We start from the raw sequence: 144,179 nt of genomic DNA on the forward strand, positions 1-144,179 counted from the left end.
CAAAAAAAGACAGAGTACTTTCCAGAACCTGCTTACCCAACGGAGTTAGAGAATCAGAAGCGGAATGACTTCCCGAAGAAGAGGGGTCCCGTTCAAATGCTCGACGTGCGCCCGAGTGGCTTCTGCCCAAGTCCCCTGATGTCAAGCTGATGTGTTGGCGCAAACGCCTGGACGTGTTTGCACAAAACCTCCCCCCGTCCCCTAAAACATACTCGCTGAGAGTGAGAATCCCCCGCCAAGTTGCTTTTCGGCATCTACCTCTAACTTCCCTGCGTACCTTTCGCCCTCTCTTGACATAAGAATGATGCACTTATTGGACAAATCTTTTAAAAATGAAGCCATGTTTACAACGCCAGCAGATCATAAAACACACATGTTTAGGTGTTGTTATGAACCAGAAGTTGCCAAATTGATAAGGAGTAAAGAAAGGTCAGGCTCTTTTTTTTTTTTTTTTTTTTAAACGAAGGTAGAAACTTGGACTGTCAGAGCTTTTGGTGTGGAGTCAAGTATTTACAGTTACCACGGGCAACCCTAAAAGTGCTCTCCTGACCCCAGGAAAGCAGAGCAGCCCACAGGGTCAGGCTTAAGAAATGACCCGAATTTCCCCATGAGCCTTCTCCGCCCCATGTTTTGAAGTCTGAAGCATCAGACTGTGACAATCCACACTTTTTACAAAAGATTTTGAGAAGTTATAGTTGGTTTACAGTGTTGTGCCAGTTTCCGCTGTGCAGCACAGTGACCCAGTCATGCACACGTATCTATGCCTTCTTGTTCTCGTTATCTTCCACCATGGTCTAGCCCAAGAGACGGGATAGAGTTCCCCGTGCTATACACAGCAGGAGCTCACTGCACCCACTCCAAATGGAGCAGTTTGCATCTACCAAGCCCTGGCTGGGGCAGAGGGGTGGCTGGCTTGACATCCTCGGGGGAGGCTCCCACCTGGGGAGCTTCCTAGGTACAGGACAGAGTCGCCTCCGGGGAGGTGCCACTGTGAGAAGGGATGGGTGGTCTTGATCACAGAGAGAAAGCATTCCTGGTTAGTCCTTTAAGATACCTCTTTTGGCATTTGATGGTTGTCTAGAAAGTGCAGCAGAAAAAGTTGTAGCCCTTTGGGAGTGACTTAAATTACACGAGAAGTAGCCAAGCCTCGCGTGCACCTGCTGTCACTTGTTCTTTTGCTGTCTTTGTGCTGCCACCTAGAGAGAAAGGAAAACAGATTTTGTCTCCTGGGGAGGACAATCCCAGGGACTGCACGCACCTTCCAGAACCGAAAAGCAAGGCTGCCTTAGTCCTGAGGTCTAAGGCAGCTGTGCATTTTTGCTTTGAAGAGAAGCCCTCAGGCACAGGAAGAGGATTCTGTGGGTGACCTCATTCTAGGGCTGACGTTAGGTTCCCAGAGAGCGGGTGGGAGAGAGGTGGGTTCTCCTTCCAGGGTTCAAAGGGTGGGAAATTCAGAATAAAGTTAAGTTGCCCAAACTCATGGAATGGACACCCTCATTTTAGAAAAAAAAAAATGAAAATACAAGACACACATGAAAAAAATGGTTCTAGGATGAGTCATTCTTTTTTTTCCTCTATGACCGCACCTGTGGCATATGGAAGTTCCCAGCTAGAATCAGAGCTGCAGCCACGTGGGATCCACGCTGCATCTGCAACCTACACCACAGCACACGGCAACGCTGGATCCTTAACCCACGGAGAGAGGCCAGGGATCGAACCCGAGTCCTCATGGATGCTAGTCAGGGTCGCTCACCACTGAGCCATCATTCATCTTGGAGGTCTTGGACGGGAACTCCAAGATGAATAATCCTTAAACTATTTTGTTTCTCTTTCCCTTGTGGAGATCCAGTGTGTAAGAAACCAGAGACTTGCCGGTGGAAGTGGTAGTTCTTAACACCCCCACGGAGCTAGAGTTCTCCTGACTGCTGGGTTCTTGCTGAGGACAATTTCAAATGTAATTTTTTCCGGAGCTGTAAGTTATCGAAAATGATATTGATGGATATGAAATTTTGATGCCATGATGCGGATGAGCTGTGACAGAGGTCTGCAGGTCCCTGCTGGTACAGCGGGTTAGGTACCTGGTGTTGTCACTGCTGTGGTTCAGTCCCTGGCCTGGGAGCTTCCTCATGCTGCAGGTATGGCCGAAAAAAGACAAACAAACAAACAAAAAACCAAAACAACAGAGGTTAGACCTTCCCCGACCAGCCACTTGCCAGGACTCTGTCTTCCTTCCTGTGGCTTCTTCCACAGCCCCCAACAATACTTGACAACCCATCTATCTGCCCCCTAGAGCAGAAACTTCTCGAAGGTAGGTTCTTTTGTCCACCATGTGGACAGCTGCATTTCTAATGCCTAGGCCAACATCTGGCACACAGCAGGTACTCCGTATATGTTCGTAAAAGAATCAGGGAATCTGAGCTTATTCTTTGGCTTTTTTCTTTTGAAAGAACTAATAACTTGGAGTTCCTGTCGTGGTTCAGTGGAAACAAATCTGACAAGTATCTATGAGGATGCAGGTTCGATCAGACGTTGACACGAGAGCTGTGGTGGGTTAGGGATCTGGCATTGACATGAGCTGTGGTGTAGGTCGCAGAGGCAGCTCAGATCTGGCAAGGCTGAGGCCGTGGCGCAGGCCAGCAGCTACAGCTCTGATGTGACCCCTAGCCTGGGAACTTCCATATGCCATATGCGGGTGCGGCCCTAAAAAGACAAAAACAAAAAACAAAAAAAAAACAAAAAAAAACAACAAAAAACTAATACCTTGACTAATCTAATTCTACACATTGTGATTAAAACACACGCGTAAGGTAACAATTCTTTTAACGTCCTCAAGGATTCTTCTGTAAATCACATTTGGGGCTTCCCTCGTGCCCCATCTCAAATCGGCTTGATTAGTGTGGGACCGTCAAAATACCATTTACTAATGAAAGTACTGTTAAAAAAAAAAAAAAAAAAGAGCTGACAGCTGAATTAAAGACTTGACATGCAAATGCACCAGCTAAGTAGAAGCAGAAGCTTTCCTGGAATTCTGGCCCACACGGCTGAGGATAAATTGACCTGCAGAATTCATTAGGAAAAGAGCAAGAAGATGAAGCAGAATCACTCTGACTTTCCCAGTCTTTCCATTAAAAGACTCGTTGAAGGATAAATGGCCATAGAGCTATGCACACAATGATAAGGATAAAAACCCCAGGGAGGCGAAGAGCAGAGAGGGCTGAGCTTCAGCGTGGAGCGGCAGCGGGCGCTCGGCCACTGAGTCTGGGTGACCTCCCTCTGACCATCTGCAAAACAGGGCCACAGCCCTTTCGCGTCTGCCTGAGAGGATTGTTGTAAAGATGGATGTAACGACTGATACGGGATTGCTGTACGAACTGGAAAGCGTTACTAAACATCAGGCACTTTTCGTCCATCTGGTGACCCTGAGGAGTCTATAAACTGGAGAAGTGTATAAATCTTTGGGTTAAAAGGTGTATGAATCTAGGAGTTTCCGCTGTGGCTCAGCGGTTAGCGAACCCGACCAGCATCCATGAGAACACGGGTTTGATCCCTGGCCTTGCTCAGCAGGTTAGGGATCCGGCGCTGCAGTGAGCTGTGGTGTAGGTCACAGACGCTGCTTGGATCTGGCGTGGCTGTGGTTGTGGCGCAGGCTGGTGGCTACAGCTCCGATTGGATCCCTTGCCTGGGAACCTTCACATGCTGCGGGTGTGGCCCCAAAAAGATTTAAAAAAAAAAAGGAGTATGAGTCTAATCATTTCTTCCTTATTCATCGAGGCCAAAGCCTGTGGACATCTTCCAAGGACACTAAGAAAAGAGCCTTTCATTTGCTTTTCTGACCAGAGCTCCTTGTCCTCCACCAAGAGGTTGAACTGTTATAACTCAGCTAACTCTGGAGATCTCCAAATTCTGGATTAGTCTTGGAGAAAGGGCTGTTTGGGGAAAAATATGTGATACAGGCAGCTAGTCAAGTTAGATCAACTTTAAGAATAGAGAAAGTCAGAGTTCCCTGGTGGCCTAGCGGTTAAGGACCTGGTATTCTCACTGCTGTGGCATGGGTTTGACCCTTCGCCTGGGAACTTCTGCCTGCCATGGGTGCAGGAAGAACCCATGGCACAAAGAAAGAACAGAGAAAGTCAGTCCTAACCTATGTGAAGAGGCTAAGGGGTGACTTAAATCTGCCGAGAGGTGACTTTCCAGGATGTAACAAAAGTCACAGTTCGGGGCTCTGGGAAAAGGGAATTGGTTTGGTGCGGAGAGTCTGGAAGTCAGCAGTCCTGAGTTTAGGTTCTGGCTTAGTTATTTATTAGCTGTGTGACCTTGGGCAAATAAGATGACCTTACATTTTTTCAACTGTAAAATGGGAGAGAGAGTACCAATTATGCCACATGGATTCTGCAAGGATTTTTTTTTTTTTTTGTCTTTTTGCTATTTCTTTGGGCTGCTCCCGCGGCATATGGAGGTTCCCAGGCTAGGGGTCCAATCGGAGCTGTAGCCGCCAGCCTACGCCAGAGCCACAGCAGTGCGGGATCCAAGCCGCGTCTGCAACCTCCACCACAGCTCACGGCAACGCCTGATCATTAACCCACTGAGCAAGGGCAGGGACCGAACCCGCAACCTCATGGTTCCTAGTCGGATTCGTTAACCACTGTGCCGCGACGGGAACTCCTGCAAGGATTTTCAACACAGGAATGCATGTGAAAATTGCTTAAAATTGCAAAGCACTTTGTCAGTCTTTGTAATTGTTTTCCAGGAATTGTGTGCTTTGCATTTCTTTCCATGCCAAGGTCAATGTAATCTATGGAAAAAGAAGAAAAGACACAAATATGTACCAGGAACACAATAGCCAGTGCTGGTGTATTTCCTTCCTAGTGAAGCAGATGAGAGAATCCACTTAAGGACTGAGGAAGGCCTGAGACACGGTCGCCCTGGACAGGCGCTAATCTGAGAGCAAACCTCTCGACTGTGACACCGAGGCTCCGGGGAGCAGCGACCCCAGGGCAGGACATAAATGACCCGACCCAGTGACCTCATCTCCCATGGAAGCCAGGACGCCAGGCCAGCCATGCCAGTGCTTTGTCCATGGGTCAGAGGTAGGGCGGGATTGGGATCCCGACCAGGTCTAAATCCAGCTCCTTGAAATGAACTGGACTTTTTCGACCAAATTCATTTACCCTTTTTTTTCCCCTTCATTTTTGCCCACCACATGGCATGCGGCGTTCCCAGGCCAGGGATCAGATCCAAGCTGCTGTTAAGCCACAGCTGCAGCAACACCAAATCCCTAACCCACGGTGCCAGGCCGGCATCACACTTGTTCCCAAGATGCTGCTGATCTCAACACAGCGGGAACCCCTATTTCACTCTTTAAAAGTAAACTTTCTAGTTCAGTTTGAAATCTGGCTGGTCATTTTTCACTTCATTCGCAATTTTAAGGATTACATCATCTGCTTACTGTCACTGATGTAGGTTTGCATGCATATTTAGGTAGTAAATGAGTGCATCTGAGCATCTCCCTGCCCAAGTGCCTTTGTGTCTGGCTAAGGCTCCGCGTGAGAAACGACGACTGCGCTAAACCAGACCCCGACCAGTGGAACACAGCTCCTCTCCCATCCACGTTAAACCCGATGGAAGGGAATCTCCTTGGGCGGTGGAACCAGAGAAGCTCCTGGAAGATGAGAGAGCCTGAGAGTCTGAGAACAAGGAAAATGTAGGTCGGAGATAAACCAGACACCAAAAAGGAAAGAATGATGGTGGTCGGAGATGAGTTTCAGAAATACGTGCGGTCTGATGAAAATGATGGAGGCTCTTGTGTGTGTTCGCAAGTGATTCTGGAGCCTGCAGAAACTTCTGGAAGCTTTCTCTAAACTCAGGACATTAATCAAAAAGATAAATGATGTGAGCAAGAGTGGGCCACAGGATGTGAGTAAGGTCCAGTGCGCCAATGTTTGGTGTATAAAGTCTAAAAAGGCTCTCGTCTGAAATTCAAGGAATTTGAAAGAAGGATAGGATGTATAATGTGTATGCGTGTGTGAATATGTATATACATTTGTGGGTACTTATGTGTAAATGCGCACGTGTCTGTATGTCAGTGTGTGTGTGTATACACACACACACATATATACAGTGTGTGTGTCTCTGTAAGCCCATATTGATTTGTTCCTCATATTATTCCCCCAAAGAACACTTGGAATGTGTGACATGTTTATATATTTGTTTGTTTCTTTTTGGGGCTGCACCCGCCGCATATGGACATTCCCAGGCTAGGGGTCAAGTCAGAGCTGCAGCTGCATCTTCGACCTACACCACAGCTCATTGCAACGCTGGATCCTCAACCCACTGAGCAAGGCCAGGGATCCAATCCGAGGCCTCATGGATCCTAGTTAGGTTCCTTCCCACTGAGCCACCATGGGAACTCCGAGTGACACCTTTAGTTTCATTCTTCCATCACTGTTCAACTCCTAGTTCACAGCACACATTGAAAGTAACGTTAGGAACGTCATCTTGACGTCAAAGGTAAAGTCAAGCATGGAAGACAGGAGCTCCTGGCGGCTCAGTGGGTTGGGGATCCGGCATTGTCTTCGGTGGTGGCTCTGGTTTACTGCGGTGGCAAGGGTGCGATCCCTAGCCCGGGAAACCATGGGAGATTACAAAAGTGACGACTTCCCAGATGCCCATTTAATCTCTAGCTAAGTCATGTGAGCGCCTATTTAAAGTTCCTGGAATCTAATGTACAGCACAGTGACTGGAGTTAATAAAACTGTACTGTATACTTGAGATTTGCTGAGATCAGACCTTTCGTGCTCCCGTCTCTCTCTCTCTCTCACACACACACACACACACACACACACACACACACACACACACGGCAAATATGGGAGGTGATAACTGTGTTCGTTAGCTTGGTTGTAATAATCATTTCACAATGCAGATGCATTATCAAAACATCGCACTGTATAACCTAAATATACATACATTTTTATTTGTCAGGTATACCTAATAAAGCTGGAAAAAATATAAACTTCTGGGACGGCGAGGCGTTTACATAGACCACATATTATCCTCAAACTTCAATAATTTAGGTCGTGGGCTTGATATAAATAATTTCTAAATGCGACGTAAAAGCAAATTTACTAACCTCACCACAGATGCAGACAACGTCCTCTAACTTCAGATGTTCTGACCCAGCTAAAGTGACTACGGTGAACGCAGCTGAATCACCCAACAGAAGGAAATTCACAGTGCTTTATCCACAGAGGTTGAAGGTTACATCTGTTTCTTTCTATTAAGCCCACACAAGGAGGTCATGAATGAGTGTATGAAAATGTCTTTGGACAGCAAATTCAAGAGCACCCAGGCAACCCACTGGGAGTGAACCTTGAATTTCAAAGTTCAGCTGCAAGCTGCCAAGGACCCCAGTGTGGTACTGCGTGTGGAACACTGAGGTGTCCCGTGCAGATGGACTGACTGATCATTGTCGCATCCCTTTATAGAAGGCCCACTTTGCGCAGCCCCATGTTAGGTGCTGTGGGCCTCATGGTGACCCAGTCAGGCCAGGGTCTGTGAAGAGGGTGCAGCAGGAAGATGGGATGGACAGTGACCGATTGCGAGAGGTTGGAGGTAGGTGAGGAAGGTCAGGACGTGCCTCTCTAAAAAAATGACATTCAAGCGTTGCTGTGGCTCTGGCGTAGGCTGGCAGCTATAGCTCCGATTCGACCCCTAGCCTGGGAACCTCCATATGCCGTGGGAGCGGCCCAAGAAATGGCAAAAAGACAAATAAATAAATAAATAAATAAATAAATAAATAAATGACATTCAAGATAAGACTTAAACTACGACATGATGGGACTAATCATGTGAAGCTCTGGAGGAAGTGGATAAAAGACACACCAGTCACACAAAGGCACCGATGTGGAGACAGCACGGCATACTCAGGGACCCAAAAGGTCAGAGAATAGCTTAGACATTTGGAAAGACCAAGGGGGATTAAGATCCTGACCTTGACCCGTGGGGGAAAAAAAGTCAAGTCTCAGCTAATGAGGACACTAGTTAGATGATTTATTCATCTAGCAGGTACCAGCATTTACCAACTGCATACTCTGCCCAGCAGAGAACAAGACACGAACTTGAACAGTGCATTGTTCCTGCTGTTAAGGGGCTAAGCTTCAGGAGGGGTGATAATTCAAGTTTCAATAGCCTTTCTCTCTTCCCTTGCCTGTGGGGTTGGGTGTCCCTATTCTGGCTCCTGTGGCCTCCTGCCCTACATCCACAGCTGTTGCGGGGATTAATGAGTTATATGTAAAATGCTCAGAATAGTGTCAAGCGCATAAATCCTATACTGTGTGGGTTGCTATTAGTATTAGTGTTATTAGTATTAAGAAATGATCACAGGAGTTCCCGTCGTGGCGCAGTGGTTAACTAGACCATGAGGTTGCGGGTTCGGTCCCTGCCCTTGCTCAGTGGGTTGACGATCCGGCGTTGCCGTGAGCTGTGGTGTAGGTTGCAGACACGGCTCGGATCCCGCGTTGCTGTGGCTCTGGCGTAGGCCGGTGGCTACAGCTCCGATTCGACCCCTAGCCTGGGAACCTCCATATGCCGCGGGAGCGGCCCAAGAAATAGCAACAACAACAACAACAACAAAAAAGACAAAAGACAAAAAAAAAAAAAAAGAAATGATCACATGAGGAACAGGACAGCACGATTTCAAGGTATCTCAAAAAACGTGAGGCATTTGACAAAATAACTGGCCATTACTCTCAAAGTGTCAAGGTCATCAGAATACTAAGAAAGACTGAGAGACAAATTAGAAAAAAGAAAAGCGATATGCAAAATAAATGCAACGTGGAAGATGAATTGGATCCTGGAATAGAAAAACATTAGTGTAAAAATAGATGAAGTTCAAAATGTGGTCAATTGGTTAATAATACTGTATTAATTGTAAATTTCCTGGTTTTGATAATTGTACTGCTTATGTACAGGTAGCGGGGTGAAGGGTAAACAACTATTTATTGTTTCACAACTTTTCTGTGACTTTAAAATTATTTCAAAATATAAAAGTAAAGACAAAATAAAAGACAGAAATAGGCACAGAAATGTCAGAGATGTTGGAACCAGAAGATAAGAACGTTTTAACTATAGTGAATTACCAAAGGAAGGCACAATGAGGAGAGAATGGGAAGAGATAAAAAGAACCAAATGGAACATCTAGAACTGAAAATTCCAGTATATAAAATAAAAGCTCACTAACTGCAGTTAATAGAATGAAACTACAAGAAAAAGCAAATTGAAAATAAAGAGAAATTCAGTGACAGGACCTGTGGGACATCAAGTGTTTGGCATACAAGTAACTGGCATACAAAAGATGCCAAGATGAGGAGAAAAGGGGGTGGGTGAAGAACAGTAAAGTTTTTTTTTTTTGTTGTTGTTGTTGTTGTTTTGGGGGCCACACTAGCAGCACATGGAGGTTCCCAGGCTACGGGTCTAATTGGAGCTACAGCTGCCAGCCCGCACCACAGCCACAGCAACGTGGGATCCGAGCTGTGTTTGTGACCTACACCACAGCTCACAGCAATGCTGGATCCTCAACCCACTGAGTGAGGCCAGGGATTGAACCCATAACTTCATGGTTCCTAGTCTGATTCATTTCCACTGCACTACGACGGGAACTCCACAGAAAAGTATTTAAAGAAATACTGGCCACAAGTTTTTCCAAATTTCATAAAAATAATCAAGCAAACAAAAGACACGAATGACCAATATCAGGTATGAAAGAAGGAATACCACTACAGATTTACAGACAATAAAAATAAACGACTTATGTCAATAAATTTGACAACTAGATGAAATAGACATATTTCTTGAAAGACATAAATTACTAAAACTGGCAAAAGAAAAAGGAGAAAATAATAGTTTCTATTATAGACATTGAATTAGTAATTAAAAACTTCCCCAGAAATAAAAATTCCAGGCCCAAATGGCTTTACTGGTGAATTCTGTGCAGCATAAAAGGGAAAGACAATACTAATCTTACAAAGACTCAGAAAACAGGTGATGAAGCACTACTCCTCAACTCCTCTTTATAAGGCCAGTTTTACTCTGATACCAAAACGAGACAAAGTCATTACAAATAAGGAAAACTATGGACCAATATCCTTCATGAACAGACAAAAATCCTTAACAAAATACTAGGAAGAAAGATATAATGCTTTATATATGAAAAGACCAAGTAGGGTTTATCCCAGGAATGTAAAGTTCAGCATTTGACCATCAATCCTATTTCACATGTTAAGAGATATTCCTTTACTAAAGGAAAACTGCATGATCACCTCACTAGATGAAGAAAAACTATTTGATAAAATTCAATATTCAATCATGATTAAAACTCTCAGTGAACAGATGATAACTTCCCCGATCTGATAAAGGAAATCTACAAAAACTACACATATAGATCAATAGCAGCAATGAGCACACTTCTTGTCTGGATCTTGGTTTCTAACTACCATTCTCCTTCAAAATGAACCTTGGCTCCTTGGGGAAAAGGCAGATTCCATGGCTTGGTAGGGAAAGTACATGAAGAGCCTGGAACACCCTCTTGCAGAAGAAGTAATAAGTATTAAAAAATGATGGAAAGCTGGAATTCCTGTGGTGGTTCAGTGGGTTAAGAACATGACATAGTGTCTATGAGGGTGTGAGTTCAGTCTCTGGCCTGGCTCAGTGGGTTAAGGATCTGGCATTGCTGCAAGCTGCAGCACTGGTCACAGAGGGAGCTCGGATCCAGAATTGCTGTGATTGGGACATAAACCTGCAGCTTCGGCTCCAATTTGACCCCTAGCCTGGGAACTTCCACATGCTGCAGGAATGGCCATAAAAAGAAAAAAAAGAAGAAAATGATGGAAACATACCAAAAAGATACAGTTGCCAGCTTGACGGGACTCCTACTGGCCCTTCTGGGACAATATGAACAACAGAAAAATATAATTTAATTCATTGGATAAAATAATCTACAAGTCTTCTGAAAAATGCCAACTGAATGTAAAAAGAAATAAATATAGAGAAATGATAGGGTTGGAAAAATCATTGGTAGTTTTATTTTAAAACTTGTGCATGAATGTTGACTGAGAAGTAGATACTTAAAAGTCCCAGAGTATTTGTCCACCCATTACTTATTAATTACAAGGAGAAAAATTCTAACTCCACAGTGAATAAACCTGATGGGCACCACCTTTGTCAAGTGATTAAAGTTAACACCCCTGGTATTAGGTCATGGGACTCCTGACATGGCACACTGAGAACAACGCATCATTACTGCTGTGGGTGCCCGAAAGGTAAAACCTGAGACTAATCAAGAGGAAACATTAGGTAAACTCAAACCGAGGAACATTCTACTAAATAACCAGCCTGTACTCTTCAAAAACGTCAAGATCGAGTGAGACCAAAAATAGAGAAATTTTCCAGATTAAATAAGACAGCAAAAGAAGGCTCAGTGCTAGACAGTTTTAACACTGATGTTCTTTAAACATTTCCAGGAATAGAATATTCTTACTCTTATCTTATTCCTTCTAGAACATTGGGAAATATCAAAAGCTAGCATAATTCTAACACTAAAACCTAACAGCAATATTGCTTTTGAATATAGAGGCAAAAATTATAAATGAAATCCTAGAAGACCTAATTGAGAAGTAGATTTGACAACAGTCAAACCAGATAGGGAGCATCCATTATGCTATCATTTATCTGCTGCCAAGTAGGGCTTAGTGTAGGAAGTCAAGCAGAGTTTAACTGTGATAAAAACTCCACGGTCATCCCAAGAGGTGCCAAAAAGATATCTAAGCAACCATACCTATTACTAACTAAAACTTTAGGGAATCTAAGTATAAAATGAAATACCTAAGATAAATATTCTTTATCCCATTAACAGCAGCTTGGGTAGAATGAATGATCACACATATTAATAAAACCACAAACTAGGCAATGATAACTCCTATTACATATTATTCTTCAATACCACTCTAGTCTTACCCTTGTAATATGATATAAAAGATACAAGAATTGCACACAGTTTTTAAGATTACATACCTTATTATGCATTGAAAACCCAATATGAAGAAAATAAAAATTTTTGGTGTTCCCATTGTGGCTCAATGGAAATGAATCTGACTAGCATCCATGAAGACACAGGTTCAATCCCTTGCCTCACTCAGTGGGTTAAGGATCTGCCGTTGCTGTGAGCTGTGGCGTAGGTCGCAGATGTGGCTCAGACCTGGTGTTGCTGTCACTGTGGCATAGGCCCATGGCTACAGCTCTGATTCAACCCCTAGACTGGAAACCTCCATATGCTTTGGGTGCAGTCCTAAAAAGATTAAAAAAAAAAAGAAAGAAAAAAAATTAAGATTAATAGTTTAGTGAATTATTTAAAAGATAAATATAAAATTTAAAACTTCTCGGAGTTCTTGCTGTGGCGCAGTGGTTAACGAATCCGACTAGGAACCATGAGGTTGTGGGTTCGATCCCTGGCCTTGCTCAGCGGGTTAAGGATCTGGCGTTGCCGTGAGCTGTGGTGCAGGTCGCAGACGTGGCTTGGATCCCGCGTTGCTGTGGCTCTGGCGTAGGCCGGTGGCTACAGCTCCGATTGGACCCCTAGCCTGGGAACCTCCATATGCCGAGGGAGTGGCCCTAGAAAGGCCAAAAAAAAAAAAAAAAAGATGTAACAGGGAAAAAAAAAGATTTCATTAATCGCAACAAAAAATACCTAGTGATTTCCCTAAAAAGAAGCACCTAGAATCAACATGAAGAGGAAGAACTAAATGTTAGCCAAAGGTATGATTGGGATTTTAGTGAATATAGAAAAATACCATATTCCTGAATAAGAACACTGAATTTTGTAAAGACGTGTTTTTCTCAAAATAATTTATGGGTCTAAAAAAAATCTCATCCCATTAGAATTTACTTTTAGAACCTGACAAAATAATCCTACAAATCTAATGGAAAAAATAAACAGGTGAGAAAATAATCGCAGTGGAGCTTTACCTTACAACATAATTGAATGTAAATTCTAGAGATGATTTAAGTAACTAAACATAAAACAAAAATTAACTATTAAAATTAGAAAAAAGGTAACTAGTTAACTTTCCTATAAAGAGAAATCTTTCTAAGTATAACATCTAGGTAAAGAAGTTTATACATGGCTACACAAAAACCAAAATATCTGCACGAACAAAAATCATACATGAAATTAAAGACAAACCACAAACCAAGAAAAAACATGGTGGACAAAAATTAATTCCTTAAGTTAGAGAATACTTTTATTTATTTATTTATTTTTGGTCTTTTTTGCCTTTTCTAGGGTCACTCCTGTGGCATATGGAGGTTCCCAGGCTGGGGGTCGAATCAGAGCTGTAGCTGCCGGCCTACGCCAGAGCCACAGCAACGCGGGATCCGAGCCGCGTCGTCTTCGACCTACACCACAGCTCACGGCAACGCCGGATCCTTAACCCACTGAGCGAGGGCAGGGATCGAACCCACAACCTCACGGTTCCTAGTCGGATTCGTTAACCACTGAGCCACGCGACGGGAACTCCAAGTTAGAGAATACTTTTAGAGTCAAGAAGAAAAATACTGACACTCTAACAATTTAACAGAGGATGGTAAATGACAGGTAATTGTGAAAAAAAGAACAATGCCGTGTGGACAAAAAAATGTTGCCTGCCATCTCAGTCAACACACGTTGCTGCCACCAAGCTGTCAGCCACAGCAGCTCCCTCCCCCTCCTCAAAACACCCAGAACACTGGCCCTAGTTAGGACAGATATCCAAGGAAAAGTTTCAGTGGGCCCAGACTTCTGCACCTTCCCACACACAGCGAAGGACGAAAATCACTGACTTGAGATGTCTGTGTGTGTGTGGGTATGTGTGTGTGAGATTACAACTCTTCTGATATTTGACTACATTTGTTTTTGTTTTTTTTTTCAGTGGAAATTCCTTTATATCTTAGCTCCTCCCTTGTCTCTTTGGAACAGTTCCTCAGAGCTGAGGAGCTGTGTTCCAGGCTGTAGTCCTCAGCAAGTTTCCTGAATGAAATGTAACACTCGACTTTGAGGGTGTGTGTGCACGTGTGTGCGTGGGTGTTTTAGGAATACTTCTGATCAGCAGTACGTGAATTAAAACCACAATAACATGCCTTTTTTCCATTTATTCTCAAAGACAACATTCAAAGTCAACAAGATGGCACCGAAAAAGGTAAGGATTCATACCATCTTTTGTTAGAGCGTAAGATTCTACAACCTTTCTGGGAAATGTATTCCCACAAGTACATATTTGAAAAACTTAGTTATGAATCAGTAAGCCCACATCTAAAAAGCCATTCTAAGGAAACAATAAAAGATGTGGACAAATATTCACATAAAATCTGATTCTCTCAACAATAAATATTTGAAAATAATACGAATGTCCAAAACAGGGCCATGGCCATTAAGTAATCAAATATTCAAATAATGAAAAGTAAAAAAAAAAAAAATCAAAAATTCAAATAAATGAATACTTAAACAAGGCTATTTATGAAAATCCTTTGGTAGCCTGGGAAGATGTTCACAAAATGAGGTCAAGAGAAAAATTTCTAAAATTACTATTATAACTCCTTTAAAAAGTATTAGAAGGAAATGTACCCTATTATCTCCGAGTAATTAAAAGTTGGAAGATTATAATTTTTCTTTTACACTTTTCTCTATTTTCTACAAAGAACATATATTCATAACACAGAAAATACATTAAACAAAAGAGTTACCCAAAACTGAAACTTTTAAAAAAGAGTTTCTGCTGTGGTGCAGCAGGTTAAGGATTTGTGTTGCCGCAGTTGTGGCGGAAGTTGCAGCTGAGGCTCAGGTTCGATCCCTGGCCTGGGAAGTCCCATATACCATGGGTGTGGCAAACCAAAACCCAAAAACTAAAAAAAATAAAGCCAAAGCAGTATTTTATCTGATCGTTGTGTTATGTGATTTCTCTGAGTACACGGAAAACACACTGCTGAGGGTCCCACGTGCAGAGCTGCAGAACATAACAGGCACACACTCAAATACTGTCACACGTCAGTTTATTGAGGAACCTGCGATGCCAGAGGTTGACTCTATTCACTTGATTATTTTTCATGATGGCAAATAAAACTCCAAAGGCCACAAGCCATGAGGTTATACCATTACTTTCCCACATTTTGTTAGGAACACAGAAATCGAACACAAAGAAATGGTCAAGTGACTCTGAAAAATGCCCCTTATTCGTGCTTTTTCCCCCAAAGGTGGCAATTAAGGGTCAGGAAGTACAACGGCATGGGGGAAGGATGAAAACGGAACATGTAGAAGGCGAATGGTTTTGCTAGATTTCATGTTCAAAGTTTCAGATCTTTCCAACTTTTTTAACAAGTTTTGCCCCAAAAAAGGAATCGATACTTTTCATTCCACTTTTGTCAACTTTAGCCAAAGCCTTCTGAGATGCAGTCATTTTGCTATTTTTCTGTTAATGAAAATGAGAGAGGACAATTGTTACGAATGTCACGCAAATCAAACAAGAGCATGCATGTCTCAAGGCTCATTAAGGGAAGGAAGGATTAGCTGCTAACATGCTTCATCAGGAAATGATTATTTTTAAAAGTTCTGATTTCTAGTCGGAATTCAAACTTAAGAGACAAAATGTGTTTAGAGGCAGGAGACAAAACTGCTGCCTTCTAAGGATTCTAAGGAGTGGAATGCTACAACCCCCGGTTTGCTTTCAGGGAAGGAACTCCCGAGGGTGCGTTAAGTGCTCGGACACAAACAATGGGACTGACACAGGCTGCAGTTGTCAGAGGGAGGAATTACAGCCTTGTATTACCACACGATGAATAATTCACAACAATCCACCATCTGATTTTATTCACAGGCTCCATGGGAAACCAAGGACAAAGCTATTATATTTGAGAGATAACCTGTATTGCAAGGCATCCAGGACAAGCAGGAGAGCCCTGCCATTTTTTCCTCCAAAAACAAACAAAGAAACAGAACACACACACACACAACTTTCCAAAAAGCTGACTCCAAAGAACTCTGCCTCTTAAAATTCTCTCTCTTCCTGGTCACTGTTTTTGTTTTGTTTTGTTTTGTTTTGCCGTGTCCTAAAACAAGCACTGGCACAAGGGAAACAGCAGCTGAGCCTACTTCAGTGCATCACGACGTGTTCAGCAAATGCATTAATGATGGGAATCAGCAAAGAAACAAAAATTCATCTGTCTCCCTGGGAACCGTAAGGCACAGGCACTGCCAAAGTATCAGTATACGATTCCTAAAAATTTGCTTTTTACATTCTGTCACTTATAATTTTGCAGGCTTATTTTTTTTGGCTGGATGGGGAAAAGTGAGTCTCTTTGAGACAACTCATCCTCTCTCCCCTGCATTTAACTGACATCTTGGTGCAACCTCTTACCTCACTGGTGCTGTGCCCAAGCGCGAACAATAGGAAGCAGCACTTGGAAGGGTGGGGTACAAACACTCCTTGGAGAGAAACTCAAAAAACACGTCTACTTACAGAAAGCATTAGGATAACCAGCTATTTAGCCATATCTCAAGTTGGATCATCCCCTGATAGCCCATGTCCAGATAAATTACACGTAGATTAAAGAACACAATTTTTGAAAAAACATCAAATCTAAGAGGAGTAAGTGCTGTTAAAATCTAGGTGGAAGTTAACGTATCTTGGGACAAGGCAAGGTCCTTCTGAACATTAAAAAAAAAAGGCGAAAATTATTTGAGAAAATCATTTAAAAATACTTTCTATTTCATCCTCAGAAAACCCTAAAGCAGTTAAAAAGTCAAATGAAAAGGCTAAACAAATTGGAAAATTCTCGGTACCACATACGTCATGAAAAGTGCTAATAACCTTAACGAGCTCTTACAAATCAATAAGAAAAACATCACTATCACAGTATAACAACAGCTAAGGGAATTGACGAGTTGCAAAAATGCAGATGGGCAATAAGCATCTGGAAAAACAGCCAAAGAAATACAGCATACTAAGCAATGCGATCTGCTGTCTAGCACAGGAAACTACATCTAGTCACTTGTGACGGAACACGATGGAGGAAAAAGAATATATATGTGTATGACTGGGTCACTCTGGTATATGGTAGAAATGGACAGAACACCCTAAATCAGCTAAAATGGAAAAAATAAAAATCTTTAAAAAAAGAAAAAAATGTAGCATAATTTGAACAGGAAAAATTTTCAAAAATAAAAATGATACTCTGTCGTCAGGAATGTGAGATGAATACTCATCAGCAACAGTGGCTGGGAGTATAAATTTCTTCTACATTTTGGGAAAGCATTTTAGCTACATATATGTACCTCAGTAATCATGGGGAAAGCTCTAAGCTTTTACTCTTAGTTTTAAGTTGTGTTAATAAAGTAATTAGGATGCTGACTCTAGATAAGAATGTTTATCACTTCATTAAGACAAAACAAACAAACAAACAAACAAAAAAAAACAGACGTAACCTGTGTCCAAAAACAGGGGAATGGTTAAATAGATTATATTCCATACGATGAAATAACACACATGACTGAACACCATGAAACCACTAATAATTTTTCAAAGAAAGCTTAATGACATAAAAATTTTCAGGACATAGTGCTAAATGAAAAGGGCAGAACCTCGAACTATATACATACAAACATATATGCACACACACACACATATTCATATATATATATATATGCCAATTTGCAAAGCTATGTATGTACTAAGAATGATGTATAAGATAAAGCTTAATAAGAAATGTTACGAAAACATTTGCTGGGTGATTGCTGAATTTTGGGGTTATTGATCATTTTTATCAGTATCGTAATTTCTGGGAAGCTGCTGGACAGCAGAATCAACAAAAAAATTCCCTTTGGAGCCCCTCCCTCTGCCCAACACTATCGCTCTGAACACACTGCAAAGGTGAGGCTCACTCTTGCCAGTAAGCATGCTGCCTGTCTTTATGAGTAAAAAGCCTTCCTTCCCTGCTTGATATTTGCACAAGTTTGAGTGCTTAAGTCACAGACATGCCAGTTAATAATTCTTCACGGTTAAAATGATAAACTCACAATCACGCATGCAACTGTGCCCGGGTGCCCCCGGGGGGCATCACCCGTGGAACTGGAGCGCCCGGCAGACGTACCTTTACAGTCTTCAGGTCTTTCCTGTTAAACTTAGTGTAATCTTCTTTTGCTTCTACGGGCTCATCTGATAACTTTACTTTCTGCAATGTTAGAGCAGTGAAGTGGTGTCAAACGCCACCCTGACGCTTACATCAGCCCCTTAGAAACACGTGCAGTTTGGACCCACATCGAGGACAAATGGTGCAGCGGACCCTGCAAAGGGCTTCCTTTTCACAAAGTACATAACTCGCTTTTTGCCGGTTATCTAGGAACTAGGCCAGATGTCCCTCCCAAGCAGCAGCCTTGTGACAGGGGGATGTGATGAGGCAAGCCCACGATCCAGCCCTTAGGTTGTCTAGCAGTACAATCACCTACTGTCTATACCAGGGCTGGATGGGGCGGGGGGTAGGGGGGGCATCCAGGTGACTGCTGACTTCCAGGACAGTCTAAAGGGGTAAATGCAGGCAAAGAGGCCAAGTTTTCTTTAAGGGGGCCAGGTGCCAGCCAGAACCCCCACTTCTTTCACCTCCACGGCTGCTGCGACATCCATGTGGGACACAGGACGAACACTGGGATTCTTACCGTCTTTGCACAGCTTCATGTTCTTACCCCCTTCCAACTGAATTATCTCCTTTCACTCACATAAAAACAAAAGCAAGCAGCCAGCAGAAGAAGTACGGAGGGTAAATGAATAGATTAAAGCCTCCAAGCAGAGGGCTTGGGTCTCAGCTTCTGTACAAGTGCTCTTTCTAGTGGACCCAACATAACTAAGTCGGCCTGTACCTCTGAGCATTTTGCACCCATCTATTGATGTGAGAATCTTCTCAAGGGCTAAACCATGGCCTTTCTCTTCACATTAAAGCAGGAATTGCGGCACATTTATCACGTAAAAGGCACACAGCAGGGCCGATAAGTCTTGATGTTTAACGAGGAGAATTAACTGGATTTTCACAGATTTTCAAGCTCTTTGTGGAGATGCTGGGTTGACAAGACTCAACACAGACCCACCCGAGGAAATACAGATTTATTCCAGCATCGCTCTTCACACCCCACTTTCACTAAACAAAGGACTGAGTTGGTGCTAAAAGATGCCACAGCATGTGTATAACACAAGCAGATACAACATGTCTTGAAATCCTTCACCATGAAAAACAGAAGGGCATCCTAGGAATTTTTCACGTAATGTGGCAAAACCTTCTCTTGGCCACAGGCAACCTCTAGCAATTGAATCTTTGAAAGAATAAGACAAGGTTATCACACGTGACTAGTTACCAGACAAGCGACTGTATGCATGCAAGCAACTTGCTTCAGAACACACGTTTCTACTTAAATTAAGACAGTCCAGGGTGTTAGGTGTGCATATTTTTTAGGAGAAAGGAGAGCAGGACTTACAGGTAATAATGAGGAAAGCTGCTACAAAACTTTCAAACTGCAAAAAGCTTAAAGCTATGAGCATGTTTGCTTCCCCTTTCTGTGGCAATTTGTTCTCATACAGATGTTGTCATAAAACTAGGAGATATTCGCTTTTCACCCATAAGGCAAGTAAAAAATGCTCACGGCAGGAGCTTATGGCAAAATGCACTTCCTTATAAAGCATTCACTATGAGAACTGACTTGGTTGGTTGCTTGGATGGTTCACTATCAAACAAGACACTAGTTATAGGGACTCATGAAAAGGAGAAAAGACTGGGAGCCAGTGGGATGTTACCCCCAGCGCACTGTTGAATATATGTTGTGTAAAAAATATAATTGTTACAAGAGTTCCCAGTGTGGCTCAGTGGTAATGAACTGGACTAGTATCCATGAGGATGCAGGTTCCATCCTTGGCCTTGGACCTGGCATTGCTGTGGCTGTGGCATAGGCTGGCAGCTGTAGCTCTGATCTGACCCCTAGCCTGGGAACTTTCACATGCTGCACGTGCGGCCCTAAAATATATACATTTTAAAAAATTGTTACTTTTACTTAAGTTTTTGTTATTTAAAAGACTGAATCACTACAGATTTGGGAATGTTTCAGAAGAAATAGAAAAGCAGCCCAGAAAGACAGTAACAAAGAGTCTGACTAAATGTGTACAGTTCTGGAAAGAGAAGGGCAGACAGAAGAGAACACAGGAGTTAATGGTAAGATTGGTCCTATCAATCTTACAAATGATTTGCAAAGAAGGAACTCGGGCGCATCTCCAAATTCACTGATCGCATTTAGCTCTGCTAACTGACGGCCATAAATCCAATAAATCTAAAAGAACAATGCTGTGAGTCTGGAAGCTGAGCCTCAACAGAGGCAAATGAAATAGTAAGAAAATAACGCAAAATATATTAAGGATGACAGGCTCCCCCATGCTATGGATTACAACATAGATACAAAGAAATCTAATAGCCACGGAACATCATTTCCCACAAACAAGCAACTACACGGTGCAAAAATCAACTAAACCCTGGACACAGACAGGAAAGCTAGCAGAAGACGTTATGCTCATGTAACACATGGTCTGTTCAGTTTGCAATGTGCCTGCTGGAACCCCAGGAAGACACAATGGAGCAGGAAACCTCAGAAAGCAACTAAAATAATCCAGGGCATGAAGCTGAGATGTAGGAGAACCGAGATGCTGAGATCTAAAACCGGGCTTGGTAAATAAAGTCCTGCCCACAGACCCAGTCCAGCTGTTGTTATAAAGTTTTACTGGAACAGAGTGGTGCTGATTCATTTATGAATTGTCTGTGGCCCTCTATGTGTGGCTGGAGGGTAGGGTCTTGTTTTGCCACAGAAAGAATTGAGAGACTAGACAAGGAAACCAGGTAAGCGAAGCAAGGACTTATTGAGCGACGGAACACTCAGGAGGAGAGCAGGCAGGCTCAGGGGAGCAGCAGCAGTTCCTGCTGGCAGGCTGGTTATAAGCGGGTGTGGAAGTGACAGGACCGAAGGCTCATCGACGAGGGAGGGGTTTTGAGGGTCATTTCCTGCGTTTCCTCCCAGCCCCACCTTCCCGAGAGGAGGGGGTTTTTGTCCTTGCTTGGTCTTGCTCAGATCTGCCCTGGCATCAGCGCCTGGCGGGTCCTGCTCTGGTTGCAGGGCTAATCCCACTGCAGCGAGGGCTTCACGAGGACACGCTGACCCTCTGACCCAGAGGTTCCCTCCTTTCTCTGTGTGCCCCTAGGAGCCCTGTCATCCCAAGATGTCTTAGGGTCTCTGGCACGTGACCGTGCCTCTCTTCCTGCTCCTGCCTGGCTACCTGCCGGCTCTAGCACTGCCTCCCTCGACAAGTCTGGTCCATTTACAGCTTCTCAGGGTCAAAGGGCCGACAGTCCTCTTCTGCAGCTGCTTCAAGCTGAGCAGGGGCGTTGCCCCCTACCCATGGGTCCAGAGCATCTTGCTCTCTGGCGGGGACAGGGTGTCGGGGTCGTCTGCACGGGCGCTGATGGAGGGTGGGTAGAAGGAGGCTGCGAGCCTGCCCGGTGGACGCCGTTAGTCCCCGTCCTCCTGCGGGAGGGGCTGAAACACCTGCCATGCCTTTTCTGTAGGGGAAGCTTGTAAACCCTGAAGAAGCAAGCTTCACAAGCAGGTGAATGAGACCGGGGCCAGGAAACAGCCAAAGCATTACTGCGATCAGAGGTCCAAGCAAAGAACCAGGCTGAGTTTGGTTATAGCCCTCTGACCGTGGTCCCCGTGGAGTCAGCGCTGGGGTTACACTCTGCAAAGGAGTGTGGCCACTGGGCCTGTTCATGCATCTTCTGGCTGTCTCCTTCCACCTGGCCAGTGGTGCCCATGTAAGTGTGACATTTTTTTCCTTCTTTTTATGGCGGAACCCAGGGCATACGGAATCTCCCAGGCTAGGGGTCGAATCAGAGCTATAGCTGAGGCCTACGCCACAGCCACGGCAACACAGGATCTGAGTCACATCCGCGACCCATGCCACAGCTTGTGGCCACAATGGATCCCCAACCCGTTGAGCCAGGCCGGGGATCGAACGTGCATCCTCACAGAGACGTAGGGTCCTTAACCCAACATGTTTTATCGATTACTGCACATACCCCTCCCTGCTCAGACTGCCCACCTGGGCTATTATGGGATCATATACTACAGGCGCTGTGACCTCTAGGATAGTCTAGAAAAGTCCATGCCAGAGAGGGCTCTCTCGGCCCGGCTAGTCAGAGCACCCCTGCCCACACGAGAGGAGTCATGGCCTGCTTTTTAAATTTTCCCTTGTAAAGCTCTGGGCAGCATGACTGCGTGTTCCTTCGGGGCCTTTTTGGGATCCCCTAGTTCTGGGCCACTCGATTCCCTTGATTGTGGACTGGGATGGCAAAGGCGAGCTAGGGGTTGGTACACGGGGGGCGAAGTGATGTAAGGAGAAGGGTTTTAAGCGCTGCCCTCTCTGCCAGCTTGGTTCTTTTTATAATGTCTGTGTTTCCTTTTTGAGGTCCCTTGCCATGGATAACTGCCACCTCCTGAGGGTCCTGCGTTGCCTCTAAAGTTTCTGAGATCGCCTGGCAGAGCTGGATTGAAGACCTCCATGCAGTTAGGGACCCCCTATGCTTACAAATGGCACCATGTGCTTGCGACACCAAAAATGCATACTTAAAGACTCTGTGGGGACATTGATCCTTTTGTCTCTCTGGCCTTACTTGCTCGACTTTCTGTGCCAGGAGTTGCAGTGGCAGGGCACCAGCGTCCATGAACTCAAGCAGATCTACTGCGCACGCTGACCTGCGGACGCCGTCTTGTGCGGAGCTACTTCCATCAGTAAAACACTGGGGTCCTGAGGGGCTGGTCCCTGAGGTTAGGTCGCTAGAGTCCACCTGTTCGATGGTCTCAGTGCAAGAATGAGTTCGTTTCTCTGGGCCTCCCACTGGCATCAGGGTGGCTGGATTTAGGGTCTGGCATACCGTAAAGGTCACTTTTGGAGACTCCAGCAGGGGGGCCCGGCATTTTGTGAAGTGGCCTCCAGTCAGCCACTGGTGTCCCTTCATTTCTAGTATTCCCTGTACCTCACTAGGGGTCAGTACCTTTAAGGGTGGACCCATGCTGGGTTTTGTGGTTTCTTTAACTAGCACGGCTGTGGCTGCTACAGCCCTCAGAGAGCCTGGCCATCTGAGGGTCCAGCTGCTTGGAGAGATATGCCACTGGCCGTGGGATTGGTCCCACCTCTTGGGTGAGAACTCCCAGGGCTACTCCCTGCTTTCCAGGGTAAACAGGACAAAGGGCTTGTTCAGCTGTGGGATCCCTTAGGCTGGGGCGCTAGTCAGGACGACCTTCACCTGACCACATGCTCTTTGTAAATGGCCCATCCAACCTACAGGTTCTAAGTCCCATCCCTTTAGGGCCTCATATAATGGATTTGCCAGGAGACCAAACCCAGGAATCCAAATCCTTCAAAATCCAGCCATTCCTAGAAAGGTCCTGTCTTCTTCGGATGGCGGTGTAGGCGGAGGACTGCCTTCTTCCACAGGGTCATAAGGCGTCCTTTCCTGGCAGAACACATTCCCTCTGGGAGGAAATCTGGGTTTTCCATGGGGCTACTTTAGAGCCCCGAGAGCCCAGGAAAGGGTGGGTTTTTGGTTCCTTCGAGCGGCTGAACAAAAGGAGTTCATCTACATATTGCAATAATGCCCTCGTCTTGAACTTGAGCTCCGCTGGTTGCTTTGCTAGGGCATTGCCCAACAGGTGCGGGCTGTCCGGGAACCCTGGGGACATGCTGTTGGGTCCTATTCGTATCTAGATGAGTCCATTCCAAGGCAAAAAGGTCCTGGGGATCAGAGTGAACATAAAGAGAAGAGGCATCTTTAAGATCAAGGACTGTAAACCAGGCTGTGAGCTCCTGGGGTCTAAGGATGGTATATGGATTGGGAGTGATCAGGTGAAGAGGAATCGCAGCTTTATTCAAGCTTTGAAGATCGTGGACCATTTCATAGTCCCCGTTTGGTCTGTGGACAGGCAGGACTGGGAGGATTTACAAGGAGACTTGCACAGAACCAAAGCCCACATTTGATGACTTTTGAGAAGAGGGGTTTGAGGTTTCATCGAGCCTCTGGTTTTATGGGTGCAAATGCCTGGAAGGGACGTCATTAGCCTCTTGTTAAGGTGATTCTTACAGAAGTGGCTACTTTTGCCCATCCTGGGACTCCCTGATCTCAGACCTGTGGATCTGTAAGTTTTTCATTTTCTGGGGATGTATTCCGGGCTGGACTCTCTGGGCCTTGTGTAAGGCACAGTCCAGCTGAAAATGGGTCTTGGTTTTGGTTTTTAGGGAGAGTAAGAATTGCCCCCAAGGCTGAGAGGACGCCTCTTCCCGATAAGGGGCTGGGGCGTGCAGGCATGACAAGGAACTCGCGAGTCGTTACGGGGGTCTCTCCTCAGGTGGGAGCTACAGGGGTGGCGAAGTGTTTCAGTTTGCGCCTTCCTTCTCCTCCGACAACAGAGCAGGTTTCAGCGGCAAGGGGCCTCGCGGGAGAAGTCGGGACAGCGTCAGTGGCTCCGGTGTCCACTAGAAACTGGACAGGCTCAGCTGCCACGTCAGTGGTCACCCACAGCAACTCCTGTGTGACGATGACTCTTCTTGGGAGCCTTGGGTGGTCCTGGGTCCCGTCAGTCAGCCACTGCCATGACTGGCGGAGGGCAAGGTCCCTGCTCCCGTCAGAGCTGAGGGCGTTCCCTGCCAGCGGCCCATCTTCTTACACAGTGGGCATGGCATCTTGGGGTGGAGGCTGGGCATTCCTGGCTCCTGTGCCTGGGGCTCTCACAGCTCAAACCAGCTCCTTTACCCGGCAGGGGTCTTCTGGGAGTGCCGCAGGGGTGACTGGGAGGTGGGCTTGGTCCTGCCGCGATGGCGCCAGCAGCTTGGCCAGCCGACAGGCCCTTCGTGGGTCACGCCGTTCCTTCCCCCTTCCTCCTCGGCCGGGTCTCTATTGTTAAGGACACCGAAGGCAGTCTCGCTAAGAAGACTGAGAGGGTCTGGGGCCCCAGGGCAAGCTTTTGAAGCTTCTGATGGATGTCAGGGGCTGACTAGGTAATGAAATAAGTTGCAAGCATAATGTCGCCCTTGACAGTGTCTGGGTCCAGGTTTGTTTACTTTCTGCGGGCATCTACCAACCGGGCCTGAAATAGGGCCGGATTTTCGTCCTGACCTCAGGCGATCTCTTCAACCTCATCGTAGGCAACAGGTTTAATTATGCACCGTCTCAGCCCTTCTGTGAGGCAAAGGATCATGTGGTCTCTGTACAGATAGCAGACTGGTCTGGCTGATAGTCCCAACTGGGATCAATCGGTGGCACCGCCGTCATGCCCGCTGGGTGATAACTGGGTCGGATGAGGTATAATCCGTCAGCATATGCTTGAGCATGTGCCCAAACACCGGTCTTTTCCTCAGTGGTGTGTCAGTGGAAATGACAGCATTCAGGGTCTTCCAAGTAAGGTCGAAGGAAAGGGTCAGTCTCTGGGGTTCACTCCCAAGAATCTGCCCAAGCGAGTGTGGCGCTGGTTGAGGCCGGACAAAGAAAAAGGGGTACCGACTCTGGCAATTCCCTGAGGTCTGCCTACTACTTCCTGGAGGGGGCAAAGGCGCTCTGGCTGCACCTCTGGTTTGGCAGCTGTATTCGGCGCGGAGGGGGTGGAGACGGTGAGAGGGTTTTAGGACTTGGGTCTTCTGTCTGAGACTTGTTTTCGTCCAGAGATGCTCCCAGACGGGGCTTCTGTACAGTCTGAGTGGCCGCCGCTGGCAAGGTTCCCTAACACGGGACGTGCACAGCCCAGGTCCTCTCTCAAGGCCATAAAGAATCTGTCCTTTTTTTCTGCCTTTTGGAAAAAATGTCCAACAGCAGGATGGTATTAAGCGTGAGGCTTCCATTCTCCAGCCAGGCCTCACTGTCCTCAAGGTGACTTTGGGGCCAGGCTGTATTACAAAAGACAACGAGCCTTTTCTGTTTTAAAGAATCTAGAGGAACCTTGTCCCAGTGGCTTAGAGTACACCCGGAGGGTGAGTCCTCAGGGACAGAGGAGGGGTTTCCATCCACCCCTCAGGGAGAAAAGGCTCCTGAAAAAGGAGGAGCACCACCAGCAGGGTGTCCCTCTAGGGGTTCCCCAGGTCAGGAGCAGCATCCCTGTCTACTGAGTCCTGCACGGCAGGTTGTTTTAGCCCCTCCCGCAGGAGGACGGGGACTAACGGCGTCCACCGGGCAGGCTCGCAGCCTCCTTCTACCCCCACCCTCCATCAGCGCCCGTGCAGACGACCCCGACACCCTGTCCCCGCCAGAGAGCAAGATGCTCCGGACCCATGGGTAGGGGGCAACGCCCCTGCTCAGCTTGAAGCAGCTGCAGAAGAGGACTGTCGACCCTTTGACCCTGAGAAGCTGTAAATGGACCAGACTTGTCGAGGGAGGCAGTGCTAGAGCCGGCAGGTAGCCAGGCAGGAGCAGGAAGAGAGGCACGGTCACGTGCCAGAGACCCTAAGACATCTTGGGATGACAGGGCTCCTAGGGGCACACAGAGAAAGGAGGGAACCTCTGGGTCAGAGGGTCAGCGTGTCCTCGTGAAGCCCTCGCTGCAGTGGGATTAGCCCTGCAACCAGAGCAGGACCCGCCAGGCGCTGATGCCAGGGCAGATCTGAGCAAGACCAAGCAAGGACAAAAACCCCCTCCTCTCGGGAAGGTGGGGCTGGGAGGAAACGCAGGAAATGACCCTCAAAACCCCTCCCTCGTCGATGAGCCTTCGGTCCTGTCACTTCCACACCCGCTTATAACCAGCCTGCCAGCAGGAACTGCTGCTGCTCCCCTGAGCCTGCCTGCTCTCCTCCTGAGTGTTCCGTCGCTCAATAAGTCCTTGCTTCGCTTACCTGGTTTCCTTGTCTAGTCTCTCAATTCTTTCTGTGGCAAAACAAGACCCTACCCTTTGGGAATAGTATCCAAGGCTAAAACCTGAAAGAATAGGTTTCAGTCTATTCATCAGTGATCTCTAAGTTACTAAGGGAGAGAGAGATTTGCGAGAAGGAAATGTGTTTAGCTTCTGGAGGGAGAGAAGTAAGAGAGAAACCAATGCGCCTGTTCTCTTAGAGAGAGCAAGGCAACTTTCTCTGTGTCCCTACTGCTTCTGTCAGAGGTCAGCTGTTGCACTGGAAGAAACCCGGGTCTGGCCTAGAAGGACCTGAGACCTAAAACCAACTGACTGCCTGCAGCGCTTTTCCTCCAGAGAGGAAAAGACGCATCTCCTTGGACAGTCTGCTGAAAAAGGCCTACAATGGACACGGATGCACTTTAAATTTTACGTCCGTTTCTAAAAGTCCAAGCACTGAGTAATTTTAGAGCCACAACCACCTCCAAACTATTTTAGGATACTAAAATAAAAAAATAAAATAAAATAAAATAAAACCATCCTGAGCACATAGGCTTTTGAAGGCAGTGAAAGAGGAGTTGTTTGGCACCCGCTCTGCCTTCCTTCTCAAGGTGCCCATTGCTCTGCAGGCGCGAGAACGGCCTCCTGGATGAGCTGGGGCAGCATTTACGTCCCTGGGTCTGAGCCGTGCTCACTGCTGTGCCTGAGGGATGCCTTGGGGATGCTACTATTTGCCATCAGGTGTGGGTTATGACTGGCTTCTCCACTCCCTGTTTCTGGGAGATAAACACAGGCTGCCACTCATGGTGCCGGGGAACTGTGAGGGCATGTCTGAGACATCTGGGAGAGGAGAGGTTTTCCACGGATAAAGCTTACGCATACACCCCATTCATCTTTTCAAGTATAGAGAAAAAAAATGTGGTCACCTTTGCTCAGAGGATTCTCTGTGCTGCAAAAATCATGCTCTATGCACCTCTGTGCCCGTGGCAATTATATCTGATGAAATAAGTTTTAGTTGTTCATAGAGTATCCCTGGTGATGTGTAAAGTTAATTACAGGATCAAGCTCACTGGAGAAGACAATTTTTTTGGCCACACTTGCAGCACGCGTAAGTTCCCAGGCCAGGGATCGAACCTGAGTCACAGCTTAACTGCTAGGCCATCAGGGAACTCCCAAGAAGACTTAATTTTAATTTTGCATCTCTAATATTTTGACACTGGTATCTGGCTAAAACCAACTCTTACTTGATTTTCATAGCACTTTATCATTCTGGTAAAATCCACAAAAAATAAAAATACCGATGGAGAGGCCAGTATATCTTCAGTCCGCCACCATCACTCCATGCAAGATGGATTAAGGATGCTTCTTTTTTTTGGCTGCATTCACGGATCATGGAAGTTCCTAGGCCAGGGATTGAACCCAAGCCATAGAGCAACCCAAGCCACTGCAGTGACAAGACTGGATCCTCAACCCACGGTGCCACAGGGGAACTCCAAGTATGCTTTAAAATATACTAGAATATACTAAATTTACGTGGAAAAATGTAATTTTGTTCCAAGTCTCCCAAAGATACCTTAGTCACAGCTTCTTACCTTTGATGGAGGGTTTGGCACTGACGCTGGAGGTGCTGGAAGCCTGAGGAGCAAAAAGTAAAAATCACGGTCCTGGTTTTCACAGACAAGAAAACAGGAAGACTTAGCAAGTCTTACTGGTATTTCACAGTTTCACCTCCATATATCTTACTATTCAATTACCTCAGGAGGGAGAGTGAAATTTCTCTAACTGAATAAATCTTCATTTAGTGACTGAATTCTCTGTACTGGCATTGTCTGGGCTAAAAAGCAAAATTAGAACTCATGTGTTGAAACAGAACCACATTTCTTTAGCCTCTACAAATTTGCATTTTGTTATTATATTTTTGTTATCATAAATGACAAATCTAGCATAGATTCAAAAGTGAAAATTATTTTAACTGTTGACAAAAAGTCACAAAAATTTTACTATTCTTCTATTTAAAGAGAAGTTTAATTGACATATCTTACTCCTCAAGTCTTTAAAAAAAAACTGAGCAGAAAGAAAAGGATCTAAAAAAACAATGGAACATAAGGTCTTTAACAACATAAGCAGGTACAAAGAAATCCAGGAAAATACTGAGTAGCAGCATATGAAAAAAAGGGCAAAAACCTAAATGGACATTTCTCCACAGAAGACAAACAGAAGGCCACTAGGCAAATGAAAAGGTCTCAGTATCACTAACTGTTAGAGAAATGCAAATCAAAACTACAATGAGGTATCACCTCACGCTGGTCAGAATGGTCATCATTTAAAAGTCTGCGAACAGTAACTGCTGGAGCGGGTGTGGAGAAATGGGCACCCCCACATTGTTGGTGGGAATGTAAAGTGGCACAACCGCTATGGAAAACATTGTGGAAGTTGCTCAAAGAATTAAACACAGAACTACCACATGATCCAGCATCCCACTCCTGGGCATGTATCTGGAGAAAACTGTAATTCAAAAAGGTACCTGCACCCTATGTTCCTAGCAGCCCTATCCGCAATAGTCGAGACATGAAAGCAACCCAAGCGCCCACAGACGCATGACTGGATAAAGACGATGTGGGAGACACGTACGTATATACACACACAGAGACCACTGCTCAGCCAAAAAAGGAATAATGCCATTTGCAGCAACATGGATGGTTCTAGAGATTTTCATATTAAGTGAAGTAAGGCCAAGAAAGACAAATACTATACGATGTCACTTATATGTGAAACCTAAAATATGACGTGAATGGGAGTTCCTGCTCTTGCGTAGCGGGTTAAGGATCCTGTGCTGCCCCTGTGGCGACTCAGGCCACTGCTGGTATGCGGGTTTGATCCCCAGGCTGGTGCAGTGGATGAACGGTCTGGTGTTGCTGCAGCTGGGGCACAGGTCAACAACTGCGGCTCAGACTGGATCCCTGGCTGAGGGACTTCCATATGCTATGGGTGCCCCCCCCCAAAAGACACCAATGAACTTGTCTGTAAAACAGAAACGGACCTACAAAGACAGAGAACAGACTTGTGGTTGCCAAGGGGGAGGAGAAGTGGGGGAAGGATGGATTGGGAGTTTGGGATTAGTAGATGCAAACTATTATATGTAGAACGGATAAACAACGAGGTCCTACTGTGTACAGCACAGGGAGCCATATTCAATATCCTGTCATATACCATCATGGGCAAGAATGTGAAGAAATATATATATGTCTGAATTACTTTGCTGTACACCAGAAACTAACACATTGTAAATCAACTATACCTTAATAAAATAAATTATAGATAAATAAACAGAAGGATATGTTTATCAATTCAAAGCAGGCGTTCAATATACTACATTACTGCACTCCTACAGAAACCAATTTCCACTAATTGTTTTTTAAAATAGGGCCTAAAATGCAATTTGCGAAAAACAGCAAATCTACTAAAAAGTCATTTTTATCTTCATGTATAAGAGGAGAAAATTTTAAGAATCAGCAAAAGCTATTAAATCATCACACACATAAAACCTTAATAAGTTACTAAAATACAGAAGATAAACACATTTTTTCAGCCTAAAGTACGTCTCCATATTTCATTAAAGAGCTTTGTGAAGGAAAGAACACAAATCGAGTCATTCTCAAACCCTTCTTGCCCCCTCAAAGACACAGACTGTGTTTCATCCTTCTCTGAGTTACAAGTGCTGGGCATAATAAAAATTCTTAGTGAGGAGTTCCCATCGTGGCGCAGTGGTTAACGAATCCGACTAGGAACCATGAGGTTGCGGGTTCGGTCTCTGCCCTTGCTCAGTGGGTTAACGATCCGGCGTTGCCGTGAGCTGTGGTGTAGGTTGCAGACGTGGCTTGGATCCCACGTTGCTGTGGCTCTGGCGTAGGCCGGTGGCTACAGCTCCGATTGGACCCCTAGCCTGGAAACCTCCACATGCCACGCAAGCGGCCCAAGAAATGGCAAAAAAGACAAAAAAAAAAAAATCTTAGTGAACATCTAATGATAAGGCAAATGGTACAAAACCTTTAAATCTAACTTTAGAAAATATTCTACATGCCATCTACTCTTTTGTCCACCTTTAGTTCTCTTAAAATGACCACTAAGAACCAAATTAGTTAAATCTGGCTGGGAATATAATTTTAATAAGGTTTACACTTTAAAAGCATAACCACCTGTAATTCCGATCCTAATGCTCAGGAGTTCTTGAGCTAGTACCCACTAAATCAATTTGTTCCAATAAAAAGTCCATTAAAAATCACCATCAAACTATAAAGTCTACGACATAACTCAAGTATAAGCTTATCATACATGCACCTTAATGTTCACAGCAGCACCATTCACAAGAGCCAAGACAGGAGGCTAAATGTCCACCAACAGAGGAATGGATAAAGATGTGCTATATAAAAATTACACCCCCCCCCACATATATATACACAGTGGAATGTTACTCAGCCATAAAAAAACATGAAATAACACCCTTTGTAGCAACAAGAATGGGCTTAAAGAATATCATACATACTAAGTGAAGTAAGTCAGACAGAGAAAGACAAATACATGATGTCACTTAAATGTGAAATCTTAAAAACGGATACGAAGGAACTTATTTGCAGAATAGAAACAGACTCGCAGATTTTGAAAACAAACTCATGGTTACTAAAGGGAACAGGTCAGGGGTGGATGGACTGGGGTTTGTGATTGGCATATGCAAATTGGCTATATGGAATGACTGGCCAATAGCAATGGGACCTGCAGTACAGACAGAGAACTCTACCCAATATTCTGTGATAATCTATGTGGGAAAAGAACCTGAGAGAGAATGGATGTGTATACATGTATAATTGAATCACTTTGTTGTACAGCAGAAATTACAACACTGTAAATCAACCATACTACAACTTTAAAAAATGAAAAAAAATTTTTAAAAAGTACGATTCAGGGCATTCCCGCTGTGGCGAAGAAGGTAAAGGATCCAGCATTGCTGTAGCTGTGGTGTACACTGCAGCTGAGGCTTGGATTGGATCACTGGTCTGGGAACTTCCATATGCCACAGGTGTGGCCAAAAAAGAAAAAAAAAATGATACAAATGGAATTATTTATAAAACAGAAATAGACTCAGACACAGAGGACAAACTTAGAGTTACCAAAGGGGAGAGGGAGTGGGGAAGGGATAAATTATGCGTTTGGGATTAGCAGATACAAACTACCACATATAAAATAGATAAACAACAAGGTCCCACTGTGTGGTACAGAGAATTACACTCATTATAGCCTCTAACAACCTGTGATGTAAAAGAATGTATGCATAGCTGAGTCACTCTGAAATACACCAGAAACTGACAAAATATTTTAAATCAATCCTACTTCAATAAAAGGAAGAATAATCTCTTATCAGAAAAAGTGATATTATAAACTATAAAGAAACCCTATTTCTAGGAAACCAAGAAGTACAACTATGCTTCATTATAACTAAAGATGAGCTATACTTACTTCAAATACTTGGATAAGTCGTCACTTAATTCTTTAGGTATGTAATCAGATATCAGACCATGGGCATAACGAATATAATCCTCTGAAAGAAACAGAATGGAGAGTAAAAGAAAAAAAATTAGTAATAACTATTGCAGTTTTACAGTTAAATTGACCCTAGTTTCCATTCAGGCACCATCTGGCCTTGGAGAGTCCCTTAAGCCCTTAGTCTCCGTTTCCTTATTTGTGAAATGGGGACCTCACATCCACCTGCCAGAGCAGGGGGGAGACACGATGGAGGAGCTGCCATGCAGGATGATGCCGAGGTTATGAGATAATCAAACGCAATACAGTAGATATGCCCACTCAATGACAGGTAAAAATTCAGGGTTCTTTTCTGAGTTGAGGCCCTTGAATACAAATACAGTTCAAAAATCAGCTGTAACAATATAAAATAGTCACATCTTTTTAGAGGACTAATTTCTTCTAGGTCTATGTCAATAATAAAATAAATGTAATTATTGAACAATAATGAGCATGCTCATTTACGAGAAATCATACATGATGTTTCCGTGATGTAGGCGCTTTATAAGAGTCCTGAATGTTATATATACTCTTAAACTAATAAAATGTCATAAAAATGTAAAAAGCAAAACTCGGCAGAAGGTATAATCGTTCCTTCTACAGCACCTGGATTCTCAGTACTGAAATGTATCAATTAAGTATGGTTACACAGAGAAAATCTGTTTTAAAGCCCTGTTCCTTAATTCAGTATTGTTTTTGTAGAATACTAGGGGGTAATCAAACTTAATAGATGGAATAATCACATGGGGATATAAACTACCAAAAGCAATATCCCAGATTGTTGCTGGGATATTAAGTTTCTTTTTTCCATTCTCTTGTACCTTCCACACTAGGAGAACAGTTCGCCTCGGTATTAGAAAGCGACTGCTGCTTGGACCGCCCGATCTCAAAAAGTCTTCAACAGAGACACTCACTGCCAACACAGAGCTGAAAGTTACCACCAGACCCTTCTACAACTCTGCTCATGGTTCTGGGTTAGACATTATTCAACACGTCATGAATAGACAAAAGAAAGTTATCTGAAGAAAATCAACATACTGGGAGTTCCCTTTGTGACTCGGCAGTTAACGAACCTGACTAGGATCCATGAGGACGCAGTTTTGACCCCTGGCCTCTCTCAGCGGGTTAAGGATCTGGGATTGCTGTGGTGCAGCTGCAGCTCCGACTCAATCCCTAGCCTGGGAACTTCCATATGGCATGGGTGTGGCCCTAAAAAAGCCAAAGGGAAAAAAAAAGAAGAAGAAAATCAACATATACATCCATTTGCTTCCAGTAGCCATACCAAGCTAAAATTTTTTTAAGAAGAATATAAAGAGTGCAAAGCTTATTTTACATTAATGAAACATTATAAATCAAAGCTACCTCAGTAAAAAGTTTTTTCAAAAAGCTAATTTTATGGCTGGGATCCTAAATGGCAACAGAGCCGAGCCCAGACTCTTGTATTTAGAGACCAGTACAAACACTGCACTCGGAACAGAAGACCTGGCCTGGGAGTTAGGATGGGTGACTTTGGCTAAGTCACCTACTTCTCTGAGACCATAGTTCTTCATTTTTAAAATGAGAAGACTCATCTAAATAACCTATAACACCCCTTCTCCTACTTTAACACAAATCTATGGTTTTATCCATCCATCCATCTGTCCATCCATGCACGCATCCATCTGCTGTCAACCCATTCATTCTTCTCCCTGTGCGACCATCCATCCATCCATCTGACTTAGTCCCTTCTCTTCTTGAAGCCAATCAGAGACACAGGTAGCTCTTAAACTCAGATATCAAGGGCAATCCACCCTCCCAGAATGGCGGGAGCCAGCTATCATCTGAATGTGCAAGGTCCTGAAAGGTGGATTCCCGTAAATCAAAGACTGCCTGAATTACTATCAATCACCAACAGGCCACCATCGCTCGTTTTTCTTTGTTTTTCATGACAAAACTCAGATGTTTTGAAGTTGCATGTGTAGAACAAGGGAACACTGCGTTGGAGCTTAAAGTCAGAATAATTTCTGTCCTACCATTTTAGAACCTTAATTGCAATACACAGCTGTTTTTATGCAACTACACATACAAAAATAAGAGGAAACTACAAACTGGAGAAAGCTAAAGAATGTACCTTAATAACCTAGAAGAAAAAATTGCCAAGTGAATAAATTTTCAACTAAAATCAAAATATTGAGACCTACAGTGGGATCTATGCTTCTTGAAAGTAAGACGCAAAAAAATGCAGCTCACTGGGAACCCTCGTGTCACGTGAACAGTACAACAAATAGGTTACGAGGATAGGGCTTGGGCTTAAGATCAGGCACATTCCCTTAGCAGCTCAGCTCTACCGTCTACTAGCTGTGTGACTCTGGACCCAGCCTCGAGGCTTTCAGTGTAGAATGAGACTTAGAGGCAGGGTCAGATAAGCTAATGTGTGCACACTGGCAGCTCAGTAAAAGGCCTGGCACATGAGACACGCTCAATAAATGAGTTGTTAGGGTTGTAATTACTATTAGTGCAAAATGCACATCTGTTGAATGAATGAATTCAGTAGAAATTATAGATAGAAGTGATCTATGGCAGCAATACCACTTGGCTCAGAAACAAAATACACACCTGCCACGAGATCTATGAGAATAGAGCAGCAAGATGTGCAGCTTCCGAGACACCGAGGTTTTAAAAGAGTAAGACAGGCATTTACACATCAGCAACTTACTCCAGACAAAAATGACTTCTGATGAAATGATGTGCTCACCTTCCTTGTCAGTGGAAGCCTGGTCACCAAAGAAAAACGCAGTGGACTGTACCCGGGCACCGACATTTACGTTATTGGTTTTCAAAGCTGCTACAGTCTGATGGACCTACGACATAATCAAGGAGGGAATGTCAGGGTATTTTCAACTAACTTTAGAGACTCATGATTTTCCTCATGATCCTCAATTCACCGAGATCCAGGAAGAAGTGAGTGAGGGCCTGGAAATACCCTCATCAGAGATCAGAAGATGAGACGGGCTACACATTTGGAGAGAGGCGAGCGGCAGTGACAACCTTGAGGGATGAGCGCGACACCTGGACGTGCTAAGGCCGAGCCAATGTGAGAGCAACTAACTCTCCAGGGCAGCCTGCTTGGGTCTGCTCTGCGACCATGGGCCGGTTACTTAACCTCTCTGTGCCTCTATGAAATGGGAATAAGGACAGTACCTACCTCACAGAACTCTTGTGAGGATTAAATGAGTTAACACACGCTAAGCCCTTAGAACAGAACATGGCACAAAGCTAGTATGTAATGATCTGCTCGGCACCTAGCCCCCTTCTTCGCCGACACAGACACCTACCAATGCGAAGACCGATGCAGATGAAAAGGGAACACGGGCACTTTTCCTATCTTTTCACCACCTTGTACGTAGGAGCCTGATTAATCCTGCGGAGTTCACGTCCATGCTCCCAGGCTCCCAACGTGCCCAGTAACATGATATGACAAACATGGTTTTCACACACGAGATAGAAGAGAATCTTAGGAATCAGGCCTTTGGCTGGGCTCCACTGAACTCACCTCCATATATCTTGTCAAGCGAGACTCTTAATCACTGAGGACGTACACAGTATCTGTGACCAGTGGCTTTTTTTGTTGTTGTTTACTATATCCACAGTAAGAAATGCACCGCAAGCTGATACCCCAAAATACACAGAAATGTTTCATAGTCACACTTGATACTTGCCCTTATACTGCGCTATCTTTTAATATCTTATTCTACCCTATCCCATTCTGTTCCATCCAATCCATTCCAAGAGAAATACGGGCTGTGATCTACTACATCGACTTGAAAAACACTGCCCAAGTCCTTCTAGGAGGTCTAATTCTTAGGATCACTAACACGCAGGGTTTGCCTGGAAGGTGACCCCTCTTCAGCATCCAGACACTGAGAGGGGTCACATTTCCTCTAAGCCCAATTCTGTTTGGTCCCCTGCGGGCCATGTGTGAGCAGTGTCACCCTCTGAGACGCCTGCAGGACTGAGAGCAGGGAGTGCATGCGGCCTGGTATCACCTGGCTTGCAGATTCAAATCTACGCCAACGAATGGGAGGATGTCTTCCCTCAGCGGTGAGGATCACGGGGAAACGGGGGTGCAGGTCAAAGGAACGCATTAAGCTAATCCAGAGCTGCGTGGGTTCGGGAGAGTGGAAAGCCAGAGTCTCCTCACACTTGGAGGTCTTTGTGCAGCTTCTCTCTGGCCACTGGATGTACAAGACGGTGTCCGTGTGCAGGCTCACTGCTTTCTCTAAAGATGTTTAAAGCGGGCATTAAACTCTTTCTACTGCAAGGTACTGGAGAAAGGCTCACCACTTCCTCTAAAGATTTTTTTTTTTTTTTTTTTGCCATTTCTTGGGCTGCTCCTGCGGCATATGGAGGTTCCCAGGCTAGGGGTCCAATCAGAGCTGCAGCCGCCAGCCTACGCCACAGCCACAGCAACGCCGGATCTGAGCCGCATCTGAGACCTACACCACAGCTCATGACAACGCCAGATTCTTAACCCACTGAACAAGGCCAGGGATCGAAGCTGCAACCTCATGGTTCCTAGTCGGGTTTGTTAACCACTGCGCCACGACGGGAACTCCCACTTTCTCTAAAGATGTTTTAAAATGGGCATTAAACTCTTTCTACCTCAAGCTACTGTACCTTTTTTTCCAGCCATTTTAATGTCTTCTCTTTGCTGTACTTGTAATATTTCTTCTTGTCTATTTCTGGGTTAAATTAAAAGAAAAAAAAAAGAGAGCAGTGGATTAAACAAAAACATAAACTCATCTTACATAATATCTTATATTCTTGAGAAACTCAATTTATAACCCTGAGAGCATCCCTGAGACATTAAAAATCCCTAAACAGAATGCCAGATTTAATCCAATTATTAAATGAGTGGGAATTTAAGAAAACTATCAACTTATACAAATGGTTCTCATCACAACGAGAAAATTTTTTTTCTCTTCTTTTTATTGTATCTATATGAGATGGCGGATGTTATTAAACCTGCTATGATAATCCTACCAAACTATATATAAATCAAACCATCATTCTGTACAACTTAAACCTATACAGTGATGTATATCAATTATTTCTCAATAAAACTGAAAATAATTTTCCAAATAAATCTGGAGGAAAGGTCTTTTTTTTTTTTTCTTTTTAGGGCTTAACCCGTGGCATACGGAGGTTCCCAGGATAGGGGTCCAATCAGAGCCACAGCTGCCGGCCTACACCACAGCCACAGTAACTTCAGATCTGAGCCGGTGTCTGCGACCAACACCACAGCTCACGGCAAAGCCGGATCCTTAATCCACTGAGCAAGGCCAGTGATTGAACCTGTAACCTCGTGGTTCCTAGTCGGATTCGTTTCCTCTGCGCCACAACGGGAACTCCAAAAGGTATTTATTTATTTGTTTATTTATTGCTTTTCAGGGCTGCACCTGCGGCAAATGGAGGTTCCCAGGTTAGGGGCTGAATCGGAGCTGTAGCCACGGGCCTCCGCCACAGCCACAGCAACGCGGGATCTGAGCCGCATCTGTGAGCTACACCACAGCTCATGGCAATGCCGGATCCTTAACCCACTTAGAGAGGCCAGGGATTGAACCTGCAATCTCATGGTTCCTAGTTGGGTTCATTTTCGCTGTGCCACGACGGGAATGCCAAGGTAATTTTTTAATTGAAGTATAATAGACAAACCATACCATATTAGTTTCAGGCGTACAATTCCAGTGATTTATTAATACTCATTTTGAAATGGTCACCACAATAAGTCTAGTTACCATCTGAAAAGGTAATTTTTAAGACTCAGCAAATCAACATACCAAGCAACCTTCATTTTTCTGAAACATTTTAAGCTCATTTCAATGTTTTCAATGAAAGACTTCTAAAATAAAAATGGAAATCCCAAGCAAGAAAACGGAAACTAAATGCAGTGTGGTGCCTATGAAGTTCATTGCAGAGAGTCAGGAAAAGAGTCCTGTCAACGACTTGCTTCTGTTCTGGGGGGATTCGTGGAGAAAGAAGAAAAGAAAGATCGAGCTTGTCTATTTTAATGTTATTACCAATAAATCCATGGCTATTTTAGGGGAATTTAGATTTACGATAGGCTCAATCTGGACCCTTTATGGGGATAGAAGTTTCGTCTCCTATAAATGATACCCCCTCTCCTCACAATGCAGCTGGCTTCATTACACACGTTGCATAGACACAGACAAGGGCTCACTGTCCTATGCGCTAACACCTGATTCACGGGGTTTCTTGCTTTCTGTGCCATCAGCAGAGGCAGCACATTCACACCCGGCCTCCAGCCTCCCTGCAGGAGTTACCTCTTCGACCACTGGAATTCCTAAGGCCAGATGCAAACGCCCGGCTTGTGACCCCGCTAGAGTCACACAGAATGACGCTTTCTCTTTCCTCCTTAGTTACTGTGGGAAACGGAAACTGCTTATTCAGGGATGGTTTTCTGCAGTCTGGTGAACTGCTTGAGTTTCACTCAACAGCTCAAACAGGGAGGGGCTGGCTGGCCAGAGCTCTTGTACATTTTCTCCCCATTTCAGCCTCTGGTTGTCAAGGCCCGGCAGTGGGTGGATGGAGTGGGGACTAGACCGTTGCCCTCATCTCCTCAGGACGTGTCACCTGAATAACGAAAAGGAGGGACCACTGCAAATGGTGCTGTCGGCAGTCGGAGAATTCCAAGGTGTGCTGTCTGCTCTCCTTGAGCCTGGGCTGCCTGGCAAACAGCCTGCTGCAGAACCAAGGCAGAGGTGAGTGAGCTCAACCTCCCTGCGTTGATGTGGTATTGCTCTGTTCAAAAATAGGGGGAATTCTAAGGGTATACAGCAATCACTCAATCCACGTACACTGTTGAAGGGGTCTCAGACATTCTGATTGTTACCTGAGACAATGTCCATGGAGGCGCGGCGGTCAGGTGGCCTAAGATTCCCACTTGATGCTGCCGCTTACTTCTCTCTTGCCTTTACCTCCCCGCTTCCTGGGAGGACGTTCTAGTCTGCCCAGCTTTCCTTCCTCTCGCTCCCCGCCAGCCCCCTGCAGGCCTCTCCTTTCCCTCCTGAGATGCTCATTCAGAAGAAGTGCAGACCAGGCTCTGAGCCCTGAGGCTGGGCTCCCGCACAGCCAGCACACCATGCCACCTCGGGAAGTCCCCTGCTGAAGGCGGTGTGGCACAACAGCTGGCACATGGCAAATACCTAATGTTAGTTTAGCAAAAATGCAATAATGTGTTAATAACTTCAGAAACTAATGTAGATTCAGGCCTGCGCTAAGTTCTTTACACACATTCTCTCACTGAGTGCTCAGAATGAACTGCAGGTGAGAATGCCTGTCTGTCTGCATCTTAAAAGACCAGGTTTGAGTGATGTTACCTAAACAGTCCAACGTCAAGGAGCTGGTAAACAGGACACTGGATTCCTTCCCAAGCTGACTTCAAGGCTACGGATCTGGTGTTCATTTTACTGAGATGGATTACTCAGTCCTCACCGTCCTCAGTACTCCTGACCCTGTTTTTTGTGGGAAAAAGCTCTCCGCTATGATTCTACAAAAACGTTCTCTCGGTCTCGGTACATCTCTGACAGCTTCTCCTCGCTTTCTCCAGTTCCACTGCCTCCTCCTTGGACACCAACATGTACCCTTCTCCAGGGCTGACTCCGTCCTGTCTCAGCAGAACTAAACAAAGCCCTCCAGGAAGCCCAGAGCCCTGAACTGGGCTCTGTGTCATTTCCTCCCAAACTTCCCTCCTGGTTGCCCTGGTTTGAGTCATTCTTGCCTTGCTTTCCACATTCCATCACTGGATTCCATGGGAGATGGGAAGAAGCCACGATTATCGTGTAGGGAATAATGAGGGAGGAAATAGGAAAAAAAAAAAAAAAAAGACCCCCCCCCCCAAAAAAAAACCCCCAGCAACTCTGAAAACAGGAGGCTCAGCTTCTTGGGCTGGATCAGCAATTACTTCATTTTAAAAAACAATAACTTTATTTAGGAATCATGTTTACATGATTACACACTCATTTTAAGCACACAATTTGAGGAGCATGGACAAATGTGTACCCCAGAAAGTTGCCCTGAGCTTGTAGTCAATTCTGTCATCCCTACCCAGACTTCAGGTAACCACTGATCTGCTATGATTGTAAATGAGTTCTCACTTTATTCTAGGATGTCACAGACATGGAATCATAGAGTAAGTACTTCTTTGTGGCCCTCTTCTTCGCTCAACATGATTTCTGTGCGAATCTTCCACTTTGCTGCAGCGACCCATAGCTCCTTCCTTTGTAGCATATCATGTAAGGACCTGTCACGTTTTGCTTACCCACTAATCTAGAGAAGGGCTTGCAGGATATTTTCAGTTTTTAGCTATTCTGAAAAACTGCGATGAAACCTTTGACTGCTGAGAACATTCTTGCACAAATCTTTGTATGGACACATGTCTTCATAATTCTCGGGTAAACATCTAGAGTAGAATTACTGAACTGTAAGACTGTCAAGTGGTTCTACCATTTTACCCTTCCACTAGCTAAGCAGGCAAGTTCCAGTTGTTCCATAACTTACTGGTATTGTCTAGTCTGTTTTATTTGAGAGATTCTGGTGGCTATTAATGATATTTCCTTGTGGTTTTAATCTACATTTCTCCGGTGACTAAAATATTATAGAACATCTTTTCATATGCCTTATTCATAAATTGTCTTTTGTGAAGTGTCTGTTCAATCCTTTGCTGATTTTTTACAGGACTGTACATTATCTTACTGTTGTACTAAAAGGGCTCTTTATATATTCGATATATATATATATATATATCTTTTATCAGATATATGTCATGTAAATATTTTCTTCCAATTATGGCTTATCTTCATTTTTTTTCCTTAATGGTATCTTTCAAAAAACAGAAGATATTAATTGTGATGCAATATAATTTATAATTTTTCTTACAGTTAGAGGTTTTGTGTCCTATGAAATCTTTGCCTATCCTCAAGGTCACAAAGATTTTCTTCTATGTTTCTTCCAAAAATTCAACAGTTTTCATTTTTGCATTTAAGTTGTTGATCCATTTCAAATTAATTTTGCTGTATGACTCCAAGGTGAGGGTCATGTTATTTTTCACATGGACATCCAATTTTTCCAGGTCATTTGTTGAAAATATTATTCTTACTCCCATTGAGCTGTCGTGACAGCACTGGAAAAAAAAATCTGCTATATAAATTTGAGTCCACTGCTGTTGTGTTTGTTTCCATGTACCTACCTATTTAGCCTTCTACAAATGCCACACTTCTGTGATCACTGTAGCTTTACAGCAAGTCTTGAAATCAGGTTGTGTAAGTTCTCCAACTTTGTTCTTTTTCAAAATTGTTTTGGCTCATATAGTTCCTTTGCACAGTCATATAAATTCTGGAATCAGCTTATCAATTTATACCACCCCCCCAAAAAAAAAACCCCTGCTAGGCATTGCATTAAATCTATGTATCACTTTGGAGAGAATGGATGTCTTATCAATGCTGAGTCTTCCAATTTAAGGATATGGTATACCTATTTATTTAATTCCTTAATTTCTCTCTACACTGTTTTGTGATGTTCTGTACACTGGTCTTGCATATATTATGTGACATTTATCCCTAGAACTTCATGATTTTTTAATATTATAAGTGGTATATTTTTATGACACCATCCAATTGTTTATTAATACACAGAAATACAATTAATTTCTGTATATTGACCTTACAGCCTGAAAACTCACTTATTAGTTCTAATGATTTTTTTGGTAAGTTTTTTGGGGGCTTTTTACATACACGATCATATTATTTATGAAAAAATACAGTTTACTATTTACTTTCTAATATGTATACCTTTCACTTATTTTTTGTCTTGCTGAAACTACCAGGACTTCCACCACATTGGTGAGCAGAAGTGATGAGAGCTGACATCCTTATCTTGTACCAATCTTCAGGGAAAAGTGTGTTCAGTGCTTAACAGTGAAGTTTGACATTAGCTTAGATTTGTCATGGATGCCCTTTATCAGAAGTTCCTTCTGTCTCTAATTTGCTGAGAGCTTATGAGTGAATTTTGTGAAATGTTTTTCCTGCATCTATTGAGATGATTACACGGTTTTCTTTTATATAATGTATAAATACGGTGAATCATACTGATTAATTTCCAATGTTCAACCAACTCTGCATTCCTATGATAAACCCCATTTGGTTATAATGTATTATCCTTTTTATACAGTTGACTAATATTTTAAAGGATTTTTCTGTCTATGATCATAAGGGATATTGGATTAGTTTCCTTTTTGTAATAACTTTGATTTTGGTATCGGGGTCATTCTGGTTTCACAAAATTAGTTGGGACATATCCCTTCCTCATCTAATTTTTGAAAGAGCTGGGAGTTCCTGTTGCGGCACAGCAGAAATGAATCTGACTGCAACCATGAGGTTGCAGGTTCGATCCCTGGCTTCGCTCAGTGGGTTAAGGATCCGGCGTTGCCATGAGCTGTGGTGTATAGGTCGCAGATGTGGCTCCGATCTGGCATTGCTGTGGCTGTGGTGTAGGCTGGCAGCTGTAGCTCCGATTCGACCCCTAGCCTGGGAACCTCCATATGGCACAGGTGGCTCTAAAAAGCAAAAAAAGCAAAAAAAAAAAAAAAAAGAATCGAACTAAGTATCTTTATTTCTTTGGGTATTATTTTTTCCTTAAAGTATGGTAGAATTTACCAGTGAAGCCAGCTGGGCCTGGAGCTTTTTTCCTAGTAAGTTTCTGAATTACAAATTTTTTTTTCCTAATTAAACATTCCCTGGACAAGATGATCATTAAGAAATACTCAGCTTGACTATCTGAAAATGCTATATAAGAACCAAGTGCATGATAATTTTAAAATTTATACATTTTGATAAGCAAGGTGGTTTAAAATAGTCACAAAGGCCACAGATTACCCACAGTTATGAACAATACCATAACGTGTTCAACTGTATCCTAAATTTAATATTTGTGAGAGTTTGTGAGTTAGATTATACATGCACATGCTGGGACGATTTCTTTCCCTAACATGCCTGGTGCCTATAAAACTGGTCTCAAACATCTGGAAAGATTGGCTTTACAAAATGAAGATGGAATAGAAAGGAGTCCACAATTAAATACCACGTTCAGCAATTGGGGAAACGGTTCACAAACTTGAATTTCCCTGATGTATTGTTGAACAAACTGCCTGGAGCACATTTTCACATCTACTTTCTGAATGTTTTCCACAACTGAGAAACTCATATGGTCTCTTTTGTTTCCCTGCCTCCTGGGGACAGAAACTTGGCAACTGTGCTTGGGGTATTTTAATCAGGTAAGTTTTCCTGGTTCTTCCTGTTAATCACATCGGACAGCGCAGCGCAGCATTTGCTTGCAATGTGAAACAGAGAGTTACTCTCCAGACGAGGTTCATAACCCTTTATGAGTCCTTTCCCCTGTCATCTCTCCCCCGAATGGGAGCTTTTTTGGCAAGAAACGTGCTGAGCCCCAGAGCCAGCAAGCAGAGACACACCGTCTCCTTCGCTAAGAAAGCAGCGGTGCTGATGAAGGGCCCCGCCATCGGCGGTCAGGATGCAGACCGCTGGCTGCGCGGACTCGGCAGGGAGAAGGTCGGGGGTCTCGTAAACCTACAGGCTTAACCAGACCTTTAATGCCACAGACGTTTGAGACAGCATCTGGAGTCTAATATCAAAATAGCTGGCTGGGGAATTTGATCATTTCGGGTTTCTTACTCTATCCGCACAGTGCCGCTGGGGAAGCTGGAAGTGAAAAAACAGCCGCTTTCGTCTCTATCTTTATAGCACCTGACCACTCGTCAGCGTCTTCTTTGTTTCTTAGGTGAAAACCCTAGCGATAAGATCTACGAGAGTGGAACTAAACACTAACTTAAAAATGGACAACAATCTAAGTTCGGGACCCAAAGCAATCGCTGAAAGCGGGTGCCTGGAAGACAGAAAGCTCACTGCCAAGACGAGAAGAACTGTCCTCTCCTGGAGCTGTAGAAGTTCCTGCTGTTTCCTTCTTGGTCTCTCTCTCTGTTTGACGAAGGGAAATTATCGAGGGGATATGAAAGATTCAAAAAAAAAAAGTTTCTATTTTTACACAAGACAACACTAACAGAGTTTAGTTCTAATAACGATGGAAGGGAATTACTGCAAGAATTCAATAATATGCACGGAACAACACGCATATGGATGGTCCACAGTAACTTACTCATGTATGTATGGCGGGTGTCTTCTGCTATTATCTCATTATCGCCATTCTCCTACTTAAACCACCTGACTGTATGTTAACCAATGAACCACCAAACAAACGTGTACCGGTCACTTCTTGTGTACCTAGTACTCAAACATCAGCAAAGAATTAAAAATGTCTAGTTCGGAAGGTTTAATGGTACCAACATTTACTGAGCACCTCCCCTACGCCCGGCACTCTCTGCGCATTGATTTACTTGTATTATTTCCTTTAACCCCTGAAGCATCTCTTTGTGGCAGATACTAGATACTAGTAAGTGCAATACTTAAATAATGTTCTTAGGCTTGTCATTTAGAGATCGCAACACCCTAAAGTTTTATTTTACGATTTAGAACAACTTTTTAGAATATAAGGGATACTCGTAACCCTTCGAACTCTTCAGCTTACAGATCAAAGATGCTGAAAAGTTTGAATGATTTATTGAAAACAATGCAGCAAATATTTAAAATTTTTCTTGTAGGTCATCAGATCCTACAATCAGATTACCAGACTGTTCTTAAAGAAAGCCCTTCCTTGAAAGAGATATGGAGCAGACATAACAATATATTAGCACTGACTGATTACTGGGGTTGGGGACAAATAATATTTGTAGTTTTTCCCTGAGTTTTTCTGTATCTCTAAATTTTTTGATTAAAAAAAAATTGCTTCACTTGCCCGTGTACTTTAATTTTCGAAAAGGATATATCATCTACCTTTATTTATACCATGTTTCTAAACACTCTAGGCCTCATTTTTTTTTTCTTTCTTTTTTTAAGGACAGTAAGGCAAAACAAAGTAGTTTAGGTTAAATTTCACATGGTAAAAGACGCATGCAATTCTCTGGAAATCTTGGCACTTCCTTCATAATTTAATTCTTCCTCCAATGAACTATGTTCTGTAAATCTTAAAATAATGGAAGGCTTAAAAACAAAACCGCAAATTTTAAAAGAAATAGATCTCTCATGCCTCATCCTTCAAAAGGTCTCTTCAGCAAGAGACAAAAGCGATTCCACATTATTTGCTTCAACCCTTGACCCAGAACACAAACACGTGAAATAGTTTTTTTTTATGTCAGTTCTATATATAAGGACAGCTTACTAAAATAGGCATCACTTCCCATGAAGATCCGAGGGAGATGTACAGTATCTGAAAGTTCACAACCGGTTTTTTAGAGCTGGGCAAATAAGACAAATACAGGGCGTGCACTTTCTATTACAGCAGGACATCTAAAGTTAGGCAGTGTTGAACGTTAAAGAGATTGGAGCGACAGGTGTTCAGAGAGTGAGTCCACAAACAATCCGGGGTCAGTGTGCGAGGAGGAAGGAATGCGGGTGAGGGATGCTCTAGCTCCCAAAAAGGCTGTGAGCTAACAAGTGCCAGTGCGTTGATACTACTTCCCAGTCTGGGTTTCTGGGGTTGGTTTAAGATGCCTGTTCTCATACAGCTATTGGAAGATTTTTGGATAATGAGTTAATTACATCTTCAACTTCCGTTCACTTGGCAAAATTAAAATGACTTCTAATTATTCCTCATGGCTTTAGCTTTCAGAAATGGTTATGAGCTACCTCATGGGTCGCTGACATAAGATTGCTGTCTCCTGCTGAGCTCAGCACCAGGAAAAGTCTTTAATGGGACTGTTTTGGTAGAAACCTGAGCATCACACACCTCTCAGATCCACACAGAGCTCTACGTCTGGCCGACTGTGAATTTGGTTGACCCTTCCACGTGTGAAATGCAATGCATGGGGCTGTCCCCTTTTCCACCGTAAGCTTACACTTCTTGGAATCACCCCTTTCTTGGGCCCAGAAGAACTGCCACGGTTGGCCAAACTGCCTATAACCCTAAATAACCACAACTTACCAGACGGTTGTTCTGGTTTTCACACTATTTCCATAGGAACCCTGAAACTACCTGGATGATTTCTGAGACACTGCTGCTAAGTCTGTAGGGTATTTTTAGCCCGTCAGAACACGTTCATACACCGCCTCACTTCCTTCCCTCAAAATTCAAATGGGTAATTTCTCAACTTCGTCTCTGCTTTACCCAGCCTGCTCTGCTCTCCTATGTCCCCTGTCTCCAGGCCACATCTACACATCCTGTGGGTCAAGGTACAAACCCAGAAGTCACCCTTGACACCTCCTTCTCCTTGACCATCATTCAGTCGACACGTGAGGCTGCTACTTCCACCCTCTAAGCTCAGGGCGCCCTCCTCTCCCGCCTAGACCACAGCGGCAGCCTCAGGGCACCTGGCCTTAGCTCCTCCACACGAGGGCACTGCCCTCCTTCAAACCCTCCACCGCCATTAAGTCAAGTTCAGACACATCGGGAGCCTTGCCCAGCACTCTCGCCTGTTCCTTCCTCACTAACTTAAACGCATCACTGTGCTTCTTGGAACTTGCTAAGCGTGACACACAGCCACGCTGCTACTGTGACGCCTCTATCACTTCAAGGTTCTCTTCCCCACAGGAAAGCAACGCGAGCCCCACCGACCCACACTCTCCACCCTCCCCAGGCCCGCTTATAAACCTGTCCTGTGCATCCCCACGAAACCCACAGACACTTCCCTTATCCCTGCTGTCACCGGCCTCTATCAGAGTTGAAGCAAAGTGAGGCAAAGGTAATATTTTACTTAGAACTATCCCTAGACAGCTGGCTGTAGTGCTCAACATACGCTTCTTAGCAGGTGCTCCATAAACGTTTCTTGAAACATTACAGGCACAGATTTTATGCAGTTTTACAAATGAGAAACCTGAGGCAGAAAGCAGTTCAGGACTTAGCTAAAGTCACAGGCTTATTTAAAGGAGAACTGAGACTACGGCCCGAGCCTCGTGAACCCTGGCCCTGGAGGTGACAGACCACCATATTTCACTGGTTGGAATTGTGCAGAATGAAGAAGCCAGTGCAACAGGGGACAAACATTGACAAGTGGAAGCGAATCTGGATCAGCTTCCCTTATGACTCCCACAGAACAAGCATCACATTCCGTGGGCCTTTAGGCCACTACATTGCCAGACAGAAGTCCAGCCTTTTTAGCGGCCATAGCCTGATTTCAAGGCTGTACACCATACCTTTTTCCTCTGTCACGTGTCGAAGTAACTTCTCAAGTTCAGGAAGTTTCAGCAACAAGATGCAATTTGGAAACACATCATCCATCACAACTTGATCTATGGGCTGAAACTTTCCCTGAAAAAAGACTTCAGTCAGCGAGGATGTAAGGACTCCCATCAGCACACTCACACATTAAAAAAGACAGAAGACTGGAGTCCCCATTGTGGCTCAGCAGGTTAAGGACCTGACGTTGTCTCTGTGAGGATGTGAGTTCAATTTCTGGCCTCACTCAGCGGGTTAAGGATCTGGTGTTGCTGTAAGCTGCAGCACAGATTACAGATGCAGCTTGGATCTGGTGTGGCTGTGGTTGTGGCGTAGGTCTCAGGTGCAGCTTCAAAGTTCCCTGGCCTGGGAACCTTTATATGCTGCATTTACAGCCATAAAAAGAAAAAAGAAAAAAAAAAGAGAGAGAGAGAGACAAGATATATAACCTCATAGCTGGACCTTTAAACTAAGTTTAAAGCCACCTGTTCCACCTAAGGACTCCCCACCTGGGACAGGCTCCAGAACAGACTCTCAGCTCCCTAAAGGAAGCTCTTGAAAACACTGGGGATTCATCAAGTGGCAAGAAATTCTTCGACTGATCGATCTATCTACCTATCTGTCTATCTATCTATCCATCCATCCATCCATCCATCCATCCATCCAGGGCCATCTGGCATATGGGAGTTCCCAGGCTAGGGGTTGAATTGGAGCTGCAGCTGTTGGCCTACGCCACAGCCACAGCCACAGCCATGTGTGATCCGACCCACATCTGCAACCTACATCACAGCTCGCAGCAACGCCGGATCCTTAACCCACTGAGCAAGGCCAGAGACTGAACCCACATCCTATGGATACTAGTCGGGTTCTTTACCCACTGAGCCCCAATGGGAACTCCAGTTTAAATGTTCTATTTTTCCTTCAGATAGTAAGATTAATGCCCAGGTCTCCCAAGTCTTATTGTCTTTAGATTTCTAATTGAATCTATATTCTTCCGTGCTCAACCAATATGTTAAACACTTAACTATCTTAAAACAATATTTCACTTATACATAATGGAGTACCACATAATCATGATAAACATATAATAATTCCATAAGAAACTAATGTTACATTCTTGCTTTCTTTACCATACAGACATAAAAAGGTCATGTAATAAGCAACTTACGTGAATATAAATACAATAACGGTTGGGATAACTAGACAGAATATTTTTTACTGATGTTAAACCATGTATTTAAAACAGAATAGGTCAATACTGCACAAGTGCACGCCAATTTTCTTTTAATTGCACGGGAAAAGATCACCTCTAAAATGTAGGGAAAGAAATGCCTGAGTGCCTCGCAGGAAACAGTAAGATGGTCGACAGTGACAGCCAGCCACCACCGTGAGCCTTCCTCTGCACCTGCCAACCCGAACCAGCCACGGCGCCCCCAGCGCCTCCCAGAGGGCCAGGGTGAGGATTAATTCGCCAGAGTCACAGTCCTAGTGGGAAGTTAGGCAGACGGTCCCAACACACGGTGGGGGGAGGGCCTTTGAAGGTGCATCGACACAGGTACTGAAGGGGGTTGGTGGCTCCTCCCTGTTGACGATTCCTAGAAAACACCACAAACGGGAGCCACCAGGACTTTCCATCTTCTTCCCTGAATACGACTAGGGCCTCCCTGGTGACTAGAGCCATTCTGTCCCTTAGAGGCACACGGCTTACCAGCCGCACTGCCTGTGTGCCCAGTCACAGTGACTACCACAGTGGCTTCCAGATACGGGGAAACACGATCAAACCAAGAAATGAACGGCCACGAATCCACCCTGGAGAGCAGAGGATGGAGGAGGGGAGGAAAATAAGAGAAGACAGGCCTCATCAGGAGAAAGCATGACTTAGAAGCTTTAAGCCAGTTTTTATTACTTTCAATGTTTATAGCAAATCAAACTGACATAAATACAAAATGATAGTTTTGGAAATTGGGTCTAAGCATTCAATGAGAAGCCACAGCATTTAAACTCTTTGCAGACACGAAAGTGCACAGATCAGATTTTTCTAAGTGTTTAAGTAACATTCCTTAAAGCTGTTATTTCAAAGGTTTTCACGCTGTGGTTGGTGGATCCCCGGGAGTCTCCGATACCCTTTCAGGGGGTCCACAAGCTCCAAACTATTTTCATAATAATGCGAAGATGTAGCTGCATTTTCACTGTGTGGACGTTTGCACTGATGATTCCACCGCAAAGGTGGCTAAAAGCGCTGGCTCTTTAGTACCAGGCAGGGTGGTGCCAGCAAACTGTCCAGCAGCCACAGCCTTAGTCACTGCACGGGCAAGGCCGTGAAACAATGTCACTTTCATTTAAGGATATCCTTGATCAAGGAGCAAGAGCAATTACTTTTATTTAAATCTTGACCCTTGAGAGCAAGTTCGTTAAATGGTCTGTGTGATTAAAGTGCAGATCAAGCACTTCTGCCGCCACCAAGGCTCAGTGATCACCTTGAGGAAAAGCACTGTGTGACCGCTGCGTCTCAATTTTTTACCTGAAATAAACCACTATGAACCAGGGTTATTCAGACTTGACTGCTTGGCAGAATATAAATGAAATGCACCTCTCACTTCAAGCAAAGACTGACAGTACTTGAAGCCAATGATAACATTTGAACTTTACAGAAAAAATTAGAATTGTAGAAATTTTGTATCTGCCACTATGACAAGCTTCTCAATATTCAAAGAATTTTCTAAAGAGATCAGTGATTTATTAGATTAACAAAGGTTTATATGTGCGTGTGTGTGTGTGTGACAAGTTGTGTCAACATTTAGAAGACCTGCATAATACATTGAAATGATATTTTCCAAATGCCCAATGCCTGACATTGTAAAGTAATATGGGTGAGAGAGCCAGTCTCAGGGCAAGAAAGATTCATAGATTTTAACGTAACAGGGTGTTAAAAACAAGACCAACAGGCCCCAAATGGAGTTGCCTATGCTAAGCTCAAGCAGAGATGAGATTTAATTAGTTTCAGCTCTCCCAGAAACGGAATCTTAAACTAGTCAATCAGTAACCTCCTAAAGAACACTAGTGAGGTCATTTGCCTGACAGACACCTGCTGTCCCCAAAGAAAAGTGACCTTGTCATAACCAACCCACTTTTAGTTCAACTTCCTTGTTTCTATTGCCTTCTGGCTATAAGAGTCTTTCAGACCAAAAAAAGAAAAGAAGGAGTTCCCGTCGTGGTTCAGTGGCTAACAAACCAGACTAGCATCCATGAAGACGTGGGTTCGATCACTGGCCTCACTCAGTGGGTTAAGTATCTGGCATTGCTGTGAGCTGTGATGCAGCTTGGATCCCGTGTTGCTGTCGCTGTGGCTGCGGCCGTGGCTGGCAGCTACAGCTTGGATTCAATCCCTACCCTGGGAACCTCCATATGCCATGGCTTCGGCTCTAAAAAGACAAAATACAAACCAAAAAAAGTCTTTCATTTTTGTATAGTTCCTTAGAGCTCCCTTCCTTCTGCTAGGACAGATGTTGCCCAGTTCATGAATCACTGAATAAAGCCAATAAGATCTTTAAATTTTACTCATTTGAATTTTGTTTTTTAACAAGACCATGGAAAGCTCAGTGACAGGGTTTCAGATTCCACACTGCGACTAACTTTTAAGAAACTGCATGTTTGTTTTTGCAGTGGTATCAAAGCAGAGTATCCACAACTGTCTTAACAATTCCTCCCCTTTCTGGTCTCATACTGTAAGGCTGTGTATTCTTCATACACTTCCAGTGACACAATGTATGGAAACACACTGAATGCAGAACCAGATGTGAAAGTCCAGTTGTCTTCTCTCAAGCCAGACATCAGAGATTTGCAAAAATGTAAAACTGCCATACTTCCCACTGACTGTTACTGTTTGTTTCATTAAAAACATGTTATATGTTAACATATAATGGGCTTGCTATTTTTGAGAATAAATTAATAAAATTGTTTTTAATTTTTCGGTTTTAATTTCATGTAGTAAATACTCAGATAAAACCCACAAGAACAAGAAGTTCTCTGAGATCCTTAATAATTTTCAAGAGTATAAAGGTATCCTGAGACCAAAATGTTTCAGAACCTCCAGCTGGAACTATTAACAAACTCTGTCTTCCCATTACAAAGGTAAATTTTACTCTATCTGGGATGCCTTACATCTCAACTACAGCTTCCCCATTAATGAGCTTTCGCTGGACACACTGCAGTTATGAACTAGTCCAAGATCGAGGTGCTGGATCTCAGGTCTGCCAGTCACACGTGATACACATGTTCTACCAAGTTAAACCTGAACTATGGGGAATCTATCTTTGGGCCACTGTAAGGACAGAAAGGAGATCAAGTGAAAACACAATTGATTCTGTTTCCCCACTGTTACTATCCCAAACCGGGAAACTCACCTCTTTCCCAGCCTTCATAAGGTAGTGGAGGAGCAGAAACAGAGGGTCCATGGGGGTGGCAAAGTGGAGGAGACCGCCTGTAGATTAAGAATAATTCAATGTCTTAGAAAGACAACTTAGTTATTCCACCTTAATCCCAATAGGGAAACCATTCATTGAAAAATATATGCGAAATTCCAAATGCAGAAGTTTCTCCTACAGAGGCCCAAGAGTCTCTGGGAGCCTCTCGAAAGGCAGGATGTGTACACGGGATTTACTCCAAGGAGCACTGCATCCCTGGTGTGGACAGGACAGCCCAGACACTGAGCTTGAGCCTTAACTTTCCATTGCTTCTTTATTTTAATTAATTAATTAACTAATTAATTTATTTATTTCAGGGCTGCACTCACAGCACACGGAGGTTCCCAGGCTAGGGGTCCAATAAGAGCTACAGCTGCCGGCCTACACCACAGCCGCAGCAATGCTGGATCCGAGCCGCGTCTGTGACCTACACCACAGCTCGTGGCAATGTCGGATCCTTAACCTGCTGAGCGAGGCCAGGGATTGAACCTGCATCCTCATGGTTACTAATCAGATTCATTTCCGCTGAGCCAAGATGGGAATTCTGTCTACTTCTTTAGAAATTATTTTTAACAGAGGCCCTCATCTCCCTACCCTCCTACCAGTGCCCCCACCGCCCCCCGCCAAAAAAAAAAAAAAAACCCAGCAGGCTTAGGGGAATATAGACAGAAGGTGAACCTGGCAGACATTAGGAAACCTGTACTTAGTCTACCTACAAAACTGCAGTAAAATGTAATTTCCTGTGCTTTTGAGGGCAAAGCTACGGGAAAGCACTATTATTCGCTCCATACACAGCTCCTTCTATGGGCTCTGGGCTCACAGCTCTGAACGACCAGTGACGGGGAGCTCGGAGGTCGTTACACACTCTAGACCCTGTCCCATCCCCCATCCCAAAGAAAAACGCAAGAGGGCAGGAGTCCAAGAAAACGGAGCCTAAGAAACGGGACGCTCTGCAGTGAGATTAGGGGTGCTGTCCAGGCTGAAAGGAAAAAAGACAACTCGATCTGCCTAGGCCGCCTACGCCCCACTTTTCTTTACTCATCCCACCCCCTCCAAGCCTGCCAGAGATCGTCTCCCATGGAACTGAACCGGAAGAGGTATTTCATCAAAAGGAGCAATAACTCATTCATCTCCATATTTATTAATTTGGTTTAAGGAAAACACGTACTTACTTTTTTTATTCTCTATCTATAGCAAACTACCTACACAGCCAAGAAATTCTAACCCTAAATTACATACATGAATCTATTTCAGAGTACATAAAAAGGCCATAATTTTATGATGACATTAGTTGATTCTTTTTTTTAAAACAAGAAGAGAATTTTATGAAAACAACCCATAAGAGGCTCTAAGCTCAGTTTATATGAGGCATCCATTATATTCAGAAATTAGAAACAGGTTTCTTGGTCTGAAAACAATATCCTGGTGGCCATTCTTAGAAACAGCTCTTTCTTCAAGGTTAAGTTTAAAAAAGAAGACAATGATGAAAAAAGCAGGTACCTTTACTACGAACAAAAAACTATAAAAAATAAGGTCTATTAAAAAAACAAAACCAGAAAAACCAGGTATCAACTCAGAGTCCGAGAGAGCTGATCATCACTGCCTTGCAATCATTTCCCAGTTCCACCTGGATATAGCTGTATCTACCCAGCTACACTCAAAGGTAAGAATATTATATTCGAAGCTGGAACTCTCATATATTTCCAAATGAAAAATAATAAAAGGGAACAATGAAAAGGAATGCATGCTTTGCACCCACCAGGCTATAGACAGACTACCACTGCACTTGGGCAACTGAAAAGCACTTCGCATCTTCTCATGCACACAGGGATGTGACATTCACCACCGGCAATAAACCCTTCTTCTGCACGCCTTAGATGAAAGGCAAAGCGGCTTCATACCTTAGCACTAAGTGGCGAAAGCGTCAACGGAAAGCAGGGGGCTTAGAAAGCACTGTCTGGACAAGAGAGCAGGCAGAGGGAACAACACAGCTGCCTTGACTCTGTGACTCCCTCACTCCCACAACCATCACACTACATGTGGTCTCCTTATTCCTGCTGAGTCCATCCTGCCCCAAATCCAAGGCACACTAAGAGCCAACAGAAATTGGGTGTTGTGTGTGGGTGTGTGTCCGTGTGTGCGTGTGCGCTGAGGGGGGCAGGGGGAGGCAGTAGTCATTTATGTGACAAAGCATTCAAAAGTATCTTTGTTCCATTCTCTTCCAGAAGCTCTGTCAGTATCCATGTGCAAGGCAAGATGTTAAAAACTTAAAGATCTTCAGAAGCAGCTGAGAGGACCACCACAGGTGAGCACGCACGTCCGAGGGTCATCTGACTCCCGAAGCGGGACGTGTCATGTTTTAGGGGACAAATCAGAGCTGTTTAGTTAAAATGTCTTACACACATGTATTGACCTAAACTTGCTCAAACGATCTGTCCTTTCTCCTTCTCCTTGGTTGAACCCTGCTCTGATGCCAATAAAGAAAAAGCCACGGACTGGACTCCAACCCAGGCGGAGAGACCCAGCCTCCCACGCGTGAAAGATGGAAAAGCGAGGCTATGTGTTGAGTTAATGGAAATATACACACTAGTCACTTACCTGATTGAACGGACTCATTTATAAACCAAGAATGGTGTTTTTCCTTGAAAACTTTTATTTCAAACAGCTGCGGTAGACACATATTGAACAAGTAAATGGCTCCTTCCCCTGTTAAGACAAATCTGTTTTTTTATTTTTAAGTTTTCTCTCTCTCTCTCTCTCTGACACACACACACACACACACACAAACACACATGTCAAAAGACCATCTACTAGTTCTGAGGACTGTTCCTAATATGAACATAAACATAAACCTACATAGATATGGTCTATACAAAGGGACTCCAAGGAAAGCTTGTGGCTATTACTTACAGAGGCTTGTTGGCCAACTCTGCAATCCTCGCCGAACTGAGACCAATAAATAGAAAAGTGGAAATCACTGACCTTGACCTCGAGTCCTCCTTGGGGTCAGGACGGAAACCCCTTCTTCAACTACTCAAACCTGATGGCTCGGTGAGCAGAACAGAGCTGGCCCGCAGGCCCCAGTCGAGGGCAGCGTGCAGCCTCCCACCATGAGGGACAGGGACGTGGCCTGCCCACCCCAAAGGCCACCCCGAGTGGGAAAGGCCAAGACCTAGACAGTAACGCCTTTAAGGCAGGAGTGAGGAAAGCCACATCCAACTGGTTGAAAATTTCCTCTTCTTTTTTCAAACAAACAAACAAAAAGAGGCTGGAAGAGGGTGAGGGAAGTCTGTGCGCATCTGCGTGCATCTCAAAGAACCCCTTTAAGGCATGAATTTTTTTCCTTAAACATGGTTCAACCCAGGACCCAGACTTTGAATTTTCCTCAACTACATGCTGGTTGTATGCCCTTGGAGAAGCTGGGTAATCCTTCCCCACTAGTATCCCTGAGGATGCAACACAGGTTCTAACGCTGGCCTCCGTCAGTGGGTTAAGGATCTGGCGCTGCCATGAGCCGTGGTGTAGGTCACAGACCCGGCTCGGACCCCGTGTTGCTGTGGCTATGGTGTAGGCTGGCAGCGACAGCTCCAATTTGACCCCTGGCACAGGCACTTCCACATGCCATGGGTGCAGCCCTAAAAAGCAAAAAAAAAAAAAAAACAAAACCTTACAAGATAAATCTCACAAAATAAACTAATGGAGATGCAATTCCACACAGTGATAAATAATATCACCAATATTACTATATACTTATATTTTAATATTTTTGCCTAAAAATAAGACAAAACAAAATACACTGAATACAAAGTTAAAATTACTCCTGATAAAACATGTATCTCCTTAAAAGGCCATGCTTTTAATGCAAAACAAATCACTCCTTGACAGAAAAAAAAAAAACATGTATACTACTTTTCAGTCAGAACAAAATAAGGAAAGCATAACTAAAGATGAAACTATACAAAATCTAGTAAAAACCTTCCTTAAAAAATATGGTCATTTATTTTACTTCATAACATACAATGAATATAAATGGAGGCTAATGTTGGATAACTTCTAAGAAAAGTCGCCTTAAGAAGGTCAAGGAAAATTAATCTGTTTTCAGAAAGAAATCAAACACACCACTTTTTTGTTTTGCCATCATTTCTGATGAATGAACGGTTCTATGGATTAAAATTAAGAAGAAATAAAAAAATGTTTCGGTCGAGTGATTATTTCAGAAGACCAGCAATGTTTCTGCCACCATGTAATACCATCTTACCTTTAAAAGCTATTCAGGAAGAATGAACGTATAAAGACAGATAAACATACACATTTTTCAGCCACGATGTTTAAAAAATGTTCAAGTTACTATTATCCGAGGAGAGGGAGGGAAGGAGCACTTACCTGAACACGGGTTAACCAATTTCACAAACATAAGCCCATTTTTCATCTTCTTTGAAGCATCTTTTAAATATTCTGAAAAGAAATGGTACATTCGTAAAATTAATAGACATCTGCTTTGTTGCTCACTCTATTTTTCTTTTGATTTCTTTCTTCTATTTATATGATTTCCTTTCTAAAAAAAAAATTTTTTTTTTGTCTTTTTTCTATTTCTTTGGGCCGCTCCCGCGGCATATGGAGGTTCCCAGGCTAGGGGTTGAATCGGAGCTGTAGCCCCAGGCCTACGCCAGAGCCACAGCAACGTGGGATCCGAGCCGCGTCTGCAACCTACACCACAGCTCAGGGCAACGCCGGATCGTTAACCCACTGAGCAAGGTCAGGGACTGAACCCGCAACCTCATGGTTCCTAGTCAGATTCGTTAACCACTGCGCCACGACGGGAACTCCTCCTTTCTAAAAATTTTAACTCTATTCTATGACTTACAAGTTGTGTGATCTTGTGCAAATTATTAATTTCTCTGTAAGGCACAGTGGAATTTTAGGTAACTTTACTTCTTTGAGAAGAGATGAGAAGAGGACTCAGATGGCCTGGGGGACAGGTAACCTTGGCTCAACCACTTGGTCGCTTAGTCACCTGCAGAGGTGACAAAGGCTCATGTCCTGTCTCAGCTGTCACATTCATAAAATGTGGACAATAACATACACAGTTGCCTTTCAGAGGACTGAGCTGGCTAATTTGTTGGAAGTTCTTAACATATTCAGACAAACACGTTAGTAAATGGCAGCTCTTACTGCTATTATTTTTTATTGTTACCATTATTAGGAAATAGAACAGTTAAAAAATAGTTACTGGGCACATATTTGTTGCCCCTAATGATGATGATCTACGCATGTCCTCTGCCCGTTTTTCTAGTGGGGGGCGTTCATCTTTCCTTTACTCCTTTAGGAGGAGTCTTTCCGCAGTAGGGGGATTATTTTGCTCCTCAGGAGATATCAAATCTTCGTGTAATCTCATCAATGTTTTCTATCATGGTTGTACTTTTTGCTTCACACTCAGAAAGGTCTTCTCTTCCTCAAGATTGTGTGAATTGCCCATTTTTTCTTCCAATATTTTTATTATTTTTATTTTTTTAATTTTTTTTTTGCTTTTTGAGGCTGCACCCGTGGCATATGGAGGTTCCCAGGCTAGGGGTCTAATAGGAGCTACAACTGCCGGCCTACCGCACAGCCACAGCAACATCAGATCTGAGCCGTGTCTGCAACCTACACCTCAGCTCACAGGAATGCCAGATCCTTAACCCACTGAGCGAGGCCAGGGATCGAACCCACAATCCATGGTTCCTAGTTGGATTTGTTTCCACTGCGCCATGACGGGAACTCCCCGATACTTTTAGATAACATTTAACCTATTTGGAAGATACCTATCCAACTTTAATTTTTTTCAATGTGTTGTCTAGTAGTCTCAATGCCATCTACTGCCATCATATGCTAAATGTTTAAAACAAATTTATGAATCTGTCCATGGGCATTGTATTTTGACCCACAAATCTGTGGCTATCTTAGCATTAGAAATTCAATAATTTAGATTTTTTAGCTTTAAAATACACTTTAACATACGGTTTGTCTTCTCCTTATGTGTTCTCTACAAGACTGTACTGTCAGAGATTTAATTATCTATATTAAAACATACAGACCATGACAATTTTATTTATAACATCCTCATGCATTTTGAGTGATATATTCATACAGCCCATTTAAAGAATCTCTCTGCAGAAGGAACAAAGGGACTCTGATTAATGAGCGAGCAGAGCAACAACCTAGTAAAGAGCAAATCAGAATCTCTGGGGAAGGAAGGGAACGTGTAGTCAGTTTTACTTTCTAAAGCCTCACTCCCTTTATCTCACTTCAGATCTTCACAAACTTCAAAACAGCCTACCCATGAATGGTCTAACTTCTTTCTTAATAGTGACATTAAATATATAAAAGGGGAAAAAACCCTAATTTTGAGATTTTTCACTTGCAACCACATGGAATAACAGAATCCTAATTTACACCCCGCCTCCACCTGAAGCACCCCCCCCCCCAAAAAAAAGACAAAATATATACAAAACGACTATTTCCATGACACTGGAGGTTGAGCCACACAGCAGAGTGATCTCTGAGAGATGGGAAACAAAGGAGGTGAGCCCTGTGATCGCCCCACTGACTGTCCTGCGAGTTTCCAGGCCATAGTGAAGAAGAGGAGAACACAGGTGAAAAGCCTGGTAAGACTCCCCAAGTTGAAGAGACGGCATGGAGCGTTCTCAGGACACTGTGGCTAGAGCTCACAGCATACGGGAAAGGAGACACCTACAAAGAAAGAAAACCCTAGAGATCTGAACAGGTCCTGCATGAGAGCTTAGCAAGGTACGAATCGGTGCATGCATCTGATGAAACCACCAAGGGCTAGGAGGAAAACCAGCTGAACAGATGAGAGAAGCGTACTTCACACTTACTCAGGGCCCTGGATTGGGTCCATTCCTAGCCAGACGGGAAAAACTCCTAATTCAGAGGGCATTGGGCAGATGCCAAAGGGTCTTGGTTCAGGAGTAGAGGACAAATAGCTCTAGACTAAATGTTGTTCTGGTCCTACTGAACTAGCTTTTTTCTTTTTATGGCCATACCCGTGGCATATGGAAGTTCCTGGGCCAGGGGTTGGATTGGAGCTGCAGCTGTGGCCTACACCACAGCCATGGCAACACCAGAACCGAGCCACATCTGCAACCTCCACCACAGCTTGAGGCAATGCCAGATCCGCAGCCCACTGAGTGAGGACAGGGATCGAACCTGCATCCTCACAGAGACAATGTTGGGACCTTAACCCATGGAATCACAATGGGAACTCCAAGAACTAATTTTAAAGACCTAAAAGGATCAAACTGTTTCCGAGTACCTCCACTGTGTTCCAGAATGAAGCTCAAGATTATTTATGAGAGTATGAAAAAATTCATCTGCTGAAAAGGTAAGACTCACATCTGATGTCTAGTCAAATACTACTAGGCATTCAAATAAGTAAAAAAAAAAAAAAAAAAAGATCCATAATGAGAAAAATAAGTCAATTATTGAGAGGGGTATTGATATTGGACACAGATATTACAAGGAACAGGATTAAAAAGTGTCCCTCATGCATACAAACTTGAGACATAGAAGATTTTTTAAAAAAACCCAAGTTGAGATAAAAACAAATATATACCAAATGTGATTAATGGCAAAAGAAAAGATGAATGAACTTGAAGACACACAGCAATAGAAGAAAACTATCTAAGGAGTTCCCGTCATGGCTCAGTCAGTGGTTAACAAATCCAACTAGGAACCATGAGGCTGTGGGTTCAATCCCTGGCCTTGCTCAGTGGGTTAAGGATTTGGCGTTGCTGTGAGCTGTGGTGTAGGTTGCAGATGTGGCTTGGATCCCGCGTTGCTGTGGCTCTGGCGTAGGCCAGTGGCTGCAGCTCCGATTCGACCCCTAGCCTGGGAACCTCCATATGCCTTGGGAGCAGCCCAAGAAATGGCAAAAAGACAAACAAACAAACAAACAAAAACCCAACTATCTAAAATGAAAACGAAAAGAAGAATTAAAAATAAAATTGGGTATTAGCAAACTGTGGGACAACTTCAAGCATCCTAATAATATGTGTGTGATTAGAATCCTTGAGAGAGAAGAGGGAGGAAGCAGAAGAAATATTTTAAGAAAGTATGGCAAAATATTTTCAAATCTGATGAAAACTATAAACCCACATATCCACGTTCACTAAGTACAAGAAACAGGGAGAAAATTATGTATCAAAATCAATAGTTCAAAACCAGCAATAAAAAAATCATATGGAAAAATAACATAAAAAACAAAAAGAACTTATAAATATGTATGACCGAGTCACTTTGCCGAACAGCAGAAACTGGCCCAACATTGTAAATCAACTATTCTTTAATTAAAAAAAAAAGAAAATTATCTAAAAGTGATAGCAAATTTCTTACTGGAAACAATGCAAGCCAGAAGACAATGGAGAAACATCTTTGAAACACTAAAAGAAAACCTGATGAGCCCAGAGAAAATACCTTTGAAAAAATGAAAGTGATCAACAGACTCTTTCAGACATTCAAGGGTTAAAAGAAACGACCACCAATGGAAGCACAGGACATGGAAAGCTAAGGCTAGTTCTGCTAGAAGGAACCTGATACCTCATGAAAATATGAATCTAAACCAAAGAATGAGCAACATTGGGAATGGTGACTGCAAGAGTAAATGCATAAGAATTTTTTTCTTATTTAAATCTCTTTAAAGATCACTGACTAAACAGCAGGAACAACAACTTAGTGCAGGGTTTATAACATGTGAATAAATAAAACATGACTACCACCGCGTGAAGCCCAAGAAGGGAGAAATGAAAACATACCATCCTGTTTCTCACACTGTGTGTGCAGTGACGCTGCAGGTAGATGTGATCATTTAAATGTGTGTACAGCAAACCCTACGGCGGCCAGTGAAATTACAAAACAAACAAAAGAAACTGCTGTCATTAATAAGACAGCAAAGGAGATGAAATAGAATCACAAAAAGCCTCCATTCGAAAGAAAGCAGAAAAGGAGTAAAAGAAGTTCTAAGAACAGATGAGCCAAATGAAAACAAACGACACAATGACAGACTCAAACCTAACCATATCAATAATCACAAGGTAAACAGACCACATCCCAACTAAAACACAGACAACATCAGACTGGATAAAAACGCAAGATAAAAATGACATGCTGCCTATTTTATATTGAAAGATCCAAGTAGATTAGAAGTAAATAGAAGACAGTGTGCTTATCCTGCTAACACTAATTAAACAAAGATGCAATGGCTCCGTTAATAACAAATATCACCAGGAATTAAAAAGAAGGTCACTTCATAATGATGGAAGGATCAGGAAGAAGTAATCCTAATTCTTTATGATCATAAACACACAGTTTCGATATAAACAAAGTAAAAACTCACAGAGCCCTCTGCCCCATCTCTAACCCCTGGCAACCACTAATCTGCTCTCCATCGCTAAAAACGTTGTCATTTTGAGAATGTTATATAAATAGAACCAAACAGATTCAACTTTAAGAAATCTTTAAGACTGTCCTTTCTGCAACTTATGAAAATGTAAAGGCTGAAGTTTAGCTCTGTTAAAAACCTGTCCGCAAAACCAAAATGGGTTGTGGTTTTCTCTCCTTTCCTCACCTGCTGCTTCTCACTTTTCCAGCATCTTTTCATTCTGTCTCAAGGCATAGAAAAGGTGACCTCTCTGTTTCAGCACTATGGCCTTTACTTTATTTTGGCATGACAGTAAATCTTTCAACTTTAAGTTGGTGAATTACTACTGATTTTTTGTTTCTTTTCCTCCTTTTTTTTAAGAAAACGTTGGCTCTAGTCATCCTTGCCAGTTCTTCTTCAGCTTTCCCATTCCTCTGAGCTTAAAATAATCAAATTTTACAAATATCCAAAATCTTAAAAAGATATTTTTAATAACTATTCCAGGGAAGCACTATTTCCATTTTTCCCAGGAAAGGCAATAAGTCCAGAGGATTAGCTATAGCCTAAAATGTCAACTATAAGAACTTTGGGATTACCAAGTACAAATAATACTGACATTAATGTGTTCGGCTGCAAATGCCAGAATTCTCTGAAACATGCTTTGAGATATGTTAGTGTAGATAACACTGAAATGTCTACATAGCAGGGAAAAAAGTCATCTTTCCTTAGAGCCAACAAAACAACTTGCTGTTGGACTCAATCTTTCAACACAGAATTCCAAGTGAGACAGTATACACTTTTAACTATAGAACGCATTTCTTTTTTTTTTTTTTTTTGTCTTTTTAATCTTTTTCTAGGGCCCCACCTGCGGCCTGCGGAGGTTCCCAGGCCAGGGGTCAAATCGGAGTTGTAGCCACTGGCCTACGCCAGAGCCACAGCAACGCAGGATCCGAGCCGCATGTGCGACCTACGCCACAGCCCACGGCAACGCCAGATCCCCAACCCACTGAGGCCAGGGATCGAACCTGAAACCTCATGGTTCCTAGACGGATTCCTTAACCACTGAGCCACAACGGGAACTCCCAGAATGCATTTCAAATTAATCTCTCCTGCCTACTTCATTCATTCATTTTGTTAATAATTACTGGCTAGTAAAAACAGACCCAGCCCCATCCACGGGGAGCTTCTGGATGTTCCATGGAAGAGACAGTGAATTAAATAATCACACAGATGTAGACTGCAAATGTAACAATGCTAAGAAGAAACACATGGACTGAGCCCCTGTGATAGAGAACATCACAGATGTCTGAGAAGGCTTTTCGTGTGTGGCACTGGCTGAGTGCTCTGCTTTGATGGCTTAGGAGTCAAAGGAAGTATGTATCCACTTTACCTGCTAAATACTTAGTGGGCTCCTGGGACAAAGCCAGTGCACAGGAGGGTTTTGTTTGACAGGCACATTTAAAAAAAATTGAAACCGGGTGCCAACATTTGGAAATTAGGTGATTTTACATAAAGTACAGACTTCAGATAGAAGTGTATTTTCCCTAAATATGAAGGAAAAAAAAAATTGTTAGGCAAAGACTGTGTCTTGCACTCTAAAATCACCCTGCAACAACAAACCCGTTTTGTCAAATGGCAACTACTGCTGCCTGGTTCCTCCTGTCCTCCGAGGCGTCTTGTCTCACGGCTGGATGATTATCAGATGCCATGTCTGCTGCTCACTGAACTGTGTTCTCATTTTCTAGATTCTATGTACCCACAGCAAATATCCAGATGTCAAATAAATAACCATTTAGCAACAAACACTATCCTCTTAACTGAAATTGATTCTATTACATTTTACTATTCCAGGCACTGAGGATACAGCTGTGAAGAAAACAAAGCCCCTGTGCCCACAGGAAGAGTGCGTTTAATTCACCCTTCACCTTCCCCTGCTGACTTCTCCACCCGTCTCTCAATCCTCATGTTCTGCCCTCACCTCTCAGCCATCCAGTCCTACAGAGCAGGGAAGAGGACTCAGATTTGCCAGAACCTGGAGACCCTGGGTCCAGAACAGTACTGTCAAACAGAAATAAAATGCATCCCGGAAATATGAGCCATACTGTTATTTAAAATTTCCTAGGAGCCACATTCAAAATAGATAAAATAAAACCTCAATGATATATTTTATTTAACACAATGTATCTAAAATATTTTCATTTCAATGTATTAAAATATGAAATGTGTTAGCATGATTATTAGCTACAGGTTTTTAACAAATGCCATTTAACAGATTGAGAAAGTTTCCTATTCCTAATTTCCTGAGTGCTTGTTATCGTGAAAGAGTATTAGATTTTCCTGAATGCTTTTTCTGTAGCTATTGAGAGGATTATGTGGTTTGGGGCCTTTGTGTTCTTGAAATAGTGTATCATATTGGTTGATTTTAGCGGGGTGAAGCAAGTCTGTATACTTAGGATAAATCCCACTTGGTCATGGTGTATAACCCTTTCCACATACTTCTGGATTTGGTTTGCTACTTTTTGAGAAGTTTTGCATCTATGTTTATAAGGGATATCAGTATATTAGTTTTCTTATGCTATCTTTTTCTGGTTTTGGTATGAGGCTAATACTAGCCTCAGAGGATGAATTGGGAAGTATTTTATCTTTTTACATTTTTTGGGGAAAAGTTTATAAAGAATTGGTATTAATTTGTTCAGTGTTTAGATTTTTACCAGTAAAGTTATCTCTGCGTAGGCTTTTTTCTATGAAAAGGTTTTAATTTACCAATGTAATTTATTTACCTGCTAGAGATCTGTTCAGGTTGTCTATTTCTTCTTGAGTTAGCAGTTTTTGTAGTTTATGCCTTTCTAGGGATTTATCCATTTCATATAATCGTCCATTTCCCATAAATTATCTATTTTGTTGGCATACAGGTGTTCGTAGTATTTAGTATTCCCTTATGTTCCTTCTTTATTTCTTTAAGATCACTAGTGATACCCTGAAAGATTTCTTTTGGGTGTGTGTTTTTGGTAGGGCTACACCCACGGCATATGGAGGTTCCCAGCCTAGGGGTCAAATCAGAGCTATAGCTGCCGGCCTGCACCACAGCCACAGCAACACAGGATCTGAGCTGCGTCTCTTGACCACCACAGCTCATGGCAACACCAGATCTTTAACCCACTGAGCAAGGCCAGGGATCGAACCCTAGTTCTCATGGATACAGGTCGGGTTGGTTACTGCCAAGCCACTATGGGAACTCCAACTCTCTTTCGTTTCTGATTTTAGTAATTTGAATCTTCTTTTTCTTGGACTAAAGATTTGCTATTTTTTTTTTTTTTTGATCTTTTCAAAAGGGTCACCTTGGACTTCATTGATTTTTCTGTTACTTTTCTACTCTCTACATTCTCTCTCATCTTTCTTTCTTTTCCTCTATTAGCTTTGGGTTTGGTTTGTTCTTTTTCTAGTTTCTTAAGGTGAAAGTTTACGTTATAAATTTGAGAACTTCCCTCTTGTTAAATATAGGAATGTACAGCTATATATTTTGCTCTAAACACTGCTCTGCTTGCATTCCTTACGGTTGTTATATACTGTGCTTCAAGTACTTTATCGTTTCCCTTATAATTTCTCCTTGGACCCATTGGTTATTTAGAAGTGTGTTGTTTAATTTCCACATAGTTGTGAATTCCCCAAATCTCCTTCTATTAATCGCCTGTTTTCATTTCACTATTTTTGGAGAGCATATTTTGTATAATTTCAGTCCTTTTAAGTTTACTGAGGTTTGTTTCACGGCCTGGACGACGGTCTGTTCTGGAGACTGTGGTTGAGGGGAGTGTTGTGTGGACGTCTTCTAGGTTTTCTGGTTAGAGAGCTGGTCAAGTCGTCTGTGTCCTTGATGATGGTCCTCTTAGTTGTTTTACCCACATGGAAACGGGCTACTGAAATCTCCCGCTGCTGGTGTTCAACTGACTATACTACCTTTCAATTCTGTCCGTTTCTGGTGCACGCACTTTTGGTCATTAGGGGCATGTATGTTTATAATGGTTATATCTTCCTAATATTAACCTTGTTATCATTATAATGTATTCCTCTTTCTGTCCAGCAACAATTTTTGTATCAAAGTCTACTTCATCTGATGTTAGTTCAGCTCTCCCTTGGTTACTGCTTGTGTGGTCTGTTTCCATCCATTTATTTTGAACCTACTTGTGTCTTTGACTCTAAAGTGTGTATCCTACAGGCAGCACGTGGAGGGATCATGTTCCCTGAGTCTCCATTCTGCCAATCTCTACCTTCGAAGAGAAATGTTTAATGCACATACATTTCACATAATTACTGTTAAGGTAGGACCTACATCTGCCATTTAGCTCTGTTTTCTATATGTCATGTGTTTGTTTTTGTTCCTCTTTTCCTCTATTACTGATGTCTTTCTTTTTTTTTGTATTTTTGCCTTTTCTGGGGCCACTCCCACGGCAATATGGAGGTTCCCAGGCTAGGGGTCCAATCGGAGCTGTAGCTGCCGGCCTCCGCCAGGGCCATAGCAATGCAGGATCCAAGCTGCATCTGCGACCTACACCACAGCTCAGGGCAACACCAGAGCCTTAACCCACTGAGTGAGGCTAGGGATTGAACCTGCGTCCTCATGGATGCCAGTCAGGTTCATAACCACTGAGCCACGACAGGAACTCCCTATTACTGTCGTCTTTAGTCAGATATTTTCTAGAGCACAATTTTAATTTCCTTGTTGTTTCTTTTACTATATTTTGAGGGGGAGTTATTTTCGCCGTGGTTTTCCTGGGAATTACACTTAGCATCTTAATTTACAAGAATGGAGTTCAGATTAAAACAACTTGAAAATTTCAACAGCATAAAGAAATTTTCCTGCAATGTATTACTTTTCCTTCCCCCTCCTCTGTACTATTATCAGCATACATATTACATAACTATTGCCTCATGAAGTTGTATTTTAATTAGGGAGGAGAAAAGGGTTACAAATAAAAATACATTTGTAACGTCTTTTATATTTCTCTACGTATTCATCTCTACCAATCATCTCCAGTCTTCATGGGGATTCAGGTTACCATCTAGTGACCTTTCCTTTCAATCTAAAGGACTCCTTTTACGATTTTCAGGGATCAGTTCAGTTGGTGATGAATTCTCTCAGTTTTTCTTCATCTAGGAATGCCTTAGATTCCGCAGTTGACAGACACAGCATCCTTGGTTGAGGGTTTTTCTTTAAACATCTCGAATGTGTCATCCCGCTGACTTCCATCCTCTATGCTTTCTAATGAGAAGGGAGCTGCTAATCTCTCTGTACTTGACAAGTCACTTTCTCTCGATGCTTTCAAGATTCTCGCCTTGTGTTTGTCTTTTAACAGTTTGACTATGATGTGAGTAGGTGTGGATCGCCTTCAGCTTATCCCTTTGGAGTTTAGGGAGCTTTCAAGCCTGTAGATTACTCTTCATCAAATTTGGGAAGTGTTTCACCATTAATTATTTGAATGCTCACCCCCACTTCTCCTTCTCTTCCCCTCTGGAACTCCCTTTATAAATATATTGGTATACCTGACGGTGTACTGCAGGTCTCTGAGACTTTCAGTTTTCTTAATTCTTTTTTCTTTCTGTTCCTCAGGCTGGATACTCTCAATTGATCTATCATTGACTTTGCTGTTTCTTTCCTCTTCCAGCTTAAATTTGTTGTTGAGTCTGCTCATCAAATTTTCTTTCAGTTACTGCACCAGAATTTATATATTCTTTTGTAATTTCTCTATTGATATACTTACTCTATTTTGTGAGAAGTCATTGTTCACACTTTCCTTTAATTCTTTAGACACAGTTGGCTTAATTCTTGGAGCATATTTTTATAACAGCTGATTAAAATCTTTATAGAGTAAGTCCAACATCTTGACCACCTCAGGGGCTGTTTCTATTGATGACTTTCCTTCCCCTGTGTATGAGGCATACTTCTTGTATCTCCGCATGCCTCGTATCTTTTATTGAAAATTGGACATTTTAGACAAAATAATAATAAATGAAACAATTCTGGATATCAGACTCCCTTTCCTTAACTCTGCAAGATTTATTGTTGCTGCTTTTTGGTCATCACTGCAGCTGCTGTAATTTGTTTATTTAGTGACATTTCTGACTAACCCTGTGATCTCTATAACCTGTAGTGTTTGTTAACCACTGATGTCTCAGTTAGCTTAGCAGTTAGCTAATGATTGGTCTGAGATTTCCTTAAATGTCTTGAAGCAGAAAGTCTCCCAACATTTGCTGAAGGGATCTGCGTATGTGTTGGGGCATGCCTTCAACACGCAGGCAATTTAAACTTCGGCCTTAGCTTTTGCTTACTGCTTCCCTGGGTCCTCAAGGTGGGTCAGAGGTGAGAGATTAGCGCCCTCTCGGGCCTTTCCTAGGCAAGCAGACACAGCCCTCTAATTCCCTAGGAGTATGTCAGAGTTTTTCAAAGCCTTTTACGCAGATCTTAGTCTCATATCTTCCTTTTAAGATTTTGGCCAGGTTCTTGTTTCCCCGACTGGTATTGCCCGCTCAGCAGCTGAGTATTAATTGCCACTGATTGTTTCTGACAAAGGCCTTCAGGACAGGGTTTTCTTGCAGAGCGAGTTGTGAGGTCCAATCAGGTCAAATGACAACAACGCCCTGTGAACAAGGCTTTTCCAAGGAGCTACAAGATAGGTCAGCCAGGGACAATGCTCTGGGAATGGGACTTTGCTTTGAGGAGCTCCAAACAAGGCCTGCCCATGATCGCAAGGCTGCTGACTTTCAAGGTTACTGCAGACCTGAGCAAAGGGAGGTGGGAGTAGTTCAAGTTGCAATGCCTGCTCAGTGAGATTCAGCAGTTTTTCTTGAATAAACACGCCTCCGATTGCTGGAAGCCTTTGGCTAATTTCGAGAGTTCTTAAAAAGTTGATTTGGCCGTCTTTGCCAATGTTTTCATTGCTTTTACAATGAAGGGGTGGATTTACCCCCACCAGATTTTGAAGGCTTCGTATGAAAAACTATCTCACATTGCTATGATACTTCTTTTTTCTTAATTACTCAGTGACTTTTACTACATTTATAGTTGCATCACAACCCAGTTTTATAGCATGTCCATCCCCAACCCCCAGAGCATTCCCCCACCCCTCAACCTGTCTCCTTTGGAAACCGTAAGTGTTTCAAAGTCTGTGAGTCAGTATCTGTTCTGCAAAGAAGTTCATTGTGTTCTTTTTTTCAGATTCCACATGTCAGTGGTAGCATGTGACGCTGGTGTCTCACTGTGCCATGATACTTCTAATAGATTTCTTAGTTGACGATTTCATGTGTCCCTTAAGCACACAAAATTACTTTTGACTATAAACTAAAGGCTCTGTAAAAAATTAAAGAGTTTTTAAGTTTTCATTTAAACTTGGAAAACCCTGGGTCATCCCATGAGCTAGCTCCTCACCCACCAAGCTTGGAAGCTCCATTTTTTCCTCTCACTTTTACCTGCATCCAGTGCAAAGATAGCTAATTTAATGAGGGGAGAAAATCTGCTTTTAGAATAATGGGAACAAATCAGAAAAGTGGGAGTGGGAGGACAGAGAAGGGTTTTCCTCCATAAGCCTTTATTTAGTTAGTTAGGTTTTTTTTTTTTTTAGGGCCACGCCCGCAGCATATGGAGGTTCCCAGGCTAGAGGTCGAACTGGAGCTGTAGCTGCTGGCCTGCACCACAGCCACAGAAACATGGGATTCGAGCCACAACTGTGACCGGATCCTTAACCCACTGAGCGAGGCCGGGGATCGGACCTGCGTCTTCATGGATACTAGTCAGGTTCCTTTCCACTGAGCCACGATGGGAACTCCCATAAGCCTACCTATCTCTTTGATAATGTCAGCATAGAAAGCACACAAGATCTGGAGTCAGAGAGGGCCATGATTCAATCCCAGCTCCTCTTTTTACTCAGCAGTGTGACCTTGGGCAAGATAGTGAACTTTTCCTTGCCTCACTTATTTCACTTACAAAACTGGGCATAATAATTATTTTACAGGTTTTTCTTGGGTTTAAATATATGTAAAAGTGACTAGAACATGCAATTAAGAGTCAGTTTCCTTGCTCTTGGCTACATGGACATTTTAAGAATATGTAGGGAATATTAAGATCAAAGTATAAAAGTCAGGAATTCCAAGCAAAGACCCACCAAAAGGGGCTAACAATCAGCTTTCTAGGAGGCAATTAATCGGCCCAGGACAGGCGCACACCAGAGGTCTTGAAGGTTCAGTGTCAAACCACCATAATAAGCGAGCGTGGCAATAAAGTGAGTCACACAAATGTTTTGGTTTCTTAGTGCACATAAAAGTTATGTTTATACTATACTGTGGTCTGTTAAGTGTGTAACAGCATTATATCTTTAAAATGTACATATCTTATTTAAAAATACTTTATTGCTAAAAAACGCTGTCATTTAATCCTTCAGTGAGTCATCATCTTTTAGCAATAGTAACATCAAAGAAAACTGACAACATAACAAATACAATAATGAAAAGTTTTAAATAGTCTAAGAATTACCAAATGTGACAGAGATATGAAGTGAACAAATGCTGTTAGAAAAATGGTGTCAGTAGGCTAACCCAAAGAACAGTTGCCACAAACTGTCAATTTGGAAAAAGTGCAGGATCTGCAAAGCACAATAAAGCAAAGTGAAATAAAGTTAGGGCTATACATTCTTTTTAAGAAGCCAGAACATAATGCATTTTATGTGCAAAATTAAGATAACATACAATAAAGTAACCAGCAGAGTTTCTGGTACATGGAATATGTTTGATAAATGTTACATGAGTGTATTGTTTGATTTTTAGAAAAAGCCCAGTAAGAAATGGTAAAAGCAAGTTTTTCTACTTAATGAGCCAAACTTCATTTATTTAGAAAATTTTCTCATGTGAAATATAGTCTTCCAAAACTATGCTGAATAAAATAAGACTTCACATTATATTTTTAAAAGAATAAACTTTATACTTTCTTTTTTTGACTGTTTTCTCTTACATAAGAGATGACATAAGCCTTGCTGGCTAAAAGAGTCCTTTTTCAAAAACAGAAAAAATTCAGACAAATCAGAAGCAGGTATTCAGTCTTTCTGGCCATTTCAGATTCAATAATATCTTAAATTTCCCAATTATCTCCAGCCCTGCCACTTGAGTTTTTCATGTCTAACCAATTCTGTGCGGTCTTCTTGCACTTTCTCCATAAAGATCCCATTTGATGTCCCGCTAGTCCCCATTAACTTCCGCAGCAAGTCTTCCACCTATTTACCATCTCAATCTAAATACCTCAAGGAGGGAGTTCCCACCGTGGCTCAGCGGAAACGAATCCAACTAGGATGCATGAGGATGAAGGTTCCATCCCTGGCCTCACTCCGTGGGTGAAGGACCTGGCGTGGCTGTGGCTGTGGCTGTGGTGCAGGCCAGCAGCTGCAACTCCGATTTGACCCCTGGCCTGCGGACGTCCATATGCTGCGGCTTCGGCCCTAAAAAGCCAATAAATAAATAAATACCTGAGCCAAAGGAAACTCTGATGGCTACTTTGACATCTGAAGTTTCAAGAAAGCATAGCAGTAAGTGTAAAATAACAAACAATAGCGAATACGTGTGAGGCATCTACTACACACGCCGAGCCGTCCTGATGTAAGTTACAGACTATGACCCTCATAATATCTCTGGGGTCGGTACCACATAACTTCCACTTTTTTAGATGAGAAATTTGTCCAACGTTAGAGCTACTCAACCATATAGAGAGCCAAGATTTAAACAGGGCAACAAATGGTTTAAACACTGGCACTTCATAGAAACTCTCAAAGTCCTATCCTTCTTAACTCGCGAAACTCGAACAGCTCTGAAGTGCAGTACTCTCGGGACTGCCGTTCCCCCGTGACACCAACATCTCAAACGCATCTGTCCCCCTGTCCTGTCTGCCTCAGTGAAGACCGGAGCATCTCAGCTGCCCCCACTCCAGTCCAGCCAGTAGCCCACGCTGCCAGGGGTGCCACCGAAGGAAGCAGAGGGGATGGGGAGTAAAGTGAGAAAGAAAAAGACAGGATCAAAAAATACATAAAAAGGAGTTCCCGTCGAGGTGCAGCAGAAACGAATCTGACTAGTAATAACCCTGAGGTTGTGGGCTCAATCCCTAGCCTCGCTCAGTGGGTTAAGGATCCGGTGTTGCCCTGACCTGTGGTGTAGGTCGCAGATGCGGCTCGGATCCTAGGTTGCTGTAGCTGTACTTGTGGTGTAGGCTCCTATTCGACCCCTAGCCTGGAAACCTCCATATGCCATGGGTGCAGCCCTAAAAAGCAAAAAAATGAAAACAAGCAAACAAAAAAACACACAAAAGAAGGTTTTCAGATAAAGTCAAGTTTGACCAAAGGCAAAAAGGAAAACTGATCTTTCTATTGGCAACTATGCACAGCTGCAAATACTCTCTGCCCCCACTTAGTGGTGACTTTTTTTTTTTTTGTCTTTTTGCCATTTCTTGGGCCGCTTCTGCAGCATATGGAGGTTCCCAGGCTAGGGGTCTAATCGGAGCTGTAGCCACCAGCCTACACCAGAGCCACAGCAACGTGGGATCCGAGCCGCATCTGCAACCTACACCACAGCTCACAGCAACGCCGGATCCTTAACCCACTGAAGGCCAGGGACTGAACCGCAACCTCATGGTTCCTAGTCGGATTCGCTAACCACTGAGCCACGATGGGAACTCCTAGTGGTGACATTTTAATGCTTAAAAATTAGCGTACACAGCACATATCAAGGCATATTCTTAACAATGCAGTAATTTTGAAAAGTCGCTCATGAAGTATTGCATAAGCCAAAATAGAACATTATTTTCCATCTGCAGACTACACAGTCTGGGTTGGTATACACTGGATGGGAGGCTACTTATCAACTAGTTTTTAAACTTGGTGGTTCTTTCTTATCCTTCTCTTGGCTGAGACAAGTTTCTCCTATCATTTAAAGTTCAAAGACATGAGGCAAGAGAGAGGTAAGACACATTTTTTCCAAGTGTTCTTAGGACTTGGAAGCAACTGGGCATTTGTTTGTGACCCTGGCTGATTTTTGGCACAGAGCAGATAAGCTCTGAGAAACACACCCACTGTGACAGGGAGAAGAAAGAAGAGACCTCAAAGCACCACTCATTTTAGTTTTAGATACTGTATCAAGGCCATTCAGGTTTCTTAAGAAGAACCAATAGAAGAAAAAAAATGAGATTATCACTCTCACGCTCTGCAATACTGTGTCCTAAGTAGGTCCTAGTTCATTTTCTTCAACTTCAGCCTTAGAATCTGTCCAGACCCCGGCTCCCTTCGCCGGACTGCCAGAGAGCGCTCCTTGGGAAGGCTCTGCCAGGACACAGAGACGATGCGCACAGCACAAATCAGCATGATTTTCCAGTTACGTGCTGCTCCCAGGAATGCTCACTTCACTAATAACTATACGCCTCCCTCCCCGAGATGTGAGCACTGCCGTCAAAGAGATCCGGGGCACTTCCCGGGCTCTGAAGCTCTCAGCTTCCTTAAACGCTACAGGAGGCAAACCAAGGAAGCCAGAGAGCGGCAGGCTCTAGAAAAACAATTTCCAAGGCACGGATTCCTCTAAGAATATCTTTGCATTTTGCAGTTTAGAAGAAAAAATAAAAACTGGCTTCACCGAGATCACCGAAGATAAAAACCTCCCTTCTTTTAGGGCTGACCTACCAACGACCTATTTCTAGGGATAGCCTGAGTACCGAAGGAGAAACTGATGCAAAGCTTCAGGTTTGTCGCTAACTCAAAGCCATGAAGAACAGCAACATATAGAGAGGCAGGAAAATTCTGGAGAGGCAGAAAGGACAGACCTGACTGGAATGTCCACTAACAGTAGCGCCGGCTCACAGAGGTAGAGGGGGCGCGCCTGGTTGCCGCTCATCAGACTGATGCCATGGGGAACCCAGGCTTCCCGGTCCTCCCATCTCCCCAGCAGCGGTGAGGACAGTATCAGTCAGCGCGGTGGCCCTGGGCACAGAGCAGGGGCCCTAGAGGACTCGGGACAGCTGACAGTCCTTGGTACTTAATTCCTATTGAGTGTTGAGCAGATTATTTGACTTCTCTGAGTCTTATAAATGGCAATAATAAAGCTCGTGTTGACGCCTTTCCAAGGTCATTGTGAAGGTCAAATAAAAAGAACATACACCAGAGGATATTACAATGCTATTAGAGATGACAGACACAGGCTAGGAGACGGGCTCCCTGAAAATCATAAAAGGAAGGAAGGAGAGTAAGTGAGAGCCAAAACTCAATTTTCCATACCACAAACCTCTGCCATATCTCCATGTCATTCCACCAAATGGCACCAATAACTAGACTGACACAGGCTGGGTCACATGCGGCTCAGCCTCCCAGCCGGAGCTCAGCTTCCCCGGCGAGAGAAGACAGTGGTGGCTCTCGTTCTGTCACCCCCCCGCCACCTCTGGCTTCTTCTGGACAAAGTGCTCCCTCCCTCAGCATCCCCTGCCACCGCCCTCTCCCACCGGGGGTGGCAGTGGAGCCCGCCCCTCCCCAGCCGCTGCTCACCGCCTGTGGACGCTAGGGTCACAAGGGATCCCAGGGGGCTCTTCAGAAGGCTGTCTTGAACGTGTTAAAGGGAGAACTTAAAGAAGAGGGGCGGCGTCTCCCCGCAGACCTCTCGGGGGGTCTGAGGCTTGGGTGCAGGGGGTGTGTAGCCTGTTTGAGAAGAGGACGTTGACGCACAGAGAAGCAGAAACCCTGAACCTCCCGGTGCTGCAACACCTACTCCAGGATGTCTGTAAGCTCTCTGCCACCCCGACACCCTGCCACCCTCCCCCCAACATAGCCAGCCCTTCCTAGGAACACGTGGCCTTGCTAAGAAGCCCCAGAAACGTGTAAGTCAGATTTCCTAACACACAATCAGGGTGCATTGGCCTCACACCAAAGAAAGAGTAATTTCCATATTAAGGCAGACTCATGGTCCATTCAAACTGGCATCCGATTTGTGACAAACACACCCAAGTCATCTGCAGGGAGCCATGCTTGTCCGCAAAAATTCAACCTCAAATGGCTTTCAAAACATCCTAGCTTGCCAGTAAGTTCATTAGGTTCTGTGAATTTATCTTCATTTCTCTTGCATCTGATTATACTTTTAGTTTTTATCCACTCTTAAAGATAATCCATTCCAGGAGTTCCCGCTGTGGCTCAGTGGTTAGCGAATCCGACTAGGAACCATGAGGTTGCGGGTTTGATCCCTGGCCTCGCTCAGTGGGTTAAGGATCCGGCGTTGCCGTGAGCTGTGGTGTAGGTTGCAGACGTGGCTTGGATCCCGCGTTGCTGTGGCTGTGGCCCTAGAAAAGACAAAAAACAAAACAAAACAAAAAGATAATCCATTCCAAATACGTACTGCCTACTCTGTGAAGCAGTACTTCTTATTTGGTATGTTTGTTACAACATAAATAAACTCATAACAAGCCTCTTTAATGCTCAAAGTATGACCTGCAGATTCTCTCTGTCAGAGAATCTCTTTATTAACGTTACTGAGTTTGTCTTTATCAAGATCAAGAAAAAAAAATATTCAGCCCCCTAGCTCTCCATTAAATCAGTTTAAACATCTTTCTCTAATTCTATGTGGAAGTACAGTAAACAAAAACGGATAGTACTCTTTTTTTTTGGTCTTTTTTTTTTTGCCATTTCTTGGGCCGCTCCTGTGGCATATGGAGATTCCCAGGCTAGAGGTCTAATCGGAGCTGCAGCCACTGGCTGTAGCCACAGGCCTACGCCAGAGCCACAGCAACGTGGGATCCGAGCCGCGTCTGCAACCTACACCACAGCTCACGGCAACGCCGGATCCTTAATCCACTGAGCAAGGCCAGGGATCGAACCCGCAACCTCATGGTTCTTAGTCGGATTCGTTAACCACTGCGCCACGACAGGAACTCCCAGAAAACGGATAGTACTCTTGAGTGATCTCAATATCCCTGAGTGTTTTACTTAGTGTGCCACCAAATAAGAAATAAGAATAAACAGTGAAAGAAAGGCAGAAATAGAAAAATGAGAAAAACACTTAAGAACACAGGAATTCATTTTATGATATACAGAACATAAAGAGACTGGGAAAATACTACCAAAATTGTTATTTTTGGGTGGCAGGATGATGGACAAGTCCTTCTGTATATTTTTCTACACTGGGTATGTACTATTGGTCTAATGAAAAAATTATTAGAATTCCCTGGTGGCGTAGCAGGTTAAGGATCTGGTTTTGTCTCTGCTATGGCTGAGGTAACTGCTGTGGCTTGGGTTTGATCCCTGGCCTGGGAACTTCCAAATACTGCAGGTGCAGCCCAAAAAATTTTTTTGAGAAAAAAAAATCTCTGGGCCCAAAATGTGTAATTTAGGAGTTAAATGGTCAAAACTGAGATTAAAAGAACAATTGATCATGGCAGAGAGCCAAATGTTGGGACTTCAGGCCCTCACAGGGAAATCAGCTCTGTCTGGAAAGATCTCAGCCAGCGTGGATTCTAGCTGTTTCAAGGCAGGTAACAAACAGGCTCAGAGCAGACCAGACCCTTTCACCAGAAAACCCACTCCCTTGTAGCAGTCATACCAGAACAGAAAATCACTTTTAAAGGCTACCTTAAAAGTAAATATAAAGGACCTCTAAACAAAAAGGCTGAAAGTCCTGTGTCCTGTCAGAGGCCCCAGGCAAGGCTGAGCTCTGAAGCTTAAGGCCAAAGAGCCCACCGCTGAGAAGCTAACATGCCTGGACTCTCCCCAGTTACGGGCATGTCCTAGGCATTCAATACAGATTCATACAAAGATGACAGTGAATAACCACGATGAAATGTGAAGGTGGTCAAAGAGGTACCACCGACTTGCACACTAAAAGGGGGAGAGGCTCCAGGGGAAGGCCTCCTGGAGGAGGTGACAGCCACACTGAGGATAAAGGAAAGACGACATTTGCCAGGCGAAGAACACGGAGGAGCGGGCAGGGGTTGGGGCAGACACAAAGTCACGGGCATTTAAAGAAAGAGAAGCATCCCTAAGTGTTCTAGCGAGTGTTCCAGTAAGTAGGTAGTAAGAATACACAGTGAAATAAAGGCAGAAAGAGAAAAAAGAACAGTGAAATTCATACATACAAATGGCTTCGCTTCATGGAAACTAAAGCTGAATGAAGCCTTGAAGAAAAGGCAGAGTCTGGATGGAAGCGGAGGGGGGGAGGCAAAGGCTTCGGGGAGAAATGCAAATGTTTACTGGGTGCCTACTCTGCCCCAGGTAGGGTGGGGTCGGGTGGGGGATGTTTAGGAGCTCGGGGTGCAGGGGAGAGCTCAGGTGTAACTCCAACCAATGACCAGTGGACAACAAGCCTCTGACACTCGTCCTGTTCTCCCCACTGCAGAGATGAGGCCACGGAGGACGCAATTTGTCCAAGGAGCTTGTCAACAGCCTAAGTCTCGTTTAGGTGTGTTTTATTACAGCCAGGCTTTCGAGAACACTGATGAGCTGGTTGGTTCTTAACATGATGGTCAAAGCTCAGAGGACATGGGGGCAACCCACGCAGCCCCAATTCTGTCATTCAAGTGAAAAAAAAAAATCATGAACATTTTTTACTTTCCTTTGATGATTTTTCTCTGCCTGGAGGATAAATATGTGGGAGTCATGAATTCTGACTTATAAATGTTTGGGGTCTTTGGGAACCATTATTAGCAGGGCAAGATCAGGCTCCGGAAATAGTCTGATCATGCCAACTGGCGGCTGGTCCCATCGATCCACCTGAAAACATGCTCACATTGCGAGGGGAGCAGGCTGAGCGAGCGGCCCTCTGAGCAAGGTCAGTCGGGTTCTCGCCTAAAACGTTTCAGAAGACAAAGCCAGATTCAGGATCTGTGCACAAAGTGTTAAACACCGTGCTAGAAACTCAGACGCTCCCTCACTGCTGCCGGCTTGCAGGAGAGCAGTCAGTAAATGACAAATCTTCCTAGAAGCTGAGCGTCACTATTCAGAGGCTGCACTGGAATTCCCTATCGCTGCCCAAGGTCCACACGGTGCCTCCCGGGGGAAAAAGCGCGTCTGAATGTAGGGAAGCTCTTGGCCCACGAGTACATTTCTAAACACGAACATACCTACCGACAAGGAGTGCTGACAAAGAACCGAAAAACCTACTTGTGTTCTTCTTCCGAGATGAGCACAGGCTCTCGGTTTTGTTTATTTTAAGGTTACTGAAAAGTCATTTGGGTCTATGAGAATTCTTCCTTTGCTATATATTTAAAACATTTACTTTTCTTTCAAACAAGAGGTGCTTTTGGTGGGCTTATTAAAAAGCTACAAGTCTCTAATCAGAAATAAGATTAATACAAATTTTCTCCAACATTCAACAGGAAAATTCATTTTTCCTTTTAAATTTGATTTCTTTTTTAATGCTTTAATTAGAATACAGTTCTAAGGCCTGCAGGCATACAATGCTTTCAGATCTACTGCCTTCCCTGTGGCGAGACAAATTTGATACAATTTGTGATGATGGTGGTCCCTCCTGCCAAAGGGTCCTTGCTATATTTGGAAAGACCGAGGCAGGCAGGCCTGGAATTATTATCTCCCAGGGAGTAACCCACCCGCTACCCCCCCAAACCTGGCATTACTCATGCTGTCTGTGGGAGAAAAAGTGAGAAATACACTCTCCCTAGAACACTTTTAAATGTTTATTTTCATAAAGCAAAACGGAGTAACTTTATCGTCAAACTTGTCTACGGTTGAAGATGTGATCTAAAGCCCAGTTTGACCTGGAGGCTTTTTTTTCTGCTTCTTCCTTTTTAGGGCCGCACCTGCGGCATGTGGAGGTTCCCAGGCTGGGGGCCGAACAGGAGCTGCAGCTGCCAGCCTACACCACAGCCACAGCCACGCCAGATCCAAGCCATGTCTGCGACCTGCACCACAGCTCACCGCAATGCCGGATCCATAATCCACTGAGCAAGGCCAGGGATCAAACCGGAGTCCTCATGGACGCTAGTCAAGTTGTTATGCTGATCCGTGATGGGAACTCCCTGACCTGGGGGCTTTTTAATCAGGTGGCGATTGAGGGATGAGTTCAGTCTATGTGGTTCCTGAGATCATTTCTGTCCTTCTTCCTCTTTCCCTCACATAATGTTAGGGTTTCCCAATGTTTTAACCTTCCTTGGCAATGGCTAAGTGAGGGCGTTTGGCGGCCACAGCAGTCAACACATCCCATATCCACTCTCCCGTGTTCCCGGCTGGCCTGTCCACACACGGGCATCCACTCCAACTTAATAGAAGTGACAAACGTACAAAACTTGGAGTAGAGAAAAAATATTAAAAATATGACTTAAACATTTACTTTTAAAGCAGCAAAGGGAATGGAAACTTCTCTCTTATTCCAAAAAGTAGACATGTTCATGGTCTCCTATGGTAACTAAACCTGCACATAGGCTAGTGTTCCAGGATCTGCTCAAAAATCATTTAAGACCATCCCAAACTGCAAGAAAGTGCTTACCCTGCTGAAATGCGAGGCAGTACTGTCTCGACTGGGCTCCGAAAATCATGGCCCCATGTCTAAGTACCTTACAAGTATCTCTCTCATGTTTTAGCTTCTGTTTTTCTGGGATATTGGACTTCTCCAGACAAACTGAAAACCAGCAGAAAAGAGACCTAACTAATGAATAAATGCTTTACCATGTCCTTCAGGATATAACACAGCCCCATGACAGGGTAGAGTCTCCTCCTCTCAAATGTACAACTTACTGGGGCCAAATTCCCACCTGCTGGAAAGAACAACAAATATGTGTGTGGAGATGGGCCTCGTACCCTGCGCCGACACGCACTGCCCTGCCATTGGTAATTCTGGTCCACCATAAAGACAGCGAAGCCTGAGGCTGGCCGTTCCTAGCTCCCAAGGGCTGGTGCTACTGCAGTGGTTCCTAGGGGTGTCCTCCGACCAGCAGCATCAGCATCACTGGGGAACTTGCTAGAAACGTACATTCTCAGTCCCCACCCCAGATGTACAAAATCAGACACTTTGGGGATGGTACCCAGCTCCCCAGTGACTGATGCCCTCACGTTTGAGAAGCACAGTGGCACAGCAGTTACTTATCAAACACCAGTGTTTGTACCCCCACAGCCTGCAGGTGGCAGTAAAGGCCAGCTAGAGGAATTACAGGCACTAGAAGCTCAAGTTCTGTCTCCAAACCGCCTGCCTAACCACACTGTGCTTTTTAACAGTTCCTTAACAGCTGGCTCAGCCTCCTCCCAAAAGTTCAGAGGCCACAGTACGGGCTCAGCTCTGAACAGGAACTGGACTGAAACTCCTCTTGCCACCAGCCAGTAGACGTATTAAACCTACAACTTCTAGGGATGCAATCAATAATTACCTTAAAGGTTTTTATGTTTAATGTGATGAGGACACAAACATACTTTAAGAATGAAAATGTCAGTACTCATGTGGAATCTGAAAAAAGGACACAATGAACTTCTTTGCACAACAGATACTGACGCACAGACTTTGAAACACTTATGGTTTCCAAAGGAGACAGTTCAGGCAGGGGTGGGCGGATGCGCTGGGGTTGTGGGATGGAAATCCTATAAAATTGGATTGTGATGATCATTGCACAACTACAAATGTAATAAACTCATTGAGTAATAAATAAATAAATAAATAAATAAACCTGAAAAAAAAAAGAATGAAAATGTCCGTACTGACTAAACAGAACAAGATAAGCAACGCGAATTATTCTGTCATTACGTGCATCTGAAGAAAAATAACCCACTTGATTCTTAATGATTCCCATCATTAAAATCTCATTGAACTAATGTGACAACAGTGAGAATTTTTCTACTGTAAAGCATGTATCGGGCAGCCCTTTGCTGGATTCTGTGAAGACCCTGAACTTTGCATGAACTTTTCCTCTACAAACTATAAATCTCCATTGAGGATGTGCAGCAACCGGCCGGTGAGAGTGGAAATCGGTGCTACCACTTTGGAAAACCGCTGAGCAGCATCTACCAAAGCTGAACATACAGTATCCAGGACTAGCAATTCCACTCCTAAGTCTACACTGCTGAGAAGGCCTCCTAAAAAGAGTGTTCTTAGAAGTGTAACTCATAATGGTTACAAACAGGAAATAATTTAAATATCCATTCACAGAAGTGGAGATAAATATTAAGAATATACATATGATAAAGACACATAGGAACCAACAAACCAGACTACTGCTACACAGAATATGGATGAACCTTACAGATGTAACACTGAGTGAGAGAGGCCTGGCACCAAGGAACACACACTTACCCCAACAAGCAGAAGGAACCTCTGGTGACAGAGGTCAGCAGCGGGGTTACTGGGGCTATCCAGCAACAGGTAAGAGAAGCTTTCTGGAAAAGTTCTAGGTCTTGACATGAGGAATGCTTACAGGGGTACAGATATATGAAAAGTTCATTGAGTTGCACCTGCTTAAACTTGTATATGTTACTATATGCATACTCCTTTACAAATGGAGAAAAAGTAAAACACAAAAAATATCGACAGATTGTCATGTAACAATTTTCAATATCCACCATAAAAATCTAGATTAATGGCCACCTATATTATCAGAATATCATTTACTTGAAAAATACCATATTTGCTGAATGAAGTCTCCAAATTAGATACTGAAAACAATGGGTTTTCTTTATATCCAATGTTATGTCATCAAATCAATCTATCATCCCATGAAAGGGCCAAACCTTTCTGACCTGCACTCCCTGGTCCCAACTCCATTTATTCTGACACTTCATGCCAATCATGGCTGGCAGCTGATGTCCATCATCCGAAGCCTCTGCGGTCCCTGAATCATCACACCGGGGAGGCTGAAAAGGCAGGTTCCACCACTCCCATCATTAGCTACCTGCCTGAATCTCTTTGAATCACCCTTGTCCTAACCCCTGCCACACAGCTTCCCTCCTGCCTCACCAACCAAGGCCTGTCCCAGGGAACGGATGAGGTTAAGACCCCACAGCCTCCAGGCCGATGCGGGTCTACTGGATCCTCGGTTCCGATCTAGTAGGTCCCAGATGCCTGGCCGGCTGTCGAGTGGCGGGGGGGTATCAAATTACATCCCAGGAGCGGACAACTGCGGAACCTGCGCCGCTCTCCGCTGGTCTGGGCCGCAGTCTCCAGCCCACCTGATCTACAAAGAACCCCAACGGGGAAAATCCGCTCGGTCGGTTTTTGCGCTTCCAGCTCGGGTTTTGAAACGCACAGATGCAGAACTTGAAACCGAAATGAAGAACCACGTGTTCCGAGAGACACTCGCGTCCCGCGCGCGCGGCCGAGGGGCGCGCAGGGCCTGCGCGGGGTGTACCTCGGCTGCGCGCGGACAGGGGGGCCCGCCGGGGTGCGCGCGCCGGGGCCGCCGCCGAGAACCCGCCAGGGCGCCGCCCCCGCGGACGCTTGGCGCGCGCTCCCGCGCGGCGGTTGGGGGACAAGGAGCCGGGCCGAGCGCGCCGCTGCCCCGGGGCGGTCGTGTTTACCTGGGACCAGGAACACATGTTGCCGGCCGCAAGCCCCGTCTCTGCGGTCCATGCTGCCCGCCGTGCCCGCCGAGCGCTCCGGGTGGCCGCAGGCCTCTGCACGCGGAGCGCGGGCCCGGCCAGAGCCCCGCGGCAAATGGCGGGAGAAGGGACTTTACCGAGGAGCGCAGCGTGCAGAGGGCGGGCCCGGAGGGCGGCCCGCGGGGAGAATTTCGGGCTTTCTTTTTGTTTCGATTCCGGAGCCCGCCAGTGGCTTAGGTTAAGTGTTTAAATTGAGCGCCAGGCCCAGGCCGGCGGAAAGGGTCGCGGCCTCTCCGCCCCGCGGCGCGGCCAATGGGAGGTGCTCACCCGCGGCACCCAGTGACGCGACGCGCTGGGCGGCGACCCAGGGCGGCGGCGGCGGCGGCGGCGGCGGCGGGCGGATCGCTTCAGCCCGGGGCGCCGGGTCTCTGCGTGCAGCGGCCCAGGGTCTTCCCAGTGGGGGAGTGGGGACCCCAAGGCTGGTGGACTCGCACACACCTGGCAGAAGGGAAAGCCTGGAGCGAATCCACGTCCAAATCCTAATGCTACTCTGGTCATCGTACCTTGATTATTATTTGCATCCTGCATTGGAAGTAATGCCCGAATCTAGTGTGCTGTGTGCTTCGTAACACAGGTAAAGCAGTCCTCAACTTGGGGTTAGTCCTTGTCACTAAAAAGAGGTGCACAATTTGAGGCTCAAAATATGCATTTGCTTTGAAAGACAATTTGCAATGAGTTAATCAAGACCTTTTAAAAGCGTTATTTAAAAAGTTAGTGTCATGAAATTTGAAGATTTAAACTTTTAAAATAAAATTTTAATTGTACACGGTTTTAGAAAAGAAGGTAATAAACATCTGTCTCATACTTTAAAGAAAAGTATGACTCCCTGCTAATAACCCAGATCTCCAGTCCTCTTCCCCAGGGGCAATTACTGTTACGTCTGTCTATTCTAACAGGATCTTGCCATTCACAAGTTCATGTCTCTCTTTTTTCTTTTTTTGCACAAATGGTATTTGGGGTATATTTATTTTTCCTCAAAAAATACTCAAAAACAGAAACATTTCCCTTTATAATGTTAATTAAAATGCAAAAGATATATGTATGTGTGTATATATGTCTATACACGTATATACATATACATATATATATATTCCTACATACACATATATATCTGAATATGCATGCATTATGAGTATACGTAACTTTAATGCACTTAGGTTTTTTGGTTTAAATCTTGAAGATAGTTAAATTCAGCAGCACTAGATCTATCTCAGCCTTCTGAAGGGTTTTTTAAATTTCAATCCCATTTCCCATGAGGGGGGAGAAATGCAGCTAAGTAAGTTGACTGCAGGCCACACCTGGCAGAGAGGACCGTTGAGGAGGGACACCCAGATGCCAGCCCCGGGGCAGGCAACAGGTCGGTATTATTGCTCTAGAGCTGTTTTTGTCGTTCTCTGATCTTTTCCAGCCACCGGCTGTTTTCATGTGTGTTTTCATATGGTTGTTTTCACAGTGCAGAAACAATTTTGCCTGCTTCTCTCCCTTAACGTTGCTGTAAACAAGTTTCCCATGTCATGCAGAACTATGACTGGAGACATGCTGTTTCACACTGCTCATGTGCCAAGGTTACATGACCATGCCCTAGTGTGCAATACTAAGTTTATTTCAAACCGTTATTCTAAAAGATGCTGCAGTATATACTCTACATGGACTATGCAGCAGTCTGAAACAATGAACTAAAGGTACACATAGCAACATAGATGTTTTATAACAAGAGGAAAAAGAAGCAGGAAGAGATTCATGGCAGAAAACCACATAGGTAAATTTACACACAAAACAATATCACATCTTTTACAAGGATATATGTACATCTAGGCTATGTATCAAACACAAGAAATAGGTGTCTTTAAAAGGAAGGGGTATGTGATAAGGGATGGATAAAGAATGAGAAGGCAAGACAAATCAAAAGAGCCAGGGAGTTCCCGTTGTGGTGCAGCAGAAATGAATCCAACTAGGAACCATGAGGTTGCGGGTTCAATCCCCGGCCTCGCTCAGTGGCTTAAGGATCCGGCATTGCCATGAGCTGTGGTGTAGGTCACAAACATGGCTCGGATCTGGCATTGCTGTGGCTGTGGTGTAGGCCAGTGGCAACAGCTCCAATTAGACCCCTAGCCTGGGAACCTCTATGTGCCTCCGTGTGGCCCTCAAAAAGACAAAAGACAAAAAAAAAAAAAAAAAAAGGAGCCAGGGTGCATGTGGACAACTGTCACTATGTCCTATGAATGAGAGTATAATTTATCCTCTGACAGGTCCAAGGATAAAAATAAATTTTTTTAATGTGCTGCAACAAACATCTGTAAGCAATTTCCTCTGTCCACTTCAAAAAATTATTTAAGTACCTTCTTGGAAGGGGGACCAGTGGTGACTGGAGACTGGCTCCAGATTCCTGTTGTCTTCAGGGTAAAGTCCAGGGTACAAAGCCTGGAGCACACGGCCCTTGAGATCTGGTCCTCACTTGCCACCCAGCCAGTTTCCACCTCCTCCCTTCCCACCCTGACCATGGTCTGGCCACGAGGAACACATAGCACTGTCACACACAGCACTTGACCCTGTGTTCCTAGTAATGGGACCTTGCTGCTTCCAAGGAGCCTCATTCCTCCACCTTCTTTCTCACCCTCCACTTGGCCCAGACACCCCCTCCTCTTCCATCAGGCGCACGGAGACAGTACCTTCTCATCAGCACTCCTTTTCCTGCCTCCAAACAGCCTCCACAAGAATGAGTGAGATGCCTCTAATGTTATCTCACTAGGGAGTGAACCTGATTTTCAGTCAGTTCCCTGAGGAAGGACAGTATCGAATAAGTCAGTTTATCCCTCCGAAATAGCAGTGGCATTTACTGTGTACTAACTGTGCAAGCACTGTGCTGAACATGTGAGTCTGACTCTTTCCGTCCTCCCAGCAGCCTTGGGGGCAGTGTTAGTATGACCCCCGCAGTTTACAGAGGAAGAATATAGTTTAGAGAAGTCAACACACAACCAGCAAGTGGCAGAGCAGGAATTCAACCCAGAGCCTGAGCGCTCAACCTCCCCACCCTCTTTCCTAGAGCCCCAAGGCATGGGCATATGGCATATGCACCACAAATATTTCTGGAATAAGTGGGGAGATGGATAGATAGGTAGTTACGGTAACCGTCCCTGTGGCTTATGGTACGCCTAAGTTTTATAAACAAGAACAAAAATTCCATCCAGTATATCATAAAATACTCCATAAATGAATTTTTATACTGGTTACCCGAACACGCAAAGAGAAAGGAGATCATTGTCCAAAGAACGAGATGGGAATAGCCCCATTAATACCTCTGAGCACAGAAATATGGAAACTTCTGAATGCTAGAAATATTTGTTTTCTAGTGGGAAAAAAAAAGGAACTAGGGAAAATTTGAGAAACAGTTCAGGGGCCAATGGTGTCAATGCTTAGTAGTGAGCACAGCAGAGAGAACTTGAACTAAAGGTATCAAAAACATTTTTTTTTCCTCTTATAGATTTTTTTGGGGGGGGGGGCTGTGTGAGGGGCATACAAAAGTTCCCAGGCCAGGAAAGGAACCCGCACCACACTACAGCAGTAACCCAAGCCACAGCAGTGACAATGCAGGATCCTTAACTGATAAGGCCACCAGGGAACTCCTCTTAAAAGATTATTAAACACTCTGAGAATGCTTCTTTCAAAACAAGAGTGAAAACCCATGCTGATCATCGCTTTCATCCTAAGAAAGGATTGTTGCCTTGTTTGTGTCTTGTTGCTCATCTCAGGGTAACAGAGAAGGCAACACGGTACTCAAGCTTAAGAGGCAGAGGAGAAAGGCATCAGCTCTCCAAAGAGTCAGCTGTTTAGAAAGGCGACCAGGGAGTGTACTGAACTGTTCTTTCTTTTTCCTTCTTGTTGGCTGTGTCCCCACGGCATGTGGAAATTCTGGGGACAGAGATGGAACCTGTGCCACAGCATCAACCTGAGCTGCTGCAGTGACAATACTGGATCCTGAACCGACTCTGCCATGAGGTCACTCCTGAGCTGTCCTTTCTCTGGAGAATATTTCCTTTGCATTCATTCTCCTATCCAACCCAACCTAAAACAGGATTATTCTTGTTGCAAAAGGGGTAGTGTATATACACCCACATATAAAAGTATGTGCTCTGCCAGTTAGAGAACAAGAATGCCTAAAGCTACTGAGAAAGAAAGAGGAGCAGCCTCTGCATTCAGAAGCTGGCTGGGGGCTCCTGGCTGAGCTTGTGACTCTGCCAGTGATGCAGACAATCTCCCAGAATACCTGCTTCAGACGAGGCTGCCCCGAGACTCATGACAAAAATCCAGCCGAGCAAGACCACTGCATGATGTGGGGAAAACACACACAAAAGCAAGTCACTGTGCCACCCACAAAATACCGAATACCCCCTCTTAGCTGAAATTAGCAACCACTAATTCTTTACCAATTACAGCTTTGCCCTCATCCTAGCTTCTCCTCCCTGTAGAAGAGATTCATTGAGACACCCATCGTGGAATTGCCCCACTTTCTTTCTTTTTCTTTTTCTTTTTTCGCTTTTTAGGGCCGTACCCGTGGCAGATGCAAGTTTCCAGGCTGGGGTGAGACTGGAGCTACAGCTGCCTGCCTACACCACAGCCACAGCAGCACCAGATCCAAGCTGCATCTGTGACCTACACCACAGCTCACCGCAATGCCAGATCCTTAACCCACTGAGCGAGGCCAGGGATCGAACCCATGTCCTCATAGATACTAGTTGGGTTAGATCCCACTGAGCCACGACTCTTTTTTTGGTCTTGTGCTACTTTCTAACAGCACGGCACCCAGCCTCGAGTGGATCTCTGCTTCCTTAGACCCTCCTTAAGTCACCCAGCCACAGCCCAGCCCTCCAAAGCTTCCTCCCAGCACCCTCTTACTGGACACCCTGATTTCTCATGGCCTGTGTTCTCCCGCCTGCAACAAGTGACAAGGCCTCCTTGTTCAACTGCAGGGGTGTTGCCAGTGGTCTTGGGCTGATCTTGGGCTTGACACTGTGTTTACACATTTCTGTGTGTGTTTTGTGTGTGTACCATTGTAAACACTATAGACATTTATAGAAAATCAAGGTAGTAAGAAAATCCAGACAATTCAAGCTCCAAAATAAACTTCTGCAACTGATCTACCTGTATACGATACCATGTTCAAGTGAAAACACTCAGATAATTACATATTTTGCTTCATGACAGCCTAAGCAATCACCACACACTTCAGAAAATTTCAATAATTTTATGTCCTAGTTATTCTCTAGTTATACTTTGCTTTTGTATATATGCTTTTAATATTTTCTACAGTGTAGTTTTGAGATATAATTTAATTTTTTTGTCTTTTTGTCCTTTTAGGGCCGCACCCGCAGCATATGGAGGTTCCCAGGCTAGGGGTCTAATCGGAGCTGTAGCCACTGGCCCATGCCAGAGCCACAGCAGCGCGAGATCCGAGCTGTGTCTGTGACCTACACCACAGCTCACGACAGCGCTGGATCCTTAACCTGAGCAAGGCCAGGGATCGAACCCGCAACCTCATGGTTCCAAGTTGGATTCATTTCCACTGCGTCACGACAGGAACTCCGAGATGTATTTTTAAAGCTATGAATTACTTTAGTAGGTTGAGAAGAGCCAGAATGTTGGCTATTTTTCATTTAAGTATTAAATTATAAAACAGGATACAAACATATAGAGTATGATTACAACTAAGAAGATAAAAATTAAAAATTGGTGACTACCATCTAACCAGTTGTCCTTTAATGATTTCTTTCTACTTTGATATATTTAAAATTTTTTTTTCAGTTAATATTTTTAATTTGATAGTAACAACATTATTCATTTCTAGCTTTTTTTTTTTTCTATGTGACTCCTCATAGGTGCTAAAACAATAATATTCTGGTTCTCTTTTGGTCTAAGTCCTGATTAGTTTTACCAATGATTTCATAATTAAGAGGCTTAAACATACACATTCACTTATAACATGAAAGCAGTACATCTCTGCTGTTCTTGCCTCCAAGTCCAATACCCTTCAAATAGTAATGACATTTTATTAACTCATTCTGTGGAACTAGCTGAAAACAGGAACAGCAACTGCTAAACATGGCTGATCTGCTGCAAAAGGTTAACGATGTTTCTAGTAATGGGAATTCCACCCAATGTTTTTGTTCCACAGCAAAATAAGTAATGAGTAACTATTTAAAGAGGAACTGCTGCATCTTCTACAGAATAATACTCCATTTCTTGTTGACTTTTGCAATTATATTGACCATGGAACATCCCTGAAAACTTAGAGTCTTCTTCGTTAGTTTATTAAATAGTCCTAATTTGGTGGGCTCAAGATGGCGGAGGAGTAAGACATGGTGCCCACCTTCTCCAGCAAACCGTCAAAAGAACCCGTTTATATGCAGAACAGTTTGCACAGAACCTCTACTGAATGCTGGCAGAAGACCTGAGACCTCCAGAAAGGGCAAGAAACCCTCCACATATCAGGGTAGAACAAAAGAAGAAAAGAGAGAAGAGGAAAAAAAAGGAATCAGGATGGGAGCAGAACTCCGGAGAGGGAGCCATGAAGGGGAAAGGAACATGCACAATGGGAGGCCACCTAACTGACAGGGTAACAGTGGGATGAAGGGGGAGGCTCGAAGCCCTGGAGAAAAGGGCAGCAGCTAGGCTGAGCAGGGCAAAGCAGAGAGAGAGCCTCACAGATGATCAGTGCCACTGCCTAGGGCACCACAGCCTTAGACAAGAGCTGGGCACTGAGACGTCAGGTCAGTTCCCTGGAGAGAACTAGGGTTGGCTGTGTGGAGACGGCCTGAGGAAGCTGGGCAACAGGAGCACCACAGCAGAGAGCGTGTGGGAGGAGGCCTGGGCCCCCAGGGGAAGCAAGGCACCATTGTTGGGGGGGGGGGCGGGGGGGGGAGGAGGGGCAGGAACACCTTTCTCTGTGCACTCACAGGTGGTGGGTGCCTCTTGCACAGGCTAGGGCAGCTGGTGGAAACCGCTGCAGTCATCTAGGACTCCAAGGTAGACATGGCCTGCCACCATTAAGGGAACAGTGAACAGGCACCACCAGCAGCCCCAGTCACCTCAGTGGTCGCCACAAAGGAGGGCACTGCAACCGAGCTCCACCTGTTGCCTTCAGTCCCCTGGGAATGCACACACCCTACCATGGCCACTGCCAAAGGCTCTGGAATGCTGCCGAAATACAAAAAAATGTAAGCGAATACTGTGAAAAATGATACGCCAATGAATCCGAAAACCTAGAAAAAATGGACAACTTTCTAGAGACATACAGCCAACCAAAACTGAATCAAGAAGAAACGTAATTTGAACGGACTGATCACCAGACAAAAAATTGAATATGCAAAAAAATCACTACTCCCTACAAAGGAAAGTCCAGGAACAGATGGCTTCAGAGGCGAATTCTACCAAACACACACAGAGGAACTTATACCCATCCTTCTTAAACTTTTCCAAAAGATTGAAGAACAAGGAACACTCCCAAAGACATTCTATGAAGCCATCATCATCCTTATACCAAAACTAAACAAAGATACTTGCAAAAAAGAAAATTATAGGTCAATATCTTGGATGAATATAGATGCAAAAATTCTCAACAAAATTTTAGCCAACCAAACCCAACAAGGCATCAAAAAGATCATATACCACGACCAAGTGGGATTCACCCCAAGTTCACAAAGATGGTTCAACATATGCAAATCAATCAATGTAATACACCGAATTAACAAAAGTCAAAAACCACATGATCATCTCAATAGATGCAGAAAAAAGCATTTGACAAAATCCAACATCCATTCATGATAAAAACTCTTACCAAAGTGGGTATAGAGAGAACATACCTTAACATAATAAAAGCCATTTACAACAAACCCACAGCCAATATAATGCTCAAGGGAGAAAAGGTGAAAGTCTTCCTGCTAAAATCTGGAACAAGACAAGGATGCCCACTCTCACCACTTTTATTCAACATGGTATTGGAAGTCCTAGCCACAGCAATCAGACAAACGAAAGAAATAAAAGGCATCCAAATTAGAAGAGAAAAGGTAAAATTGTCACTAAATGCAAATGACACAGCACTATATATAGAAAACCCTAAGGATGCCACACAAAAACTACTTGACCTAATCAACTAATTCAGCAAAGTAGCAGGATACAAAATTAACATTCAGAAATTGGTTGCATTTCTGTATATTAACAATGGAATATTAGAAAAGGAATATAAAAAAAAACTTTAAAATCTCACCCCAAAATTAAATAATTAGGAAAAAACCTGACCAAGGAGGTGAAAGATTTATATGCTGAGAACTATAAGACATTAATCCAGGAAATTAAAGAGGATTCAAAGAAATGGAATGGTATCTCATGCTTCTGGTTTGGAAGAATTAGTATCATTAAAATAGCCATACTACCCAAAGCAATATACGGATTTAATGTGATTCCTATCAAATGATCCATGGCATTTTTCACAGAACTAGAACAAATAATCCAAAAATTTATATGGAACCATAAAAGACCCAGAATTGCCAAAGCAATCCCGAGGGAAAAAAAAAAACCAAGCAGGAGGCATAACTCTCCCACACTTCAGACAATATGACAAAGCTATAGTAATCAATACAGTGTGGTACTGGTATAAAAACAGACATACAGACCAATGGAACAGAATGGATAACCCGGAAATAAACCCAGACATCTACAGCCAATTAATCTTTGACAAAGGAGGCAAGAATATAAAATGGGAAAAAGACAGTCTCTTCAGCAAGTGATGCTGGGAAAACTGGACAGCTGCATATAAGTCAATGAAACTAGAACAGGATTCCTCACACCATGCACAAAAATAAACTCAAAATGGCTTAAAAAAATAAGCATAAGGCAAGACACCATAAAACTCCTAGAAGAGAACATGGACAAAACATTCTCTGACATCAACCATGCAAATGTTTTCTTAGATCAGTCTCCCAAGGCAATAGAAATAGAAATAAAACCAAAAATAAACCAGAGACCTAATCAAACTTACAAGCTTTTGCACAGCAAAGAAAACCATTAAAAAAAAAAAGAGAGAGATAACCTATGGAAGGGGAGAAAATAGTTGCAAATGATGTAACTGACAAGGGCTTAATCTCCAAAATATACAAAAAACTCATACAACTCAATAGTAAAAAAAAAAAAAAAAAGAAAAAAAAAATAAAGAAAAACGGGCAGAAGACCTGAATAGACTATTCCTCCAAAAGAAGATATACAGGTGACCACCAACAGGCACATGAAAAAATGCTTAACATCACTAATTATTAGAGAGATACAAATCAAAACCACAATGAGGGAGTTCCTGTTGTTGTGGAAATGAATCCGACTAGGAACCATGAGGTTTTGTGTTAGATGCCTGGCCTCATTCAGTGGGTTAAGGATCTGGCGTTGCCATGAGCTGTGGTCTAGGTTGCAGATATGGCTCATGTCTGATGTTGCTCTGGCTGTGTGTAGGCTGGCAGCTATAGCTCCGATTGGACCCCTAGCGTGGGAACCTCCAAATGCCACAGGTTTGGCCCTAAAAAGCTAAAACAAAATAAAACTATAATCAGGTACCACCTCACACCAGTCAGAATCGCTATCATTAATAAGGCTACAAATAACAAATGTTGGAGAGGGTGAGGAGAAAAGGTAACCCTCCTACACAGTTGGTGGGAATGTAAATTGGTGCAATCACTATGGAAAATAGCATGGAGTTTCCTTTAAAAAACTAAATATAGAATTACTATATGATCCAGCAATTCCACTCCTAGGCATGTATCTGGACAAAACTATAATTCAAAAAGATACATGTACCCTTATGTTTGTTGCAGCAGTATTCACAATAGCCAAGACGTGGAAACAACCTAAATGTCCATCATCAGATGAATGGATTAAGATGTTGTACATATGCACAATGGAATATTACTCAGCCATTAAAAAGAACAAAATAATGCCATTTGCAGCAACATGGATGAAACTAGAGATTCTTATGCTAACTGAAAGTAAGTCAGAAAGAGAAAGACAAATACCATATGATATTACTTATAGGTGGAATCTAAAATATGGCACAGATGAACTTATCTACAGAACAGAAATAGACTCACAGACATGGAGAACAGACCTGTGCTTGCCAAGGAGTGTGGAGAGGGAGTGGGATGGACTGGGAGTTTGGACAGTAGATGCAAACTATTACATTTAGAATGGATAAGCGATGAGGTCCTGCTGTATAGCACAGGGAACTATATCCAATCACTTGTGATAGAACATGATAGATGATAATATGAGGAAAATAATGAATATACATGTATGACTGGGACACTTCGCTTTATAGAAATCAACAGAACACTGTAAATTAACTATACTTTAAAAATTTTTTAAAAATAGTCCTAATTCTTTAAGAACTTAATAGAACAACCATCCTTTAAAAGTGCTTACAGGTGTCCCTGCTGTGGTACAGCAGGCTAAGGGACTGGTATTGTCAGAGCTGTGGCACAGGTCACAGCTCTGGCTAGGATTTGATCCCTAACCCAGGGAACTGCCATGCTGTGGGCACAGACAAAAAAGAAATAAATAAAAATAAGGAAAAGTGCTTACAATTTGTTCTTTTGTTTTTGTTTTTGTCTTTTCTAAGGCCTCACCTGCGGCATATGGAGATTCCCAGGCTAGGGGTCGAATCGGAGCTGTAGCTGCCAGCCTATGCCAAAGCCACAGCAATGCCAGCTCTGAGCTGTGTCCTCAACCTATACCACAGCTCACGGCAACGCCCACCAAGCAAGGCCAGGGATCAAACCGGCAACCTCATGGTTCCTAGTTAGGTTCGTTAACCACTGCGCCACGACGGGAACTCCCAATTTCTCTACTTTTTAGCCTAAATATGAAACAAACTTAAATTTCACTATCAAAACCTCTTGACAGAACAGGAGTCCCATGTATTTCTTATCAAAATTATACCAGAGGGGAAGAATTTAATAACAAATAATTCTCGTTCTGGAGTTGGGAAAAAACCCAAAGAGATTTTTAAAAGATTTAATATTGATTTAAAATGCGAAAGAATTGCCGCAATCTTAAAGACTTCAGCATTTATTCCATAGCTTTAGCAATAATTGTAAATTGTGACTAAATTGATTAACGGTTTCTATCATGTTTCTTGTAGATAGAACTGTTCAGACATGTTTCCACTTGTTTAACATGTGGCTTAGGATTTTAAAAATATTAAGAAGTATGAATAAGATATGGTGCAATACTTTTGGCCTCAGAGTTAAACAATGAGATTTAAAAAAAAAAAAAAAAAAGAGTTCCTGGTTGCCTAGCAGTTAAGGATTTGCTGTTGTCACTGCTATAGCTCAAGCCACTGCTATGATGAGGGTTCAATCCCTGGCTGGGAACTTCTGCATGCCATAAGGGGAGCCAAAAACCCCACCAAGAAAGAAGAGAGCTTTACAGTTGAATTTATATTCAAATTGCTCATATGTAAGTACAGATTGGGACAAGGGAGGCATAAATTTGGGGACAAAAGAAAAATAATACTGCTTTCAGCTTCTCACATAATTCTGTGTTAAATAAATAAGCACAGGTTAAGACAATGATTAAAAGAAGTTGAGCAGGAGTTCCCGTCGTGGCGCAGTGGTTAACGAATCCGACTACGAACCATGAGGGTGCGGGTTCGGTCCCTGCCCTTGCTCAGTGGGTTAACGATCCGGCGTTGCCGTGAGCTGTGCTGTAGGTTGCAGATGCGGCTTGGATCCTGCGTTGCTGTGGCTCTGGCGTAGGCCGGTGGCTGTGGCTCCGATTCGACCCCTAGCCTGGGAACCTCCATATGCCGTGGGAGCGGCCCAAGAAATAGCAAAAAAAAAAAAAAGTTGAGCAAATCTTTAGACATCCCTTGCTGAGCTTCTGTGAGTTTTTTTTTTTTAGTGTTTTGTTTTGTCTTTTTGTTATTTATACGATGTCAATCTATTTGAAGCTCCCTCCTTTAATTTCTAACATCAGCTATCCCTTTACTGAGCCAGCTTAGAAATGACATCACTATACAATTACATACAATTCAAAAGTGATAGTTCTACCTTTTCTTCCAGAATTATTTATTTCACATTGATCTAGCTTTTAAAAAATGGAAACGACATATGTGATCCTTATGACAGTAAGGTGATCAAGGTACGTTTTTTGGAGAAGTGCAGAAAGGCACTGCTGACTTTATTTGGTGTTAGTAGTAGCCTCGCCTGCTGTATTGGACAGTTTGAGGTGGGAGAAATAAATGAAACGTGCCAAGGGCATAACTCTCTTGCCTGGGTGGCAGAGCCAGCTGCACTGGGGGACTGTATTCCATCAACTGAGTGTCTCCAGAAAAAAAAATTCAGGATCACCAAATTTCCCATCACATGGATCCTTTTACTTTTCTTTTCTTTTCCTTTTTTTTTGTTTTTTGTCTTCTGTCTTTTTAGGGCTGTACCCGCAGCATATGGAGGTTCCCTGGCTAGGGCCTAATCGGAGCTACAGCTGCTGGCCTACACCACAGCCACAGCAACGCCAGATCCGAGCCGCGTCTGCAACCTATACCACAGCTCATGGCAATGCTGGATCCCTAACCCACTGAGGGAGGCCAGGGATCAAACCCACAACCTCATGGTTCCTAGTCGGATTCGTTTCCACTTCACCTCTACGACAGGAACTCCCCTGTTACTTTTCTACTTAAGTTTTGTGCTGTACAGCAACTGACCCATCATTTATTTTCTGACCTCCTTTACTATTTCATTTCCCATGCTGGATAAAAAAGTGAGTTCAGCTGAGGACCATGTTTTGATGTTTTTGCCTTAGATCTATACATTGTAACCTGAGGCTCATGTTTAACGTGCTACACTCCTCCGGGATGGATTCCTAGAAGTTAGGGGAAGCTCTTGCTCTAAAATCTGGAAGATCCAGATGAGGAATGGGCCCCAGAACGAGAAAACATAAAGCAGAATATCTGCCTCTAGGAAGAGTTAGGAGTTTTTGATAAAAGACAGGAAATGAGCTAAGAATGCAGTAACAATCTCCTGGTTACACTGTGTTTGATGCTTGGTCCCTCTCAATCTCTCTTTCCACCTGGGCCAATCTAAATTAACTACAATATTACTGATACCGACTCTGTGCTAGATCCTATTCCAGTTGCTTGGGCTCTGTTAGTAAATAAAACATAACACAAATGTCTGCCTTCCTAGAGTTTATGTCTAGTAGAGGGAGACAGACAAGCAATTCACATAATGAACACATTCTGTAGTGCAACAGAAGGTGGCTAGGCCTGGGTGGAAAGAATTGTAACAGGTAAAGGGGGCTGGCGAGGACAAGGAGGGATGCGCCTCATTAAGAAGATACCATTTGAGCAAAGACGTGAAGGAAGAAAGGGAGTTAGGTGTGTACATATCTAAGGGAAGGGTGTTTAGGTGCAGGGAACAGCCCGTGCAAAGCTCTGGGCTGCAGCTTTCATGGCATGTTTGAGGACAGCAAAGGAGACTGTGTGGCCAGGATGGAGGGAGCAAGAGGAAGAGCTGGTAGGAGAGGAGCTTGGAGAAGTGAGGCCCTCACATGCCATTGGAAGGGATAAAATGAGATTCCCCAAAGGGCTGACCAAGGGGTGCTGAGAGAGTGCAATAAAGTATAAAAAAAGGACTTGGACTGATAAGCAGCCAAGTGAAAACAGTAGAACAACCAAGAGTAGTTGCTGCTAAAAATGTGAAAGAAGACCAGTGCTGCTCAACCTACTTCCACTGTAATCCACAGTAAGAAATATACTGTGCAGCATGACCCAGCCATCATGCAAAAAGACACACACACACAACTAAAGCAAAGATTTCACAAACCAATACTTACATGCATTATGTTCAACGCACTCTAATTCTAGTCTGTTAGGTTTCTTCTCTTTATTCAATGCTGAGAACACTGACTAAACTGATGTCCCAACTGTGTAATGGCTTGTGATGTACAGTTAAAGGAGCATTGCTCATTGGTAATGGATCATTTTGGCTGCATCCTAACATGTGGATGACATAATCGACATCGTTGTCAACTCTCAGAAGCTCTGGCTGAACACACATAGGGCGTAATGACTTTAAACAGCTCATTAATCAAAAGCCAATGTATATGCAAGATATTCTGTTTTCATGACAGCTGTCGTCATATAGAAATATTGCGTGGGCTGGGTCACTATTAGAAAATGTAAAACATGCGAAATTCAGGTACATCATTTCTTTTTTTTTTTTTTTTTTTCCTTTTCTAGAGCTGCTCCCGCAGTGTATGGAGGTTTCCAAGCTAGGGGTCTAATCAGAGCTGTAGTCACCAGAGCCTACACCACAGCTCACGGCGACGCCGGATCCTTAACCCACTGAGCGAGGCCAAGGATCGAACCCGCAACCTCATGGTTCCTAGTCGGATTCCTTAACCACTGAGCCACGACGGGAACTCCTCGGGTACAGCACTTCTGACAGGCAGCCAATCCTTATGGTAGTTGACTGAAGGGACTTGACTTCAAATAAACAAATGTTTAATGTTTGCATAAAAGTGCAGACATGACCCTAATTAGTAAATTTGCTAAGAGATTTCTGTTCATTAGCTCCAGACCAACCTTTAGATACATTTTTTAGAAAATAGTGCAGATTTTAGAACTGTTTCTCAAAATGTTTTGAGAGTTTCTCCAAATGTTTAAGAATGGCTTGGTTTTATGAAGATATAGACACTGGGACTTTTCGGAGCTGTTCAAGTGGCCTTTCAAAACTCAACATTCATTCTCAACTAGATTTATAACTGTGTTTCAAATATGTACTTTGTTCTTTCAAAACTCAAAACCCATTTTCAACTAGCTTATAGTTTTAAATATGTATTTTTTCTGCCACTGCACAAAGTCCTTCGATGTGCAAGCGGATAGGTTCAAGTTTTACTGTACACTGCACATGGTCCCTCCCCCCATTTACTGCACATGGTCCCTCCCCCCACTTACTGCACGTGGTCCCTCCCCCCACTTACTGCACATGGTCCCTCCCCCCACTTACTGCACATGGTCCCTCCCCCCACTTACTGCACATGGTCCCTCCCCCCACTTACACAGAAGGAAGGTGTCCATTTTCCCCCCAGTGTTTCCAATGGCTCCCTCGGTGATGATGCTCTATATCTGAGCTCGCTGTTAAGGTAGCCACTCGCCACGTGGCTTTTGAGCCCTTGAAAAGTAGATGGTGTGAAGCCTGAACAAGTCCCTGCCTTGCTCAGACCTCTCCAGTGGTTTTACACAACCTTTCAAAGAAAATTTAAAATCCTCAATTTGGCTCAAAACCAAGACGAGCTGACCCCTGTCCACCACCTGGCCACGGAAACTCCAGCCTCCCAGGTCGTCTTCTGCCTCTCCAGCAGACAGTGCTTCTTCCAGCCTCAAAAACCTGATTCACGGTATTCCCTCTGCCAGGAAAGTTCTTTCTACTCCCAGCCAACACGCCTCTCCCATCCTCCTTTCCTGGCCAAAGCCTACTCATTTCTTAGGTCTCCTTTTCTTGGCTCATGTATTCATTCGCTCATTCAGCAAATATGTGTTGAGTTCCATCTGTGTGCGGGGAACTGTGCTGGGTGCTGGTAAAAGACAGCAAAGGCCATACAACTGGAAAGGCGCGCTGGGCTCCCTGCCTCCTGAAGCTTATCGTCTAATTAGGGTGACAGACAGTCTAAAATAACCAAAAAAAAAAAAAAAAAAAAAAAGTAAACTGTGATAGCATCTTAAATCAGGCCTCTGAGCTGGACCAGAGAATAATTACTGGTGGAGAGAGGATTTTCAGAGGAGGTGACATTTTCATTGAGACCCTGAAGGAAAGAGAAAGAAAGTGACTGAAGGGCACTTATTCCAACTAATTAAACTGGTCCCTGTGAGTACATATTCATTTAATGTCTGTAGGGTCCATGAGGGCAGGGACTCTGTCTATCTTATTTTCTCAGAGCACAGAGCCTGGCACATAATCAACGCTCATTAAATTATTGTTGGTGGATGAATGAGTACATTTTTGAAGCCTAAAAATTAGAACAATTGCTGTAGAATAATTATGAAAGGAAAAGTCATTAGTGAGTATTAATTATGATTTACTGTGGCTTATAAAGATGATTTCATTGTTTTGAACCTTTTAAGTACAACTTAAAGTACAAATAAGAATTTCTCAAGAATCAATCACTTTTCTTTAATTTTTACTGCCATACCTGAAGCATATAGAAGTTTCTGGGCTAGGGGTCAAATTGGAGCTGCAACTGCTGGCCTACACCATAGTCACAGCAACGCCAGATCTGAGCTGCATCTGTGACCTATTCAGCAGCTTGTGGCAATGCTGGATCCTTAACCTACTGAGTGAGACCAGGGATTGAACCCTCATCCTCATGACAGTATGTGGGTTCTTAACCCACTAGGCCACAACGGGAACATTCCCCTTTTTTTCTCTAAGAATCAAGAATTTTTTGGTTGTTTTCTTGTGGCACAGTGGGTTAAGAATCCCATATTGTCACTGCAGGGCCTTGGGTCACTGCTATGGCACGGGTTCCATCCCTGACCTGGAAACTTCCACATGCTACAAGTGTAGCCAACAATTAAAAAAAAAAAATAAAAAAAGAATGTGTTGATATTCTTTTTTTCAAACCTGCACCATAGCAGTGACCAAAGCTGCTGCAGTGAAAACACTGGACCCCCAAACCGCTGCATCACAAGAGAGCTCCAAAAATTTGTTGATATTCTATGAATTCTCAGAATGTCTTGGTGAAGCAGCATTCCTCAGTTCGCATCTTCAGTGCCCAAGTTCACATTAACTGAAGCCTCACTCAGGCCATTCCACTCATCCTGCTCCAGATCCCTCTTGGCTCTTCACGTAAGGGACAAGTCAGCTCACATTGCACAGTGAGTTCACACGAGTCTCCTCCCACACTAGTCCACACAGACAGCATTTACAGCTAGGATGAAAAAACTGAAAAGGCATCGCTCATGTTGTAAAGCCAGACAAGCATCCCTGTGGACTGAAAGTAGAGAGGAAACACAGAACAATAGGTTGGGACTGGCCTGGCAGGCCTCTAGGCTCCGGGCCCAGAGGCAAGCAGAAGCGGTTGGCAGTTCCACCATGGGTACCAGTATTAAAAGTACCCTACGTGAGACAGGAAAGTGAGCTGGGATGGAGGAAAGGCAGAATGATGGGATGAGCGAAGATGCAGATGTAGCCTCGCATCTAGGACCTGTGCAAGGCCATCTGTGGCTGGGTGACTGGACCGTGGATATTCCCAGCATGACCAAGGGTGGAGGCCTGAAGTACAGGTACAAGGCTTGGCTCTGAGTTGGGAGCTGGGTGGTGCAGTCACAAAATTGTCAGATAAGGGGACATGAGTGGAGCTGGAGGTATGGAAGATGAGGACAAAGAAATAAACAAAAAACTACCCTTGAAGAAAAACGAGAAGCTAGAATTCCAAATTGCATGAGGAAGAGGCCAAGTGTTAAGACATGGCCCACAGAATTTACAAGAGGAACCTGGATTTTCTCAGGATGATATTAAAAATAACAGAGCAATCTGAAACTGGTGTTCAAATACATGACTTAAGAGCCTCAGGGAGATAAAGGAATGTCCTCATAAGAAAAGACAAGACATTATAAAATAAGTAATTGGTAGAAATAAAAGAAGAACAAGGGTATATTAATAAAATCCACTCAGACTTCTCAAAATGAAAACTACAATCCCTGAAATAAATGCATTAAGTAGGATAAATTCTAGACTGGACACAAATAAAGAAGTGGTGTATTGGAAGATAGTAATGAGGAAATGACTGATACACACACACACACACACATATATAATATGTGCATACGACATATGTGCATGATACATACATAATTTAAACTGGATAGGAAGAATATGCACTTAGCTTCCTAACCCTTCTAGAGATAGAACGGTACAAAGGGAGCATAGTATCTTAATTTTAAAAATAAAATATTTGAGCAAACATGACAAAATTTCTCTGTACTTTCCTGATATGTGAAATTTTAAAGGACTTGCTTTAATATAGTCAGTACTATGGATAGCCATCTACTTTACCACTGAGACCAGATATAAAACACACCACCACATCATTAATTTATAAAGAAGATAGGCTGGGAAATACATTTTAAAAAAATCAGTTATGTGGTGTGGACATGTTTTTCAGCAAAGAAAGCCCTAATCCCTGTTTCTACTTAGGACTGTGATAAAGGGAAAAGACTTGAGCTACAGCCAAAGAGGTTTAGATTAGAGATTAGAAATAACTTCATATCTCTGCAAGACATTCAAGACTGCCTGGGGATTCTGAGAATAAGAGGTTTGCTGCAACAGCTTAGATCCTAGCCTACTTGGAACTAGAAGGGATTATCAATGGCAGAGACGTCCTTTGAAATTTGAGAATCTGTCCACCAACTCTATAGATTGGAAGATCTTAGCTGATTTACTCAGAATCAACAGCAAGGGAGAAAGGACACTAAGGAAGAGAACAAGAAAGCTTGGCCCTCCGTCCTCATAAGATCTTATCTTAACAAGAGAAGCTAGTGAGACCTGAGGAAGACCGAGACAATCAAGGCTCTGGGGAGCCAGTGATGGAGGGCAAGGTGCTGCTTCAGCTGTATTCCGCGTTCCTTCGCTCATCCCCAACAAGCATTTGCAGGAGAGTATTCAAATTCCACACTGTACAAGGAGCTCTGTAGGATGAATATAGGAAAGAACAACGTCATTGCTTATTCTTCCGAAGTCTCCGGTCAGGGAGTTCTCTTGTGGCACAGCAGGTTAAGGATGGGGATTGTCACTGCGGTGGCTTGGGTTGCTGCAGTAGTGTGGGTTCACTCCCTGGCCTGGAAACTTATGCACAATTCAGGTGTGGCCAAAAAGAAAAAAAAAAAAGCATACATGTACAATCAAATTTGATAAGACCCATGCCTATGAAATAACTAGAAAAACATAGCACAGTCATTGATAATCAAGGCTGAGCACTTCAGGAGTAAGGGAAGACAGGGAGTTCCCATCGTGGCTCAGAGGAAACGAATCTGACTAGCATCCATGAGGATGCACGTTTGATCCCTGGCCTCACTCACTGGGTTAAGGATCCGGTGTGGCCATGAGCTGTGGTGTAGGTCACAGACATGGCTTGGATCCTGCGTTGCTGTGGCGGTGGCTTAGGCTGGCAGCTACAGCTCTGATCAGACCCCTCGCTTGGGGACCTCCATATGCCCTGCGGGTGCGGCCCTAAAAAGACAAAAGACAAAAGACAAAAAAAAAATGCATTTGGACAGGCTTCTGGGGATAGCAGAAAATGGATATTTTTAGCAATTTTTTTCCTTGATTCACGGTATAACTCTCCTCTAAATCATGAATCCTGCTTATTTCTTCGAATTGCAGAAATTCTAGCTTAGATTTTACCTCTGCTGAAGGCATCATTTTAATCTTAATGCCTATTGTTATATGCCTTCTTTCTCTACCAATAAGACCTCCTCGAGCTTATTAGAGGAGCTCTGTTCCCTGCCTCTTTTAAAGAATCTACTTTGCATATAAACAGGGAGCTTGGCTGTGACCTAACTGAATTTCTTTGCACAGAAGTGTGGTTTCCTGATAAAGAAAATGAAACCCTGTCTCCATGTCCTTATGAGCCCATCATGCATATGCTTAAAAAACAAAACAAAACAAAACTGAACGTCGGACTCACACTATACAATCCTATCCTACTCCAAAGGAAAAAGGAATTAAACTTATATTACATTGCCTGTAAGGCATTTTAAAGTTAATCGGGCCCTTTGGGTCTAATTTAATTTGTGGAAGATTGCTGTTGATGATTAGAATAGCTATTTAAGATTTTTGTTAACAGTCTATTACGTGGACTTAATGGAAACCCTCCAAAGGCAGTCTGTTCACTTTCCCCTGTCAAATTCAGGTTACAGAGTCTTCACAGATGTTGTAAGCAGACATCCATACGAAAAAAGGGATAGAACACAAATTAAAATCATAAGTGTACTTACACTGCCAACGTTTAGCTTTGGTTAAAAACATCTGTCACATAAAAGCAAACATCCAGAGCTATTGTGTCTTGTAACAATTGTCTTTATTTTTCACATCGTTGGCATTTTCATCATTTTATGTTACTGCTCTCTTTGGAATGTTTCTTATGAATGATGACTTTCTTTAACATCACTGATTTCTCTACACAAACAGCGTTTGTAAGGCTTTGGTACCAGCGCTAAAAAGTGAGTGGGTCTCAAGTATGGCTGGGATTGGGACGGTCTCATAGAACCAGAAAAATACACTGACTCTTGCAAAGCACTTGAAGAAAGTGGGCATATTCAGCTTGTTCTGGGCTCATATTAAACCAAACTAGCGCTTTGATTTCTCCTACAAAATTGTTTCTCATCATTTAAATTTTTACACTCATCATTCCTACAGACAGAAATGACCATGAGAAATATTTTGGTCCACTTCTCCTATTTTTTTTTTTTTTTGTCTTTCTGCCATTTCTTGGGCCGCTTCCGTGGCATATGGAGGTTCCCAGGCTAGGGGTCCAATCGGAGTTGCAGCCGCCGGCCTACGCCAGAGCCACAGCAACGTGGGATCCGAGCCGCCTCTGCAACCTACACCACACAGCTCATGGCAACACTGGATCCTTAACACTGAGCAAGGCCAGGGATCGAACCCTCAACCTCATGGTTCTTAGTTGGATTCGTTAACCACTGCGCCACAACGGGAACTCCTAGTCCACTTCTCCTTTTAGCACGATCAAGAACCTATCAGGATGTTCTTGAGTCTCCGGTTCTTTGTTATCATCAAACATTTAGCTTTTCAGACTTAAGATTTCATTTCTCATATTACCTTGTTCCATAGCTTTAACATTTTCTACTCCTTTATTCTGTTTCCATCTTCTGTCACCCAGGCTTTGTGTTTCAAAACCCAAGCCCTTTTGATTCACTTTTCTCCTTTTGCTTTTTTTTCCTTTTTTTCTTTTATTTGTTTTTTTTAGGGCCGCACCCTAGGCCTTTGGAAGTTCCCAGGCTAGGGGTCAAATTGGAGCTGTAGCTGCTGGCCTACGGCACAGCCACAGCAAGAGCCAGATCCTTAACCTACTGAGCCAGGCCTGGGATGGAACCTGTGATCTCATGGTTACTAGTCAGATTCGTTTCTGCTGAGCCACAATGGGAACTCCTTTCTGCTTTTCTTTTCCATCGCCTGGACTTCCTTCCCCTTCCTATACTCTCTTTTCTTTTATAGAGTGACAGAGGCTCCAAAAGAGCGTTAAGTGTCCGATGAACTGCAGCTGAGCATCCACTCAGCATCAGGAAAAGAGGGAGACCTTGAGCATTAACCCCAGCACCACATTCCTCCGCCCAGGAACACTGCCCGCTTCTCCAGTGGCTGGTGGGGGCGGGGGCTGTGCCCGGGATCACAGATGCGGAAGACTGCAAGCAAACATTCCGAAAATCGCAAATCACTCACTGAATGGGAAGGGGTTGTACCAAAATGCTAATCTTTCTTTATTCTTTATTCGTGATTTAACCTGAGTGCTGATAGGTTATGATATTGCAATTTATACGTTATAATCAGTCAGCTGATTGAGGACGCAGACTTATGTGGAAAGCCTTATCTTGATAGGCATTTGGCTGGAGGTGCACCATAAAGTACTCTTGTCCTAAAATAATTTTCTAAACAGCTGTACCCATGGCATATAGACGTTCTGTGGCCAGGGATCGAATCCGAGCTGCACCTGTGACCTATGTCTTACCTGTGACCTATGCTGCACCTGCTGCAATGCTGGATCCTTACCCCCTGCGCCACAGCGGGAACTCCTAAAATGATTTTTTAAAGTGTATTTATTCATAAAAGTGGAACATAAAATTTAGATTAACCCTATTCCTTACTTTAGAAATGGGATTTCTATTTCAGTTTTTGTTGTTGTCTTTTTACCATTTCTTGGGCCACTCCCTCGGCATATGGAGGTTCCCAGGCTAGGGGTCCAATTGGAGCTGTAGCCACTGGCCTACACCAGAGCCACAGCAACATGGGATCCGAGCCGCGTCTGCAACCTACACCACAGCTCACGGCAATGCTGGATCCTTAACCCACTGAGTGAGGCCAGGGACCGAACCTGCAACCTCATGGTTCCTAGTCCGATTCGTTAACCACTGTGCCACGACGGAACTCCTATTTTAGTGTTTAATTAAACGGGTAGTTGACATTAAGAAAGAGGTTTAAAAAACTAACAGAAAATGTTGTAGGTCATCCCCCCGCCTCCCAATCCTCTCTGATCACCCCAGGCCGTTCACCACACTCTCCCTTAAACTGTCATCTGCACCATCTATGAGATGATATCGGCTTTCACTTCTTCATTCAAAATGAAATTTTTTTTTTGTCTTTTTTTGCTGTTGTTGTTGTTGTTGTTGCTATTTCTTGGGCCACTCCCATGGCATATGGAGGTTCCCAGGCTAGGGGTCCAATTGGAGCTGTAGCCACTGGCCTACACCAGAGCCACAGCAACACGGGATCCGAGCCGCGTCTGCAACCTACACCACAGCTCACGGCAACGCCGGATCGTTAACCCACTGAGCAAGGGCAGGGACCGAACCCGCACCCTCATGGTTCCTAGTCGGATTCGTTAACCACTGCGCCACGACAGGAACTCCCCCAAATGAAATGTTTTTTATGCTAGAAGCTGTGAATACATTCAATGTCATGAATGCTGAACACTCTAATACAAATGCAATCACATAACTCTTGTAACTACCTACATAATTTTAAAGTTTTTTCAAGCCTTTGTATTTTTCCCTCAAATAAATATTTAAAGAGTGGTTAAATAAATACTAAAAGGCTGGTTTCTGTACCCCTGATGGGGAGTGATAACAATACCCTTCTTTACTTCCCACAAGTCTATCACATCTTTTTTTTTTTTTTTTTTGTCTTTTTAGGGCTGCACACACAGAATGTGGGAATTCCCAGGCTAGGATTCGAATCAGTACTGTAGCCACCGGCCTCTACCACAACCATACCAGATCCAAGCCGTGTCTGCTGCCTACACCACAGCTCGCAGCAATGCAGGATAGATTAACCCACTGAATTGAGGCCAGGGGTCAAACCCACATCCTCATGGATACTAGTTGGGTTCATTACCGCTGAGCCAGGATGGGAACTCTGTATCATGTTTTTCACACTCTTGATGAAAGCATGAAATCGCTGGGATTAAGGTAGAAAAGCTACTGAGTCCAAGTTTGTTCTGCTTGCTGCAGACCAGGCCAGTGAATCGGGAGATGAAGTATTGGGTTAAGGAATACTGATTTAACTTGGGAAGCCAGGATTCAGAGAAGGTGGCGAACTAATATCCTAGAGAATGATCTTGCCCGGGTCTGGATGCTAGTTGGTTTTATAGAACAAAGAGGAGGGAGGTGAGGAGATAAGTGAAAAGGCCAGAAGTTGTTGCAAATATTTCCAGATTCCGGGAGTGGTGTGTGTGTTACTTTTGACTTTTCCCACAGCCATTCACAGGTGGGCTGCATGAGGATGCTTCCCCTGAGCTGAAAAAAGATATTTCAGTTTAACATTTGGGCGTCGGGGACACGGGGGTGGGGGGGAGTGGGGTGGGCAGGGTTCCCAGAAATGGGCCAGTAGGTATTGTTTAAGCTACAGACAACATCCTTTGAGTGATTAACTTGTAGCAAAAGCAAGAGAATACAAATTTTAAAGTAAAAGAAACATCTAATATGTTAGTCCCTATACACAGATCAAGCAGCCTTTTTACAGCGACTTAGATTGTGGAGATCTAATTTGAATGTGGGCACTCTTTACAAGGCTTGAGTCTCACTCCTGCCTGAAGCTTCTTTACCAGCTGTGACACCAATTTAGGAGCTGCTGTAAGCAAATCCTTTGCCCCCTTTCTGTTTGCTCATCTCTATTTTCCTTAGACCTTAATCATAAACATGAAATCATCAGGCAACATTGAACTTAGCCTCTGATTTCTGCCTGTGTAAATATACACAACACCACACCTAACCTGTTGATTCCTTTCCTGGATCAGAAACAGTAAAGATGAAGAATTAAGTAACGAATGGCCGACTCTGCCCTTGGATTCCCGCGGTAAACCTGCATGTGGACTGCATGGGTAAGAGAACATCCAACTGCAGGCGGACCACTCAAGATGGAGTCTCAAGTGAGACGGAGAGAAGTCAGCAGGTCTGCATGCAATGGAAAGATGAAGAAGAATCGGACCTCCTGCCTTAATGATTAACTGAGATTGTTTCCTCTTTTTCCCTTTAAAAATTGTCCTGGCTTAGCAGCATCTTTGGAGTTGGTCTCTGGACAGGAGTCCACCATCTCCCCAGATTGCAGGCTTGTCTGAATAAAGCTTTCTTCTCTTCTGAAGCTTGCCTCTCGATTTATTGGCTGTTGAGTGGTGAGTGGCCGAAACTGCGTTAGTCTACACTGTGTTTGCTTCTCTGTTGCAGACCTACTTTCTATCTGCCTTAATATGATGTGCTCGTAAATGTTAACAGCTGGCTCTCACTGGGATGGAGAACAGTTTGTAGCACTTGCTGATCTCTGTGGTGTAAATAGTCCCAGCACTGCCAATTTCAAGCTACCAACCTGACATCATTGAATCCAGAATTAGGAAGTCATATGCGCAATGGGCTGTCAGGAGCACGTACAAGCCAAACTGAGACTTAATTACAACTCTGGCTTTCCCGGACATGGAATCATAAACCAGTCAACCAAGAATCACCTGATCAGCATAAATTAGGTCATCTGCCTGATAGACCCTGCCATTCCCTAAAGGGAAGTAATCTTGTGATAACCAACCCACTCTTTTGCCTAGTACAACTTACCTGTTCCTGCTCCCCTCTGGCTATACAAGCCTTTTATTTTGTACAGCTCCTCAGAGTCCTTTCTAGCTGCCAGACTGGATGCTGTCCGATTCAAACTGATTTCTACTCAAATAAACTCAAAAAATTTTTAAGCACCTCAGTTTATCTTTTTTTCTTTTTATTGAAGTATAGTTACTTTACAATGTTGTGTTAGTTTCAAGTGTTTGACAAAGGGATTAAGTTCTGTGTGTGTGTGTGTGTATATATATATACATATACATATATATCTGTATAGACATATATATAGATATAAACAGACTCTTGGAGTTCCCGTTGTGGAGCAGTGGTTAACGAATCTCACTAGGAACCATGAGCTTGCGGGTTCGATCCCTGTCCTTGATCAGCGGGTTAAGGATCTGCGTTGCCGTGAGCTGTGGTATAGGTTGCAGACACAGCTCGGATCCCGCGTTGCTGTGGCTCTGGTGTAGGCCGGTGGCTCCAGCTCCGATTGGACCCCTAGCCTGGGAACCCTCATATGCTGCAGGAGCAGCCCAAGAAATGGCAAAAAGCCAAAAAAGAAAAAAGATTATTTTTCAGATTCTCTTCCATTATGGATTCCTCATTTTATGTTTTAACGCTACACAGTGAGCATTTACCTACTGTGAGTTCACAGCTTCTGCTATGTACTGGGGGGAGATTGATATACATGTAAAATAACGTCCCTGGCAAGGGAGAAAGAGAGCGAATGCAATGACCAGAGAGAGGCTGTACGCAATAGTGACCCACACACTCCACTGAGGGATTCAGAGAAAAGCGTGGAAGGAAAGCACCTTCATGGAAGGAAGTGTGCCGGAAAGACACTGAGGATTTCACTATACGGGGCGGGGGGAGAAGGCATTTCAGGCAAGGGAAGGCTCGAAGGCTCAAACAGTCATGGCATATTCTTAGAAAACACAAAACAGATTTTCAGTCACCAAGACTCCCTGGATGACCCCAAATGGAAAGCTTTTTTGGACAATTGCTGAATATTCATTTTATATCTAGCAGGCACTTGTACATACAGTGCTTCTTTGGATCCTCACCATGACTTTGGGAGATTAGTAGAATAGAACAGATATTACTATTATCTTCATTTTATAAATAAGGAAACTGGGAATAAAGGAAGTTGAGAGACTTCATGGACATCTATAAGCCCAGGTCCAGAATGCTTTATCCCACACCGTACTGTCTGCCAGCTTGGCAGCCCGGTCCTGAGGTCCTTCGCCAAGCAGTACAATCACACCTTGACCTCTCAAACCGTGTGACCCACCTTCCTGTATAAACAAACTGAAGAACTGCCTTCACGGCTTTATAAAGAAAAGCAAAGTCTTCTAATACAGTTATTATCTACAACATGTATTTAAAATGTTGCAAATCTACTTTGGAAATAGAAGTTATTTGAAATAAATACATTAATTTTATTTATTATTCCCCCCGTCTACATCCACAAAACATTTGAGACCACTCACAATAAAGTGCTCTGTATTATGCAGTGTTCTTCTGGCTGCAAATGACAGAAATCAGAAACGAGTTGAAGCCATGAGGAACATTTATTGGCTCCATTAACCTAACTGGAGAATGGGCAATGATGCTTGTAATTTTAGCATACATTTATGTACATCAACAATGTGCAGCTTTTTGTATGTTTATAAACTAATAAATACTATACTATTCAGTTTATTCCGTGTTGTGGCCACAATGCTGTGGTCACCTAGATCTTTGCCTCCACTTGGGAGTGTTGGCCTCAGTTGAATCCTTCCTTGGGAATTTCCATGGGCCAAAGGCAGCTACTTTGCCCAAAGTCACATCCCCTCCTTGGGAGCATCCACGGACTGTGTTACAGAGGAGGACAGCCAGTGCAAGCCCTGGCCCTCTTGCCTCAACACAGGACAGCTCTCCAGGCAGATCCCAGCTCCAGCTCCTCGTGGAATTAACTGAGGCCTCTGCTGCAACTGAACTGTGGTTCAACTTCCCCCTCCATAGGTCCCGCTTCTCTTGCTCCCTTACAGGTATTGATCCTGAGGGCACTGCCCCCCAAACTTCTATATGCTCTTGCACAGTGGCAGAATCTATCTCCTAAGGGGTCCTAAGCTAGAGGAGTCAACAACTTACTTTTGACACATCATATTCCAAAGATTTATCTACCTTTATGTGTGCCCAGTACATTTAGTCTAACTGCTACATGCTGTTTTATTCTATGCAAACCACTCTTTATTTAACTGCTCACACCTTGAGTTGTCGGTCTTTGGATACAGTTACAAAAGTGTTGCAGTGAATGTCTGTGTCTGTGATCATTTTGCACGTGCTGGAGAGGTTCTTTAGGGTCTATACCTAGATGTGGAACTGCCAGGGTATAGGTTATGTGAGCTTTCAAATTTATTAAGCAGTATTAAATTTTTCAAAGTGACTGTAGCAATTTACTCTCTAACCAACACTTCTTTTTTCTTTTTTGGCTGCCTGGTGGCATATGGAGTTCCTGGGCCAGGGATCAGATCTGAGCCACAGCTGCAACTTACGCCACAGCTGTGGCAACAACTAGTTCCATTAACCCACTGTGCCCGGCCAGGGATCGAACTTGCGTCCTGGCGCCGCAGAGACCCTGATGATCCCATTGTGGCACAGCAGGAACACCAATCCATGATTTTCAAGAATTGTTTTTCTCCCACATCCTCACCAACATTCTGTAGGTGGTCAGAATGGTCAGATTAAAATATTTTCTTTGCCAAGACAGTGGATGCCAAGGGCCATCTCAATGTTTGTTTATCCTTTATTTTTCTGACTACTGGTGAGATTAACTATCTTTTCACATGTTTATTGGTTATTCAAGTTTATTCTTCTATAAATTGCCTATTCACATTCTTTGCCCATGTTTCTTACTGATTTGTTGGAATTCTTTACACAATAGTAATTTTTGCTGTGTGTTATGCAAATACCCTAGTGTGTGCTTTGCTTTTCTACTCTGTATCTGGTATTGTGTGGAGGATTGTTTGTTTGTTTAAGATATTTAAGCTTATTATCTCTTTATGGCTTATGCTCTTGAATTTTATATAGTAACTACTTCTACCACTCCAAGACTATAAAGATATTATTTTTCTATTTTCTTCCAAACTTTTACAATATTGAATTTTTTACATTTAGTTTTTTTATCTACCTGAACAGACAACTTCCCCAAGACGGCTATTTGTAATCTTGATTTTCTCATCTGCCAAATGTCTATGTCTAAGTTCTGAAGTTTGTGGACTTTGGTGTTCTGAAGTTTCACTGTGATGTGTCCAACTATGGTTTTATTATTTTCATTCAAGAGTGAGGGCAAAATAGACTTTCAGAAAAATAAAGCCTGGGAAATTGACTAGATCCTTGCTGAAAGAGCTGCTGAACAATGTTCTTTAGGAAGAATACTGAAGTCAGATGAGAGAATTGAGAGGTAAGCAAAGACGCATATATGTCAAAAAAAGCACTGACAACCAAACAATAATCGTTATACATGTGGACTATTCTAAGGTTATTAACAGCCCATTTCTTAACTGTATCATAAAAAGGTAAGAAGGGAAAAAGCAGAGAAAATGACAAAAAGAGTATATAGAAGGTGGAAGATTTTGAGAAATCTCTACTTATGCAGATCAACTTGGTGCTTTTATCTTTTTTTATTAAGTTAATCAGTGAAAAAAAATTAATGTATTTTTTAAAATATTGAGAATTTACTTGCAGATTTTAAGTCTGAAATGGTATAAACATCTTAGAAATGTTATTTGAAGCCTTAGGAAGTAAGTAAATAGCCAAGCGTTAGGAACAACAGAAATACCCATCAAAGGATGAATGGATAAACAAAATATTGTATTACACACAGTAGAATATTATTCAGCTTTAAAAAGGAAATTCTGACATGTTACAACACATGCCAAGTAAAATAAGCCAGTCATCAAAACACAAATATTGCATAAGTCCACTTGTGTGAAGTAGCTGGACTAATCAAATCCACAGGGACAGGATGTAAGTGGTGGCTGCCGGGGGTGCAGGGGGAGGAGAATGGGGGTTTTGTTTCATGAATACAGACTTCCAGTTTCGCCAAAGTTGAAAAGAGTTCTGGAAATGGATGGTAATGATGATGGCACAACAATGTCAGTGTACCTAATGTCACTGAACCGTACGCTTAAAATTGGTGACGATGAAGATGGGACTTCCCACGGTGGCTCAGTGGTTAAGAACCCAACGTGGTCTCCATGAGGATGTGGGTTTGATCCCTGGTCTTGCTCAGTGGGTTAAGGATCTGGTGTTGCCCCAAGCTGTGGCATAAGTTGCAGATGTGGCTTGGATCGGGCATGGTTGTGGCTGTGACTGTGGCTGGCAGCTGCCGCTCAGATTCTATCCCTAGCCTGGGAACATCCATATGCCACACCTGCAGCCCTAATAATAAAAAATAAGTAATTATGAGCTCCCATCATGGCACAGCAGAAACAAATCTGACTAGGAACCATGAGGCTGTAGGTTCAATCCCTGGCCCCACTCAGTGGGTTAAGGATCGCGTGTTGCCATGAGCTCTGGTGTAGGTCACAGATGCGGCTCAGATCCTGCATTGCTGTGGCTGTGGCACAGGCCGGCAGCTGTATCTCTGATTCGACCCCTAGCCTGGGAACCTCCATATGCTTTTTAGGGTACAGCCCTAAAAAGCAAAAAACAAATAAAAAGAAGAAAAAGAAGCTCCAAATTATTAGCTAATGGGGAAACTCAAGTCAAAACAAAAATAGGATACCACTTCATATCTACTAGGATGGCTAGATCCAAAAAGACAATAAGAAGTGCTGGCAAGAATGTGGAAAAACTGTAACCTCACATACTGCTATTAGGAACATAAAAAACTGCAGTCGCTATCGAAGAGTCGGGCAGTTCCCCAAACGAACATAAGACTTACATATGACCCAGAATGCTACTCCTAGGTACAAACTGAAAAGAAAATTAAGAAAAACTGGCAAAGATGGTAAAATTTATGTTATGGGTATTTTAAGTTTAAAAAGTAATTTGAAGAAATTAGTAAAAACTAGATTGTTTTACAATGTGTTCATGGGTGAAAGCATTTCTGAGAAGAGGAGCCAATTGCTTTGCCAAGGTTGTAAGACACCAAGTCTGGTGGGGGTCAGACTTATCCACCTCCCATGGTGCCATATCCAGTGGATCCCAACTCACTGGAGTCAGTACTTCTAACAAGTTCGGAATCTTTCCTCCTCTCTGGATTGGCATTCTGAGACTTAGGTCAGGCCCTCTCATCTCTTAGTTTAACTTACACAGTAAAATTGCAACCAGTCTCCCTGATACTATCTCTTTTTCATACTTCGAGCTGAGCGATCTTCCAAAAACATGAATCTGCTAAAAAAAAAATAAAAAAATAAAAAAAAAGAGAAAGAAAGAAAGAATGGAAGAGGAGAAGACAGTGGTTAACAACGTGAAATGAAGCAGCAAAGTCAAGAGGAAACTATAACCCAAGAAACAGTTGACGGAATGGGGTCCTTCAGGAGAGGATGGTTCAAGTTGTGGAGAGAGAAGCTAGATGATGAGGAGACAGAAAAAAGTGAAGAAATTCAAGTGGACTTGCCTGTCGGCTTAGAACGCTCTCTCCCATTTTTCTGCCCAGCAGATCCTTAGTCTTTAGTTTAGTTTAGTTTGGGGGCTGTGGTGTGCAGCTGCACAATGAGGGATCTCGGTTCCCAGACCCGGGGCTGAGCCCAGGCGGCAGCGGTGAAAGCGCCGAGTCTCAACCACTAGACAGCCAGGGAACCCCCTACTCAGTCTTTAAAGACCAAATAAATGACACCTTTTCAGAAAGTCTTCCTTAACATCTTCAGGAAAAGTTGAGAGCTTCCCTTTCTCCTAATCGGAGTCCCTTGTTCTTGCTTTTACTTTGGAATTGATTAATTTTTCCTCTGTTTGTTTTTCATCCCTTTCTGTCACTAGATTGTGAGCCCTTGGGAGCAGATATTATTTTCTGTTTATCTGTGTAGCCCCAGATCCTAGCATGATATGAAGAGCACACCGCTGGTTGAATAAGTGAATGGTGTTAAAAACATCTATAATTTAAGTGATCTTAATTTCATTGGTTCTTCCCCACCCAGTGGAAAGCCACTACATCAGAGCCTGTTGAGAATCTATCTCCCTGACCACTCTGAGGAAGAGGGTCATGATGCAGTGATATGATCCCCACTCAGAAATCCCATCGTGTGAGTCTAGGAACATTTGCATCATAGAGTCATAATTAATGCTTAACACACACCCTGTAGCCAGCCATAGATCAACTGATTCTGCCTGTAGCCAGTCATAGCTCAGCACACTTGGTGTATAATCTGTGATTTCTTTTGAGAAGTCTAATTTCAATTCCAGTGCTCCCAGCTCTTTTGTTCAGGCGTTAGCACACAAGCCAAATTCAGCCTGGCACCTGTTCTTGTAAATAAAGTTTTGTTACAACATAGCCATGCTCACTTATTCACCATCATTTATGGCTGCTTTCATGCTCTAAAGGCAGAGTTGCTGGGTAATTGCAACAGAAACTGTATAGTCTGTTTAGTCCAAACTAGGCATGATCTGGCCCTCTAGAGAAAATGTTTGCCAATGCTGCTTTGGTTGATAAGTTAAAACTGTGTAAGTAAACATGATTTCACTTCTTATGATACGTTAGGTGAATAGTACAATCTTTTGGTTTAAGCTCTTAATATTATACACAAATTGTGTCTACCATGAAATGCATTTTCCACTTTTCACAGTCTCAGTTGTTTAAGAAATCAATACATTAACACATAACTCAGGATGTTACTATTTTGAGGTTAGCTCTTCACCCACTGTTCTTCTCTGTCATACACAGGATGCTCTTTTTTTTTTTTTGGTCTTCTTTTGTCTTTTTAGGGCTGCACCCACTGCATATGGAGGTTCCCAGGCAGTCAGGAGTCGAATCAGAGCTATAGCTGCTGGCCTACACCACTGCCACAGCCACAGCAATGCCAGATCCAAGCCACATATGCAACCTACCCCACAGCTCATGGCAACAGTGGATCCCCAGGCCACTGAGCAAGGCCAGGGATCAAACCTGCGTCCTCATGGATGCTAGTCAGATTCATTTCCGCTGAGCCATGACAGGAACTCCCATACACATGATGCTCTTAAAGTTGTAGATGAAGATTCATTTTAACCTGAATTAGTGATCTGTTAAATTCTACTGTACTGCTTATTAAGTCAGCATTACTATCTACATTAAATCTGTCACCAATGAGACAATGACACACACAGAGAAGAGTGCAATCCTGTCATTAGCATGAGGCCCCAGGGTGTGCCTGAAAATTCACAGAGGCCCCCCAAATACTCAGCTTTCCTTGTGGAGCTCTGTCTTTGCTGAAAGTTATCTAGAAACTAATGTAGTCAGGCAGCTCTCTGTTGGCCTCATATCTGTACAGAACTCAGAAGCATTGTTTATTCCAGAGAGACCTGGAGTAAATTATCCTTAATAATTTGGCTTCTGAAATAGCTGTTTCAAATGTTAGACTATGGTGAGCTTGCATATTGTGGGAGCGCCCAAAATCATGATCCTTTTATTGTTGCCCAAGTCCACTAGAATCTAAACACAGTGGGACTTTTATCCTGTATCTCCAGGCCCTGAAATAGCCCTTAGCACATAATACGTATACAATAAATGTTTGCTGAATACAACTTTTATGCTAATTACATCATAAACATAGGAGATACTAGAGGGCTTTTTGAAGACCAAGGAAAGTTTAAGCTCCTTCACACTGAGTATGGATGCTGAACCCTGAGGCCTTACAGCACTGTTTAGCCATATTTAAAAGGAATGTGTGCGAATTTAAGGTGCCTTTGTGACAGGTATGTAACCTATACCCTGAGGACAATGCACAACATCTAATATGATGTAATTAGTGCCCTAGAAGGAAAGATGAGATAAAACGGGGCAGAAAAAAATATTTGAAAAAATAATGACAAAGAATTATCAAAATTAGTGAAAAACACCAAGCTACACCCTTAATAAGTTCAGTGCATACCAAGGAGGCTTAAATACAAACAACAACAAAAATACACCTAGGCACATTACAGTCAAACTGGTGAAAAGCAAAGGTAAAAAAAAAATCCTAAAACATCCTGAGAAAAACACACACTACCTTTAGAGTATCAATAGGAATGGTGACTGCTTTTCTTTCGTAAAAACATGGATGCCAGAAGACAGCAGAATAACAACTTTACGGGAATGGAGAGAAAAGAAAAAAAATCAGCAATGAAAAATTCTGTATTTCTCAGCGATGTTTAGTAGTTTAAACAATATTTGGTGGGTGGTGTGCACCCACTGCTAATATACATATACAATATTTGATAGTTTTAATGATAGATAGATAGAGGTAATTACTGAGACCATGTTCATAGTCAAAAGAGTCAATATTAAGACGTCAGCTGTCTCCAAATTGATCTATAGATTCATCATAATTCCAGTTAAAATATCAAAAAACTCTTTTGTAGGAAATGAAACAATTTTAAAGTGTGTATAGGAATGCAAAGAATCTAAAATAGCTAGGTTCTTAACTTTCAAAGTTCAAATTACTTTGAAAAACAAGATGAAAGTTGGAGGACTAATACTACCAGATTTCAAAGATGAGTATAAAGCTGCATTAATCAAGATAGTAGCGGAGTTCTCTTGTGGCACAGTAGGTTAAGGATCTGGCATTATCACTGATATGACTCAGGTCACTGCTGTGGCATAGGTTCAATCCCTGGCCTGGGAACTTTCATATACTGAGGGCATAGCCTAAAAAAGAAAAAGACAGTACAGTTTTGGCATAAAGATAGACAAAGAGATAATGACAAATTAGGCCAGTAATAGACTCTCACATAGATGAACAACTGATTTTTAACAGAGGTAGAAAGACAATTCAATGGAAAAAGGATAGTCTTTGCAACAATGGTGCTGGAACATCTGAATGTCCATATTTAAAAAAAAGAACTTTGATCCACACCTTACATCATATAGAAAAATCAAACTGGTGAAACTCAAAATGAATCATATACATACATGCAAAATGTAAAGCTACAAATCTTCCGGAAAACACACAGAAGAAAATTTTTTTTTTGTCTTTTTGCTATTTCTTGGGCCGCTCCCGTGGCATATGGAGTTTCCCAGGCTAGGGGTCTAATCGGAGCTGTAGCTGCCAGCCGAGAGCCACAGCAACTCGAGATCCGAGCCGCGTCTGCAACCTACACCACAGCTCATGGCAACGCCGGATCGTTAACCCACTGAGCAAGGGCAGGGATCGAACCCGCACCCTCATGGTTCCTAGTCAGATTCGTTAGCCACTGCGCCATGATGGGAACTCCAGAAGAAAATTTTTGCGTTACTTTGAGTTAATAAAGATCTTAGCTGCAATACCAAAAGCATAATCCAAGAAAGAAAAATGATAAATTGCATACATCAAAATAAAAAACTTCTGCTCCTGGAATGACACTGTCAAAAGAATGAAACAAGAAGCCACCCACTGGGAAAAATTTCTAAAGCTTCTATCTGATAAAGGACTTGTATCCAGAATATATACAGAACTTTCATAATTGGATAATAAAGAAGGAAAAACTCAATTAAAAGTTGGGCCAAAAACTTGAACACTTTTCCAAAGAACATATACATATGGCAAATAAGCACATGAAAAGGTGTTTTATATCACCCAGAAATGCAAATTAAAATCATACTGGGGGAGTTCCCTGGTGGCACAGTGAGTTAAGGCTCTGGTGTTGTCACTGCTGGGGCACAAGTTCAATCCCTGTCTCACATGCCACAGTTGTGGCCAATAAACAAATAAACAAATGTATTAAACCACAATGGGGGAGTTCCTGTCGTGGCGCAGTGGTTAACGAATCCAACTAGGAACCATGAGGGTGCGGGTTCGGTCCCTGCCCTTGCTCAGTGGGTTAACGATCCGGCGTTGCCGTGAGCTGTGGTGTAGGTTGCAGACACGGCTCGGATCCCGCATTGCTGTGGCTCTGGCGTAGACTAGTGGCTACAGCTCCGATTAGACCCCTAGCCTGGGAACCTCCATATGCCGCGGGAGCAGCCCAAGAAATAGCAAAAAGACACACACAAAAAAAAACCACCACAATGGGATAACGTTAAAAAGACTGATTTTATCAGTGCTGGGGAGGATGTGCAGTAAATGCAACTACTCATTTACTGCTGGTGGGAATGTAAAACAGTCCAACCACGCTGGGAAACTTCTGACAGTTTTTAAAGAAGGTAAACATACATTTACCATATCATTCATTCATTCCACTCTGAGACGGTTAATTTTATGTGTCAACTTGATTGGGTCACTGAGTGTGAGATATCAAGGCAGACGTGGTTCTGGAGTGTCTGTCGGGATATTTGTGGGTGAGATGAATGTTTGAATCAGTGGAGTAAAGCAGATGGCCTCCCCATTAACGCTGGGTCTCACCCGATCTGTTGAAACAAAAAGGCTGAGGAAGGAAGGATGAACTCACTCTCTTTGTCTGAGCACCGTGGAGCTGAAACAGCAGGCGGCCCGGACCTCAGACTTGGACACGGACCGGAACTCACACCTTGGTTCCCCTGGTTCTCAAGCCTTTGGACTCACACTTGAATTATACCTATAGTTCTCCCAGGTGTCCAGCTTGCCAACCACACACTTTACGACCTGGCAGCCTCCATAATGAAGTGAGGCAATTCCTTACAGTAAATCCTTTCTGTCTCTCTTTGTCTGTCTGCCTATTTATCTATCTATAAATGTATCTATATAGATACTTATTATATATATCTTATTGGTTTTCTCTGGAGAACCCATACTAATACACTCACGTGTTCACCCAAGAAAAGTGAAAACCTATGTCTACACAAACTGTGTACACAAATAACAATGGTAGATAATCTATAATAGTAAAAAACTAGAAATGAGCCAAATATATGCAGGTGACTACATCAACAGAATGTAGTATCTCCATACAATTAACTACTACTCAGCAATAAAAAGGAACTCTTTATACACATAACCACATGGATGAATCTCAAAACCATAATGATGAGCAAAAGAAGCTAAGCAGAAAAGACTATATACTATATAATCCCATTTATATAAAGTTCTAGAAAATCAATCGATGGTAACAAAGATTGATTAGTAGAGGGGGTACTGAACTACAAAGTGACATGAACAAACTTTTGGGGGTGATGGGAATGTCCGATGTTCTGATTATGGCGCCAGTTTAATAGGGAGATACACCTGTCCAGTTTATTAAAATATTCACTTTAAATGCATACAGTTTATTGTATGTAATTTAATTTAATTTTGATTTTTTTTTTTTTTTTTGCTTTTTTAGGGCTGCTCCTACGGCATATAGAAGTTCCCAGGCTAGGGGTCAAATCAGAGCTGCAGCTGCCAGCCTACTCCACAGCCATAGAAACACCATATCCGAGCCACATTTGTGACCTACACCACAGCACATGGCCATGCAGAATCCTTAACCCACTGAGCAAGGTCAGGGATCGAACACACATTCTCATGGATACTAGTTAGTTTCCTTACCACTGAGCCTCAACAGGAACTCCTGTATGTAACTTAATTTTCAATGAAGTTCATTTTAAAAATAAGGATACATAACTTTATAATTACGCAAGTGCATAGAAAATGGTTTGGGGGAGTTCCTGTTGTGGCTCAGTGGTGGTGAACCCCACTAGTACCCATGAGGATGCGCGTTTGATCAGTGGCCCTACTCAGTGGGTTTAGGTCCAGCACTGCCACAAGCTGCAGGGTAGGTCACAGACGCTGCTTGGATCTGGCACGGCTGGGGCGTAGGCTGGCAGCTGCAGCCCCTATTGGACCCCTAGCCTGGGAACCTCTGTATCCACAGCCCTAAAAAAAATAAAGAAAAGAAAAGAAAATGGTTTGGATGGTCACCTTTGTACAGAGAAACAGACTGGGGGTTTTACCTTTTACTCTACGTAGTCCCAGATTTTCAAAAGTACTACTAAATATATTTATTATAAATAATAAAATATAAAATAAAATATATAGCGTCATAACAAAGATTATTGAACTATAAAACCTTTAAGAAAATTTACAGATTACCCATAATCTCATCACTCAGAAAGATCCTTCTGAACATTTTGGTTCAATTTAAACTAGTATCATGCGTACATATTCTTGGGAGCATGTCTGCACAGATGAACATAATATCGAACTCATTTTGTATATAATTCTTGTATCCTGCTTTTTTTATTGACTATATATCATAAGCATTTCCAAATGTCTATAGCTATTGTTTGAAAACATGATTTTTATGGAAGCATAGTGTTGCACCATATGGAAGCACCATAATTTATTTGGCTAATTCCTTGTTGTTGGACAGGTAGAGCATTTCTCATTTTTATTATAATGTCCCCAAAATATACTTACATGTTAATCTTTTCAGGCATCCCTATTTATTATCTCAAGATAGATTCAACAGCATATCAAAAAATTCAGAAAAAATTCTAGAAATTTCCAAAAAGCAAAACTTGAATTTGCCATGCTCTGGCAACTATTGACATTGAGTTTACACTGTATTTACAACTATTTATACAGTACTTACATTGGAGAAGGTAAGAGAAGTAATCTAGAGATGATTTAAGGTATACAAGAGGATGTGTGTAGGTTATATGCAAATACTATGCCATCTCATATTGAGCATCTGTGGACTTTCCACGCTTAATGGGATAAAGCCCCATTTGAAATGATGACATTTGTCATTAAGAGAGGGAATAAGACGGGCGTGAAGCATATCTGTGAAGACAATAGACACATCTGTGAAGACAATAGACACAGAATGTCAAACAAAATGGTCTTGAGAGCAAGGGCTCAGCACAGGGCTGGGGGAATGGTAGGCCAATTAACTAGATCAAGAGAGTAAATGCTGACTAAGTAATGTTCCTACTTTCTCAGGATTTCTTTTTAATTTTCAATGAGATACAATTTACATATAATATAATGAACAGGACTCCAATATTCAGGTGAACGAGTTACGACAATTACCTACTCTTGTGTCATCATTACCCTGAACAAACTATAGAATACTTCCATCACCCCAGAAAGTTTTTCCCTGGCTCTTTCCAATTAATTACCCACCTCCCAAACTTAGACGTAACCACTTCCTGATTTTTATCACCCCATTTACTTTTTACTGTTCATGAACTTCGTATAAATGGAATCAACAGTATGCATTCTTTTGTGCAGGAATTATTTTGCTCAGTATTTTTAAGATTCATCCATGTTAACTGTATCATTCATTCCTCTTTTACTACTGAGTACACACTTTATTATTGTATGGATATACTGCAATTTGTTTTTCCATTCTCATCTTGAGGTTATTTTTAGGTTATTTTTTCAGTTTGGGGCCAATATGAATAAGGCTGCTACAAACATTAGCACACAAGCCTTTTTCCAAACATAGTTTTCATTTTTCTTAGATTAACTCCTATGAGAGCATTGCTGGGTTATGGAAAATGTATGTTTAACTTCATAAGAAATTGCCAAACACTTCACATTGGTTATGCCATTTTATACTCTCACCAGAACTGCTTGGGAGTTGCAGTTGTACCACATCTTAGCTAATACTCATTGTCAGCCTTTTTTATTTTTGCCATTCTAGTGAGCATGTAATGGTGTCTCACTGTGTGTGCTTTTGTTTTTTTATTTTTCTTTCGGTCACAAATGACATGTGGAAGTTCTGGGGCAAGGGATCGAACCCGTACCGTAGCAGTGACCTGAGCCACGGCAGTGAAAACGCTGGATCCTTAATCTGCCGAGCCATCAGGAAACTCCTATTTGTTTGTTTTTGATGGAAATATAAAGTTTAATGAATTTTGATGACAAATCGTGTAGTCCCTGTGTAAAACAACATAAAGAACATTTCATTATCCCAGAAATTGCCCTTGTGCCTCTTTCAGTTAGTTCTCTCCTTTCGTATAGACAACTATGTTCTAACTTCTGTCATACATTAGTTTCGGTTGTTCTAGTAATAAAAATAAATGCAATCATATGGTGTGTTATTTATCTATTTCTGCATAAAAAATTGCCACCAAATTGGTAGCTTAAAACAATAGACATTTACTATCTCAGTTTTTTAAATCTACCTTCATCATTTAATTAATACTCAAAGCACAGTCATTAGATCATCTCTATCAATACTGAAGATTGAGATCATTTTATGTATGTTTGTATGATATATGTATGTATGTACGTATTTTTTTTAGGGCTGCACCTGCGGCATATGGAAGGTCCCAGGCTAGGGGTCAAATTGGAGCTGTAGCTGCTGGCCTATGCCACAGCCACAGCAATGCAGGATCCAAGCCACATGTGCAACTTACACCACAGCTCATGGCAACGCTGGATCCTTAACCCAGTGAGCAAGGCCGGGGATGAATCCCCATCCTCGTGGATCTTCACCTGCATCCCCTCAGCTCACGGCGACGCCAGGTTCTTAACCCTCTGAGCCATGACAGGAACTCCTCATGGTTTCTATAGATCAGAGATCTGGCACAGCATGACTTAATTCTCTGCTCATGATCTCGCAAGGCCAAAATCAAGGTGTTGGCTGATGGGAGGTTCTCATCTGTGGATCAGAATCATTCTCCAAGCACGGGTTTGTGGCAGAATCTATTTCCTTCTCACACTTTCCGTGGGGACTCCTCTACCTTCAACCTGGTCTGAGCTCCTCTCAAACTTTAAATTATGTCTCACCTCCCCCTTCAGCCTCTGCTTTCAAGGTTTATAGGGTTATCCTCGCAGGATAACCCTGAATAATCTCCCTATTTTAAGATCAATGGAGAAGTAACTTTAAATACATCTGCAGGAGTTCTTGTTGTGGCGCAGTGGAAATGAATCCGACTAGGAACCAAAAGGTTGCTGCTTCAATCCCTGGCCTCACTCGGTGGATTAAGGATCTGGCCACCCTAACCCTAACCCTAACACTAACCCATATGCTGTGGTGTAGATCAAAGACGCAGCTTGGATCTGGTGTTGCTGTGGCTGTGGCATAGGCTGGCAGCTGTAGCTCTGATTAGACCCCCTATGCTGGGGGTGCAGGCCTAAACCAAAAAAAAAAAAAAAAAAATCTGCAAAGTCCCTTTTGACATGTAATGCAACATATCCACAACATGACAAAGCCATGGAGCCAAAATTTTGCTATCTACAGTAAGTGAGGGTTCTTTTTTGTTCATTTATTGCAATCATATTAATATCTGTAAGTTTCAGGGATATTTTTCTATTATCAATAGTTTAAACTTTTTGGGGGGCTGTGCTCACATCATGCATAAGTTCCCAGGGCCAGGGACTGAACCCATGCCACAGCAGTGACAATGCCGGATCCTTAACCTACTGAACCACCAGTGACCTCCAATAGTTTTAAACTTTTTTATTTTGAGAAGTATTCCATTTTGTGAATATATCAGAGTTTGTTATCCACTCTCTTAGTTGACTGACGTGTGTTTTCCCAGTTTTTGGCTATTGTAACAGTCTTATGAATATTATTTTACAAGTCCTTTAGTTAACATATGTTTGAATGTCTCCTGCTAAGTACCTGAGAATGTAATTGCTGAGTCATAGGGGACATGTATGTTTAATTTTATAAGAAGCTGCCAAATAGTTCTCCACGTTGCTTGTACCATTTTTTGACATTCCCACCAGCTGTGGGAGAATTTCAACTGCTCCATGTCCTCCCTGCCTCCCTACACTTGTTGTTGACAGTCTTTTTTTTTTTTTAAATCCATCCTAGCGACTGTGAAATTATAGCACATGGTGCTTTTAATTTGTCTTTTTCCGGATAACTAAAGACGTTCACCTACTTTTCTTGAGTTTGTTGGCTATTCATATGTCTTCTTTTGTGAGACATCTGTTCAATTTTTTTGCCCATTTTAAAAATAGGAGTTTTTTCAATGATCCATTTGTACATATTAACATACAGTCCTTTGTCAGATATTTACAAATATTTTCTCCAGTCTGTGATTTGGCAAATCATTTTCTCAATAACGGCTCTTGAATAGCAGAACACATAATTTTGATGAAGTCTAATCTGTATTTTTCCTATTATTGTTTATTAGTGTTTTTTGATTTTTGTCTAAGAATATCTATGTTTTTTTCCAAAAGCTGTATGATTAAAGATTATTTACATTTAATACTATGACCCATCTTAAATTAGTTTTCCTCTACAGAGGGACTTGGGAGTTGGAGTTTATTTTAAAAATATGGATATCCAGTTTTTCCTAGCACCACTTATTAAAAAGACTTTCCTTTCACCTATCTCCTGACTTTTATCAAGAATCACCTATAAGTTCTATAGCTCCATTTTTCTTTTTCAGAATAGTTTTGCAAGTATTCTAACACTATTTATTGAAGTCATTTTTCTCTCCCTCTTTAATTGCCTTAGTAATTTTGTCAAAAATTAATTGATCATATACATATGGGTCTGTTCCTGGGCCCTATTCTGTTTCATAGATCTACTTGCTTTACTTATTCCAATACTACACTGTCTTGATTACTGTAGCTTATAAAAAAACCTTAAGATCAACTCCATTCTTCTTCAAAGTTGTTTTGGCTATTTTAGGCCTTTGATTTTCTATAGGAATTTTACTGTCAATTTGTTAACATACAAAAAAGCCTGCTGAAATTTTGAATGAGATAATGTTGAATTTGTATATATTTTTAGGAAGAATCAATATCTTAATATTTAATATTAACATTTAATGCTTCCAATCCATGAACATGGTCTATCTCTCCATTTATTTTGATCTTTAATGTCTCAGAATTTTTTTTTATTTTCAGCATACAAGCATTGCACATATTTTGTCAAATGTATCCATAATTATTTCTCACTTCTTGATGTGTCATAAATGGCACTTTTTTTTTTTTTGTCTTTTCAGGGCCACACCCTTGGCATATGGAGGTTCCCAGGCTAGGGGTCCAATCAGAGCTGTAGCTGCTGGCCTACGCCACAGCCACAGCAACTCGGGATCTGAGCCACATCTGTGACTTACACCACAGCTCATGGCAATGCTGGATCCTTAACCCAATGAGTGAGGCCAGGGATCAAACCTGCCACCTCATGGTTCCTAGTCGGAGTAGTTTCTGCTGCGCCATGACAGGAATTCCTGGCACTTCTTTTAAAGTTTCATTTTCTAGTTCTTTGTTGCTAATATATACAAATACAACTGATTTTTCAATATTGACTGACCTCCTGCAAACAGGCTATATTCGTTTGTTAGTTCTAGTGATTTGTTTCATAGATTCTCATTGGATTTTCTACATAATCATAGTGGATGCAGAAAAAGATATTTTTACTTTTTCTTTCCAATGTGGATGCCTGATTTATTTTTCTTGCCTTTTTCTACTGGCCAGAATCTCCTAGAACAAGGTTTAACAGAAATGGTGATAATGGACATTTTTTGTTCCAAATCTTAGGGGAAAAGTCTTTTACCATTTGTGTGGTACAGCTGTATGTTTTTCAAGGATACACTTTTTCAGATTGGAGAATTTCTTTCCATTCCTAGTTTATCATAAGTTTTTATCAGGAATAGATGTTGGATTTTGTCAAACGCCTTTCTGTACCAATTGATGTGATAATATAGTTTTTCTTTTTTAGATTGTTAGTATGGTGTTTCACTGAACGATTTTCAAATATTAAATCAACCTTCTATTCCTGAATTACACTCAAATCTAATCTATATCTCTATGTAACACTGACTGACTTTGCTGTACACCTGAAACTAACAACACTGTAAATAACCATACTTTATTAAGTTACAACTTATGAAAGAAAAAAAAAACCAAAATAAAAAAGAATGTGATGATTACTTCGTGTGCTAAATGCTTTGTATATTTTTTCTTACATAATTCACACAATACTAATATTATCCCCAGTTTGTAGATTAGGAACTTGAATCTCAGAAAGTTTAAGTAAATTCCTCAATTTATATAGCTAATAATAGGTGTTGTGGACCTAAATCCTTATCTGTCTGGGTTTTTGTTTATTTCTTTTGTTTTGTTTTTTGGCCATGTCCATAGTACACCAAAATTCCTGGTCCAGGGATGGAACCCATGTCACAGCAGTGACCTGAGCCAGAGCAGTGACACCATCAGATCCTTAACCTGTTATGTCGCCAGAGAATTCCGAAGACCTTGTTTATCTTTTTTAAAAATTGTTTTTAAAAGTTGCATGGGCAATTTAAGGACATGTTCTTCTTATAAATATCTTAACAATGTAAAAGTCCACCACAAACCATTTGGTAAACACTGCTCCCAGCCTTTTCACTGAGCATTTATGTATACAGGCAGTTTTATTTATTTTAATTTTCTAAAGTTTAAAATTGAAGTATAGCTGATTTACAATGTTGTGTGCGCTATCTAATTCTTTTAAAATATTGGTATCATAGTATTATTCTCCACTGGCTTCTCATCATTGAAAATCCAAAGTCCTTAGAATGGCTGGGTCAAAGTATATTGGGCAACTGGATATTTACACCATCTTGAAACACTTCTACAAGAACGATTTATTAATTACAAAGAGGAAAAGTATCTGTGCAGAGAAGACCATCTTAAATCGAGATCAAAAGTGATCCAGGGTGGATTGAGATGGCAGAGGAACAAACACCTCAAAAAAACCACATCTACATGTAAAATGACTCCTACGGAACATCCACTGAATGCTGGCAGAAGAACTTAAACCTCCAAAAAGGGCAAGAAACCCTTGATACAACTGGGTAGAACAAAAGAAAAAGATAGACAGAGAGAGAAAAGGAATCAAGATGGGACTAGCATTCCTGAGAGGGAGCTGTGAAGGAAAAAAGGAACCCACACCCTGGGAAGCCACCTAACAGGCCAGGAGATCAGCCCAGACAGAGGGACCTCAAAGTCACGGAGAAAAGCACAGCAGCTGGACTGAGGACAAAGTAGAGTGAGAGCCACACAGATCTTCTGAACCACAGGTCTGGACATCACAGCCTGAGATGCTCGGGCGGGGGCTGGGCACTGAGACTCAGGCTCCAGAGGTCAGTCCTGGGGAGAGGACTAGGGTTGGCTGTGTGGGGACAGCCTGAGGGGCAAAGGAGCAGTGCACTGCAGGCAGGGGAGTGGTGTGCTACAGGCTGGGGAGTGGAATGCCATGGCAGAGGGAACCCAGGAGAAGGTCTGGGCCTACAGGAGAAGCCAGTCGCCGCTGCTGGGGAGGGGGCGGGGGAGGGGCGGAGCACCCCAGGAATCTCCCTGTGCATGTGCGCCTGGGCTCTCAGAGGGTGGGGCGCCTCTGGTGCAGGCTGAGGGAGACCTGGTGCTTCTTGTGCAGGCTACGGGTGGCCAGGAACCTCTTGCGTGGGCTAAGGGCAGCGTGGGGCTAAGTGTGACGTGGGGCCTCTTGCATGATCTACAGGCAGCAGGGACTGACTGTGGCAGTGGTCTCTGAGTTCACAGGGAGGCGTGGCCTGCCGCCACTGTGAATGGACTCCACCTGAGGTCTCAGTCACCTCAGGGGTTGGCAAAAAAAAAAAAAAGGGCACTGCAACCAAGCATCACACGTTGTTGCTCTCACTGGCCTGGGAACACACCTGCCCTGCAGCTGCCACTGCCAAATGCTCTGGACAGTGCCCAGATGCTTGACCACTGTCCTCTCCCAGGACCCTACAACCAGGAGCAGCTGGTGCAGCACCTCCTACCTGGGCTAAGCAGAACCTTCTTGCATGGTCTGCAGGTGGTGGGAGAAAACCACTGCAGTTATCCCTGACTCCAGAGGTGGGCGTGGCCCACCACCACTAGGGGTCTGTGAACAGGCACCACTTGTAGCCCCAATCACCTCAAGGGTAACACAGAGGAGGGCACTGTGACGGAACACCACCTGTTGTTGTTCTCGAACCCCTGGGGGCACACCGGCCTTGTTACTGCCACTGCAGAACGCTCAGGGCAGTGCCTACATACTTGATCTCTGTCACCTCCCAGGAACCAACTAGGAGCAGCCTGTGCAGCACCTCCTCTGTGGGCTGAGATGGGGTGCTTCTTGAATGATCTGCAGGTGGTGGGGGCAAACCACTGCAGTTATCACTGACTGCAGAGGTGGGCATGGCCCACTACCACTGGGGTTCCTCGACAGGCAGGACTTGTGGCTCCAAACACCTCAGAGGAGGGCACTGCAATCCAACACTACCTGTTGTGGCTCTCACTCCTCTGGGAACTCACGCACCCTGCTGATGCAACTGCCAAATGCTCTGGGCACCTTGTAAATCTTCCTAGGCTCATTACCACTTCCCAGGGCCCTGCAACTAGGGGTAGCCAGAGCCACCTTCCTGCATGTCCTTGCTGCTGTTAAGAGCCCAGCAGCCAGGCACTGACTACTAGCCCTACCCACTGCCTCCTTCTCCTTCTCACACCGAAGAAAGAGACAGCAAATATTCAAACTCCCACGCCAAAAATAAGTAGTAACCCCCCCAAAAATACAAAGGGGCGCTCCTGCATAGAAGTAGCCCTTCAAGACTATAGTTTGGCTTCCATAAACTCACAGAAAAGGAAAAACATAAGCAAGACGAAGAAGCTAAGGAACCATTCCCAGTTAAAAGAACAGAACTGACATGAGGCCGCAAACAATGAAACAGACCTCTGCACTCTGACAGACACTGAGTTCAAAAGGGAGGTAGTGAAAATATTGAAGGAAAAATATCAAGGAATTAAGAGTAGATATGAACGGTAATGCAGATTCCTTTAGAAAGAAACTAGAAAACATACGGAGGAACATAAAAAAATTATAAAATTCATCTGCAGAGATGCAAATTGAGCTAAAGGCACTAAATAGCAGAATGAATAATGCAGAGGAATGAATTAGAGACTTGGAAGATAGAATAATGGAAATCACCCAAGCAGGACAGGAGACAGAAAACCAAATGGAAAAACATGAAAGTAATATAAGAGATCTATGGGATAATATAAAGCAGGGCAGTCTATGCATAATAGGGATTCTGGAAGGAGAAGAAAAAGAAAAGGGGACTGAAAATATATTTGAAGAAATTATGTCTGAAAACTTTCCAAATCTAAAGGAAACCACTATCAAGATACAGGAAGCACAGAGGGCCCCAAACAAGCTGAACCCAAATAGGACCACACCAAGACATATTATAATAGAAATGGCAAAAGTTAAAGAGAAGATTCCAAAGACAGCAAGAGAAAAGCAAAGTGTTAATTATAAGGGAACTCCCATAAGGCTATCAGCTGATTTCACTACAGAAACATTATAGGCCAGAAGGGAGTGGCAAGATATATTTAAAGTGCTGAAAGGAAAAAAAAATTGCAACCTAGAATACTCTATCCAGCAAGAATATCATTTAAAATAGAAGGGGAAACAAAGAATTTATCCAACAAACAAAAGCTGAAAGAGTACAGCAATACTAAACCCATTCTAAAAGAAATACTGAAGGAGCTTTTCTAAAAAAAAAAAAAAGTAAGAAGAAATAGGATGGAGAAAACCACAACTGGAAAGCTATCACACAAATAAGCCAACATACAGATCTAAACATGAAGAAGTTAAAAAAAAAAAAAGATTTCAAAATCATGGAATGTGGGGAAGGAAAATAATGTAGACTTTTTAAAAAATTTTAATAATGTGTTTAAGCCTATATGACTATCAGGCTAAAGCAAGCAGATACAGGAAGGGTTAACATACTTAAAAAACAGGGTACTCCCAAATCAAAACCAAACATTATATTCACAAAAACTAAAAAGAAAAGTACTCAAGCATAAAACAAATGGAAATCATCCAACCAAAAAAAAGAAAAGAGAAACACAGAATCAACTGGAAAACACAGTTTAAAATGGCAATAAATACATATCTACCACTAATTACCTTAAATGTCAATGGACTGAATGCTCCAATCAAAAGATACAGAGTGGCAGATTGGATAAAAAAGCAAAAACCTACAATCTGCTACCTACAAAAGATTCGCCTTAGGGCAAAGGACACCTATAGATTGAAAGTGAGGGGATGGGAAAAGATATTTCACGCCAATGGACAAGACAGGAAAGCAGGAGTTACGATACTCCTATCATACAGAATGGACTTTAAAATGAAGGCCATCAAGAAAGACAAAGAAGGACACTATTTAATGGTGAAAAAGATCCATTCAAGAAGAGACTATTACAAATGTCAACATATATGCCCCTAATATAGGAGCACCCAGATACCTACAACAGATACTAACAGACATAAAAGGAGAAACTGATGGGACTATAATCATAGTAGGAGACTCTAACACCCCACTCACATCAATGGACAGATCCTCTAGACAGAAAATCAGTAAGGCAACAGAGATCCAAAATGACACAATGAGAAGTTAGATTTAATCGACATCTTCAGAACATTACATCCCAAAAAATCAGAACATACATTCTTCTCAAGTGCACATGGAACTCAAGGATTGATCATATACTGGGGCACAAAGCTAACCTCAACAAATTTAAGAGTATAGAAATTACTTCAGGTATCTTCTCTGACCACAATGGCATGAAATTAGAAATCAATCACAGGAAAAGAAATGAGAAAAAACTAAATACATGGAGACTAAACAGCCCATGCTACTAAAAAACCAGTGGGTTAATAAGGAAATCAAGAAGGAAGTTAAAAGATACCCTGAGACAAATGATAATGAAGACACAACCACTCTAAATCTATGGGATGCCACAAAAGCAGTGCTCAGAGGGAAGTTCATAGCAATACAGGCCTTCCTCAAAAAAGAAAAATTTCAAATTGACAATTTAACCCACCACCTAAATGAAATAGATAAAGAAGGACAAACAAAACCTAAAGTCAGCAGAAGAAAAGAAATCATAAAGATCAGAGAGGAAATAAAAAAAAAATAGAGGTTCAAAAAACAATAGAAAAAAATCAATAAAAACTAAGAGCTGGTTCTTTGAAAAGGTAAACAAAATTGACAAACCTCTGGCCAGACTCACCAAGAAGAGGAAAGAAAAAAACAGACAAACAAAATAAAAAATGAAAAAGGAGAAATGACAATGGATACTGCAGAAATACAACAACCATAAAAGAATACTATGAACAATTGTATGCCAACAAATTTGACAACCTAGACAAAACAGACAACTTTCTAGAGACTTACAGCCTGCCATAACTGAATCAAGAAGAAATACATCAACTGAACAGACTGATCACTAGAAATGAAATTGAATATGTCATAAAAACACTCCCTACAAATAAAACTCCAGGACCACATGGCTTCACAGGTGAATTCTACCAAACATACAAAGAGAAACATATATCCATCCCCCTTAAACTTTTCCAAAAGTTTGAAGAAGAAGGAACACTCCCAAAGACATTCTATGATGCCACCACCACCCTAATTCCAAAACCAGACAAAGATATCACCAAAAAAGAAAACTATAGGCCAATATCTTTGATGAATATAGATGCAAAAATTCTCAACAAAATTTTGGCCAACTGAATCCAACAACATATAAAAAAACACCATGACCAGGTGGGATTCATCCCAGGTTCACAAGGATGGTTCAACGTATGCAAATCAATCAACGTCATACACCACATTAACAAAAGAAAAGTCAAATACCACATGATCATCTCAATAGATACAGAAAAAGCATGTGACAAAGTCCAACATCCATTCATGATAAAAACTCTTACCAAAGTGGGTACAGAGGGAACATGCCTTAACATAACAAAAGACATTTACAACAAACCCACAGCAAATATAATACTCAATGGAGAAAAGCTGAATGCCTTCCCACTAAAATCTGCAGCAAGACAAGGATGCCCACTCTTGCCACTTTTATTCAACATAGTATTGGAAGTCCTAGCCACAGCAATCAGACGAACAAAAGAAATAAAAGGCATCCAAATTGGAAGAGAAGAGGTAAAATTGTCACTGTATGCAGTTGACATGATACTATATATAGAAAATCCTAAGGACTCAACCCGAAAACTACTTGAACTGATCAACAAATTCAGCAAGGTTGCAGGATATAAGATTAACATCCAGAAATTGGTTGCATTTCTGTATACTGACAATGAAATATTAGAAAAGGAATACAAAAATACAATACCTTGTAAAATTGCACCCCAAAAATCAAATACCTGGGAATAAACCTGATCAAGGAGGTGAAAGATTTATATACTGAGAACTATAAAACATTAATCCAGGAAATTAGAGAGGATTCAAAGAAGTGGAAAGGTATTCCATGCTCCTGGGTTGGAAAAATTAATATTGTAAAAATGGCCATACTACCCAAAGCAATCTACAGATTCAGTGCAATCCCTATCAAACTACCCATGACATTGTTCACAGAACTACAGCAAACAATCCAAAAATTTGCATGGAACCACAAAATACCCAGCAATTCTGAGGAACAAAAACCAAGCTGGAGGCATAACTTTCCCAGACTTCAGGCAATATTACAAAGCCACAGTCATCAAGACAGTGTGGTACTGGTACCAAAACAGACAGACAGACCAATGGAACAGAATGGAGAACCCAGAAATAAACCCAGACACTTATGGTCAATTGATCTTTGACAAAGGAGGCAAGAATATAAAATGAGAGAAAGACAGTCTTTTCAGCAAGTGTTGCTGGGAAACCTGGACAGCTGCGTGCAAATCAATGAAATTAGAACACATCCTCACACCATGCACAAAAATAAACTCAAAATGGCTGAAAGACTTAAATGTAAGACAAGACACCATAAAGCTCCTAGAAGAGAACATGGGCAAAACATTCTCTCATATCAACCTTACAAATGTTTTCTCAGGTCAGTCTCCCAAGGCAACAGAAATAAAAGTAAAAATAAACTAATGGGACCTAATGAAACTGACAGGCTTTTACACAGCAAAGGAAGCCATTAAAAAAACAATAACAAGACAACTTACAGAATGGGAGAAAATAGTTTCAAACGATGCAACTGACAAGGGCTTAATCTCTAAAATTTACAAGCAACTTATACAACTCAACAGCAAAAAAGCCAACAACCCAACTGAAAAATGGGCAAAAGACCTGAACAGACATTTCTCCAAAGAAGATATACAGATGGCCAGCAAGCACATGAAAAAATGTTCAACATCACTGATTAATAGAGAAATGCAAATCAAAACTACCATGAGGTACCACCTCACACCAATCAGAATGGCCATCATTAATAAGTCCACAAATAACAAATGCTGGAGAGCATGTGGAGAAAAGGGAATCCTTCTGCACTGTTGGTGGGGATGTAAGCTGGTACAACCACTATGGAGAACAGTATGGAGGTACTTTAGAAAACTATACATAGAACTACCATATGACCCAGAAACCCCACTCTTGGACATCTATCCGGACAAAACTTCCCTTGAAAAAGAAACACGCACCTGCATGTTCACTGTGGCTCTATTCACAACAGCCAAGATGTGGAAACAACCTAAATATCCATTGACAGATGAATGGATTAAGAAGACATGGGATGTCCCGTCGTGGCACAGCGGAAAGGAATCCAACTAGGAACCAGGAAGTTGTGGGTTCGATCCCTGGCCTCACTCAGTGGGTTAGGGATCCAGTGTTGCCGGGAGCTGTGGTGTAGGTCACAGAAACGGCTCCTGTGGCTCTGGCGTAAGCCAGCAGCAACAGCTGTGACTAGACCTCTAGCCTGGAACCTCTGTATGCTGCTGGTGTGGCCCTCTAAGGACAAAAGACAAAAGACAAAAAAAAAAAAGTGGTACATATATACAATGGAATACTACTCAGCCATAAAAAAGAACAAAATAATGCCATTTGCAGCAACATAGATGGAACTAGAGACTCTCATACTAAATGATGTATGAAGGAGAAAGATAAATACCATGTGACATCACCTATATGTGGAATCTAATATATGGCACAAATGAACCTTTCCACAGAAAAGAAAATCATGGACCTGGAGGACAGACTTGTGGTTGCCAAGGGGGAGGGGAAGGGAGTGGGATGGAGTGGGAGTCTAGGGTTAATAGATGCAAACTATTGTATGTGGAATGGATAAGCAATGAGATTCTGCTGCATAGTACTGGGAACTATGTCTAGTCACTCATGATGAAGCACGATATTGTGAGGAAAAAGAATGTATACATGTATGTGTAACTGGGTCATCTTGCTGTGTAGTAGAAAATTGACAGAACACTGTAAACCAGCTATAATGGAAAAAATAAAAGTGCTCCATCACCACCAATGAGACAAACTGGCATCATGTGCCTCCTGAAATGTCACACTGAGAAGGAAGTATCATTTGTGTGGTGTTAATGTCGAAAGTAAAAAAAAACATAATTTTTTTTTTCTTGGCCGTGCTCATGGTATATGGAAGTCCATGCCCCAGCAGGGATTCAAGCCCCTGTAGTGACAATGCCAGATCCTTAACTCGCTGTGCCACAAGGGAATTCCTAAAAAGCCTGAATTTAATCATGAAGGAATTTTTATACAAGCCCCAAATTGAGAAAATGCCTACCACAAAACTTGCCTGTACTTTCAAAAAATATTGATGTCACAAAGGACAAAGAAAGGTTAGGGAACTCCTTAAAGAGACTAAAGACACACGACAACTAAATGTAATGTGCGATTCGGGACTGAATCTTGGATCAGAAGTTAAAGGGGGTGGGGAGGAAAGTTTATGAGGAACAATATTGGGGCAATTGGTGAAATTTGTACATATTAGTAGTATTTCATCAATGTTCAATTTTCTGAATTTGATAACGATACCATGATTTCCTTTTAGAAAACTCATGAGACGTATTTACGGATGAAGAGTCATGATGTCTATCTTACTCTCAAATGGGGCTTAGAAAAAAACACTGAGTGAGAGAGAAAAGGTAAATGCAGAAAAAATGCTCATCACTGATTGAGATTCTTGATGAAGAATACACGAGGGTCCTTTGTACTATTCTTATGTTTTTTTTTTCAAAATAAAAAGTTAAGGAGTTCCTGTCGTGGCGCAGTGGTTAACGAATCCGACTAGGAACCATGAGGTTGCGGGTTCGGTCCCTGCCCTTGCTCAGTGGGTTAAGGATCCGGCGTTGCCGTGGGCTGTGGTGTAGGCTGCAGATGCGGCTCGGATCCCGAGTTGCTGTGGCTCTGGGGTAGGCCGGTGGCTACAGCTCCGATTGGACCCCTAGCCTGGGAACCTCCATATGCCGAGGGAGCGGCCCAAGAAATAGCAAAAAGACAAAAAAAAAAAAAGTTAAGAAAAACAATCCAATGTCCTCACCAATGGCCCTATGTGCTCTGACCCCAGCACGCCCCCTGCTCCAGCCACAAAAAGGGCTGTTGCTATTTTTTTTTTTTGGTCTTTTTTTTTTTTTCCTTTTCCAGGGCCGCTCCCTTGGCATGTGGAGGTTCCCAGGATAGGGGTTTAATTGGAGCTGCGGCCGCCGGCTTACGCCAGAGCCACAGCAACGTGGGATCTGAGTTGTGCCTGTGACCTACACCACAGCTCAAGGCAATGCCAGATCCTTAACCCAAGGAGCGAGGTCAGGGATCAAACCTGCAACCTCATGTTTCCTAGTTGGATTCGTTAACCACTGAGCCATGACGGGAACTCCAAGGGCTGTTGCTATTGCTCAAACACAAGGAGCAGCTCCTGGCTTGGGCTTCACAGCCTTTCTCTCCGGCCCAGCATTTCATGGATCACTCCCTGTATTCACTCACAGAGGTCTCTGGCTCCAATGTCACCACCTTGCCAGTCCTGTCTAAAACAGAGTCCCCATTACTTCCTATCTCTTCCCTGTGTATGGCAGACACTGTAAGTTGGGTGACTCATTCTCTATATACAACTCCTTTTTTTTCGTTGACTCTGCTCTTGATGCTACAAAAAACGGACATTCTATTTCCCAGTCTTCTTTTCAACTAAGAGTGGCCATAAAAGAGTGTTCTGGCTAATTACATAAAAAGAACTCTGCAAATCAGAGAAAGACAAACATCATATGATATCACTTATACATGGAATCTAATAAAAATGATACAAAAGAACTTATTTGTAAGACAGAAACAAACTTAGATTTTGAAAATCAAACTTATGGTTACCACAGGGGAAACCGTGGTGGGGAGGGAGAAACTAGGAGGATGGGAATAACACAGACATTCATGTATGTGAAACAGATAATTAATAAGGACCTACTGTGTAGTACAGGGAAATCTACTCAATAGTCTGCAGTAACCTATATGGGGACAAAGAATGGAAATATGTTTATGCTGCAAGTCATTTTTTTGTTTTTGTTTTTGTCTTTTTAGGGCTGCACCCGTGGCACATGGAGGCTTCCAGGCGAGGGGTCAAGTTGGAGCTGTAGCTGCCAGCCTACACCACACCCACAGCAGCGCCAGATCTGAGTTCTGTCTGCGACCTGCACCGCACCTCAGGTCCCCACTAAACGAGGCTAAGGATCAAACCTGCATCCTCATGGATACTAGTCACATTTGTTTCTGTTGAGCCACGACGGGAATCTTGGAAATACGTGTATGAATGACTGATTTACTTTGCTGTACACCCGAAACTAATATAACATTGTTTAAATGAACAATTCTCCAATAAAATTTTTAAAAAGAACTCTGTTGATGCTATTTTTATTAGAGTTGATTTGCAATATTGTGCCACATTCTGCTGTATAGCAAGGTGACCCAGTCATACACATATATACATTATTTTTCTTATATTGTCTATGGCAAGAGATTGGACACAGTTCCCTGTGCTATACAATAGGACCTCATTGCTTATCCATTCTAAATGGATGCTTGTGTTTTTTGTTCCTCCTTCTTAATGCCCAGAACCTTGACCTATTGCATGGATAGACAGCAGCCATCTTGTAACCAAGAGGACAAAAGCCCATACTGAGGATGGTATAGCCTGAAGCTAAAAGGAGCTTCACTCTTTCATACTGTTTCATTAGCTTCCTCTCCCTCACCTGAGTTTCTGTTACAGATGAAAAATCCTTATTTATTTCAGCCTCAGCTAATTGGATTTTCTCCTAGAGCTGAACACAGTTAAAAAAAAAAAAAAAGACACCATACTTTATTTTTCTTTACAACATTTTTCATTTTTGGACTCTATGGGTTATATTTGTTGATTTGTTTATTGCTAAATTTAGATTAGAATGCAAGTTTTCTGAGCAAGAAAAGACCTGTTTTACTTATTTCTCTTTCCTTTTTTTTTTTTTTTTTTGGTTCATGCTATGAGGAAGATCCTGGGCGGCCAGGGATTGAACCTGTGCCACAGTTATAAGCAGAGCCACAGCAGTGACAACACCAGATCCTTAACTCACTGAGCCACAAGGGAACTCCATGTTTTACCTATTTCTATGTCCCAGCATCTGGAACAGTGCTCAGTATTAATATCTGTCAGGTGAGCACACTGCTTTGCAGCTTGCTTTTTTGCATGCTAGTGGCTGTAGTTCTACAGATTTTATGTATTAGCGTTTGTTGTAATAGGGATATATGCTATCTGGATGTCTCATGATTTTATGTTCCTCTACAGACAGGTATTTCAGTTATTTGCATCTTTCTTCCTTTTTTAAAAAAATTATACACCTCGTGAACACAACTGTGTTCACATGCGATTACTGCTGTTGGACAAAAATTATCCTCTAGAACAACGGACTCAGTATATTCCCTTCAATGGCATAGGAGACTAGCTATTACCATACATTGTTGGCCAAGTGTATATTACCAACTTTTATTTCTGCCAGCCTGAGGGGTTGAGAAGTAAGGCATAAAGCCACATATGAATGTTGTTTGCATCTGCATTTTTCTGATAACGAGTGAGGCGGACTATATTTTCCTCTTATTTATTGGACCATTTACTTTCCTCTATACCTTTTGCCTATATTTAATTAAAATCTCTCATAAAAATGTTTACAGTTGTCCTTTGTATATTTATATATTAATCCTTTTCCTTTTTGTTTGTTTTTTACTTTTTAGGGCCGCGCCTGCGGCATATGGAGGTTCCCAGGCTAGGGGTCAAATCGGAGCTACAGCTGCCGGCCTACACCACAGTCACAGCAACATGGGATCCGAGCCGCATCTTCGACCTACACCACAGCTCACGGCAACATGGAATCCTTAACCCATTGAGCGAGGCCAGGGATCGAACCTGCATCTCATGGTCCCTAGTCGGATTCGTTTCCACTGCGCCACAATGGGAACTCCCCTTTGCCTGTTTTTTATGCTGCAAATATATTTTCTCAGACTGCACTTGTTTTTAAATGTTAGTTATGTCTTTCATCAAATAAAAGTTTTTATGTAATAAAATCTATCCAGTTTTTCTTTATGATGTGTACATACTGTATTGTGTTTAGAAGTGCCTTCTCCACTTTAATTATATATATATACAACAGTATTTTCTGTTGATACTTTTATAGTTTTGATATTTTACATTTAGCGTTTTATTATTTATGATTACGTATACATTTGGAACAGATGTAACTTTGCTTTATCCAAATGGATGGCCAACTGTCATATCGCTAATTTTTTCCTTGCTGATCTGACATAAATGAAACCATATCTATGTATATATGTGCTATATAAAGCCATTATGTTTCTAGTGAGATATACATACCTACACACACACTTGTTTTTAACTCTATTGATCTGTTTGTCTATTTCCGTACCATTACCACACTTTTACTAGACTGGTACAATTTGTAGCACATTTTGATATGAGGTAGAGAAGATCCTTCCTAACTGTGCTTATTTCAAACATTTCTTGGCTATTTTAATGCTTTCTCTTCTAGATCAACTTCAGAAGATCAATTTGGGAAAGAACTTGCTTAGTTTTGTAAAGATTCTATTGAGGTTTTATTGAGATTGCACTGGATGTCTAGATTAATTTGGAGAAAATTGATAGCTTTAGAAATACCCATTGTTTAATCAGAAAGGGAATATTTTTTTCCCTCTTTAGATCTTCTTGCAGTCATTTTATCTTCCATGCAGTTTTTATAGTTTGTAATGGTTTTGTCTTACGTGTAGTTGAAATGTTTATGTTTAGTATAATTCCAGCTATCTTGTAGGCTGTTATTATGAATTGGATGATTTTTCTCCCTGACATTTCTAATTGGCTATCGTGGTACACAGGAAAGCTAATTAGTTTTCGTATGCTGACTATATATATCTCAAGTGAATTCTTATTTGTTCTTATAGTTTTTCAGTTGATTTTTTCTTTTTTTAACTCTTCAGGAAGATGTTTCTATCATGTATAAAAGTCCAATCTTTTTAGCTTCCCTACTACATTGCTTCTCTTATGAGTGTTAAATTTGGGAATTTAAAATATTAGTATGGAAATTTAAGGGGGCTAAAAAAGTTTTAATTTGAAGCATAGTGCACATTTTGATAAGAGATTTCAAAGTATATTTCTTGCCCGTCATATATATTTTGTACTTTACCCTGGCTTTGGAATGACAGTCACTTAAACTTTTTGAAAAATTAAGGCATTGTTAAAAAGAATTGTACATTAAAATTAACATTTACCTGAAGTATTAGATTTTATTCTTAGCTAAAATGAATAGAACATTAAGAATTCCTTTAATTTACAAATTATCTACCACTAACTACAGATGATTCATCAAAAGCTACAATTTAAACTTCTGAGAAAGCACAGACATTTGAACAGAGGAATTAAAGATGCTATTGAATGTGGTTTCAATTTTTAAATGGGAGGTACAGACCAAATAAAGTCTACGTATGATTTTTTTAAAAAATGCTTCAAATCTGATCACTTCTATGGCACATCTGAGTTTTCTGGGCAGATTAGCATCTGTAAGACCCCACTTGCTAATTAACATTGAGCCGTCAGAGGATCGGATGATGAAAATTTAAAAATAGACAGTCTTTATGCTAAAATATGTAATGTCACATTTTTTTATGTAAACATCCGTTTTAAAATATTTTTTATCTTTTTCCTCCAAAAAGGGGAAAAATGGGTCACTTCAATCATGTTCAATAGATCTTTATTTTTAAAATGGTTTTTACCTCATTTCAACTTTTCCAACAATCTCAGTAATGTTTTGGAACAAAACGGTTAAAACGACCAAACAAATAAAGCAAGCATCGCTGTCGGCCTCTCTTGTTTTCCTAGCACAGAGAGCCAATGTGGGAAGGCACTGATCCAGTTCTCAAAACTGGTTTAGTTCTCCCCTGGTGCACCCAGGATTTAAGAGTGGGAGACTGAATTGAATCCCCAGTATGAAGCTTTGACTTCCTGGAAACACATGCATAGTGACCTTGGAGCAGAAGCTAAACAAAAAACTCAGTGCCCCCAATCCCTCTTCTCTGCCTCCTTTTTTTCATTATAATTACCACAGGAAAGGGATCACTGAAAAAATAGAAGGGGGAGAGGCAGAAAGGGGAGGGTGACTAAAACCCCAAAGTCTGTTCAACTATAAAGTCTGACAGAAAAGACACGGGAGAACAACAGCACATACCTTTTTAGGAAAAAAAAAAAAAGTACATAAAGGAGTGAAGATGAATGTAAGGAAATAGGAAAGATTACATTTTTAAAACGATATCAATTCAAGTCAAGCATTTTCCCCCCTTAACAGTAAAAGGGTACCGATCGGAGCTTGAAAATGCAGACTGATGCTGAAGAGAGACAGGATGGTCACATTTTTTTTTTTCCCCACTAAGATGAAAGAACCTGGAATATAGGTGACCTTAAACACCACACTTACCCCTTCTCTGTTTGTTTTCCTATTGCTCTTTTCTCCCCTGATTTCAACACTACAAGTCATATTTATACACGTAATAGTTAACATATATATAATAGTTCGTGTATTTTAACATATAATAGTTCAGGAACTCAAGCAGTTTTTAAATTTTTCCCACCAGGGGAAAGGATGTTCTTCAGGGGTTACATCTTGTAACCAGAAATGAAGAGGAAACGCGGCAAGCCTGTCTTGTTGAAATCATGTGCAGGCAGCATGAAAATCCATGGCCAGTCTCTTCCTCTTAAGCATGACATCATCCACCAAAGCTACAAGAATTAGGAAAAACTATATCTACTCTTTCAAAATCCATTTTTTTTTTTTTTTGCCAACATCAAGAATTCTTCCTGGAAATAAACTTCTTACTGAGACAGAACCAAGTCAAATGATGTGTATGTCCAGAAAGAATCGCATTTTGTACTAAGGAGAACTGTACCTCAGATGATGTCAGCACAAGGACGTGGGGTTCAACACTTTAAACTTCTCTTTCCCCCTTTCCCCTCTCTCTCTTTGTGTGTGTGTGTGTGTGTGTGTGTGTGTGTGTGTGTGTGTGTGTCTTTTTTACTATTTCTTGGGCCGCTCCCATGGCATATGGAGGTTCCCAGGCTGGGGGTCGAATTGGAGCTGTAGCCACCCACCTACGCCAGAGCCACAGCAACTCGGGATCCGAGCCGCGTCTGCGACCTACACCACAGCTCATGGCAACACCGGATCGTTAACCCACTGAGCAAGGGCAGGGACCGAACCCGCAACCTCATGGTTCCTAGTCAGATTCATTAACCACTGAGCCACAATGGGAACTCCCTCCTCTCTCTTTACTAGACTTCCTTTCTTGTCTCCACTTAGTGTTACCAAGCTTCACTTAGCTTTACCAGCTTAACAGGGTCTGGGCAGGCACCACATATGTGATGTCCTCAAAACACACTGCCCTATGTAAACAATTGTTTTTGGCAATTGAGAGGTTTTGTGGCAGGATTGCAATTTTTTTTTTTCTCTGAAAGTCAAATGTTTAGGCCAGAGTTAGAATTGCATGTGCATTTTTATGACTTGGCACACTCAAACATTACAATTGTGTGTTTAAAAAGGGAATTTGATCTTTTTTGCTTTTTCTTCTTTGGGCTTCCATTTTCCCCTAGTTCCATTGTCTTCTTTTACAGCACATTTTCATATCTTGGTATATCTCTTCAGCATCTGTTTCTCCTCAGTCATAATTTTCATTCAAGAATAATAACTCTTTGGTCTCTTTGGACATGTTTTGTTTTACCCCCACCTATGAACTTCACCAGGGTGTGTTGAAGGTTAACAGCTCCATTTCTGGAATTTTCTTGGATCCCTTCTGGAGAAAACTGCCAAAGTATATAAGGAGGGCTCAAATGTATCTGGGCTCTGCCAAGGCCTTTGAGAAAGGCTCCACACAGCTGCCCCTTCTTCCAGCTCCCTTCTCTTCCACTGTGCCTGGCTTCTTTGCGATTCCACACAGGGGCTCATCTCTTTTGCTCATGTGGGCAAAGACCCTTGGGATTAATAGATGCTCCAGAATACTCGTTTATTTAACAACACCTTACCGTGTCTATTCACAGGCAGAAAACTGCTTCTCACTTCCCTGCCTTTCCTAGACTCTTCCTTTTTCCATCCCATATCACCTAGAATCATGAATGTCTCCAGTCATTTTCTAATGCTCCCGTCAGGAAAGGAAAGGCCAGAGGGGCTCGAAGAGCTTTTCCCATGACTGCTGAGGTAGTAGAAAGATGAGGTAATGACAGAAGCAATGCTGGACATGTCTGGAGGGACCTTTATTAGCGGTCCCTTTTTAGCGGTATTTTGCCTGGGGCGGGGGCACTAGATCATAGGTCACTCCATTAACTTATCTATCCTACAACGTATGCCAAACAGTTTGCTGAAATTGCACCTTTCTGCTGCAAGAGGCTATAAATTCAATGTCAAGTACAAACACAAACAAAAAGAGATTTTGGTGGTTTGTATAACTGAAAAGCTCAGAGATGGGGCTGTCTTCTTATGCTGCTCAATGTGGGGCTCAGATGTGCGGTGAGACCACTGGTTTCTCTCTATAGGTCTCTCGGCTTTTCTCTCTTCATGGTGGCTCATTCATAGGCAGGCTCTCCCTTCAGACTCACAAGACGGCTGCAGAATCTCCAGAACTTACACCGTCTTAGTTTCGTATACACACAGGGTCACTGCAGTCAGCCATCTGACGGCAGGAGTGTTAGCTTCATGAAGTTGGATTTCACCGTTTCTGGGAAGAGGAGCATCTCTGGAGAGCTGATATCCTGAAGATCAACCAACCCTGGAGCCATCCTACCTTAAGACTATGATCTGAGACAATAACCTATTCTTACTGATTAAACTATTGTATGTGAAGTTTTATTAAAAGGGAGTTCACCTTTTGGCCTACGTTCTCCTCTAGTTCCCTTATTTTCTCTCATACAGTACATTAAGCTGAAAACACCATAAATGATCCTGTCAATGGCTCCATTCCTGACCATTCACAATGGGAACATGATGTGCGATTGGGCTCAGCCAAGAGCTCCGGTTCACTTCTGCCATGGAACGGGTTCATCCCACCTGATCACATGGACTGAGCAAAGAGGAGGAGGAATACCTATTGGGAAATTAGGATACAGTTTCTGCAAAATATTGAAATAGATACTGTGAGGCAAAAATATCAGGTGTCCAGAGCTTTATTGAGTGTGCCTGTTAGTATCCAGTGGCCTCAGACTGTCAGTATCGTAAGCAGGTAGTATATAATTCATTACCTGGTCTGGTAGCCCAGCATAAACATTAGAAGCATTTTAGATCAAAGGCAGCTCTGCCATCCTACTGACTCATTTCAGTAGCCTAGGGATACTTCCCCTCAGTTAGGGCCTCATATCGCCAGCTTTGGAATATCAGCCATTTCAAGGTCATGGAAAAGGAAAAGGTTGCCCTGGCCAAGACAAAGCCTTGAGTTGCACGAGAGCTCTCTAAAGGATGCTAGAAAACCTGGGCAGCCATTGAAGCCTCATGTACCATCCCATAAGCCCCGCGGTTTTCTGGCCCCCCCTTCTCTCTTACCTCCTGCAGTTCAGTTAGTCTCGTGGCTCTCAGAGTCAGCCTGGTATGTAGAACAGTGGGGCCTCAGGTCAGCCTGCATCTAGTGATTTCCATTCTGCAGCTGGCTGGAATTCCATCTGTCAAGAAGCTTTTGCAGTCAGTCATTTGATAGTGGAAGAGTTGGCCCTCTAAGATTTCCTGCGTATCTGGAAAGGGGAGCAGCCCTGGAGATGTGACATGCTCTGTGAAAATTAGGGATTAGTTTTTGCTATTCCTAGCTAGTCTCTGCTGAACCTAAGGTATTTCAGTGGTTAAGGATGAAAAAACACATACACACATAAAGAAGAACTTCTCTCCTTTTCATTATGAACTGAAGTAACTTCATCAAGAGAATCTAATCAACATTAAACTACTTCCCTCCAAAGTAATTTCCTTTCTGTCAATGCACAGACATGCATTTTTACTTAGTTATAATTAGTGTGAACATACTTGTTTTTGTTTAAGAAAGGTTTTCTTTACCTTGGCATTCAGATTTGTTTTCATAGGCGAAGAAAACACTGAGAAAGAGAAGGAACCTTCACTGGAGAGCTGGGAGGATTATATTGAGTCATATTATCCCAGAGTTAAAGAAACCTTAAAGGACCCCAAATCCCTCCCCGTATCTCTGATGACTGCACTTCTAGATTAATGGACTCACTGGAGTAGCTTTCCCCCGCAAGGCCCCCCCCCCCCCCCAGATCTGACTTCACAGCACCAAGGGCCGACTTTCCCTTCTAAAGGAAGAATGAAATCCATCCTCTGGCACGCAAGGGTCTATTTCTCTGCCATGGGCCTGCACCCCTGCTTTACTTTGTTGTGGGCTTATCTAAATGGTTTCCCAGGCAGGAAAAAAGGCGGAACCCATGCTGCTCCGGGCTAGTCCTCCACACCATTCCCCTCGAATGTCTGTTTTTTTCAAGTGTAATCACACACCAACAGTTTCCAATCTATCAAAGCATAAATTTGCCAGTCCTTTTCCCTAAGTCAAGAAAGTAGCAAAGTTAGGTTTAATTAAAACCAGCAACTATTTGCACAGCTGTCCCTGGGTTCAGGGCTTGTAAAGGGATTTAGCTTCAAACTCTGCTGCTTAAGTCCTTCGGGAGTTTCACAAAAAAAC

The 144,179-nt window shown here is 42.7% G+C and overlaps 1 protein-coding gene across 4 annotated transcripts; it reads right to left on the reverse strand.

The window, feature by feature from the left end:
• Positions 1-324: 324 nt before the first annotated feature.
• Positions 325-82,602, reverse strand: RNASEH2B (ribonuclease H2 subunit B). 4 transcript variants are annotated; one of them, XM_047755934.1, is made up of 11 exons: positions 82,261-82,601; positions 56,728-56,799; positions 54,943-55,050; positions 52,285-52,361; positions 47,860-47,974; positions 37,199-37,263; positions 35,277-35,382; positions 32,480-32,561; positions 28,561-28,603; positions 18,169-18,249; positions 15,059-15,491 (listed from the first exon to the last, which is right to left on the reverse strand). In XM_047755934.1, exons 1-11 carry the CDS (start codon positions 82,310-82,312, stop codon positions 15,375-15,377), a joined length of 918 nt encoding a protein of 305 aa, XP_047611890.1. In that variant the 5' UTR covers positions 82,313-82,601; the 3' UTR covers positions 15,059-15,374. The 4 variants fall into 4 exon arrangements, with proteins under 4 accessions (XP_047611893.1, XP_047611890.1, XP_047611891.1 ...); XM_047755937.1 differs by lacking the exons at positions 15,059-15,491; positions 18,169-18,249 and adding an exon at positions 325-1,196 and having other exon boundaries at positions 82,261-82,602; XM_047755935.1 differs by lacking the exon at positions 18,169-18,249 and having other exon boundaries at positions 82,261-82,602.
• Between the last annotated feature and the right edge of the window lie 61,577 nt (positions 82,603-144,179).

The sequence above is a fragment of the Phacochoerus africanus genome, chromosome 13, assembly GCF_016906955.1.
Source record: "Phacochoerus africanus isolate WHEZ1 chromosome 13, ROS_Pafr_v1, whole genome shotgun sequence".
NCBI classification, from domain to species: Eukaryota; Metazoa; Chordata; class Mammalia; order Artiodactyla; family Suidae; genus Phacochoerus; species Phacochoerus africanus.

Excerpts from the sequence above, each read along its gene's own strand:
- RNASEH2B (XM_047755934.1), bottom strand. The coding sequence starts at position 82,312 with ATGGACCGCAGAGACGGGGCTTGCGGCCGGCAACATGTGTTCCTGGTC. Across the intron at positions 32,562-35,276 it reads GGCTTCCACTGACAAGGAAG|AGGATTATATTCGTTATGCC; the intron begins GTGAGCACATCA and ends TGTTTCTTTCAG. Across the intron at positions 28,604-32,479 it reads GACTTATCCAAGTATTTGAA|GCTTCCAGCACCTCCAGCGT; the intron begins GTAAGTATAGCT and ends TTTGCTCCTCAG.